At 51.9% G+C, this 104506-nt stretch overlaps 2 protein-coding genes across 4 annotated transcripts; one reads left to right on the plus strand and one right to left on the minus strand.

Annotated features, from left to right (window-relative positions):
* Nucleotides 1–12919: 12919 nt before the first annotated feature.
* On the minus strand, nt 12920–44172 carry UBASH3A (ubiquitin associated and SH3 domain containing A; the record flags this gene model as incomplete). Of its 3 annotated transcripts, none has more annotated exons than XM_080696840.1 (14): nt 12920–13042; nt 15737–15846; nt 16838–16944; nt 17736–17880; nt 21352–21444; nt 22295–22417; nt 23269–23368; nt 24854–24980; nt 32988–33196; nt 34372–34541; nt 37666–37864; nt 38384–38570; nt 41274–41327; nt 44060–44172. In XM_080696840.1, the coding sequence occupies 14 exons, from the start codon at nt 44170–44172 to the stop codon at nt 12920–12922; spliced, it is 1860 nt and encodes a 619-aa protein (XP_080552966.1). The 3 variants fall into 3 exon arrangements, with proteins under 3 accessions (XP_080552966.1, XP_080552965.1, XP_080552967.1); XM_080696839.1 differs by having other exon boundaries at nt 37555–37864; XM_080696841.1 differs by lacking the exons at nt 15737–15846; nt 16838–16944 and having other exon boundaries at nt 12979–13042.
* A 9068-nt stretch (nt 44173–53240) lies between these two features.
* Nucleotides 53241–77600, plus strand: TMPRSS3 (transmembrane serine protease 3; the record flags this gene model as incomplete). Its single annotated transcript, XM_080695675.1, has 12 exons — nt 53241–53334; nt 59564–59674; nt 60477–60593; nt 60927–61050; nt 64792–64917; nt 65904–65947; nt 66724–66889; nt 68110–68279; nt 70017–70112; nt 72963–73105; nt 73690–73842; nt 77583–77600. The coding sequence occupies 12 exons, from the start codon at nt 53241–53243 to the stop codon at nt 77598–77600; spliced, it is 1362 nt and encodes a 453-aa protein (XP_080551801.1).
* Between the last annotated feature and the right edge of the window lie 26906 nt (nt 77601–104506).

Below are 104506 nucleotides of genomic sequence, written 5' to 3' on the forward strand. Positions count from 1 at the left end.
TTCCTGATACTGGTAAGATGGTTTATCTCTCTCTCTAATGTCTCCCTTCTATTTTAGTGAGGTCCCTTTCTTCCTGTTTTCTTTCTAGCTCCCCTAATCTTGGCTTATTGAGTCTGGTTCATTTTGCTTGCACGATGTTTTCCAGTTTCATTTGTTTTCCAAAGATGACGTAGTTTTGTTCTTCTTAATGCTGAATAAGACTCCCAGCACATGCAAGGCCAGGCGTGGGGCCACACGCTTGTAATCCCAGCACTTGGGAGGCTGAGACAAGAAGACCGAAGTCTCAAAGCCAGCCTCAGCTACTTAGTGAGGCCCTCTGCAACTTACTGAGACCCTGTTTCAAAATAAAGAATAATAAAAAGGGCTGGGGGGAGGGTGTAGCTTGGAAGTAGAATGCCCCTGGGTTCAATTTCCAGTACCACAACAAAACAAAACAAAACACCTCTCCTGGTATGTGACACATTTCCGTTCCTCACCCATCTGTTTGCGCGCAGCCAGGCTGGTTCCGACTTGGCCGCTGTGGATGGTTTTGCCATAAGCATGGCACGCCTTGTCTCTCCTTGTGTTTCGGATCGGTCTGGCTGGAGGTTCTACGTCTTTCTTGCTCTTTCCAAAGAACCAGTTTATGGCTTCACTGAGTTTATTACTTTTCTGTTTTCTGTCTCATTGATTTTTTGCTCTGATCACTAGGAGTTCTTTTATTTAATGCTTCTATTGAGTTTAATCTGCTCGATATTTCTAGTTAAGGTAGAAGCTGAGGTCATAGATTTTAGGCCACAATTCTTTTCATTTAGCGTGCCCCAAATCCCTCTAAATTCTGCTTCAAGCCAGGCGTGGTGGTGCATGTAACCCCAGTACTTGGGGACTGAGACAGGAGGATGGAAGGTTTTCGGCCAGCCTCAGCTTCTTAGTGAGGCCTTCTACAACTTAGTGAGATTTTGTTTCCAAATAAAGAATTAAAAATAGGGCTGGGAGTGTAGCTTGGACATAGAATGCCCCTGGGTTCAATCCCCAATACTGCAAAAACAAACACCCCAATACTGCTTGAATGGCATTCCATGAATTCTGATATGTTGTATTTTCATTTTTAATTAGTTCAAAATTATTCAACTGCCCTTTTGCTTTTCTCTTTAACCCATGGGTTATTGAGAGTTGTGTTATTTTGTTCATAAATGTATGAAAATCTTATGTGATTTTTAAATTTTATTTTAGTCTAATTCCTTTGTCATAAAGAGCATATTTTATTACATGACTATTTTTAAATTTATCAATGTTTGTTTTAGAGCCTAGAATGTAGTCTAGCTTGGTAAATATCCTGTGTTGCTCTTGAAAAAAAATTTCTGCTGCTGTTTGGTGTTGATTAGGTCTAGTTAATTGATGGTGCTGTCAAATCTTCTATGTACTTACTAATTTTCTCTGCATTTGTTTTTATCAGCTACCGAGAGGCATTGAAATCCATGACTGTAATTGTAGGTGTTTCCACAGTTGCAGTTCTATGTGTGTGTGTGTGTGTGTGTGTGTGTGTGTGTGTGTTGGAGTTTGCTATTGCATTGATGAATGTTTAGGATGGCTGTGTTCTTCTGATTAATTGGTACATTAATCACTATGAAATGACTTCTTCTTCCCTGATCAAACTCTTTGCTCTGAAATGCCCTTTGCTTGACATTCTTCATATAGCCATCTAAAATTTCCTCTGAACAGTGCTAGCAGGATGTATATGTTCCTATTCTTTTATTATTAATGACTTGTTGAATATATAAAGGAGGTTTCTTGCAGGGAGTATACAATCTGGCCTTGATTCTTTACCTTATCCATTGTCCTTGATTTTCTCTTTCTTTTTTTTCTTTGTGGTACTGGGGATTGAATCCCGGGGGCATTCTATCTCTGAACTACACCCACAGCCCTAATTTTTTATCCTTGATTTTGAAGCAGGGCCTCACTAAGTGGCTGAGGCTGGCTGTGAGCCTGCGATCCTCCTGCATTAACACTGATTTTCTAATTGGTATTTTAAGCTATTTACATTTAATGTTGTTTGACTATAGACCAACTCTGGCTTGGGTCTCCTGCAAAGATGGTTCTCACCAGCAGCCTGTACACATACCTTCTCCCATGAGCTGTAGAGAGAAAGTCCTCTCTCTACAATTGTCCTTTTTTGGGCATTCTTCCAGCCTTAGGGCACTTTTTGAGTTTTCTTTACTTATTACAGTTACTGCCCTGTTATAGTTAAGAATTCTTTGTATTGAACTTTCCTGTTCAAGTTACCGGGCGGCCTGCATCTCCTGATGAGACTTGGTGCTGATACGCAGTCTGGTCTGGGCTCTAATGTGCGCCTCCCTTATTCAATGAGATCGTCTATTCTGGCTTGTGGGAATTTGAATTCCTCATGGCAGGACACAGCTCTGGGCCTGCTCCGCGTGCAGCTCTTTTCCTGGCCTGCTGCAGTTTCACCCACTGAGCCTCAGTTGGAGCTTCAGCCAGAGGCTCAGAGGACAGCAGTGCTGACTCGCAGGCCTCTCTCTCTGTGACTCCCTGCTCTGGGTGCCCTGTGTGATGGAGCTGGCCCTGCTCTGGGTGCCCTGTGTGATGGAGCTGGCCCTGCGGCTGCTGCTTGCTGAAGTCCCCCACACGAATGACTCTGGATCCAAGAGTAGGGTCAACTGGGGAGGAGGGAGCTCGATAATTCTCCTGGCCTCCTGAATCCCTCAGCCAGCACTTTATCTTATTTAGAAATTTTAAACAAAGCATCATAAAAGTCAATGAAACACAGAAGCCAGCAAATTGTTATGGGACAAGAAAGCAGTGAAACATTTGTGTGACGTATGAGAAGGAGGGAAGGGGTAGGGAGTGAGATAGGAACCGGGGAAGGGCTAAGTGAGTGATGTGTGCATGTGTGCCTCCACCATCTCGCACCCCGTCAAGATGTCTGACTACAACGTACCAATTAAAAAAAGGAACAGTCATGTGACAAACTTGGAGGAGGAGGAGTTAGAAGTACTACACAGAGAAGACATCAAGGACCACTTTAGGTCCCTCTGATTTGTCCCCCACCCAGCTAGTACTGTGTTCTCAGCTCAGGCTAGTTCAAGATACTAATCTCAGTGTGCAGTTCTAAGATGGCTCTCAACAGCCGGGTCCTGCAGTTCCTAGCTGCCTCCCCCACCCAGATGCCTGTCTTTGTCTCTTCCAGTCTGCAAGACCTCAGGACTCTGCTTATGCCCACCCCCACCATGGTTTGGAAATTGCTTCCTGGCAGAGAACTGCCACAGCCTCAGGGAGCTTCACTTTCCGGCCCTCGGTGGCTGCAGTCTTGCGTGTGCTGTCACCTAACACCGGAAAACGCTCCTCCCATACGTTTGCTCATTTGTTTGTGGGAGGAAGACAGATGCAGCCCAGTGACTTGGAGGGCCCAACTTCACTGGGTCTACTTCTTTCTCTGTATCCAACATACTTATCCATGTCTAGGTCTACTTCCTCTGTCTCTGTGCCCACCTCTCCCCACCTCTGTCCCTAATGAGGTGCTGGACTCAGAGCCTGCATCTTCTCGTTTCTAATACTTAGGTCTTGTTACCTGCTCTTAGCTGACAGGGTGTTAAACCCATGAAATGAGAGCAGAAAACGATTTGAGAAAACAACAGAACATTCTGTAAAAGCTGCTATTTGGCCTCTGGCTCTTTTCAAGAGTCACTTTTGGAGTTTCTTTTCTCTTTTAAAATACCATGAATTTTTTTTTTGTTTTTTTTTTTGTTTTTGGTACTGAGGATGGAACCCAGGGCTGTTTCTACTTCTGGGCTATACTCCCAGATCTATTTTAGACTGTATTTGAAAACCGGGTCTCACTAAGTTGCTGAAAGCCTCACTCAGTAGCCAAGGCCGGATTTGAACTTGTGCAATCCTCCTCTCTCAAGCCCGGGGATTGCAAGCGTGTGCCACCATGCCTGGCTCTACCATAAATTTTTGATTACCTATTTTATCACTAAAAATATTTGTGGTGCCAGGGATTGAATGCAGAGCTTTGTGCATATACTAGACAAGTACTGTATCACTGAGCAACACCCCCAGCCCTTCTTTTATATTTTTATATGTAATTCTTTTATATCCAAGGACATAGAAAAGTTAATTTTAATCGATTTTCTCTGGTCCCAGGTCCTGGTGCCTTCTCTCCTCACAGAAAATAATTGTACACGTGAGTGTCTACTCTGCATTCTGCATCCGTGCACACAGGGCCAGGTCGGGGAGAACCAGGAGCACCTGGGTGTTCGCTTGGTGATCCCAGCTGTCCCATAACCAGCAACAGAGTTGCCAGTGCCAACCCTGCCAGTCTCTGTCAGCTGATATCCACCTAACAACAATCCTGTGAGAAGGTGTGAACATTTGTCCATGTTATAGGTGAGAAAACAGATTTAGGGAATTAGAAACCTTACCCCATGTCACAAAGTAGGTGAATGTCAGATACTGGGCTTTTTCAGATTTGGTTTTTTTTTTTTTTTTTTTTTTTTTGGTACTGGGGATATAACCCAGGGGCATTTTGCCTGTGAGCTATACCCCCAACCCTTTTTTAAATTTAATATATTTTTTATTGGTGCATTGTAGTCAAACATCTCAATGGAATATAAGACTTGTGAGGATATACAAGCACACATCATCCAATTAGCCTTTATCAAGTCCCCATCCCATTCCCTCCCCCCTCGATCCCGTGCTTGATTTAGTGATTGACTTTGATATATTTATTTACATGCATCATGTGCTTTAGAGAGATTCCATCTTCCCCTATCCCGTCCTCTCTGATAGGTTATCTTAATTGTTCCTCCATAGGGCCCTTTCTTCAACTAGATTTCCTCCTATTACCCATTTCTTCCTAGTTTTTGCATATTAGGGAAAGCATCTGCTTTTTTATTTTCTGTGATATTTCTCTGTGGATGCCACATTGCAGGCTCTGATCCCACTCTCAAAGGCCCCGGCACCGGCCTCGCTACTTGGCAAGCTCTGATCTCGGCCTTGGTTGCTCCAGCACCAGGCTTGCCTCATGGCAGGCTCTGATCCCGGCCTCAGAGGCCCCAGCACCTGGCTTGCCTTAAGGCAGGCTCCTATCCCAGCCTCGCTGGCTCCAGCACCGGCCTCACTGCATGGCAGGCTCTGATCCTGGCCTCGGAGGCCCCAGCACTGGCCTTGCCTCATGGCAGGCTCCGATCCCGGCCTTGCTGGCCCCGGCACCAGCCTCACCCCTTGGCAGTCTTCGATCCCGGCTTTGGAGGCCCAGCATAGGCCTTGCCTCATGGTAGGCTCTGATCCTGGCCTCGGAGACCCTAGCACCGACCTCACCCCTCGGCAGGCTCTGATCCCAGCCTCGCTGGCCCCAGCACCAGCCCTGCCTCACAGCAGGTTCCAATCCCAGCCTTGCTGGCCCCAGCACCATCCTCACCCCTTGTCAGGCTTTGATCCCGGCCTCGGAGGCCCTAGCACCTGCCTTGCCTCATGGCAGGTTCCGATCCCTGGCCACTCTGGCCCCAGCACTGGCCTCACCCCTCAGCAGGCTCCGATCCTGGCCTCGGTGGCCCCAGAACAGGCCTCACTGCACGGCAGGCTTTGATCCCAGTCTCAGAGGCCCCAGTACTGGCCTTGCCTTAAGGCAGGCTCCTATCCCGGCCTCGCTGGCCCCAGCACCGGCCTTGCCTCATGGCAGGCTCTGATCCCAGCCTTGCTGCCCCCGGCACCGGCCTTGCCTTAAGGCAGGCTCCTATCCAGGCCTCGCTGGCCCCGGCACCGGCCTCACTGTGCAGTGGGCTCTGGTCTCTGTCACTGTGAGCAGGTTGTCTATAGATGTTCCCTTTTTTCTTCCTTTTTTTTTTGGTGGTACTGGAGTTTCTGGAAACCCTTCTACCTCTGGGATACACTCCCGGAGACCTATTTTTTATATTTTTATTTAGAAACAGGGTCTCTTAAGCCAGCAAGTCTGGCTTCAAATCTGCACAATCCTCCTGTCTCCACCTCCTAAGTGCAGGGATTACAAGCATGCGCCACCACGCTCGGCATTCTTCCATTTTTTTTTTTTTAATATGAGAAAGCAGTACATGTCTTTTGCAAAAGCTGGGACCCTGAATACCTAGTGGCAATGAATTCTGTCTCCCCTCCGAAGGCAGAGGTCCACAGCTTCACTTCAGAGAGCAGGCTCGTGCATCCTGGTCTCCCGCACTTGCAGAGGAGTGTGGTGGCCATGAGGGCTGATGTCTCCCAGAACATGCAGTGTGGTGGCTCAACCTGGCTATGTGGGGCTCCCTCAGATACACCGCAAACCCTTTTACCACTTAGCATGTTGTCCAGAATTCCTGAGCATGTGTGGCAGGAACAGTCTACTTTTGGGGAGATTTCCTCAAAAGTTCAAGGTGGATTGGACTGGATCTGTCTGCTCCTCCAAATACTGGTCACCACCACCCCTGCTGCTACCACTGCCATCTTGGTTCTCTCCTGAACACCTTTCTCACACAGCATGTTTTCCAGAATTCCTGAGCATGTGCTGCAGTAGCAGTCTATCTTTGGGGAGATTTCTTTAAAATTTTAAGGTGGATTGGATTGGATCTCTGCCTCTCCCAAATACTGGCCACCACTGCCGCTGCCACTGCCATCTCGGTTCTCTTCCAAACACCTTTTTCACACAGCATGTTGTCCCAAATTCCCGAGCATGTGCGGCGGTAACATTCTATCTTTGGGGAGATTTCTTCAAAAGATCCAGGTGGATTGGATCAGATCTCTGCCTTCCCAAACACTGGCACCACCACCGCTGCTGCCACTACCATCTCAATTCTCTCCCAAACACTTTTCCCACACAGCAAGTTGTCCAGAATTCCTGAGCATGCACAGCCGTAGCAGCCTACCTTTGGGGCAATTTCTTCAAAAGTTCAAGGTGGATTGGATCAGATCTCTGCCTTTCCGAAATACTGGCCACCGCCGCCCCTGCCACTGCCGCCTTCCTCCTGGTTCTCTGCTGAGCACCTGCCTTACATGGTATGATGTCCAGAATTCTTAAGCATGTATGGCAGGAGCAATACCCCTTCGCGGAGATTTTTTTCCAAAAGTTCAAGGTGGATTGGATAGGTTTTGTCTGCATCTCCTGAATCCTGGCTGCTGCCACCGCCATCTTGGCCCCTCTCCAATATTTTTTAATAAGAGAAGACAGTATGTGTGTTTTGAAGAGGTTGTGAGATCGAGCACTCAGCAGCAATGAATTTTATCTCCACTCCAAGAGTGGAGACCCATAGCCTCACCGTGTAGAGCAGGATCTGCTGTTCTGAGTGCAACAAGAACCCCAGTGCAGCATAGAGGAGTGCGGCGGCCAGGCGAGCTGAGCTCCCTGGGATGCGTGGCTGGGCTTCCTGCCCGGCACTGCTGGGCTCTCTCCACCACGCCCAGATCATTTTTCTTACAAAGTATGTTGTTAAGAGTTCTCCAGCATGCGCGGCTGAAGCGGTCTTTTCTCTACTCTCTTCTGGGATGTTCTTCCAAAAATCACTTTTCTTGCGTGGCGGGTGCCTCCTTGTCATCTTGCTTCTACTTCCGCTACACTCTCTCCTGTATTCTAGATAGGAAGTCATGGCTGGAAATGTCTCCTTAAGTTGTCCCAATCAGATATTAAACCAAAATCGGGTGTCAAGGGCTTCTCAGAGGAATGCATGTCATTTTCAGCGGCTGCGGTTGCAGAGGTGACTGCGGCCACCTCCATCTTGCCCCGCCTTTTTATCCCCAACCCTTTTTTTTATTTTTTATTTTTTTGGTGGTACTGGGGGGTGGAACCCAGGGGCTTTTCTACCTCCGGGCTATACTCCCAGACCTATTTTATATTTTATTTGGAAGCAGGGTCTCACTAAGTTGCTGAGAGCTTCACTCACTAAGTATCTGAGGCTGGCTTTGAACCTGTGTGATCTTCCTGTCTCAGCCTCCCAAGTGCTGGGATCACAAGCATGCGCCACCATGCCCAGCTTACCCCCAACCCTTAAAAAAAATTTCTTTTATTTTGAAATAGCTGGGCGTGGTGGCACATGTTTGCAATCCCAGAACTTGGGAGGCTGAGACAGGAAGATCGCACAGGTTCAAAGCCAGCCTCAGATACTTAGTGAGGCTCTCTGCAACTTAGTGAGACCCTGTTTCCAAATAAAGTATAAAATATGTCTGGGACTATAGCCTGGAGGTAGAAAAGCTCCTGGGTTCCACCCCCAGTACCACAAAAATATTATTTTGAAGTAGGGTCTTGCTAAATTGCTAAGGCTAGCCTTCTTCCTGTCTCAGCCTCCCCAATACTGAGATTACCAGCATGCACCACTGTGCCCCACTTTAGCTCAGTTTTCTGGTGTGAAATCATGTGCTTTTTCTAGCTATGTTGGATATGAGGCTAATATGGCCAGAGCTGCCCTTTTGCTGTGCCCAGAAGTGTTCTGTTCCCCATGGTCCCCCAGCTCCAGCATCCAGTCCATAACTGGGCAGCTGCCCCTTGGTATCCACTGGGAATTTATTCTAAGACCCTCACGAATACCAAAATCCTGGGGTCCTCAGGTCCCTTCTATAAGACGGGGTGGTATTTGCATATAACCTACATGCATGCTCAATGAACTCGAAATCATCCCAGACCATTCATAATATCTTATTCGGAGCCAACACCATGCACACATGTCCATTTGAGGGCGCAGCCGTTACCTGCTCTATGCTGAGCTTCATGGCCTGCCCAGTGCCCAGCCCCTCCGAGCTGAGCCGTGCACTCTTTGACGTTTATATCCATGCCTTTTATGCATTAGTTTCCTGTGGCCACTGAACAAAGTACGCAGACTGGGCAGCTTGAATAATAGGAGCTGGCGAGGCTGGAGTCCAAGGTCAGGGTGTCTCAGGGCTGCTCCCCCCTGGGGCCTCTGACCTTGGCTTGCAGGTGACATCTCCCTGTGACAGCACAGGGTCACCTGCCTGTGTCTGTGTCCTGATCTGTTTTTCTCATAAGGACACAGTCATGTTGGATTGGGCTCATCCTCGTAATTCTATTTACTTTTAGTCTTTTAAACATCCTGTCTCAAAATGGCCTCATCTTGAAGTGCTGGGAGTCAGGGATTTGGGAGACACATTTGGGCCATAACCATGGCTCTCAGCAGCTCCTGTGTGCCACCCAGCCCCCAACAGTTGTCTAGAGCTTTCTGATTGTCCACTGATATGGCTGACTTCCTTTTCTCTGACCTCTGGTCCCCTCAAAATCTGGGGAGGGAGTACGATTCAGCCTCTAACAGGTACCAATATGAATCCTATCTAAAAATGTCAAATTTGATTCTAAAATAAGACTTGTTTTGGTGGGAGGCGTGATGGCTTACTCTTCTCAGAGGAGCTCAGCAGTGCTGGCCTGGCATGCTGGCCCCTATCTGTCCCCGAGCTCCTCACTGTCACAGGCTGCAGACTGGGGCACTCAGGCTTCTGCTGCCAGCTGAGGTGGGCCCCACCTCTGCCCCCATCTCACCTCTCCTCCACTTTCTGGCTTTCCAGAGCCCGGGAACCTGGGTGGACCAACATCACGGGGGCATAACAACACAGTTCCACTCATGGGGCTTCAGAGGCACAGGGCTGCTTTCCAGGTTGTGTCTTTACACATAGGAGTTAAAAAGACATTGTGAGCAGGGCGTGATGACATGTGCCTGTAATCCCTCAGCAAATTGATCAGACCCTGGTTTGTTTGTTTGTTTTTTTCAGTACTGGGGAGGGACCCAAGGGCATTCTACCTCTGAGCAAAACCCCCAGCCCTATTTTTTATTCTTTATTTTGAAATAGGGTCTCACTGAGTTGCTAAGAGCCTCAGTAAGTAGCTGAGGCTGTCCGTGAACTGTGATCCTCCTGTCTCAGCCTCCTGAATGCTGGGATTACAAGTGTGTGCCACCACGCCCAGCTCACCCCCAGCCGTATTTTTTATTTTTAATTTTGAAATAGGGTCTCACTGAGTTGCAAAGGGCCTCACTAAGTAGTAGCTGACGTTGTCTGTGAACCGTGATTCTCCTGTCTCAACCTCCTAAATGCTAGGATTACAAGCGTACACCATCAAGCCCGGCTGAGACCCTGGTTTTAATTAAAAAGGGCTGGGGTTGTAGCTCTGAGGTAGCATGCCCCTGGGTTAAATCTCCAGTATAAAAAATAAATAAATAAATAAATAAATAAACAAACCATTGTGGGTGAGGACAGGACAATATGTCTATTCCCAGATAGTGCCAGCAGAGGTCAGACAAGGTCCAGGAACACAAGGGCCGCCCAGGAAGAGGGCAGGAAAGAATGGAGACTTCACAGGGTGGAAAACTTGCACCACATTGTGTGTGGGATCGTAATCCCGGCATTCGGGAGGCTGAGACAGGATGATCATGGTTCACAGACAGCCTCAGCTACTTAGCAAGGCCCTTTGCAGCTCAGTGAGACCCAGTTTCAAAATAACCAAAAACAGGGCTGGAGTGTCGCTTGGATGAAGAATGTTCCTGGGCTCCATTGCAGTAAAAAAAAGAAAAAGAAAAAAAAAAAAAACTTGCACCACAGGATGATCACTGGCACAAGCCTTTCGCCTCTGCTCCCCCAGTGCAGTTCTAGTTTCCAGATTCAGTCCTGTCACGAGGCGCTCATTCTGGGAGCTAAGAATGACTGGGCCGGGCTTCTGCCATCCCAGGGGTGGGGCTTATCCAGGACCAGAATGATAGGATAGAAAGGAAGACCGGTCCCTGACTCCAGCGCCGGGCAGTCACACAGGGGCCTGAGACCCCACGCTCACCCCGAGAAGGCGAGTCCAGGGAGGCAGCATAGACCAACCCGGCCAGGGACTCTGACCAGGCTCTTGAGGGTCATGGCTCACAAGTGTGGCGTGGGCTCCAGGAGGGGACACCAGCTAGGCTGCTGTCCCTGAGCTGGCGCAGGACAGTTTCAGGGCAGGAGGGAGCATCACGTGCCCCCACCCCTCAGCCCATTGTCTTCCAGGCAGAACCTGCTGGCCTGGTGCAGGACCTCCTCTTCTGCTGTGCAGAGTAGGTGCAGGAGCCCAAGAGAGGCTCTCTGTCTCTGTGGCAACCCCAACTTCTTTGTTCAGATGCAAGATAATTAAGTAGCTAGTAAAAAATGGGGGACAAACATATCTGTCTCTTTCTCGCTCTCTCTCTTGAGTTTAACCAAAATATTCAGGCACCATCTGTAGGGCGTGGCCGCTGGTGTCCCATCAGGATGCAGGCTGGCTCTCTTCACTCCTGCAAGACCCCTTTCTTACCTGCATCCCAGTTTTCCTGGGTTATAACAGCGGTAGCCAACAAGAAGAGCAACAAGAAGGCTGAGCCCACACCTACTGCCCATCCCGAGTTTGTTCCATGAAAACAGGTCTCAGATCAGCCACAGCCGGGCGATGCAGTCGGGCAGGGAATCTGAATTGGGACAGGGATTGGAGAAGAAAGGCCCGTCGATGTTTACTTACTGCATTATGGTGGACATTGTGCCCGCACTTTACAGCACTCTGTGCCAGGGCCGTGGACACAGTGTTTTCGGGGGTGTTGGAGACCCCATTCACCGCTGGGCCACCTTCTTCACATGCAGACCACTGGGTTTACACGTCACAGGCAGACTCCCTCTGCTGGTGGCCGTTTCTTGACTCCCCATTAGGTCAGGGGGACCCGTTCCTCCTGTTTGCAAAATCCACATCCCCTCTCCCTCTGATCAGAGTAAGGACAATGAGAAGTCAAAAGAAGTCCCACAGGAAAGCAAGTGTCTCAGATCCTTCCACAGGCCCTTGTGTAGGCAGCCCCAATGGGCTCAGAAGGACATGGGCTCAGATGCTGAAGAATGGCCCCCCAAAATGTCCACTGCCCAATTCTTGGGACCGTGAACACATGACCTTTCATGGCACAAAGCACTTTCAACTGTGCCATTGAGATGAAAGATGATCCTGAAATGTTGGGTGGATTGGCGCCATCACGGGGTCCCCTGGAAGAGGCAGCAGGCTCAGCGGCAGAGGAGTGCTGAGGGTGGAAGTGGAGGGGCGGAGGGAGACAGAGGCTGCTGGCCTCCAAGATGGAGCCAGGAAGGGCAGGCGCCTGCAGACGTTGGCAGAGCCAGGGAAAAGATTCTCCCCTGAGCTTCCAGAAGGAGCACAGCCTGCCAGCCCGTTCCAGAAACTCTGACCTCCAGACTCTAAGGGAATGCATTTCTGTGAGTTCAAAATTTCGTGTTGCATTCAACTACCTCCACGTTTGTGGTAACTGGCGAGTGCAGGAACAGTGAGCCGACCCAGGGGGCACTGGATGGTTTCTTGACTCTTTTTATTTTTTGTACTGAGGACTGAACTCACTGGCTTTCTACCTCTGAGATAATACCCCCAGCCCTTTTTACTTTGAAACAGGGTCTCAGTAGGTTGCTGAGGCTGTCCTTTAACTGTGATGCTCCTATCTCAGCCTCCCAAATACTGGAATTACAGGCATGTGCCACCATGCAGCTTTTATTGACTCTTTGAGCTGCTGCGGACTTGGCTAAAGAATGATCAAAATAGACAAAACAAAACAAAAAGACTGGGGACTACTAAGAACACATATATAAGTAAGGTGGACACACCCTTCCTCTGTGTGTGTGTGTGTGTGTGTGTGTGTGTGTGTGTGTAGTAGTGAGCCCTCCATTTCTAGAAGCTAGAGTCCTGGTTCCACATCTCCTCCTAGCCAAGGTTCCGACTCCCCGTCCCAGCTCTTAGGAGGCGTGTGTGTCCCAGTGACGTTCTCCCCAGGTAACAAAGGCAAGAGCCAGCAGCGAGCGTATGGGAGATAAAGGTGCCGTCTTTGCTTCTCTGGGCCTCGTTAGGCGAGGCGGGGCGCCTTTGCAGTGCCAGGATCTCCTTCGCCGACGTGCTCACCACGTCGCTGCAGTCTGGCGCGCACAGGCCGGTCAGCGCCCGAGATCAGTTGCGCCAGTTGAAGGCGGAGTTGGAGCCGTGCGTGAGGGTCCTCACCGGGGGGTTCACCAGCTCCCACTTCCCTTCCGCTCTGTTCTCTTCACAGAAGCACATGCCCAGGGAAGGGATCTGCGAGAGAGGTTTGAATCCCTATTAATGCTTTCTTGCGAGCCAGTCAATCTGGACCAGTTCTGGAGCCATCCGAGGGCACTGCTGTGCCTCGCGGGAGGGCCAGGTGTGCCCGGGCGTCTTGGGGTCAACGCCAGCACCTGCCACAGCAGCGGAAACACCAGCGACCCCAAGTATGGGCTGGCAGGCAGTGTCTGCAGACATTCTTGTGTGTCACACCTGGGGTGGAGGCGCTCCTGACCTCCAGCAGGTAAAAGGCAGGTGCAGCTGAGCACCCTGGACTGTGCTGGGCACCCTACCACAAGAACCGCCGGGTCAGAAGCCCTGGTCGGCCACCCGCACGGTGGCCGTGTCTGGCCTGCAGCAGCAGCAGCAGCAGCACAGAAAGGTGCGGCATGGAGTTGTTCTGGGACCTTGGAAGGAGGAGTGCAGGCCACAGCCCTCCTCGGGAGAGTGCTGGCACAGGTGGATCCTTATTTCACAGGCCTTTCTTATTTGCATGCTTTTATTTCTTTCCTTCTTTCCTTCCTTCCTTCCTTCCTTCCTTCCTTCCTTCCTTCCTTCCTTCTTTTTTACAGTACTGGAGATTCTACTTCTAGCAACACCCCCAGTCCTATTTCTTTTTATTTTTTTCTTCAGTACTGGGGATGGAACCCAGGGGCATTCTACCTCTGAGCTATACCCCTAGTCCTATTTTTTATTCTTTATTTGAAACAGGGTCTCACTGAGTTGCAGAGGCCTCACTAAGTAGCTGAGGCTGGCCACAAACCCGATCCTCTTGTCTTAGCCTCCTGAATGCCGGGATGACAAGCGTGCGCCACCACGCCCGGCTTCTATTTCTTAGTCTCTATTTTTTGAAACCGGGTCTCACTGAGTTGGAGGGCTCACTGAGTAGCTGAGGCTGTCTGCGAACCGCGATCCTCCGGTCTCAGCCTCCCGATGCTGGGATGACAATTGTGCGCACCACACTGGCTACTTTTCTTTTTAATATTCTAGAAATTGCTTGGTCAGATGAAATTTTCAAAAATTCTAACGTGCATGCGGGACCCAAGCACGAGGCTGTTGTTGACCTGGAGGGAGGCGAATCTCTCCTGCTGCTGGGACTGAGGGGTGGGCGTGATCACGTGGGCAGGGGGAGGTGCTGCAGTTCCCCTTGGGCTGCCCCCCCCAAGGTGAAGCCTTGAACTTCTGATATGCATGTAGTCCAGCTGAGTTTGGAATGGGGCTGGGGTGGATGGTGTGTGGGGCAGGCCGGAGGAAGGGTGCAGGGACAGGAGGGCCCTCGGAGCACGTGTCTGGAGGCACGCAGGGGTCTGCAGGAACAAAGGTGCCATTCAGGGGGCAGGTGGTGCTGGCGCTGGCTGGGAGGACCCCAGGGAAATCTCTAGGGATGCCTCCAGTGTGCCTGGGGACAGCTGGACAATGGTCCACCAGTAGCCCAGGAACCTGGAGAGCTCCAGAAACTCAGGGTTGTAATTGGGAAACACCACCTTGGAGACATTGCAGAGAAAGCATAGTTTGGCCCAAGTCTGGAGGAGAACAGGACAGGAAGGGGGATCATCAGGCGTTTGACTCCTGAGACAAATGGCGGCCCACAGCTTGTGGGCTTTTCACAGGCACTGACCCCACGATGCTCACCCACCCACAGCGAGGGAGGCTTCCTTGGGCAGGAGTGGACTCAAAGCCGTGTGCTTTGTGTGGGCAGGTTGCAGGTGTTGGCTGGGTCAGGCCTGCGTGTCCGGCTCCTCTGCAGCCTCCCACCCACTTGGGTTTTTTTTTTTTTTTTTTTTTACATCCTCTTGATCATATCTATGACAAACAACTGTGGTTGGCACGGTGCTGTGGCAATTCTGTGAGAAGGAATCAAGGGATCGGATGCACCTCCTATCAGGAACACTGTCTATACTTCTGTACAGATTCATGGCACTGGCCCCTCTGGCTAATTACGTTGATAAAGAGATGAAGCCTGTGGGTGACCCACTGATGGATTAGTGGATTAACTGGGCAGTAAGGTCGGCAGGCACGAGGAGGAGGGTGGCTTGGGGTGTGGCCGTGGAGATTAAAGATGTCCCTTGGCCCCTTTCCTGTTCTGCTTCCTGCCACTATGCTCTGAGCTCCACAGACCTGGCCTAATGTGGGCTGACACCTCTGAAACCTCCGTACTTCCTCCAAGTTGCAGTTATCGGGTATTTGGGGTCACCTGCTGAATGAACGCCAGGGCAGCCCAAGGGTTGAGCTCCTGAGCTCACTGCCTTGGCGCACCTGTGACCTGGCTGCTGCCCCTCTCCTTGGCAGGGTGATGTTCAACAAATGTCCAAAGTGCTGTTACCCGCTACTCGTCTGAGCCCTGTTTATCATCAGGGATGTGCATAGCCCAGTCAGCACCGAGCACGAGGACAGCTACAGCAAGCTCGGCCTTGCTCCACAGTGGGGTGACTAGTGCGCAGGAGGTCCTTCCTGTCCATCAATTTCCCTCCCAGGTGATGGCAATAGGGTGACAGAACTTTCTCCCAGCCCCCGCCAAGGCCTCCCTGTGCACCGGAGAAGGCAAAAACATTCTCAGGGGCCACGTAGGTCCTGTCGGCCTGGGGTTGCGTTTTGAGAAGGGAGTGTGGCGACACGGCGCCTTCGGGGTGCCTGACTGTGGCACCTGACTGCGTGGCACCTCTCAGGAGGTGGAGAGCTGGCACTTACCTTTCTCACCAGCTGGGCAAAGTCCCCACAGTCCCGGGGCGGCAGCCCAAGGAGGGGCCGCGTGCAGGAGTCTAGCGCCGAGCCGTGGCTCACGATGAGGATGACGCCCGCTGTAGACAGAAAGACCCCTCCCCGTCACACTGACACAGAGCATCTTTTATCAGCCCAGGGGGCCCACAGTTGTTGGGTGGAGCTGCACAGGAAGGGCCCCAGGCATCCCAGGGGCAGGAAGTAGGCGTGCCGCAGCAGCCTCAGAATACCCGTGGCTCACCTCTCCGTTGTGCTTTCTGTTTTGATATTAGGGGCTGAACCAGGGGCATCCTGCCTCTGAGCTATGCCCACCCCTCTTTTTTATTTAACACTTTGAAACGGTTGCTGAGCCCGTCTAATCTTCTATACTCCTGTTTCAGCCTCCCAAGTATCGGGATTATAGGTGTGTGCCACCACGCCCAGCTTGTGCATTAATTTTCAGAGTGTACCACCTCTCCCTGCAGGGTCTGGTGGTGCAGCCCCTACTGGCCAGCTTCAGGGACAGTGTAGGGTGGTGGCCTGCTGCCTGGGCACTGTCAGCCACACACTGGGTTTGGCGGTGGCTGTCGCCCAGTCTATCCCAACAAGCCTGCATTGATGCCTGAGTCCTGTGCTAGGACATTCAGAGTCCACGGGCTGAGCAAGTCTCCCCAGGTGAAGGCCCGGCCCAGCCAGCTGAGGGAAGGTTCTGGAAGCTGACGCCTCTGCCTTGTGCAGGATGGAGTGAAGTGGGGAGCCAGGAGAGAGGCAGGAACCAGGGAAGGGGGCTGTGGTCGGCCCCCACTCTGCCTGGAAGCTGGTCGCTCTGCTTGCCTGCTCTCTCTTCCTGGGCTCCCTGGAGGCTGACTCCGCTATCTGGGCCAGGTGGTGTTGACCCTGCTGCCCTGGGTCCATCTGCACTCAGCCACAGCATGGGGGGCCCGGGCCTGGGCGGCATGGGGGGTGTACCTCCACACTTAGTTACTGCTGCGGCAGAGAGAGTGCTCTATCAGCTGGAAGGCGGGGCATTGGTAAGTTTGAAAGTCATCCAGGCTCCACCCCAGAGGCGAGCAGCCGAAGGGGAGGACTTACGGTCCTGGGGGCAGGCGCCCACGATCTGCGCCATGCTCGTGGAACACCTCTTGACGTACTCCTCGTAGCTCTCGGAGGGCAGGAGGGAGCAGAGGGGGAAGGCGGGCCTGAAAGCAAGGAGAACCTTCTCCCAGACAGTGCCTGTTTTATGCTGAGGGCGGAGGGTGATCACCCTCCGCCATCAGGGAACCTCTAGCCCGGGGCTCAGCCCCACTTTGCGTTTGGACTCATCACCAGCAGGGCCTGCAGGGCAGAGTCAGGCCCGGGGACAGAAGGACCAAGATGCTCTCCTCCACCAGACTCAGTTCAGGCTCCTCCAGACCCTCCTCCTGGGAGGCCCTGACCTGCGCTGGTCTATGCTGGCCCTTGCAGGCTCAGTTCTAGCAGGAGTCCTCACCCCATGTTTGATCAGCCCCTCCCCCCGACCAGGTGACAGTGGATCACCTGGATTGCTTTCACCAGGAATCCTGACAGGTGGGCTTAGCAAGAACTCCCCAGCCAAGCTGGGTGTGGTGGTGCACACTTGTAATCCCAGCACTGGGAGGCTGAGACAGGAGGATCGCAGTTTGAGGACGGCCTCAGCTACTTAGTGAGGCCCTTTGCAACTCAGTGAGGCCCTGTTTCCAAATAAAGAATAAAAAATAGGGCTGGGGGTCTAGCTCAGAGGTAGAACGCCCCTGGGTCCCATCCCCAGTCACACACACACACACACACACACACACACACACACACACACACGTCGCCTGCCTGTGCTGTTCGGAGCTGAGCCCCATCTCTCCCACCACAAAGCCCCACTGCCACGCTTTCTCTTGAATACGGTGTTTCACATGAGTCACAATGAACGTTTGCTAAACGAGATCTGGACAAAGCCCGGTGAGCGGGCCTTACGGACACACACCTGTAATCAGTGTCGACGTTGAAACCTGCCTCCTTCAGCTCTGCGGGCGTCATGAAGGTTGGAAGCGTCTTGCTGGCTTCCCATCTGGTCCACTCGAAGATCCCGGGCTCCACTTTAATCTTGATTCTTTTCTCCAGTTTGAGTTCTGGAGTCGACAGGAGTAGAAGTACACGTCACTGTTAACCTCCACTTCGACTTTAGGTAAATAAATCTCTCCCCAGCTAGACTTACACACAAATCTGAGCATACCTTTAAAAATGATTATGTTTCCTGGCAAATATTGTTCTGGGATTAAGCAAAGTCCTGCTATTCCTCAGGTCAAAGCTTCCAGGCAGTTGGAGGCATCTGGGGGTGAGGACAGTGTGTCTATCCAGAAGGGGCAGATCCTACCAGGAGCTGGGGCGGGCAGCAGGCCCGGCTGGGACTCACCCTGAACCCCCAGGCCAGCCACACTAGTGCTGTGGGCTTCACCCTCTGCTCATGGCCCAGGAGGGCTTGTCCACGCCAGCGACCCTGGGAAGGATGCGGCAATCCTGAGGAATGCAGTGACGTGAGGTTCTGTCCTGGCGGACACTTGGCCCTGGCCAGCATGCATGACGGGTGGGAATGTTCCATCTTCTGGAACATTCTGGCTCCTAGCAACTCACCCTCCCAAGCCTTCTGTACCTTGATCAGAAGGCCAACCGAATAAAGCTATCCCTTTTGGAGTGGGAAGAAAAGACCTTGCTGTTTTTATATGAAATAGAGAACATGGCATTTAATGCAAAATGTTAGAAATAAAATGAGTCCCCCAAATATATCCTGTCAGTGGATGGGTTCCTGTGCTGAGCGTGTTTAGAAAAGAGATTTCGGCCAGCTTGGTAAGGGCCCTGCACTCCCTGGTGGTGAAGGTCCTCTCCAATGTAAGCAGGTCACAGCAGGGGACAGTTTGGAGATCTCTGGAGGACACCTTCCACGCCACGGGGCACGCTTACCCCGTAGTGGACATTACTAACATTGAGTTTCCACACAGCGTGGCATGCTCGTATCTCAGGTATGTCTGCATAGCAGGCCAGTCACGCTCGAGGGCTTCAGAGAACCAAGTGTCTCTGTTTCTCTGCGTTAACACTGGATCTCTCAACCCGAGTTCTAAAGGGCACAAAGCTAACAGTCACCCAGGAGCACAGTCAGAGTGAGCGAGGGAGCATGCTGAAGGGACCGACGTTAGCACTGTCCACAAACACGGCAGAGAAGTCAAAAGAATAGTCGTGAAAACCTGGAGTAAATGTGGGACTGATGAGACGCATGAAGAGTGACAAAGAGGAACACAGTTACGAAAGCCGTTCAAAGCTCCTGGTTGTGCTCAAGCGTTACGAAGCTGGCCCAAGAACACGCCTATCCCTCTGTTCATGCGTGTGGCATGGTGCGCGAGGCGGGCAGGGAGAGGAAGGTCCAGGTCAGCGCTGGCAGGGCTGAGATCGGGACAATAAAACCCAGTGGGAGAGGCCATCGGCGCGCTGGATACCAGGTCACCAGTGGTCAGCAGCCAGAGACGGGGGCCAGGCCAGCCTGGGAGTCTGGGAAAAACGCAGCTCACAGAAAATGTTCAATAAATGGCAGGAAATAAATGGCTGGGGCGGCCAAGGCGGGGGACAGAGGCAGAGCCCCTGCCTTCTAGCACACACCCGTGTGCAGGTCTGGCTTCCTTCAAGTCTTTCCACTATTGTTGTTGGGTCAATTAGAAATTTATCAGCTGTAAAAGAGCCAGGCATGGTGGCTCATGCTTGTAATCACAGCACTGGGGAGGCTGAGACAGGAGGATCGCAGTTCGCGGACAGCCTCGGCTACTTTATGAGGCCCTTTGCAGAAACAGGGTCTCACTAAGTTGCTGAAATCCTCACTGAGCAGCTGAGGCTGGCTTCGAACCTCTGTGATCCTCCTGTCTCAGCCTCCCAAGCACTGGGATTACAAGTGTGCGCCACCACGCCTGGCCCTGTTTCAAATTAAAGAATAAAAAATAGGGTTGGGCTGTGACTTGGAGGTAGAATACCCCTGAGTTCTATCCCCAGCACTGGAGAAAAAAAAAAAAAAGAGAGAGAGAGAGAGAGAGAGACTTATCCCAGAGTCCTTTCCATGCTGCCTTAGGGGAGACCTGAGACGGCCCTCTCCTGACTCTGATAGTTCTCCAGGTCCCAGGCCCTGCAAGATGGCTTCTCCCTTAGGGGCCTCCTGGCTCCTTGGCCTTCTACCATGACGTCCCTCCTTCTGCTGCCTATTCACTCCCCTTGGGGGCTTGTCCCTGCCAGCAACTGCAGCCCATCTGTGACCTCAGGGTCCAACTTCATCCTGTCCCTAGCCGGCCCCCTTGCCTTCCATGGACCTCCCTCTTGTCCCTCTCCCCTCTTCCCCCTGGACTTTACTCCCAGACGCACACCCCTTTCTCTTTCCACACACCCAACCCACGCAGAACCCTTTGCCGGCCAGCCCTGTACGCACTCTCTGCCCGCTCTCTCCGCCCTCCACCTCCCTGTGCAGGCTGGGGGATCCCCTAGCACCCCGCACTGCCCAGCGGTCATTCCACACTTCCCAGCCCATGTCCCGTCCCTCTCCCCGGCACGGCTTCAAACTCTCAGAACTCTGCAAGCTTCCATCAGTCCCTTCCCTGGCTCACAGTCTGCTGCCCACCCCACTTCCTGTCCCCGAGACACGGGGGTAAGCAAGCCCGGCTTTGGCAGAGCAACAGCCATCTCCGACCATGCCAGGCCCTGTCCAGGAACTAGATCATGTCCCTCTTCCCACCCGAGGAGGAGCAAGTGGCGTGTAGACCGGGAACAGAGCCCAGGATGCTGTCTCTGGGCAGGAACTTTCTCCCTGAGGTAGAAACAGCAGAACACTGGCCAATGGCTTCTGGGCCCACATCAGCTGTGAGGCTGCTGGACAGCTCCTGTGGACAGCGGGCCTCACTCTGCTCTGGGAGGGCGCCCATTTGGGCTCAGGAGGGCCACAGCTGTTCCCAGCTCTCTGGTTTTTTTTTTTTTTTTTTTTTTTTGTGGTGCTGGGGATGGAAACCAGGGGCAATGTACCTCCGAGTTACACTCCCAACCTTATTTTTTATTTTGAAACAGGGTCTCACTGAGTTCAGAGGGCCTAAGTAGCCGAGGCTGGCTGTGAACCGTGATCCTCCTGTCTCAATCTCCCAAATGCTGGGATTACGAGTGTGCGCCACCACGCCCGGCTTCTCAGCCCTATTTTTATTCTTTATTTTGAAACAGGGACTCACTGAGTTGCGAAGGGGTACACTAAGTATCTGAGGCTGGCTTCGAACCCAGATCCTCCTTCCTCGGCCTCCCACTTATACTGGGATGACAAGCGTGCGCCAACACGCCCCGCTGTCTCTGGGATCTTGAATGTCCCTTTCCAGGTGTGTCCTTGGGCAGCCGGCAGAGGAGGCCTGGGTGAAGACTGACAGCAGGCCTGGCACTTAGCCCATCAGCTCCTGTTGGACTTTCAGATCTGCTGTTCTGGACATGGTGGTGGGCTCTGGGTGCCTGCCAGCTTTTATGCAGCTCCTCCCCTCTCCCCTGGGAGAAGAGCCTGGGGGTCAAGGCCACGTGCAGAGCTCAGCGTTCTCACCCACCTTCTAGGATGTGCCTGGCCGTCTGCACACAGCGGAGGGCTGGGGAGGCGAAGACGGCCGTGAGCCTGATGCCACTGTCCAGCAGCGCACCCCCTGGAAAACAGCAGGTGGGAACGCCTCAGTCATCCTGCCCCAGCCCGCCGCCCAGAGCGAGGGCTGGAGGTACCCCATGAGCTCGCCCCCGGCGGGGAACCAGGAGAGCCCCTGCTGGTGGGGACTTCAGCCCACCCGCACTGTGACTCAGATGTCCCTTTAGTTTGTTAGATTCTTAAAATGAAGACCAGGCGAACACAATGATCTTTTCTCCAAACTCAATCACGTGGGATGAGAACCTCCAGACACAGAACAAAAGCCCACAGTGATGGGGCAGTGTAAAACCAACGTGTGTGTGTGTGTGTGTGTGTGTGTGTGTGTGTGTGTGTGTGTTTGTGGTACTGGGGATGGAGCCTAGCATTCTACCTCTGAGCTACACCCCCAGCCCTATTTTTTATTTTTTACATTGAAACAGGGTCTCACTGAGTTGCAAAGGGCCTCACTGAGTAGCTGAGGCTGTCTGTGAACCGCGATCCTCCTGTCTCAGCCTCCCAGATGTGGGGATGACAGGTGTGCCCACCGCGCCCGGCTGTGTGGATGGCTTTTGATGTTGACAGTGGCATCCTCGGAGTACATGGCAGTGGTCGCTTCCTCTCCCCTCGTGCTTTCTGCCCACACCTATCTTTTATTCCATTCTGTTTCCTCCATCATCCATTCCTAGATCAAACTTCTGCACTCTTATTTCCCAGCTGTGGGACTGTGGGTGAGGTGCCTGGCCTCTCTGTGCCCCAGCTGTCTCTGCTTCAGCAGAGTGGAGAAGGTGCGGGTCCTGACATGACAGGGTGGTAGATGGGCTGATGTGCATGGCTGTGATCATATTTATTGACTGCTAGAACGCCCCCGGCCGCACCTGCGAGTCTGGACTGGAAAACGCCACAGGACGATAATGGCGGGTCATTTTCAAAATCTTTGACACTGCTGCCCCGTCTAGGCAGACTGCGGGGGAAGTTCAGGTCTGGCCTGTAGTATTTTCCTAGAGCAGAAATCAATGTTAGGCATTCGGGTTTCACAAGTTTGCACCGATTTATCCCAAGACCAAGACGCACATCTCAAGCGAGGTTATTATTTAAACCGCTGTCAGGTCTGATGTGGATCCAAGTGGTGGTGGTGGGGGGCAAGTGCTGTGTTTCCTTAGGCACAGAGCACGTAGGTCCATCCTCAGGAGCTAGCAGCCCTCTGCGCCCCCACCACTCCATGGAGTCCTTCACGCAGTAAGGCCCTGACAAACGCCCAGCGTCTCCATGACTGATGGAACATCACCACACAAGAATCTCCAGTTGACATCAACTAACAGGTGGCATTTGACCCAATGGCACGGCTTTAGTGTGTCTTAGCACTGAGGAGCCAGCGTACACGTGGCTGGAGGCCCTGCCTGTGCAGTTGGTGGCTCCAAGGCTGGGCTAGGAAGCAGGCGCCTCTTGGGGCTCTCCCCACTGAGTCTGCTCGGTGTCTGGCTCGGCTGTGGCTGACCTGAACTCTAAGATCTGTCCCTGTGGGTGGGAATCCTGGCACCACCTTAATCTCCATCAGTGAAGAGAAGAAATGGGAATGACTGGGCCCAGTGATGGAGCTCGTGTTCCAGAGCCCAGCGCCTGGCTCGGGACACGGCCACAGGGGTAGGGCCTCTCCCATCAACTCGGTCTGTCATCCTTACAGGGGGTGCCACCACCCACACCCTCCTGTGCACTCCTGGCCACCAGCAGCCACAGCAGCCTGGCTGTTCTAAGGGCCTCCGGGGATCCGGTGCCACTAAGGAAACCGGGGCGGGGACTCATCCGCTGGGCTGTGGGCTGCTGTCTCTAGGTTCACCTGGACACTACCTACCATCGACGGTGGAGCACTGCTGCAGCCACAACTTTCCGAAGATCTGGTCCACCCTCTCCCCGTGGCGGGCCACCAGCACGCTTCTCCTAGAGATGGTGGCCTGGGCGGGAGACAGCGGGACACCACATCGTTAATAAGGCTGGTACCGGCAGCATCTCCTCGTCCTGGCCTAGGGATGGAAACTCCCCGCATGCCAGTCTGTGTGTGTGTGTGTGTGTGTGTGTGTGTGTGTGCACATGCATGTGTTGTGTGTTACTAGGCTTGAGTCCAGGGTGTTGTACCTCCAAGATATGCCCCCCAGACCTTTATTATTATTATTTGATGGTACTGGGGATGGAACAAAGGGGCTTTCTACTTCTGGGTACACTCCCAGACCCATTTTATACTTTATTTGGAAACAGGGTCTCACTAAGTTGCTGAGAGCCTCACTAAGTAGCTGAGGCTGGCTTCGAACCTGCGCGATCCTCCTGTCTCCGCCTCCCAAGCGCGGGGATGACCAGCGTGCCCACCACGCCCGGCTGCTTTTTATTTTTTATTCTGAAACACGGCCTTACTAGGTTTCTGAGAGTCTTGCTATGTTTCTGGGGCTGACCTCAAACCTGCAGTCCTCTTTTCTCAGCCCCCCAAAGACCGGGCTTATAGAAACACACAACCATACCCAGTTCCATGCCAAAGTCTTTAGCATTAATGAGGACCAGGAATCCACCCCACGGGACACCCACAACACCTGATGGGGTTAAGACTCTGCTCCCCATCAGGCTGTCTTTCCTCTGAGCCTCAATCTTCAGATCTTTAAAGCAAGGAGGGGCAGGAGCACCTCCCATGTTGGCTGAGGTACTGGAAGGGGACACCCTAAATGACATGTGAGGCACACCACAGAGTGTGGAGAGACAAACCCAGAAACGGGGGTGTCAGAGAGACCTATTGGGAGCTGTCCAGGGGCCAGCTGCGATGTTGCTCCGGGGTTCCTTGTAAGGCCAGGCTCTGGATTACAGGATAGACCACCCACCGCCCAGGGCCACGCAGTGTGCCACAGGGAGGGCTCCTGTCTCCGCTCCCCACCTGCCGCCTGGTCCCTCCCTGTGTGGGTGGCAAGGCTCAAGGTGACCCTGACCCTAGGCTCTGTCCCCCAGGTTGGAACCCAGGCCCCTGCCTCACCCAGTGCTGTCTCACAAGATGAGAAGCCCAGGCACCAGGGCAGGGCACATCTCTGGGTCACTTGGCTTGTTAATAAGGGAGCTGGAGCAGAAACTCGGAATCCTGGGCAGCTCTCTGTCCCTGCTTCTTTCTGGCCCGGTGTCCTAATGCCATGGCTGGGGACGTCTATGGGACACGCAGATGGGCCGCTCATAGCTAAAGAAGGTGGCGCTGCCTCTGCCCAAGGAGGACAGACCAGGGGCAGCCCCAGAGCCTCAGCCCTGCTGGGGAGGGCCCTTTGCCTGTCATGTCCGAGTCTGCTCTGGGACAGCAAAGAAGGCTATCTATTGACCAAAGTGGAACGGGAGCAGCTGCACCTACCATAGAGTTAGTGCAGGTGTAGTTTTGCTTGATTTGCTTAAGAAGCGGGGTGGGGGGTGTCAGTCACCTGCAAAGCTTGCACGCTGCTGATGCTTCTCGCCATTGGTGATGGGTGAAGGTCCCCATTTTGTCCGCTGCTGGCCTCACCATCCTTCCTGGAGTTCAGGTCTATGGCTACACTGAAGGTGTATGTCCTGCGGGGGTAGAGGAGAGGCTGTGAACAGAGATGCGCTGTGTGGTCACCATAGGAACCGCATCTGACCTTGGACGTGCTTGAGAACGTAGTCGCTGTCAAGCTCCGCAGATAAGGTTGTCTCAAGGGGGAATTGAGCATGCGCAGCAGACTGGCCCGGCATACGCTTGCCGTGGACCGGACAGGAGCATGCGCACGGCAGACAGGATGAGCATGCGCACAGTGGACAGCCTCTTGGCCTGGGATGTCGGTCTACACAGGCAGCTGGGGGTGTCCAGGGACACCTGGCCAGGTGGAGCACCTGTTGGAGGGAGGGAGGCAGGTACTCCACCCAGGTGGGCGGCCTCCAGGGAGCATGGACTTGTTCATTAATGTCTTCTGAAAAGCACTGGGATTGCAATGTTCTTCTGATTTTGAGCTCAGAGAAGTCTTAAATTTTGAGCTTTAATGATCATCGTTAAGACTGATTTGTTGAGGCTCACTCAGATTCCCCCGTCGCTCCTGAGCTTTCAAAGCTCCCCTTGGCCCAGACGTCAGAAATGGTTAAGCTGCCTTCCAAACAGGCTCGGTGGTGCATGCCTGTAGCCCCAGTATTGGAAGACTAAGGCAGGAGGATCCAGGTTTGAGGCCAACCTCCAACTCCAGAAGACCTTGTTTCAAAATGAAAAATAAAAGAAGATAGGGCTGGGATATAGCTCAGTAGTAGTATTGGTACTGGATCCAATCCTTAGTACCCCAAACAAACAAGAAACCCAGCAATTTTCTTCTCCTATTTAACCCTTGATTCTGTGAGAAACTGATTTGAGTGCACAGTGTGAGGGGGTGTAAAGTAACATCCATTTTTATCTGCTTCCGCCCTCTTTCTGAGGGTCCTTCCTCAGAAGAGAGTTTCCCAGGTCTCGGGGCGCACGCCTCGGCCTTTCCATCTGACTCATTTCTCTTCTTGTTTTCTCCTCCCTCGAGCTAGAACTCTCATTTTCAAAGTCTTCTCAGCTCTTCTGTTTATTCTTCAAGATAATAAGCTTTCAGTCACTCAGAGATCCCTACAAATGCTCCTGCTGGGATTCTGCCGGGAATTTCATTAAACCTGGAAATGACTCCGAGGGGAACTGGTACATTCCACAATTTGCTTTTCTCAGCTGCAAACATATCATGTTTTTATTTATCCATCCCTGTGTTAATATTTTCCTCTTACAGACCCTCAAGACCCCAGACAGAACTGACAGCGGCTCCCAGCTTTCTGTCATGACAAAGCCAGGTCCCACATCCTTTGTCCTACATCTTGGTCACAGCTGCGAACCCTGACATGGCGTTGTAATTTAGTTGGTGCATTTTTTACTTGTCTGAAAGTTGTGCTGCCCGTGCACACTGCCGTGACCTGCCCAGTGTCCATCTTGGACCCTCACCAGAGGAGCCAGGACAGGTGGACGTTGTTCCTGTGTGCTCACAGTCAGATGGGAAAAGCAGACTTCGGCCTGTCGCTAGTAGACCAGGAACGCTGCCGTTCACGCGGGAGGTGCCGAGGACTCTCTTCTCAAGGGAGCTGGCATCAAGGCACAGCCCGCGGGGTCTCGACACAGGAAACGTCGGTTGGGCTCCTCTTCCTGAGGAACTGCACGCCCTCTCCTCGCAGCTCACTACACAGACAGTGCATTTGCACAGACACTTGCTATCTACAAGTGACATCTGTGAACTTTACAGTTGGAGAGAAATTGAATTTTTTTCCCCCGCTAGTCTTTCAAATGAAATACGACCAAGATGCTGAGTTTGTTGCAAGGGGAGGAAGGGAAAAGGCCAGAGCTGTGACATTTGTTTTTTTCTCTTTAGCTTAGGAGGGGAGCTTAGCGGATATCTTATGCTATAGAAATGGAGTAGTCCTCTCATTATTATTATTTGGTACTGGGGATTGTACTCAGGGACATTCTACCTTTGAGTCACACCTTCTTCCCCTTGGTTCTTTTTTTTTTTTTTTTTTTGAAGTAGGGTCTTGCTTTGCTGAGGCTGTCCTCGAACCTGCAACCCTCCTGCTTCATCCTCCCGAGTACTGGGGTTACGGGTGTGTGCCACCATGGCTGCTTTCCCTTGGCTCCTAAAGGGGCTCAGGGGCAGCCCCGGGCTGTTGTGGACAATGTCGTTGTATTAGTGTCCAGGGACTGGTGCTCAACTAAGAGACACTAGTATCACATCCTGTGGCTTCAAGTCCAAGGTCAGAACATGGCAGGGCTGGTCCTCCTCCGTCTCCCTCTTCTGCTGCAGACGTCTCCTCACTTGTGTTTCTACAAGGTCATCTTCTGTGTGCATCTGGGTCCCAATTTCCTTTTTTTTAAAGGACATAGTTGGCTGGATCAGGGCCATCCTGATGACCTCTTGTTACCTTGATCACCTCTGTGAAGACCCCGTCTCTAAAGGGCATATTCTGAGGTCCTGGGAGTCAGGGTTTCTCTATATGAGTTGGGGGACAAGCTCAACGCTGCCTTTGTATTGTCTGAGCTGCTTGCCTCTTACTGGCTCCGGGTTTTGAAAAGCCTCTTCCACTCACCTGTCTCCAGTGTTTGAAATACTCTCGTCTTGGCTAGAAGATGACGCAATCCTCTTCATCTTTGACCTCGGTCCCCTCCCCCCTCTTCCTTCTGTAGTTGTGCCGCATCTATCAGCTGTCCCGCCGGGATGTCTCGGATGTGGATGGACACCCATGTGGTCCAGGAGTGCGCTTATCCATTAAGACCACCTGCTGGGTAACTATGCATCTTCTCCAAAGCAACAGGCAGACGCTGGAGTGTGATCTTGTGGCTGGTGAGTTAAGAATCTCAGAGTCTCCTGCAGAAAGGCTGAGTGGTAGCCTGTGGCTGGTGACCCGTCCATATCAATTATCAGTCGCCACGTCTGAGCAGTGTGGCCGCTGACATGGACCTGGGGCCCTGCCTGCTCCCTCCGGCACTTGCAGACGTCCTCCCGGATGCTGGCAAGCTCACCTTCTATGTCTTTGCTGCACTGTTGTAGAATCGTCTGGACTTGCCGATGGTCTGCAGGTTCCTATGTGATAATCAGCTCTCCCCTCCTGGGCAGGGAGTGAAGCAGGAGGCCCAGGAGGCCAGAAGCCAAGCCTTCTGGAATCTAGACAGCCAGCAGGGTGCAGCCAGCGTCTCCGGCAGTGGGCCAAGTCAGTCCTGGAGGAAGCAGGCGCTGAGGTTCTGTGCCTCTCTCCCAGCTCGCCGAGTCTCTGGGCTGTACTGTGCCATCTCCACAGTCTCCCTTGGGGCACCACATCCTGTGCTCCTGATGGGCTGTAACCCACGGATGCATCTATACCAGCAGCGTGTGCTTCTGTCCACCCGCTGGCCTGCTTGCGTCTGTGACTGTGTGGCTGTGACAGTCACATTGAAGGTGTCTCTCTCTCTCTCTCTCTCTCTCTCTCTCTCTCTCTCTCTCTCTCTCTTTGGTGCGTCTGGGGATGGAACCCAGGGGCATTCAACCTCCAAGCTACACCCCCAGTCCTATTTTGTATTCTTTATTTTGAAACAGGGTCCCACTAAGTTGCAGAGGGCCTCACTAAGTAGCCGAGGCTGTCTGCAAACCGTAATCCTCCCGTCTCAGCCTCCCGAATGCTGGGATTACAAAGCGTGGGCCACCACGCCCGGTTGGCCTGTCCCCTTTCACCGGATGAGGAGGGCTTGAGTCCAGCCCTCAAAGGACGCACCAGACCAACCTCAGCCCTGGGCTTGCCGACTTCTCTCCCATTATTCTCCCGTTCACTCTTCTCATGTTCTTTTCTTTAAATTTATGATTGACTTTCATTTTGAATAAGTTTGATAGGACATTGCTAGGGTTCGAGATTTAAAGGTCATGAAATGTTGGCATGAAAATTCTCTCCACCATTCCTGTCCCACTGGCAGCTCCATCCTGCAGCCCCACAGGTACCCACGGTCAGAACCTTCTAGAAGTTCTCCCTCCAGGCAACTTATAGGCCACACTACATATAAATATGTGCCAGCCATATGTAGGCGCAGATGGTTAATTCTCCTTCCCCATAAGTAGTATCATACTGTGTCTGTTTTTCTGCAATTTTTTCCAGTTATTAATATATCCTGGATATTTTCTCTTATCAGTGCATAACACACTTCCTCATGGTTATTTTAAAGCTGCATGCATTTTATTGCACGGTTTTTAAAAGCTGCATGCATTTTTTGCATGGTTTTTTAAAGCTGCATGCATTTTATTTCGCAGAGTGATTTTCTATTTCACGATCGCGCTCTCCTATGGGCAGTCGAGGCAGTGGATTCAGGAGTAGGAGGCCTAACCCTACCTGTCCCTCGCTGTGGGAACAGGGGCGAGTTACATGTTCTCCCTGTGCCTCAGTTTCATCAGCCGCTAAACTGAGCAAAAGCGTTTTCCACTTCTGGGCTCTGTTCCTGAGCGAGCGAGTTGATTCATCTGGGTTCCTGTGTGGAGCAGAGCCTGGTACCAGGCGTGGCAGGTAGTGTTTTAGGCTACTGCAAATATCCTGAGCTGCTTAAAATTGGTTGGGTTGACTGGATCATTCGAAGTCAAAACATGGATAAAAAGCCTCCTGGCCATGGCTGCCTTTCCCCTCCTGTATCTGTACTTTTGAAGTAGGGTAAGACGCTAAGTAGCCTCAAGTCCCGACAGTGTAGAACACGGCAGAGCTGCCGGTTGGCTTGCCGTTCACTCTTGGCGTTCACTGTGTTGAGTCATCCGTGTATCCTGTGGGGCAGCCCAAGGGCCCAAGTGCTGCCCGGGCTTCCAGCACAAAGCCAAATGTGTGCATAATTAGCAGGGAGGACCGTAACCTGTGACCAGCCAGCCCCAGGCACCTGGTCTCCCTTTGCAAATATTTTCAGAAAACACTTCTTTTATTTAGCTATTTTCTTCTCGAAAAATAAGAGTCATTTTCCCAAGGATTTCTATTAGGCACTGTTAAACCATTTTGCTTTGTTTGGATAAAAATGATCAATAAACAATCCATTACTGCAGCTCCTTAAAATCAACCTTTCCCCTTTTCTTCCCTCCCTGCCTCCCTCCCTTCATCTCTTCATTCAACCCTCCATGCTTACTAGGGGAGCGCTTCGCCACCGAGCTGTGTACATCTTCAGCCCCGCTGTTTCTTAATTTAATCAAAATACGAGTCTTACTGGTTAAAGGATTGATTCTCTGACGCTTCTTAATTTGCTCCAGTATCTTCTCAAGTACAATGCACAGTTTTTATAGCTTTGCTTTGTGTATAAATCTGGATAGGAAGAGGCACAGGAAAAAGTTCCCTGGATGTGTTCCCTAGAAAATATTTGTCTAGAAAAAATGTCTAGCATAGATCTGAAAATCTGTAGATGGAGAATACACCTGTGTTCAACTTAATGATTTATTCATCTGCAGGAGGAAAAGCAAAACCCAAGGGAAGTTGTGAAGAGTTTTTGGAGAGGATTAAGCGAGTGCCTGAAATATGGCAAGCGTTTGGGGTGTCCTTTTGGAGACAGGTGGCCATGTTGGCACTTTCCTGGTCTGTTTCCCAGCTACACAGCTCTGAAGATACCAGGCAGACCTGGACCACAACAAAATGCTTTTCTGTGCCTTTCTCCTACCCCCTTATCACTCAGCTCTTCCAAACCTGCCCTGAGCTCTGCCCCAGCAGGCACACCCTGCCAGTGAGAAGATGCACACCCGCTCCATCCGCCCTCTTCCTCTGCACATCACTCTCCATGCTTCTACTGAGACCTGGGAGCAGAGAGAGGAAAGGCTCATGGGAGACGAGCTCCATGCCTTGCGATGGTTTCCTTGTGCTGTCTTGGCCTGACTGAGTGACAGACCCCATAATTCCCTTCCTATCACATGTCTGACCAGGGCAGGTCCCCAGGGACACTCCTGCAAGGGGTGGGAGGTGGGAAGGAAGCAGTAGTCACTTTGAACAGCACACAAAGCTTTCTCAGTTACCCCATCAAATGCTGGTTGTAGGAGCTCCTGGGAAGAGATTTTGCAGATATGAGGAACATTTTTTTTTTTTTTTTGGTGGTACTGGGGTTCCTGGAAGCCCTTCTACCTCCGGGCTACGCTCCTAGACCTATTTTTACATTTTTATTTGGAAACAGGGTCTCCTAAGCCAGTGCGCGCGGCTGGCTTCCAACCTGTGCGATCCTCCTGTCTTTGCCTCTCAAGTGCAGGGATTACAAGTGTGCGCCACCATGCCCAGCTATGAGGAACATTTCTAATCAGTTGAATTTAAATTAATGGAGGAAGGTTATTCTGAGCAAGCCCAACTTATTCAGTTGGAAGCCTTTTAAAAAAGCTTAGTTCTTTTTTTTTTTTTTTTTTTGCAGTACTGGGGATGGAACCTAGGAACAATCTACCTCCGAGCTATTCCCCCCACCCTAATTTTTATTCTTTATTTTGAAACAGGGTCTCACTGTGTTGCAAAGGGCCTCACTAAGTAGCTGAGGCTGTCCATGAACTGTGATCCTCCTGTATCAGCCTCCTGAATGCTGGGATTACAAGTTTGCACCACCACACTTGGCTATAAAAAGGCTTAGTTCTTCCCTGAGTGCAGATACTCTAAACAGCGGCTGTGACTTCCATTGCTGGCCCGTGCCCTGGGTGGTGCTGCTGGCTGTCCACATGGGCACTAGCTCCAGCTGTTCTGTGCATGTTCATGTGCTGTGAACTTTCCTTCCTACCTGCCTGCCTGCCCTGGCCTTGCTGGGCCCAGCAACTGCACCAGGGAGCTCCTAGATATAAATCCATATATGTATGCAGTGTGTGTGTCTGTGTGAATTTGTACATATATGTACATGTGTAATGTGTATTTCATATTATATATGCATATATATATTATATATAAAGTGTGTGTATATATGTATGTTTATATTACATATGTATATATCTCATACAAAATGATTCTTCACCAGTTAAACTTTGGTATCAGGAGTAGGATGCCATTTGGTATCAGGAGTGGGGTAATATTCTAACAGATGCCTAGAATGTGGGGGCCACTTTGAGGCCAGGCTGTGGGCAGAGGCTCAAGTGTATGCCCGAGAGCACCCCACCACCTGTTGCCTGGGCAGAGGGCCGGCAGAAGCACGGCTGTGAAAGGCGCCGCTGCCACGGACTCAGCGAGGAGGGGGAGGCGCGTGGTAGGACTGGCGGGGGAAGCCCTATTACCTAGTGGTCAAAGGTTGAGGAATTGTCTGTGTAGGTGATGAAGTTGGCTAAGTGGAGAAGGATATTTCTATGCAGTGTTAGAGCTTCCACTTGGCATCTTTTTGTTGCTTATAGAAAAATGGGAGGAGACAGGCAAATGGGAGAAAGAAACGGTGAACAAAAAGGAAACAGCACCTGCTGATTTTGACAATCCTTAGCCTTGACGGGTGATGCTAAACATGCTAAAATTAAGAGATTCTCCAGCTGAGTGGGAAGAAGCCAGTCACCAGGAGAGCCCTAGCTTCCAGGAAACAAATTCTGCCAACAACCATGTGAGCTCAGGAGAGGATCCAGAGCCTTGCAGGAGACCTTGGCCCCGGCTGTACCTCAGCTTAGGCTTTTACAGAGCCCGGAGACCCTGTTAAACCATACCAGGGATCCTCAGCCATGGAAACTGAGAAAATAAATGTATTTTGCTTTAGCTGTTAAAGTGACAGTCATTTGTTTTAGAGTGATATAAAACTACTAAACCACCTTAGGATTTTGCAGCTTTTATACACCAAGCAAAATAATAAATAAACCCCAACTTAAGGTCTCTGAGTATACTTTGTGATGTTCATAAGAAGAAAGAAGTATTTTGCAATAATTTGGGCATTACTATTACAGAAGAGTAATATCAAGTATTCTGCATTTTCTGGTTTTCATCAGTAGAAAATGTGAGTCGCTCAAGATTTCCATTGTGTATCTGCAGGGGTAATTTTGCCACCATGTGCAATGAGATTTTTTATAATGATGGAATAGCCTAGGAGCACACCACTGCTGTGCCACTGCTCAGGAGGACCACGCTGGGGCAGCACTCACTCACCTGTGTTTAACCCACGTGTCAGACTCGCTGGCTCGCTCTGTGTAGTTCTCCGGCAGGAAGCCCCAGCAGCCTGTCCGCTGGGAGGTCCCGATGGCCCAGCCTTCACTGGCTTCCTCCTGCTGAGTGGGGTCCACAAAGATGTAGTCACCGGGACTGAGCGTGAGCTCATCCACGTTCTGGGGCTTGTACTGGAACAGGGCCTTCAGGGTCTAGAAAGGAAGCAAGTCAGGTCTGGTCTCCAGGAAGGGTTTGTGCTGGGAGGCAGGAGCAGAGGGAGGCCTGTGTGTCTGTGTCTGGCATTCTATGTGTCTCCACCCACCACGCCTTTGTCTAATGGTATGAGGCACAGAATATAGTAAAATATAGCAGCGTGGAGTTCTTTGGGTAGATTTAGAAATATGTTCTTCCTTCCTTCCTTCCTTCCTTCCTTCCTTCCTTCCTTCCTTCTACACATCCATTCTTCCATCCATTATCTACCCTTTCCTTCTTCTCTTCCTTCCTTTTATTCATCCATCCATGCATCCACCCATAATTTCTCCTTCCTTCCTTCTTTCCTTTCTCTCACTCATCCATCCTTCCTTCCATCCATCCATCATTTCAACATCCATCCATTCTTCTGCCCACCCATCCACCCACCCATCCATCCTCCCATCCATCCATTCACCTATCCACCGTCTATCCATCATATATTACTTCTTTTTTATCCAATTACCTTAATGTATAATGAGATGTTCATATCCACCCTTCCTCAGCATGAGAGTTTTCTTATTTTTTTTTTTTTTTGGTGGTACTGGGGGTGGAACCCAGGGACCTTCTACCTCCAGGCTATACTCCCAGACCTATTTTATATTTTACTTGGAAACAGGGTCTCACTAAGTTGCTGAGAGCCTCACTAAGTAGCTGAGGCTGGCTTCGAACCTGTACGATCCTCCTGTCTCAACCTCCCAAGCACAGGGATTACAAGTGTGCGCCACCACGCCTGGCAGCATGAGGTATTTTTGAAAGCTTCTCCTAAGAAGGGAACGTGACAGATTCATCTGTCATACTTAGTCTCTGAGTCTGAAGGGAACACCACACACTGTCTTTCCAAACCAATCAGTGCACAGAGGAGGAAGCCTTGGAATGAAGCTTCACACAAGTCACTATAGGAAATAAATTATAAGCAAAACATATCTTCATTCATCTTTACCACAGTCCTTTCCTAATACTACCAGAATGCTTCCCATTTGTCTTGAAATTTCTGTGCCTTAGTGGTACATAGGTTAGCCTCCCAAAGGCATGAAGTCCTCTCTCCTCCTGCAGGGGGCGCCCTCAGGAAGGTCATCAGGCAGGTGACCCTTCATTCCCTGCCTGCCATGGACGCGCCTGGGCCAGGCAGCCTCACCTGGTAGTGCACGAAGCGCATGTCTCGGGAGTACAGGGCTGCGGTCCACTGGCAGCTGTGGCCGGGGTGGATGGCTCTGGCCAGCTGCTCGAGCGTCCTCTGGTGGTGGGGGTAGAACTTGTGGGCCAGGGTCAGATGTAGCTGCTTGGTGCAGGGCTTCACAGTGCAGTCTGTGAATCAGGTAACAGGGAGGCACGGGCACCTTTACCTAGCAGTCAGCACTGTAGCCCAGGATGGGCCGGACGCCTTTACACACAGAGCCTTGCCTCCACCCACCCAGTCCCTCCGCCTCGGCGCCTTCTCCACTACACCCTGACTCTTGTCTGAGTTCATGTTATAAAGGATGTGGTTGAGAGCCGGGCATGGTGGTGCACGCTTGTCACCCTAGCATTTGGGAGGGTGAGACAGGAGGATCGCGGTTCACAGACAGCCTCAGCTACTAAGTGAGGTCCTTCGCAACTCAGTGAGACCCTGTTTCAGAATATAAAGAAAAAAATGGGTTAAATTGGTGATGTGTACATGTATGTACACACAGGTTCTTTACCCCAATATGATGTATGAATATAATGCACCAAAAATTAAAAAAAAACAAAGAATAAAAAAATAGGGCTAGGGGTGTAGCTCGGAGGTAGAATGCCCCTGGGTTCCATTCCCAGTACCGCAAAAAAAAAAAAAAAAAAAAAAATGTGGTCAGATATCTGCAGTTCTTTCAAGGAAGGACAGAGGGAGGCACTGAGATATAGTTCAGGAAGTCAGGCCCCTCTCTTTGCAAGCTCCAACCTCTAACAAATGACCCCACAAATGACTGCGGGCAGCCTCTTTCCTCCCTGGTGGGCGCAGGATGCAGTACTGGGCTCCGAGGTCCTGACGCCAGATCAGGAGCTCTTGGTTGAAGGAAGAGCCTCAGTGGACAACAGAGAGGTGGCGCCCACAGCGTGTCTAGAGCTCGGCGCTTCAGTCACGCAGCAGTGCCAGGAGTGGCCGGGCCCCTGGTCTCGGTGGGCGGCCTCTGCCCTGGAGGCCCAGTGGGCTCCTGGGCCTCCTTCCAGGCTCTCAGGTCCCAGTTACTGGAGCAGCCTGGATCTGACATCACCAAGCATTTCATGTCCCAGGGAAGTGGGTTGTGTCTGTCCTCTCTCTCTCTCTCTCTCTCTCTCTCTCTCTCTCTCTCTCTCTCTCATCTCTGTCTATCTCTCTCTCTCTCTTTCGCAGTACTGGAGATGGAACCCAGGGGCATTCTACCTCAGAGTGATACTTCCAGCCCTAATTTTTATTCTTTATTTTGAAACAGGGTCTCACTAAGTTGCAGAGGGCCTCACTTAGTAGCTGAGGCTATCTGCGAACTGCGATCCTCCTGTCTCAGCCTCCCCAATGCTGGGATGACAAGCGTGGGCCCCCATTCCCAGCTGATGGTGGGTGGTTTCTTAATGGGGACAGCTGCTGGATGGACCTGACTTGGAGTCCCCCTTCCCTCTTCAGCAGGGTGACCTTGGCCAAGTGTGCTCTGACTCAGCTCTGTTTTGACAGCAAGGACAGGGACAGCTGGCTCCTGGTGTTGTCTGGGAAGCCCACCATTCAGCTCACCATCCAAGGGCGCTCGCAGCATGTGGCAGCTACTTATCTCCTCTCCATCAGGGCCACAAAGAATCAGCGGGCCCCTAACAACCACTGAGGAGGATGCAGGTCTCCCCAGGACCGAGGCCAGGCCCAGGCCCAGCGTGCTCTCTGTGCCGTAGGGCCCATCGGCCTACCCAGGGTCTCCAAGGCCCGGCTGCTGCCTGTGGAGGTGCTGGGAAACTCCTCTTCTGACACTTTCTAGAAGCGGGGGCGGGTGGGCTGGCCACATGAGTCAGCCTGGCTGTCACTGGAAGGACCAGGAGTGAGTCACCGGCTTCTGAATGGGCCCTTGTCTCTTCTCTCCGTGGCTCTGTGCCCGGGGCACATCTTCCTGGGAGGGCCAGTGTGGGCAAGGTGCCTCATACCTGCCCCCAAGGGGGCCCGGAGCTGCTCTCAACTGTGACCAGCCACTTGCCACCAAGGGAGGCACCTAACCCTCTCGGGGTCGGGCTGAGGGCACAGCATGGGCACGGAAGGGCGGGCACAGTGTGCTCAGGGGCCCAAGCTGGCCCTCCAGGAATGGGGCTGGCCGCCCGTGGGGCGAGGTAGGGTAGGTCCAGTTCTGCTTGGACTAGTTGGGGGTGACTCATTTCCTGTGGCTGAAAACCTGGTGGCTTTAAACACCAGAAATCTATTGTCTGAAGGTCTGGAGGCCACAAGTTCAAGATGAAGGTTGGGTGGGGTCTGGAGGCTCCAGGGAAGGCCCTTCTCGCCCTTCTCAGGTCCTGGGGCCAGTGGCCTTTGTCTGTGGCTGCAGCACGCCAGCCTGGCTCTGTCATCATGGGCCTCCTCCTCCTCATCTCTGCGTCTCCTCCTTCTCTTCCTCCTCCTCCTCTTCCTTCTCCTCCTCCTCTCCCTCCTCCTCCTCTTCCTCTTCCTCCTCTTCTTCCTTCTCCTCCTCCCCCTCTTCTTCCTCCTCTTCCTCCTCCTCCTCTTCTTCTTTCTCCTCCTCCTCCTTCTTCTCATCGTCTTTCTCTTCCTTCTCTTCCTCCTCCTCCTCCTCCTCCTCCTCCTCCTCTTCCTCCTCCTCCTCCTCTTCCTCCTCCTTCTCCTCTTCCCTTTTCAGTACTGGGAATGGAACTCAGGCATTCTACCTCCAAGCTACACCTGCAGCCCTATTTTATCTTTTATTTGAAAACACGAACACTATTTAGGTCTCGATAAGTTGCTGAGAGCCTTGCTAAGTTGCTGAGACAGGCCTCAAACCTGCAATCCTCTTGTCTCAGCCTCCCAAGCACTGGGGTGACATGCATATGCCCATCATGCCCAGCCTTTTTTCTAATGAGGATACGGGCTCCTGGATTTTGGGACCAAGGTAATCTGCGCAACCTCACCTTAGTGAGTGACATTTGGACAGAGCCTATTTCCAAGTGATGCCTCATTCTGAGGTTCCTGGAGGGTGTGACAGTCTAGGGACACTACTCCACAGAGCAGAGCGACACTGGGCAGGCACCTTAGCCTCTGCAGCCTCAGTCTCCCCATTTTAAGATGAAGCTGATGAGCCCCCCACTGAGGGGGGGAACGATGAAAGGTCTGAGATGCGCTGTTTGGGGACAACGGCTATACCCTGCCTCAGGACAAGACTCGGCTGTCTTTTGGAGGAGGGCATTAAGAGCCGCCATTGATAGAGGAGCCTGACCACGAGGCCTGGATCCCCAGGGCGCCCGGGCTGCCTACCTGCCAGGACCGAGGCCTCAGCGGCAAAGGCCAGGGCAAGTTCCCGGATGACGTCTGCGGGGCGGTCGTTGATGAAGAAGCCTAGGTAGCTGATGGAGGAATGCAGGACCAGCGGCACGACGGCAGGGAAGGACCCCAGGACCCTGTCCCCCGCCCTCCTCAGAGCCTCATACAGACACTCCAGCTTCTGGTCTTCACACTGGGGAGAGAAGGGACGCGTATTCTCAGCCGCTGTCAGAGAACACCTGCTGCGTTAGCCGCCAAGGGGCCCGGGGCTGGTGACACGGATGCCGTCTCACAGTCTCTGTATCCCTGTGTCTGCTCACACGGGGTGCTCCCTTTTTTAAAAAAAGTATTTCAGAGCCGGGCATGGTGGCGCATGCTTGTAATGCCAGTGCTTGGGAGGCTGAGACAGGAGGAGCCAGGGTTGTGACCAGTTCCAATTACTTACTGAGGCCCTTTGCAACTTAGTGAGACCTGTTTTAAGATAAAAGAATAAAAATTCGGGCTGGGGTGTAGCTTGGAGGTAGAATGCCCCGGGTTCAATCTCCAGCAACACACACACACACACACACACACACCCTTGAAAAAAGGGCTGGGGGGGTATAGCGTGGATGTCAATGCCCCTGAGTTCAATATCCAGTCAGTGTCTGGTCAGCACAGAGGCCCCCACTGGCTGTGTGGCCATGAGCGCCCAGGTGCGCCAGGGCCAACTCACCGTGAAGAAGTCACAGAGCGTCACATGTGGGAAGACCTCGTGAGCCCTGTTCTTCGCACACTGACGCTTGCTCTCCCGCCAGAACTCTTGGAGTTTTTCCAGCAGGGGTCCCGTCGGACAGAGGAAAAGGGCGTACTCCTGGGGGATGGGGTCGTCTAGAGAAGGGTCATTGGCGTGACAGTGTAGCCTGCAACAGAGATCGGGACACCTTTACCCAGCCCCCGTGGCAGAGAGAGTAGGCCCATGGGCTCAAACAGCGGCCGCAGCAGCCCAGAATCAGATTTGTTAGACGTTATGGTTCTGAAGAATTTCTGGTGACTCAGAGAAGTGCTCATGATGTAATCTGGGGTTCAGAAAGCAGCGCACAGCCACTTGGAAAGACCTTGGTTATGCACAGATATATCCTACTTAATAAGACTATAAAAATACAGAAAGCCACCGCTTCGCATCTTGGTCCCTTCTTGTCCTTTTCTGGAGAATTTGCTTTGTTTTCTCCCATAAACTTAAGCAATAAGTTAATAAAAACAGGTATGTATGTTTTATATAAACCCTGAACTAGCTTTCAACTTGTACAACTTGCCTTTTCTACTGCACAAAATGCGTTTTGCAATTTAGCCACGTTGATACATAAGCATCTGCTTAAGTTTGTTGGTGTGTATCTTTTAAAGGCTATGTTACAGTTCATTGTGTATGTGTATGTGATATTGTACCTGTCCATTTTCATTCTGATGGGCATTTAAGTTTTTACTTTTATGTTTGTGATACTGAGGATTGAACCCAAGGGGGTTCTGTCTCTGAGCTACACACCCAGCCCCATTTCATTTTTTATTTTGAAACGGTTTTGCTAAGTCGCTGAGGCTGGTCTTGAACCTGAGATCCTCCTGTCTCAATCCCCCCAAGTACAAATGTGCACCGTGAGCCCAGTTTGTTTTCTTTTCTTTAAAAAATAATCCTACCTAGGTGTGGTGGCACACATTTGTAATCCCAGCATTCAGGAGGCTGAGACCCGCAACTTAGTGAAACCCTGTTTCAAAAATAAAAAAAAAATAAAAGATAGGGCTGGGGGTGTATCTTGGAGATAGAATGCCCCTAAGCTCCATCCCCAGTACCATAAATAAATAAATAAATAAATAAGTAAACAAATAAATAAACAACAAACAAACCTAGCTGGGTGTGGTGGCGCACACTTGTAATCCCAGCATTTGAGAGGCTGAGACAGGAGAATCTGGGTTTGTGGACAGCCTCAGCTACTTAGTGAGGCCCTTTGCAACTCAGTGAGACCCTGTTTCAAAATTAAAAATTAAAAAATAAAATAGGGCCAGGGATGTCGCTCGGAGGTCAAATGCCCCTGGGTCCCATCCCCAGTAACGTAAAACAAACAAACAAACAAACAAACAAACATCCTAATGCAACAGTGGAGACTGCTCTCCATGTCTTTGTAGGCCGTGAGTTTCTCTGGGACCCTGCTGAGTGTGGGATTCTGTGGTTGGTTGGTTCTGTACATTTTCAGCTTTGAAAGACACTCCACACTGTCTTCCACAGAGCCGTGAGCTGTGCACAAGTCCGCCCCTTCCCTTCCCTCAATGACACTGAGAGTCACACATTTTGCTTAAATACCCTGTGCTTTCCCTTTTCCTAGTGAGATGTGGGGCCCACTCCCGGCTGAGTGTGGGGGCCACTGTCTCCGTTCCTTGGTGGGTCCCCTGGTTCTCTGGCCTGGCCTGGCTTCCCTAACGGCGGTCTGAGTTTTAGTTCAAGTTTGGCCACTGGCTTTACAGCTAGACCAGCCCGAGGGCTCTGAGTGTCTTGAGTTAGTGGAGGCTTCCCGTTCCTGCTTGGCCTGGGGCTTGGAGGAAGATGGGGCTCCCCCAGAGCACCTGCCGCTCAGAGACTCTGTCAGCCTTTCCATCCATCCTGTCTGGGGAGGGTGCTACAGCTACACCGGGCCAGGTTTCTACTTTTGGGTCTGTCTTGTTTCTACTGTTTGATGTGTGCTGCGCTTCAGATAGAAGCAGGAGGGACTTCCCACCGAGGGCGGGATGAGGGCTTCAGGGCCCATCTCTGCTGGGGGGCTGGGTGAAGCCATCTCTTGGTGGGAAGCTCCCAGAGAGACACAGAAGGAACCTGGAGGAGCTGTCTGGAGCCCAGGGCCCTCACCCAACCCTAAGCCAGGCTTAGGGACTGAGATTTCATGATCGCCCACCAGTAAGGCCTCTTTCTATGGAAGCTGGCCCGAGAGCGCGGGGACCTCTCTTCTATTGGCCGAAATGGGTCCTCCTATTTATTCAGTAAACTGCATGATTTTTTAAAAATTGTGGCAGTTCAAGTTTGGATTAAATGAAATAGTTTTGTGTGGTGTTGGGGATGGAACCCAGGGCCTGACCCATACTAAGCAGATACTCTAACACTGAGCCCCACTCTGGTCCCCTAAATCACTGTGTGTGTGTGTGTGTGTGTGTGTGTGTGTGTGTTACTAGGGATTGAACCCAGATGCATTCTAACTCCAAGCTATACCCTATACCCTCAGCCCTTTTATTTTTTGGTCTCACTAAGTTGCTGGGGCTGGTCTCAAACCTGTGATCCTCCTGTCTCAGCTTCCCAGGTACTGGGATTACAGGCGTGCACCACCATAACCAGCTTAAATCACATTTCTAAGTGGTAAAATCTCTATTCCAAGTCCGTGCTCCATTTCCATCTTAAAAGCCGGCCCTGCTTCCCTTCCTTGGTGCTGTGTGGGTAGTGAGGTGGAGATTTTGCTTCAAGTCCACGGCAGCCCCATCCTCCCCAGAGGGTCCTGGGCCCTTCCTGGGCCCACCTGGAGAGCCAGGTCCACCAGACACAGGGAGCATGGCCCAGCCCTCCCCAGATCTCCAGGTCCGGCCCCACTCACCAGTCGGAGGCCTCCTCCACTGTCTTTCTCCCCGTGGCCGCCAATGCCTTTAGCCTGCAGCAACATAACCACAGAGGTACTCAGAGCCCTGTGCCCATTCTTTGGAAAACGTGGAGAGAAACAGGTATAGCTGCCCTGCCCCCTTCACACCCACAGGCCGTCTCCCAAGGCCAGGCCTGCTGGTGTCCTGGCCAGGGGCTCCATGCTCTGGTCTCCATTCTCCGTGTGTGTGTGTGTGTGTGTGTGTGTGTGTGTGTGGTGCTGGGGGTGGAACCCAGGGGCTTTCTACCTCCAGGCTCTACTCCCAGACCTATTTTCTACTTTATTTGGAAACAGGGTCTCACTAAGTTGCTGAGAGCCTCACTCAGTAGCCGAGGCTGGCTTCGAACCTGTGGGATCCTCCTGTCTCAGCCTCCCAAGCGCGGGGATGACAAGCGTGCGTCACCACGCCCAGTGCCTCATGGGTTTCGACAACTCCCACCTGCTGATCTCTCCCCTTTGCTCCCCTTCTGTGGCTCCCACCTCGAGTTCTGGGCCCCAGGGCCCAAGTACAGATCCTAACCTCCACCCCCACCCTCCCTCAAACACCCTGCACCAAAGCACATCCACCCGCTATGAGTGCTGGAGTTGCTGGGATGGGATGTGCCCCTGGTTTGGACCAGCACCCCTGACAGCCATGGCCCCACCCCAACATCCTCTAGCTGAGTCTGCCCATCCTTGGGGCCTCCAGAGAGGGCACCTTGCCAAGGGCCTGAGCAGGCTGTGGGGAGCCTCTTCCTAGTAGGGTGCTTCTGATGGGTCTCCTCACCTCACACCTCCGTGTGTCTTTTTCAGCATCGTGACTCAGGATGTAGGGATGTTGAATTGGACTTAGCTGAACTGGACCAATCAGATTGGAATGGAAAGGGCTGTGGCCTTTATTCAGGTGGGCACAACAGGCTCCGTGAGGACCCAGTGCTGTCCAGGGGTGTGACTATTTTGGTGCACATGGGCATGGACAGGGCCATGTGGAAAGATCTCTACAGGGAGGTGAGGCAGGGATCCTTCCTTTAGAGGTCACTGGCTCAAGTGAGAAACTTAAGACATGTTTCTCTGGCTCCCATGATGTGTGTGTGTGTGTGTGTGTGTGTGTGTGTGTGTGTGTGTGTGTTGCTGGTGATTGAACCCAGGGGCATTCTACCTCAGGCCTATACTCCCAGTCCAATTTTTTATTCTTTACTTTGAAACAGGGTCTCACTAAGTCGCACAATTCCTCACTAAGTAGCTGAGGCTGGCTGCGAAACCTGAATCCTCCTGTCTCAGCCTCCCAAGTACTGGGATTATAAGCATGTGCCACCATGTCTGGCATAGCTCCGGCAGGATTTCGAGTGCCGGCCTGCACTACAGCTGGGGCAGTAATGCAGCGTGGGCTTAGAGGCACTGAGGGCCAACTCAAGACCTGCCCTCGTCTCCAGCTGCCCCCTGGGTGCGGACATCCCCGCTGGACGGTGACCACTGGGGCCACGTGCCACGTGTGAACCGCCTGACGGTGTCAGCACAAGGGGCTTCCTGCACTCACTCCCCCCTTAAGAGACCCCTGGTTTGTCAGGAGCATCTTGGTGATGGTAAAACCCTGGATTGGGGGGAGAAGAATGGGGTTTATCTTTAAAGCTATTTCCTCCGGTATGGTCAGGATTTTGTTATACCATCAAAGGAAAGATTGTTCCCTCCCCAGACCCCAGGATCCCTAACGTATATTTCTGATAAATTTTTCCTTGAGAATAAGGATCTGAAAAGGATTGGAGCTAGGACATGGGTCTGTGCTGAAAGCTCTAGCCAACATTAGCATCGTCTCTTCCTTCTCAAGCATTATTGCTCCGGGACTTGAATCCCATGCATGGCCTCTCCCCCGGGAAGCAAGGTGGTCCCACACTTTCCCACACTTTCAACCTAGGGGCCTCCTACCTCAGAGATACACTCCAGACCTATTTTATCTTTTATTTTGAAACAGGGTCTCGCTAAGTTGCTGAGGGCTTCACTGAGTTGCTGAGGCTGGCCGCGAACCTGCGATCCTCCTGTCTCGGCCTCCCAAGGCGGGGATGACAGGTGTGCACTACCATGACTTTCTGTCACTTCTTAGCCATCCTGGTTCAGGACTGGACATTTGAGAACTTTTCGCTTGGGACAAATGGCTTTCTCTATGCAGGTAAGAGCCCAGCCGATGGTCCTAAACTCAACAGGTCCTAGCGTTAGACTCACATTATAGTTTGAGATACCTGGAAATGTCACCTTCAGGGTCATTGAATAGTACAAAGAGGTTACCATGGGCCCAAGCTCTTCCAAACCCTCAGACTGGCCAGTGTGTGTGTGTGTGTGTGTGTGTGTGTGTGTGTGTGAGAGAGAGAGAGAGAGAGAGAGAGAGAGAGACTGGGAATTGAGCCCAGGGGTGTTTTACCTCTAAGCTACACCCCCAGTCCTATTTTATTTTATTTTGAAACAAGGTCTTGTTAAATTACCATGTGCTTGCCTCAAACCTGCAATCCTCCTGTCTCAGCCTCCTAAGCACTTGGATTATAGGTATGTCCCACATGCCCTTTCTAACACGTGGCTTTTAAAGTGCACACATTTCAGGCCCCCCCCCCCCATTAGCCAGTAGTGTCAGGGTGTCTTTCAAAGATCAAGGTCATCTCATGTTAAGAGGCAGAAAGGGCCTTCTTTTGAGACTGTCTGCAATGCGGGGTGGCCAGCAGTCAGGACACCAGCCCCTCCCGGTCTGTAGCTGCAGAGGGGTCTGATCCAGTACTCACGCGGTGTGCAAGGGAAAGCCTTTGGCCAGGAGGGGGTCCAGAAGCGAGGGGGTGCTGCGGCCCTTGAGCTTGTTGGAGACCTTGGCGTAGAGCTGGGTCTCTGCTGCTGCCATCTCTTCCTGCCCCCAAGCAAGAGGCACCAGGGTGCCGCTGGGAGCAGATAAAGCTAGAGAGGGGAGGGAGGGAGGCTGAGGCTGCGGAGGAAACCTCAAACCCTTCTGATCTTTCTGACACAGATAACATCCTGTTTGCATGATTATTGGTTTGCACAATTCTTCCTGCAGGGTATTGGTTGTTTCCACGGTGGGGCTCGGGCCGGAAGTCCACCTGAGGCCCCGCGTGGATCCTTGAGAAGCACTGGGGCGGGAACCCCTGCGAGCTGGCTGCGCAGAGGCGCAGGGCCGACTCTCTCGCGGGTCTCCTCGGCTGTCCACCCCTGGCGACCTTGGATCTTAGTTGTTGTGGTGCCTGCAAACAAGACGTCAAACTACAGTGCATCGCTGTCTACTCTAAAACTTTTTGGCTCTTTTAGTTATTCGTTTTTGTTTAAAAAAATTGTGTGTGTAGCTGGGTGTAATTCCAGTACTTGGGAGGCTGAGACAGGAGGGTCGCAGGTTTGAAGACAGCCTCAGTTACTTAGTGAGGCCCTCTGCAATTTAGTAAGACCCTGTTTCCAAATAAAAAAATGAATTAAGTCTGGGATGTATCCTGGAAGGTAGAAGGCTCCTGCGTTCTACCTCCAGTACCACAAAGTTGTGTGTGTGTATCTGTGTGTGTGTGTGTGTGTGAGAGAGAGAGAGAGAAAGAGAGAGAGAGAGAGAGAGAGAGAGAGAGAGAGAGAGAGAGAGAGAGAGAGAGAGAGAGAGAGAGAGAGAGAGAGAGAGAGAGAGAGAGAATGAGAATTGGGGGTTAAACCCAGGGACACCCTACCACTGAGCTCTGAGCTATACCTCCATCTCTATTTTATTTTTTATTTGGAAACACGGTCTCAGTAAATTGCTGAGGCTGGCTTTGAAGCTGCAATCCTTCTGTCTCAGCATCCCAAATACTGGAACTAGAAGTGTGCACCACCACACCTGGCTCTTTTTATTTTTGAAACAGGCTCTTATTAAGTTAAGCCTGAGCTGGCCTTGAACCTGCAATCCTTCTGGTTTAGCCTCTCAAGTACTGGGATTGCAGGTATGTGCCACCATGCCCAGCTGACTTACTTTTTAATTTACTAGACTGGGCGTGGTGGCGTATGCTTGTAATCCCAGCATTTGGGAGGCTGAGACCGGAGGATCACGGTTCCTGGATAGCCTCAGCTACTTAGTGAAGCCCTTTGCAACTCAGTGAGACCCTGTTTCAAAATAAAGAATAAAAAATGTACTGTTTAATGTGTGCACAGACAAGTTGATTAGTTGGACTTTTCCCCAAGTGAGCATGCATCTTAATGGCCCAGGACCAAAAAAACAGTGATCTACAACCGGGAAGAATTTTTCGCCTCTCCCCAGGGGACATTCGGCAGCGTCTGCGGTTGTCACAAGTGTAGGAGGGAGCTGTGGTACCCAGTGGGTAGAGGCCGGGGTGCCAGTGTGTGCAAGGAAGCCTGCACAACAAAGAGAGATCTGACCCAAATGCCAGTCGTACAAGATCCAGAGACCCTAGAATTTTCTCAGACCCTCAGAAGGACCCCTGCTCCACCTTCTCCTGGCCATCTCTTTCCTCCCCTGCAAGAGCAACTGTATACCCACTTGGCATCAACTGGGCCAAAGAGATTATATTGAACCCTATAGCATGACTCTTTCAGGTTCAGCTTCTTTGCCCAAAATTACTTTGGTAAATTTTATCCATGTTATTGCTGTAGCCATCATTAATTCAGTATCATTGAGGCGTAACATTTAACTCAATAAATATAGCGTAATTCCTTCATCCATTTGTTTGTTGATGTACATTTGAGCAAATGTAACACCCTGCCTTCTTGCTAACAGGATAAAAAATAAAGCTTTTCATCTGGCTGCTCTATGTCCTTGTCCACACTTGGAATTTCCAGCCTCTACCTTTTGCCATTCGAGTGGGGGTATACTGGTCTCTCACTGTGGTTGTAGTTTGTGTTTCCCGGAAGGACAATGATATTGAACACTACCTTGCAGGCTTCTTGGCCATTTGAATATCCTCCTTGGGGAAGTGCCTGTTTGGATCTTCCGCTCATTTTTTGTCATTGTGTTTTTTGTTTTCCTTATCAATGTGTGGGAACTCTGGTTACTGCTTTCTGCGTCCTGTTCAAGAAAGTGTTGTTTATCCCACACTGATGAAGATGGGGATGGAACCCAGGGGCCTTCTACCTCTGGTCTACACTCCCAGACCTATTTTATATTTTGTTTGGAAACAGGGTCTCTTAAGCTAGCTGAGGCTGGCTTTGAACCCGCGTGATCCTCCTGTCTCAGCCTCCCAAGGGCAGGGATTGCAAGTGTGCGCCACCACACCCCGCATGGAAGCTCTATTCCTTTTACCATCTGTATTTAGCTCTGTGATCTGTTTGAATTAACTTCATGTATGGTGTGAGGTAGGGATACGGTTTCATTCATCTCTCCCTCGAGAAGGCCATCATTTTCCAATGAGTTGCAATAGGACGCCTTTTGTATGTCACGTGAGTGTATGTGTTTGTCTATTCCTGGTTCTATTGTGTTATCTAGTTTCTGTATCCATTTTTGTGGATCCAAATTCCACATGGCATTAATTACTATAGTGCTAATATCTCATTTTGTCTTCTTTGGCTCTTATAGGCCCTTTGCTTTTCCACATCAATTGAATCAGGTTTCTGTGTGTGCCATTGAAGAGGACCTGTATATATGGCTGATGGATTTTAAATAAGAAACCAATGTAATTTGACAGGGAACAGGGCGCTGGTGCCTGGATCTCCATCTGAGGATGGGGTGGACCTCAGCCTTTACTTCACATCATGCACAAAACAGAACTCAAAGTTTATGATGAAATTAAGTATAAAATCTAAAATCCTAAAATTTCTAAAAGAAAACCTAGGGAAAAAAATTTTGCCATGTTGGCATTTGTAAAGCTTTCTTAGAACATATAAAATATGACCTTTAAAATAGAAAAAGGTTAATAAATTGGACTGCATCAAAATTGCAAATTTCTGCTCTGTGAAAGACAGCATAAAGAAAATAAAAAAAGATGTAAGCTGGGAGAAAATATCACCATACACATATCTAATATAAGACATGTATCCAGAATATAAAGAATATTATATAAATGAATGCACAACTATTTGTATATTCTTAATAAGAGTAAGCCAATTTAAAATGAGTAAAATAGGTTGGGCAATCCTAGCACTTAGGGGTACCAAGGACAGGGCAGACCTGCAGCAACTTAGGGATACCCTAAAAAACAAACAAGCAAACAAAAATGGGTAAAATATAAGAATAGATACTTGACAAAAGTAGGAATGTGAATAGTCATGAGAAGATCTCACATCAGTCAGCCGTCACCGGGGGAATATAAGTAAAAACCACAGGGTGATTTCACAGTGCACGGTCTAGACCAAGAGCTAAACTGAAACTGAGAAGACTTATTACACCAAGCTTCCACCAGGCGGTAGAACAACGGAATGCTCTCCTGCATTGTTGATGGGAATGCAGTTTCCAGCCACTTTGGAAGACATTATGGCGTTCTTATAAACATACATTCACCACGAGGCTAGCTCTACTTTCAACTTTTTACCATAAAGAAATGCAAATACGTCCACATAAAGATCTGTCTACAAATGCTGATAGTGGTTTTATTCATAAAATAGCTCCAAACTGGAAAAAATAAAAAAGCCCCCCCCCCCAAATCCAGCTGGTGAGTGGAAATGCATTTTTTCGTGTGTGTGGTACTGGGGATGGAACCCTTCTACCTCCAGGCTATACTCCCAGACCTATTTTTATATTTTTATTTGGAAACAGGGTCTGTTAAGCCAGTGCGGCTGGCTTCGAACCTGTGCGATCCTCCTGTCTCCGCCTCCCAAGCGCAGGGATTACAAGCGTGCGGCACCACGCCCAGCTGGAAATGCAAATTTTAGTGTATTTGATCAATGGGGCAATGCCCACCAATAGAAAGGAAGAGAGTCTCGACTCCTGTAACAACACGAATGAATATAAAAGGTCGTCATTTGGAATGCAAGAAGCCAGTCCTCTTTCTCAGTTCTCTGGGTTTTTGCAAGCTTGGGATAATTTTTCTCTCAAATGTTTGAAAATATTACCAGTGAAGTTATCTGGCCCTAAATTTTTATTTGTTCAGAAAGTTTAAATTTTAATTTACTTCACAGATACAGGAGTATTCTTTTTTATTTCTCTTTTATTAGAATATTTTCAAGGAATTTATCCATTTTATTGAGGTAGCTCAATTCCCTGGCATAGACTCGCCAGATCTCTATTTTCTTTTAATTTTATTATGGAATTCTCTGTGTCAGGTTCTGTAATGTTTATTAAGTTGCTCTCAGATTCTTCTTATTTGATAGCTTTTGGTGCCAGTATAGATTATGTCTTTATAAAGCATTCATGTTCCTAGTCTTCATTGCTGCTGAATCAAAATACCATTGATTCATGTTATTTTACACTGATCTCATATCCAAAAGTTTTTCTGGAGTTACTTATTGATTTGGATAATTTATCTTTAGAATTTTAAAGTCATTTTATGTACAAAATGATTTTGTCTGTAAATAATGGCTTTATTTCTTTCTTACTAGTTCTTATGACTTTTTGTTTTACATTTCTTTTCCTCTCTCTCTCTCTCTCTCTCTCTCTCTCTCTCTCTCAATTTTGCCTTTATTGTACCAGCTTGGACTCCAAGTGAGACGTTAAATAGATGTGATTAGAGTGTACCTTTTTGCATTTTCCTCTATCTTAGATGAAAAGGTTTCAATATTTTCTCTTTAAATGTGCATTTATTATATATTTCTCTTTTTTTGTTGTTACAGTATTGGTGATGGGACCCAGGGGCATTCTACTTCTGAGCTACAACCCCAGCTCTATTTTTTATTCTTTACTCTGAAACCGGGTCTCACTGAGTTGCAAAGGGCCTCATAAGTAGCTGAGGCTGTCCACGAACCATGATCCTCCTGTCTCAGCCTCCTGAATGCTGGGATTACAAGTGTCCTTTTTCTTTGAGGAACTCGGGATGAATTAATTTTATAACAAAATGATTGATCTTGAACTTAGAAAACTAGAAACAGACAAAGCTTGCTTTCCAGAGGAGAAAAACAAAGTAAATATGGGGACTCCTATATAGCTTCTACTCAAGTATGCTTTTCCAAACAATGAGCCCCTTTTTGAACAACTGTTTGTTTGTAACATGTTAAAGTGTATACTGTTTCTGCTCTCCATTTTTTGTTAGCTGGAGAGTGAACCCAGGGCACTCACCCACTCTGAGCTACACCCCCGGCACATTTTATTTTTTCACTTTCAGACAAAGTCTTGCTAAACTGTGGAAGCTGGCCCTGAACTTTTGATCCTCCTGACTCAGCCTCCCAAGTACCAGGATTACAGGCATGCACCATTGCGCCAAGCTGCTGCTGCTGCTTCTGCTTCTTCTTCTTCTTCTTCTTCTTCTTCTTCTTCTTCTTCTTCTTCTTCTTCTTCTTCTTCTTCTTCTTCTTCTTCTTCTTTTTTCTTGGTGGTACTGGGGTTCCTGGAAGCCCTTCTACCTCCGGACTACACTCCCAGACCTATTTTTACATTTTTATTTGGAAATAGGGTCTCCTAAGCCAGCGCGCGCGGTTGGCTTAGAACCTGCGCGGTCCTCCTGTCTCTGCCTCCCAAGCGCGGGGATGACAAGCGTGCACCACCATGCTCTGCGCGCCAAGCTTCTAACCACTTCTGAATTTTAAAAAAGCTTATTTGTGTCAGCCAGGAGATGTTGTAGTTAGCTGAATCCCTTCTTCAGAACTAAATGGTTATCTTCCAGGCCTGACAGTGAAGACAAGACCTCCCTGATGCACAGGGTCTCCTCTGGGTTCCAAAGGTCACTGGAGCCACATGCAAATGTTATCAGCAACTTCCACAGCCCAAGAAGCCCTGAATGGACACCTGTTCTCAGGCCATTTAGCCAGACCCTCAGGACACTACTACTGCGTCAGTACCCGGCCCACGTGAGCTTATTTCTGCTTTCTTTAGAGTCAGCTTTGCACCCAGCGTGATTGGTCTGTAGGTGAACTTTCTGAGGCATGTCACAGCCCTCCTCATGGATACCCAGGACCAGAAGACTCATTCGACCTTTGACTTGCTATTGAGGTGACCTTGCTCTGGCTTCTGATTGTCTGTGTGTCTATTCAGTATTGTTCCTCTGCTCTGGGCACAGTGGGGCATATCAATGGGAGAATGTTCTAGACTGTTCTCTAAGATGCTCTAATGTTCTAGACTGTTCTCTAAGATGCTCTACCTAGCGCACACACCGCACAGAAAGCAATCAGTGCTGAACTCCTGTCCCTGCCCCCGAGGGCACGGGATGGGGACTGTGGATAGGAAGAGTAAGAAGGGACACCACATTAGCTGGGGGACCCAGATGAATCCAAGACATGGAGGGTGGGTATGTAGGTACAGCAGGCAGGAAAGCAGACTCCGTTAACCACCATCGCCTCACCTTCTCCCTTGAGCGCTCACCCCTCCTCCTCGACCTCCCCAGGCCATCCCAACCCAGCTGGTCCTCACTGTCTTTACCACCAGCCCTAGTCCAAGTGGTGGCCCGGGAGGTTGCAGAAGCCCCCCATGGCTGCCCCGTGCCAGCCCTTACGGCGTGTTCTGCATTAGCACTCAACTTTGCCTACTTGGCCTTCTATGGCTACCATCACATGGAAAGCAAGATGGATGCCTTTCTGAGGCCCAGGCTGTGACCTGCGCACCGGCCTCACTAATGTGCCTCCCAGGGTCTCCTCCTCTCCCCTTTCCAGGCACAGGGCCCTCTCTGGGTGCCTCAAATACTCCAACCTCTGGGCCTTTGAGTTGCCGATCCCCCCACTAGGAATGACCTCTCCTCCTATCTCACAGGATTCATGGAGTCCTGTCACCAAGGCCCTAAGGCCATCCCTTACCACCTGTCTCCATCTCTCCTCACCCTCACCCTCATCGGAGGCCACAGCTGAGTGCTCGGTCAGTCCCCTGCCGTCGACCCTGCGCCCAGATGCCTGTTATGGCAGATTCTACAAATCCACGGTGAATCAGTGCAGGAACAGTGACTCTCCATCTAGCCCAGCTCTAGTTCTGACTTAGCCGTCCAAAGATGCTCTGTCCCTCCTTACAGCACCAGGGATTGGTCCACACCCGATGGAGCGTCTTTACTGGCTGACGTGTGTAGGAACTCCGGGGACGAGCAGCCCCTGTAGAAGGAAGTACGGCACGTCTGCTCCAAGCTCGCGGCCACGAGCAGCTCCAGCCTCTGTCCTTCGTCCGCAGGACTCGGTCACCTGGAAGGGCAGAATCCCCACAGAAGCAGTTACCTGCCCCTCTGAAGGGGGCCTGCTCAGCACTTCGGGCGCTGGTGGCCTTTTTGAACTAAAGGAGCACTGTGCACACACACACGCACCTGTCCCTCCCCGTCTGTCCTGTCTCCATTCGCCCAGGGCCACTTGATAGCCTCATGGAGGTTGGGTTACACAGGCGCCACGATAACGCTGCCCGCCACGGAGACGGGCAAGATGAGTGACCGGGAGAATGGCTTCCAACTGGACGCAGCCCGCGCCACCAGCCACTGACCCTCACGTTTGCTTTTATAATGAGAAAAGAAATTCTTTCTGCTTTGAATGATGGCAGCTCCGGTAATGGTGAGTGAGGACATGTGGGGAGAGAAGGCCTCTGGGAGGCTCCCCAACACCCTGCCATGTGGCTGTGGGGAGGGGGCTTCTCACCAGCCCCCATCAATCAGAGAGCTGTTCCCCAGGAATGCTTACGCTTTTGTTGTTGTCTTATTTGTAGTTCTGGGTGGGGATAGAACCCAGGACCTTGTGCATGCTAGGCAAAAGCTCTGCCACTGAGCTACAGCCCTAGCCCAACTCTTTTTTTATGGAGATAAACAGTATCACCTTCCACATACTGATAAGGGGCAGAAGTATCGGCGAGAATCAAGGCCCAACACAGCCGAAGGTGAATTTGCTAGTTTTCTATGATAGTCTTCAGAGCTGCAAATGGAATAAACCTATTTTTGCATATAATTCTTGCTTACAGTTTACTAAGACCACATGAAACAAAGTTCATTTTTAATGGCTTACGGTTTTCTTCAGAATTTCAAACATCATAACAGGTAGTCAGGAAGGAAATAAAAACACACCAAAATGTCCATGCTGATAAGCCTGTGGGTTCTGTGAGGATTTCTGCACCGGAAGATGCAGACCCCCGGCAGCCCAGGCCTGATACCTGGGAGAGAGACCCTGACCTCCCTGCTGGGAGCACTCTGCCATTTCGGTGCTTCCTGGAGCTGCAGGGATGCCGGCCACAGGCCTTGCCTTCTTGGCACTGTGAGGGTTGGAATTCTCTTGTAGGGAGTAGGGAATGGAGCCCGCTGGTTCCTGGCCACTCCTGGCTTGGCAGTGTTGGGGAGGACTGGGTCCCAGAGGGCTTGGCGCTTTTCACCCTTAATGAGGTCAGGTCTGTGTGCGCCGGGAACGGCTGTGCTGAGGGCGGCCGCTGAGCACCCCTTCCCTGTGCGCATCCACATTTTGGGACAGACATTATGTGAGTATCAAAAGTCCTTAAGTTCGTGCTCGGCGTATCGTGTGGCTAGACAAGGAATCCAGTTCATGGAGGACAGATTAAACAGCCTGGGAAAGCGCTTTGAAAGGAATTTACCTTCAGAGGAATAATGATACAGAATTGGTAAATGAAAACAGACATCTCTGTTCGGGAGTGCTGTTTGACTAGTTTTAAGGTTGGTCCAACAAACAGTGGGGGAGCCACAATTTTAGGGGGAATTTAGTTTATGTTCTTTCACTAACTCTGGAAGCTTCTTTTATCTGTGGTGATTCAGAAAAAAAAAAGTCTACCTACTATTTACGTATGATTAGTCGGCACCGAGTGTCCAATTTCAAGGATTGAAAATATGACAAAGACCCGCCCAAGCCGAAACACTCACGGGACGGATGCCCTCTGCTTTCCTGGCTCAGGAGGTGGAGGTGGTGGAAGTGGAGTCTCAGCCCCGAGGGCCTGACATAGTCACCATGGGAGAGAATGACCCACCGGCTGCGGAAGCCCCCTTCTCCTTCCGATCGCTCTTTGGCCTTGACGATTTGAAAATAAGTCCTGTTGTACCAGGTAGGTGCACTGGGAGGGACCCTGTGACGTCGCCCTCGGTGTCGCTGACAGCTGTGGTCGAGGGTCTCTGCGGGAGATGTATCTCCCTATCTCTCAGCCCACTTTTAGGTGCTGAGTCTCAGAGACAGGGCGCTGGAGAGAGGACTGCTTTGTCCGGCTGCTTGCTAACTCCCTGGAGGTGGGAGTTCATTTTCTGGCTGGAGATCTTCAGAGACTGGGCTCCACAGCTGCCCAGGTCAGTCCTGGTGGAGGTCAGATCCAGGCCAGAGAACCTCCGAGCCCTCCAGGAACCCTGAGAAGCAGCGGCCCCCGACCCTTCCAGAAAAGTAAAAACAAGATAGACAACAGCAAAGGAGTTAGGTCCTGCATGTGGACAGCACAGGCAGAGGGAAGAGCTGGACTTGTAAGGACGTGTGCTTGCTGACAGCAGTGGCCCCCTAACGCCTGTCCAGCTGGGCCTTCTGAGAAAGAGCCTGTCAGTGGTTGTTGGCGTGAGCTGTGGGCTTGCTGGTCCTGGAAGTGGGGGTGTGGATGCAGGGGGACACTGACCACCAGGCCCAAGGGAAGACTAGCAGAAGCTCTGACTGAAGTTCTAGAATGTAGGGCGTGGGGCTCCTAATCGTTCCCTTTAAACACATTTTCAAAATATGGCATCAAATTAGCATGAATGTAAATGAAAGAAAAATATTCTGCAATCCCCTGCTCCCCAAACTTGCTGGCTCTTGGTAACCTTATGCCTCTGGGGCCTGCGTCTGGCCCATTAGCTGGGCAGACACAGGCAAGCACTTCACCTGGAAGCGGTCTGGCTTTATAAGCATCTTTTTCATGTCATTGTAGCGTTCCATCAGGTAGATGTGGAACCTCCATTACCATGGCTCATCGTAATCTTTCACATATAAATATAAACATGAGCATTCCTTGTGTTAATTTTTAATTACTTATCTATGATTGACTAACTCCTAGTAATGGAAAGGAACAGACATGATTTTAAACCTTCCTTTTAAAATAATGTATCGTTTGTTGTAGAACGTATGCAATGTGGTTAATCAAAAAGATTTTTAAAAAGTGACCCACATTCGTGCCATTACGAAGAAATAACCCTCCTAGCCCTTTATTTATTTGATCTCTTGCTCTTTTTTTTTTTTTTTTTTTTTTTTTTGGTGGCACTGGGTATCAAACCCAGGGGATTCTACCTGTAAGCTACACCTCCAGCCCTTTTTATTTATTTATTTTTTTGGAAACAGTTTCACTAAGTTGCCGACAGCCTCACTAAATTGCTGAGGCTGGCTTTGAACGTGAGATCCTCCAGTCTCAGCCTCCCAAGGACTGGGATTACAGGTGTGCACTCCCGTGCCTGACCTTTCTCTTTTTCTGTTTCATACACTTTTGTTGCTGAATTGTAATTACATATCATAGTGAGGCTCAGAGTAATATAAACATGGTGCACGCAGCATTTGGTGTTTTCCCTAAATACCACCGTGTTCCCCTCTTCCCTCCCTGTACATGTTAATGAGATTAGTTCCTTCCTTCCTTCCTTCCTTCCTCCCTTCCCTCCTTTATGTTTGTTTTTGCAGTGCTGAGGATTGAACCCAGGAGCCACCTCTGAGCTATGTCTCCAGCCCTATTTTATTTTTTATTTGAGACAGGGTCTTGCTTAGTGGTCAAGGCTGGCCTCGAACCTGCGATTCTGTAAATCCAAGCACTGGGATAACAGGCATGTGCCCACACATCTGGCTGGTTGCTTTTACTTCTATGTTATTTCCCTCTGAAAGTGGCATGAACAATTTCAAAGCTTTGATTTTAACTTAACAACATCAATTTCATCTTTTCATGGCATTAAAGAATTAAATATTTTTCGGGCATTGGCTAACATTGGCTCAAATGTGACCCACCACCCTCATTAGCAAGGGATGTTTTCTACACACACACACACACACACACACACACACACACACACACACACACTTGCTCACGTTCTGCCTCTGGCAGCCTGCTGGACATGGCGGCAGGGCTGTGTAGTGGGGACACTCAGTCTTCACTCTGTGGTCTATCACAGACACCCGAGGTCTGCCGCCCTGGCCCGGCCACACAGTGTCTGCGAGTGTCCAGGCAGGTCGCCTGGTGCTCAGCTCCCACCTGCCGGCCACACGGGCTGTTTCCCCTGCACCATTAGCATCAATTTAATCTTCTCAGGGTCCTAGTAGATAGGACTTGACGCATATCTATGGTGACCTTTTAGGATAAATTCCTGATAGTGAAATTACCAGCTAGCCCATTTTTTCAGCTTTCTGGCATATATTTCCAATTTCACTCAGTTAGAAAGTTAACAAAATGTGCTCCTGGCCGCGGGGCATGGGGGTGGCTTGCTTTCCCCTGGGACAGCGGTGGTATGACAGTCAGCACCTCACTGTGACACGGATGCGTAGTCTCACGAGCAGTTTCCTTCTCCAGAGACGGTGAGGGTCCTTCACGCTTATCCATGGCACTGCTCTTTAGAGAGGCGCTGTGTACTCTGCTTCGGACCCCAGGCCTGTCCTCAAGGACACACGGGGTGGGGGACTATGTTGGCTCCCACAGTGCCGTGGTGGAGGAGCGGCCCGCAAATGGGGACTGAGGCACAGCTGTGGCTGATCTCCAGCTTTGAGTCCACATCTGGAGTCATTTTCTACGCAGAACTCATGCACAGAACCATGGGAATAGGAGATCATTCTTAGGAATTCTGCTGTTTTGTTAAGTATAAAATGGGAGTGGGAGCCGGGTGTGGTGGCACATGCTTGTAAATCCCCTCGCTTGGGAGGCTGAGACAGGAGGATAGCACAGGTTCAAAGCCAGCCTCAGCTACTTAGTGAGGCTCAACAACTTAGTGAGACCCTGTTTCCCAATAAAGTATAAAATAGGTCTGGGAGTATAGCCCAGAGGTAGAAAGCCTCTGGGTTTCACCCCCAGTGCCACAAAAATAAATAAATAAATAAATAAAATGGAGGTGGGCCTCTCAGCAGAGGGTGTTAGTGTGGTGCAGGATGGGGAGGGAAGAGAAACCTCTGTGGATGCCAAGCTGCAGACATGCTGCGCCCAAAGGAATCAGCCTCAATCCTGAGTTAAAACAACCTTTGTTATTAGTATACCACCCATTCATCCATATCTGATGGATATTTATCCAGGACCACTGTTTCAGGCACCGACAATGCAGCCATAACAACTGCTTGGTTCGTCCAAGCCTAGAACTGAGAACTTGCCGATTGTCTCTTTTCTCCTCTCTGAGTATGAGGCACACGGGCCCTCCTCTCCCCCTGCCTCTTCCGGTTTCCCTTCTTCTTTGCACCCTCCTTCCTTCTCTCCCTCCATTCCATTTCTTACCAATTTTGTCTTTAAATTCTCTCCATCCTCAGCAGCCTTGATGATACTATCTTATTCATTTATTTATGATTTTTATGTAAAATTTTATTTAGCCGGGTGTGGTGGCACATGCTTGTAATCCCCATGCTTGGGAGGCAGAGACAGGAGGGTCGCGTAGGTTCGAAGCCAGCCCCGCTGGCTTAAGAGACCCTGTTTCCAAAAATAAAAAAGTATAAAATAGGTCTGGGAGTGTAGCCTGGAGGTAGAAGGGTTTCCAGGAACCCCAGTACCACCAAAAAAATTTTTTTAATTTAATTTTGTTATTGGTGTGTTTTAATTATATATCATAGTGAGGTTCAGTGCAACAAATACATACAAGCTTGCAGTATTCATTGTGTGTATAATAATGTCTTAAAACGCTCTTTGGGGCTATTTATTATTTTTAATATACTTTTACTAGTGCATTTAACTGTAGGTCATTTTTCTGTTCAGTGTGGCAGAACACACACACACACACACACACACACACACACACACACACACAGCACCCGTACATTTCCCTCTGGATTCCATCTCCCTTCCTTCCCTCCGGTTCATAATACTGAAACTGTTATTGGTGCTTCTCAACAGCACACCACATTATTTGAAACGGTTCACCAGGCCTCCCCTTTCCCTTCCCCACCTCCCTTCCCAAGTCTCCAATGCTGACCATTTTATAATCACACTCTTCACTTGGGGGTGAAGCTGTGGTTTCCAAAGGTAGGCACTGAAGACCTTTCCAGCTCTCCCATGGCTCACCTTCTCCAAGATTGAGAGAAGAAGGGCAGGTGAGAGTTGCCATCCTGGGTCACGGCATGAGCCTCCGCAGGCTCACTCCTTTGTGGATTCCATCCTTTTTAATATTTGATAAGAGTGTTAGCATAGCTGTTCTTTGGGGACGGATGAGATGATTTGTATGAAATGTCCTGTTCTCGCTGGCTGATGGTGGCAGTGGAGAATCTCCTGGTCGCCCAGGGAGGTGCACACTTTGGGCATCTCGATACTCTTTATATCTTTATTTGCACCAAATCTGGCTGGTTCTGTTGGCAAGAACTGTGCCTCAGTCGATGTGCTCACTGCTGTAACCCACAAGCATCGATCGCATAACTTAGAGGAAGGGAGATTTACTTGCTCACAGTTCTGGAGATTTCAGGTTCAGTCCGTGTGAGGCCAGGGTCTGTGGATCTCAGGACATGGTAGCAGAAAACAGAGAGAGGGAAAGAGCAAGAGCTCTGCTTGCAAACCATGGAGACTGGAAGGGAGAGGGCAAGCAAGCAAGGGATTCAGACAAAAGCACATCCCTAAGGCCGCACCCGAGGGGCCCACCTTCTTCAGCCTCACCCCACCTGCCTAGGTAACCGCCCAGTAAATCTACTACAGCGTATTCACCCACTGATGCGGTGACAGCCCTCGTGACTTAATCATATCAACGCCGAGCATCTCCTCAGGGAACATTCTACGTCTAACCATAATAGAAGAGTCTGAGGTTTTATCCTGCAACTAATAGGCTAGCCTGCCACACATCTGTGGACATGGGCTGAAGACCAGAGGTTCCTGTATCAGAGGATGTAGGACTCGCAGTCCAGCAGGCGGCCTGGGTGTCCTCTTTGTGCTAGCTGCCCGTGTCCCCCACACCGGCTCCACAGAGGCTGGGGAGCAGCCCAGGTGCACCTCACACAGGCAGGTGGTTTGCATCACAGGGAATCCCAATCTTCATAACAGGCTGCAAGCTGACCTGTGCAAGATTTGTTTATTATATTTCTTTTTTTGTGTGTGGTACTGGGGGTGGAACCCAGAGGCTTTCTACCTCCGGGCTATACTCTCAGCCCTATTTTATATTTTATTTGGAAACAGGGTCTCACTAAGTTGCCGAGAGCCTCACTCAGTAGCTGAGGCTGGCTTCGAACCTGTGCGATCCTCCTGTCTCAGCCTCCCAAGCGCGGGGATTACAAGAGTTTGCCACCACGCCCGGCTATTTACTATATTTCTAAAAGTGGACAGTACCCTTGCTCCAGAGACACACTTTCTATATCGTCTAAGACCTTTTGCTCTGTATACACTCTTAGGAAGATGGTCTGGACCAAAGGCCATCATGTCTCTGGGTATGAGATCTGTGGAGAGGGTCTGCCAGCACGCGGTCATTGAGACATTCTGCGAGACCTCAGCATCCTCTGCCTACAAGGACCCTGTCTAGGACTCACAGGATCCTCCCCACCTTCTGCAGGGACACATCCTTGGCACTTAGGTTCTCGTCCCTTCTAAATTAATACTCTACGGCCACTGAAACCAAGTGTCCAAAGCCTGTAACCAAGGTGTGAGCAGGTCTGTGCTTCCCCCAAAGTGAGCCGCAGACTCTCCCCTGCTTCTTCCAATCTGGCCACTTGCAGAATTCTTCCAAGTTCCTAGGCTGGCAGACGGACACCCATCCTCTGCCTTCATCTCCACGTGGCTGTCACCCCTCTGTCTCTTCCTATCAACTTCCTCTGTGCATGTCTGTCGCTCTGTCCAAATTCCCCACTCTAACAAGGACACCAGGGCTTGGCGTAAGGATCTCATTTTGACTTGACTGCTCTATCACGACCCTCTGGATAAAGGTGACATTCACTGGGGTTAGGACTTCAAAATAGCCTTGTGAGGTACACTATTCAACTCACTGTCCCCCAGACAGGACAGACACACTGGGCTGGGGCTGGAAGTGGCGGGGGCTGTCTGAACGTCTAGAGAATGTGGCCCTTTCTTTCTCTGACTGAGCCAGACTTCGCCGGATGGGGACATTCTCTGCAGGGAGGGGACAAGGGATGAAGAGCTGACGTTTAGGTGTTACATCACTCACAGCCCCCTCCTCCGGTTCTAGACGCAGACGCGGTGGCTGCGCAGATCCTGTCCCTGCTGCCCCTCAAGTTCTTTCCGATCATCGTCGTGGGCATCATCGCGCTGATACTGGCACTGGCCATTGGTCTGGGCGGTGAGTGGTCCATTATTTAGTAGGCTCTCGGATACCGATGCGAGTGTTGAAACTTTCATGAGCGTCCCTCGCACCACATGCTTTGGCTTGCTGACTTTGGGTCCCATTCACCGCCTGCGCGTGAAGCCCCTGTGTGGCCGGGCAGGGGCTGCTGGCCACACTTTGGTCTTTGTCACCAAGGAACCTGCCCAGTGAGCAGTGTCCAAAGGCAGCTGATGAAATAGAATCCCAGGGCGGGAAGGGCAGGCGCCAGCTGGGAGGAGAGGACAAAGAAGCACATTCATGCAATGCCAGGCACAGAAGCTATTTTTACAGAAAGGTGTGTGTGGCTTTGGAGAAAGTGGGTCATTTGAAGAAAGGGTCTTAATAGGGAGCAAGCTCTCAGTTTCCCCTTCCAATAACTGGATCACAGATTGGTTTAATCTGCCACCTGCGCAGCCATGTGGTCCATAGTCTGTTCATTCCTGGTTCAGAGAAAGAGCAGATAGGGCAGCCCAGGGGTTCTGGGCTGGGGATCCTTGCTGAGCCTGCTCTGCTGGTCCCCCCAGAGCCAGGCAGATTCTTTCTTGACTTTGAGCCTTCCAGAGTCTAATTCACATGGGAGACAACAGGGGGTGCAGCAGCCCGGCCCCCTGGAATTCAGGACAGAAACTGGGCAGAGGAAGCGGGCTGCCGGTGAGGATACAGTTTCAAGATAGGCTTCATTATTAATGGGCAAGCTCCGCGCCACACGGCAGGTGGGCAGTGGCTGGGCTGGCCGCTGGAGGAGCTGCTCACAGCCCTCCTCCTCTCCTCTCCTCAGTGCACTTCGACTGCTCTGGAAAGTACAGGTGTCGATCGTCTTTTAAGTGTGTTGATCTCACAGCTCGATGTGACGGGGTCTCTGACTGCAGAGATGGGGAAGACGAGTACCGATGTGGTAAGGTCCTGCCGGCAGCCGCAGAAGTGGGAGGCGGTGCCCAGGGCCCAGCCTGACCCTCCCACCTCTGGAATGGCTCCAAGCTTTGCCATTCCCAGCTGGGGTTCAACTGGCACTCCTGCCTGGAGCTCCTGGGTTGCAGATCAGAGAGGGCCGGGGGTGGGGCTCAGCGGGAGACCAGACCTCCATGAGGTCTTGGGGTTCAGAGAGAGGGGACCATCACCGCTCTGTGGCCGAGCCCAGGCCAGTCGGAAGCGGAGGTTCTGGGCTGCGGCGGTGCGGTCTCCACCCCAGCCCGGCCTCAGGGGGTCTCTTTCTCCCGTGCACGGCCAGTCCGTGTGAGCGGCCAGAAGGGTGCGCTCCAGGTGTTCATGGCTGCCTCGTGGAGGACCATGTGCTTCGACGACTGGAAAAGCCACTATGCCAACGTGGCCTGCGCCCAGCTGGGGTTCCCCAGGTAAGCTGAGGAGCGATGCCCACCCACACACAATGGCATGGGTGGTAGCAGCAGAGAAGGGTCACTGCCGGGCAGGGAGCGCTTGGTGGTTTAGCACGACGATGGCACGCCCTGTGCTCTCGGCAGCCTTGGGCACTCACACTGATGCCCTTCCACAGGGAGCAGTGGGGCTGAGTGGCTCCTTCAGGCCATCAGGCCACACGGGAAGTGCACGTCTGAGGGGTCTCAGGGCCAGACCCTAGATGCTAAAGCAAGCACTCTGCCCCACCACAGCGAGCAAGTACAGTGGGTGCCCAGACACCGTCATCTGGTCCTGGCGGTCAGCCAGCGTCTGGGTGCTCTGCCCCAGCAGCCCAAAGTGACAGAGCTGGTTATGCTGGTGCCCACCTGGAACCCCAGGATGTAGGAGGAGAGACAGGAGGATTGGGGGTCCTAGGCCAGGCTCAGCCACTTAGCAAAAACCTATTACAGAAATAAAAATATTTAGGCTAGGTGTGGTAGCACACACTTGTAATCCCAGGACTTGGGGGGCTCAGACAGGAGGATTGTAGGTTTGAGGACAGCCTCAGCAAGTAGTGAGACTCCCATCAATCTAGTGAGACCCTGGTTCAAAAAAAAAATAGGGCTGGGGATGTAGTTTGGAGGTAGAATGCCCCTGGGTTCAATCCCCAGCACCACAAAACAAACAAACAAACAAACAAACAAACAAACAAAATTTAAAAGCAGAAAAGCAATGTAGCTTGGAGGTAGAATGCCCCTGGGTTCAATCACCAGTACCATAAATAAATAAACAAACAAACAAATAAATAAATAAAATTTAAAAGCAGACAAGCAATGTAGCTTGGAGGTAGAATGTCCCTGGTCTCAATCCCCACTATCACAAAATAAATAACTAAACATATAAAAATTAAAATTAAAAAATTAAAAACAGACTGGAGCTTGGAGATCAAATGTCCCTGGGCTTAATCCTAGTACCAAATAAAATAAATAAAAATAAAAAGAGTGATTTAGTGAAAACACAATTACTCAAACCTTGTTTAGCAACCTGGAGAAGAAAGTCTGGTGTTGGAATCTCTCTCCCAGTGTCTGGCCTTGCCATGTGACTTTTTGCACTGAGCGTGCGTTGTGCCTCAGACAGGGGCCTCGGTTTCCCTTGTGGCTCTTCCCCTCCCCCATACAACCGCCACCTCCACGGGGGCCATGTCCTCGCCCGACTCGCCTTGGCTCTGGATTCTGAGTGCAGCAGGCAGGCTTGGAACCAAGCAAGGTTGGCAGTGGTGGCCTTGGAGGTGGTGACCTTGGAGATGCAGCCCTGTTTGTGTCCGGGAATCGGGAACAGCAAAGCCACAGAGCCGCAAATCCTCCACCAGGTCTCGCATTTCAAAACCCACTCATCACTGCTCAGTTTTCTTTCTCCAAAGCCAGTGAAACTCATAACACCCCCATGTGCCCAGTACCCAGGCCCGGCCCTCCTCATGCCCTGCCTACCTGGATTCTTTTTTTTCAGTACTAATAATTGAACCCAGGGGCATTCTACCTCTGATCTACACTCCCAGCCTTATTTTTTATTCTTTATTTTGAAACAGAGTCTCATTGAGTTGCAAAGGGCCCCACTAAGTAGTAGCCAAGGCTGTCTGCAAACTGTGATCCTCCTGTCTCAGCCTCCCAAATGCTGGGATTACAAGCATGTGCCACCACACTTGGCCTCCTATTTTATTTTTTAAATTTGAAAAAGAGCTGGGCATGGTGGTGCACGCTTGTAATCCCAGTACTTGGGAGGCTGAGACAGGAGGATCACACAGGCTTGAAGCCAGCCCCAGCTACTTAGTGAGGCTCTCAGCAATTTAGCAAGACCCTGTTTCCAAATAAAGTATAAAATAGGTCTGGAAGTATAGCCCAGAGGTAGAAAAGCCCCTGAGTTCCACCTGCAGTACCACACACACACACACACAAAAAAAAAACCACAAAAAAACCAAAATCATGTTATGTTGCTGAAGAGTTTCACTAAGTTGCTGAGAAAGATTTCTAAAGAAACAAAAAGCTGGGCGTGGTGGCCACGCCTGCAATCCCAGCTTTTGGGAGGCTGAGACAGGGGGATCACAGTTCCTGGACAGTCTCAACTATATAGTGAGGACCTTTGCAACTCGGTGAGACACTGTTTCAAAATAAAACCAGAATGGAAAACAGGGCTGAGGTGCAGCTCGGAGGTAGAATACCCTGAGTTCCATCCCCAGTACCACACACACATAAAATCTTTCTTTAATCCTCTCCACCCTACCACATCCTGTTAGATATTTGTGATTAAAAAAAGAAAAGAAAAGAAAAAACAAAAACAGGCTTGCCAAGCCAGATTGATCAGGTTCAAATCCCACTGTGGACTCTGTAAGGTACGAGACTCGTGCCTCAGTTTCCCCCGAGCACAGGGGCAGTAACAGTCCCAGCCTTCGGGGGCCTCAGTGAGCGCAGTGGCCTGCGGGGTTGGGAGTGGCCGGCCTGAGCAGCTCCCTGCGAGTCCTGCTGGCAGCAGTGTCTTCGCTGCTTGGATATAATTCGGAGCCCCCGTTGTAACACTCTGGCTCTCAGCATTTCACAAGAACATGCCCGCTGCCCTGCCCGCCTCAGGGTCTCTGGTCAGCAACAACCTGCTCTTGAGCACTGGGACCTCCTGGCCTGGCCTGGCTGAGCCACCTGGGGCAGGGTGGCTGCCAAGGTCGCAGCTGCCGTGTGTGGACGTGAGCTCCACCTGCCCGTCCACCCACCACACTCAACAGCTCCTGGACTTCCGGGCTGCCCGACGCTGTGGAGCGCCCAGCACCACACTCTGGTCATCCCACGAGGTCCCCACCTTCCTCGGGGAACTCTCCACATGCTCGTATTCTGTGGTTGTTGTTTTGTTTTGTTCTGGTGGGGCTGGGATAGAGCCCAGGCATCACAGGTGCTAAGCAAGTGCTCTGCCAGCGGGCCTCAGCCCAGCCCCGACGTCTTCCTTCGGCATTGCTGGGCAGAAGCCTGTTTCCTGCTGCCGTGCACATTTGCTTGGTCCTGGGCCCCTGAGTTGCTGCCTTCCACATGTCCCAGGGACCCAACTAGCTCTGAGCAAAAAACTCTTCTCCTCCCTACCATATCTTATGTTAGATATTTCGGATTAAAACAAAACAAAACAAAAAGCAAAAAGCCAAATTAGGCCTGCCGAGCCAGCTGGCCTGGGCTCAGACCCCAGTGGGGCAGCCCTCACCCTCTCCCACCACCTGGCCGCTGGACTGTGGCCTCTGCGGTGGTGCCCAGCTGACAAGGCCAGCTCCCTCCCCTGGTGCGTGCTCACGCTTCAAGCCAGGCAAAGGCCACTTCAGCCCAAGGCAGCTGAGGTGGGGTCACCCTGGGTGTCAGGCATAGCCTTCCCTGGGATGGCTGGAGCTGAGGTGGGGCCACCCAGGGCATCAGGCGAGGCCTCCCTGGGATGGCTGGAGCTGGAGCTGAGGTGGGGCCACCCTGGGCATCAGGCGAGGCCTCCCTTGGAATGGCTGGAGCTGGGCAGGGCAGGGCAGGGGCTGTGGCCCCCGGCAGTTCATTCCAGCCCTGGGTCTGGAAGGCCAGCGAAGGCACGAGCAGTTTATCCTAGGGGTAAAAGGCTTTTGACAGTTCAGATGGGCAGAATGATGTCCCGCAGGGGCGATCATCATAGCCCGTGACTTGACACGGGAGTCAGTGTAACCCACGGTCCATCTTCTCACCTGCCCGCAGCTACGTCAGTTCAGATAGCCTCAGAGTGGACGCTCTGGAGGGGCAGTTCCAGGGGGACTTCGCGTCCATCAATCACCTCCTGCCGGATGACAAGGTGACGGCTTTGCAACATGCGGTGTACGTGAGGTAAGCGTCAGGGGCTGGTGCTGTGGTGCGTGTGCGTGTATGTGCGTGTGTGTGCGTGCATGTGTGTGCGTGTGAGTGCATGTGATGAGCTCTGTGAGGACTCGCAGGTGGAGGGGTGCCGTCCAGTGTGTGAGGGTGGGTTACCCTGTGTTACCCTGTGGTTACCCTGCGCCAATGCCAACTTTAATCCAATGGAGCAAATGCAATCAAACAGATGAAGGGACAGGAATACAAGGAGGGCAGGCAGTGATGGGCAGTGGTCAGTGCAGTGCTGTGCCGGTCACCTGGCAGGGCTCCAGGGACATTTGGAAAATGGGAGGAAAGAGGACAGGAAAGAGAGAGGGCGGGAGAGAGGGGAACAGGCAGCTGGGCAAGCCATGCCTCCTTGGTACCTTCACACCCATTGCCAGCCTCCCCTGGCTCCCAGCCGCTCATGGAGGTAAAGCCAGGTGTCTGCAGGCACGGCTACTCGCACACTACAGGTGAGGGGTCTCCTGCCTCGCCCCAGCCCGCAGCCAGGTGTTCTGAATCTCGACTCTCCCTGACGATTAAGTAAAAGGCTAAGACAGAAGGATCACAGGTTATTAACTCACTAAGTTAAAAATAAATTCAAAAACAAAATAATAAAATAGAGCCGGGCGTGGTGGCGCACACTTGTCATCCCAGCATTCGGGAGGCTGAGACCTGAGGATTGTGGTTTGCAGCCAGTCTCAGCTACTTAGTGACGCCCTTTGCGACTCAGTGAGACCCTGTTTCAAAATAAAGAACACAAAGTAGGGCAGGGGGTGTAGCTCAGAGGTCGAATGTCCCTGGGTTCCATCCCCAGTACCACACATACAAAAATAATAATAAAATTTGGGGTAGGAGATGTAGCTCAGTAGTAGAACAGCCCCTGTGTAACACACAGACACAGACACACAGTATAAACCGTGCTCACTTCCTGTGCCTCAGACACTTCCTGAAGCCGCTATTTGTTTCTGCCTTAGGGAGGGATGCGCCTCAGGCCACGTGGTCACCTTGAAGTGCACAGGTAAGAATTCTGCTGGAAGCTATTGCTTGTGGCATCTGGGGGCCCCTCTCCACTGAGGACTTCCCTGAGCCCCTTGCTCCTACATGGCCCATGGAAACTCAGTATACTCCTATCGAGGGAGGAGGGCACTATGCCAGCCTCACCTGTCAGGCGGTGAGGCAGCCCCAGGTGATGTTTTAGTAGCAGAAAGGAGGGTGGCCCCTGATGTCCTGCTCTGTGTACAGTCCCCAGGAGCCTGGCTTCTGGCACTTTCTCCTTGACATGCATGGGCTGCTCAGTGCTCCAGGCCCACCCAGGTCTCACTGCCTCCTGCTCCTGGCAGAAGAGAGGGAGTTTTTTGCAGGGTGTGGTGTGGAGGGGTTAGGGGAACACCTGGCATACCAACAGAAGTGGGAGGAGCTTCAGATGGTTCCTGGCTGCTCTGGGGGGAACCCGGCTGATGTCTGGGTGCTGTCTCATGGGGTGCTGTCGGCACAGACACTGCGGCCTCCCCAGGGCAGCCCTGGGCTCTGATGGGTCTTCCCACTGCATCTCCACAACCCCTGCCTGCCCTCCTGTCTCCTGCAAGCCTGCCACATCCTCTCAGCCCTGCTAGCATCTGCACCTGGACCACCAGCGTGCATCCCTCACCCCACATCCCTCAGCCCGGCCACCCTCCAGCTTGCTCTAGAACTTCTGTGGACGTTCCATGCATGGCAGTGATGGGGCAGCAGGTCTGGGTGATGTTTTCCCCAGGAAAGCCTGCGGTCTATCCCAGCCTGTGTTCTTCTCCACAGTGTGTGGCCTGAGAACTGGCTACAGCCCACGCATCGTTGGTGGGAACATGTCCTCACTGGCGCAGTGGCCCTGGCAGGTCAGCCTGCAGTTCCAGGGCTACCACCTGTGTGGGGGCTCCATCATCACCCCGCTGTGGATCGTCACTGCTGCGCACTGTGTTTACGAGTGAGTGCCCTGCCTGCCTGGTGTGGTTCCTGGACTTCTCAGGCCCCTGTCCTGTCCAGGGTCAGGTGGGGACATGGCTGACTTGGGTGCTGAGCAAACAGAATGACGCCAAAAAGCCACATGTAGGTGGAGATGCCCTGCCCTCCCCTCCAAGCACAGGTCACCTCCAGCTGGGAGTCACTGGTGACCTGGACTCATTTTAAGTTTCAGACCCTCAGGCCAGACATGTTGATGCATGCCTTATCATCCCAGTACTTGGGAGGCTGAGACAGGAGGGCCTCAGGTTCAAGGCCAGCCTCAGCAACTTGGAGAGACTTAGCAACTTAGTGAGAATCTATTTAAGAAAAAAAATAGCCAGGTGTGGTGGCACATGCCTTTAGTCCCAGTACACGGGAGGCTGAGACAGGAGGGTCACAGGCTCAAGACCAGCCTGAGTAACTTAAATTGGCTCTCAGTAACATAGAGATACCCTGTTTCCAAATAATAAAATGGGGCTTGGAGTATAGGTCAGAGGTAGAATGGCCCCAGCACTAAATAAATAAATGAATAAATAAATAATAAATAAAATGATATAGGGCTAGGGGTGTAGCTTGGATGTAGAATGACCCTGGATTCAATCCCTTGCACCAAAACAAAACAAAATAAAACAAAGTTTCAGACCTGTAGGTCGCATAGAAAGGGTAGAAAGGGGAGGAAGGAAGCTTATATGTAGAAAGAGATCCTCCAAACTAGAAGAACCCAGGCCTTCGAGTAGCTAACTACATACAGCAGACCACGCTATGACCGAGACAGGGTGAGAGGGTGCGGCCTGGGCTGGGGGTAGAGGGTACATGGAGAACCGAGCCTCCCACAGCAGTCTCTCTTAGGAGCTTAGAGGGTAAGAAAACCACAGGAAAGGCTTCCGAATGCAGTGATTATTTTTACCTCCTCTGTTTTGTTTGCTCTTGGGTGGACATTGGGTTCTCATAGCTCCCTGGCATTGAGTGGAGTCCAACCCAGTCTTCGAGCACAGGGAAATCCTCTGGGGTGCGGGCTTGTCTTAAAAACACAGGGGTGTGGCCCGATTTCTGCAGGGCATGGGGGCACAGTCAGATGCCGGGCACGGGACCGTCTCTTGCCTGATGCCCCCAACATCTCGCTGGGCCCTCAGCACTCGGGAGACCAATGGGTTTCATGGTTTCATTTCTCCAGTGCCTCACTTCTGCATCTGTGCATTTCAGTCTGTACCTCCCCAAGTCATGGACCATCCAAGTGGGTCTGGTTTCTCTGATGGACAGTCCAGCCCCCTCCCATTTGGTGGAAAAAATCATCTACCACAGCAAGTACAAGCCAAAGAGGCTGGGCCACGACATCGCTCTCATGAAGCTGGCCGAGCCCCTCAGCTTCAATGGTACCTCTGGGTTTCTGTGCAGTTCTATTGCTCTCACTTGTTTCAAGAGGATTTGCTACTGCTTATTTAGGCATTCTTATGATGGCTGCTTAGTCCTTGTCAGAGGACCCTGGAGTCTGATTCATTGGCATCAGTTGACTGTCTTTTTCTGGTTCTTGGTATAATAAGTCATTTTAAGTTGTATTATGGACAATTTGGCTATTCTGTTAGGAGTCCCATGTAAATTATCAACATTAATAACAAGTCACATTCCTTAGAAGAAGTGTGAAGATCTCAGTCTTGGTTTCTATGCTAATTTAGTGTCAGAGCCTTCCTGGTTCTGCTCTGGTCTCCGTGGTCTATCTGGTGCCCTCTGGAGGCAGGGTTAGGGTTAGGGTTCCTGGGTTCCTAGGGTTAGGGTTCCTGGATGCCTGGGTGCCTAGGCCTAGGGTTAGGGTTAGGGTTAGGGTGTCTGGGTGCCTAAGTTTAGGGTTAGGGTGCCTGGGTGTCAGGGTGCCTAGGGTTAGGGTGTCAGGGTACCTAGGGTTAGGGTTAGGGTATCTGGGTGCTTGGGTGCCTAGGGTTAGGGTTAGGGTTAGGATGCCACTGGGATGAAATGAGATTGGGGCTGTGTGGAATGTGGGGTGTTGGTGTGGTGGGGTGGGGTGTGTGGTGGGGTGGGGTGGGGGATGAAATGGGATTGGGGGTGTGTGGGGTGTATGGGTGTGGGTGTGGGTGTGGGGGGGATGGGATGTGGAAACTTGTGTGGGGTGTGAAGTGTGAGAGAGGGGGAGGGGGAGGGAGAGGGAGAGGGAGAGGGAGAGGGAGAAGGAAAAAAAAAGGAAAGGGGAAGGAGGTCGACCAGTTGTCTAATTCCTCAACCGGTGTAGGTCAACCAGTTGTCTCATTCGTGCTACGAGGTTGACCAGATGTCTGATCCGCGATAAAGTCGACCAGTTGTCCCATCTGCACCAAGGTGGACCAGTTGTCTAAATTTGCTAGGGTTGACCAGTTGTCCCACTTTTGAAATCTGGGGTATATTGGAGATTAGTGATTCTTCTTTTCCTGTGGGTATCTTCATTGTGGTTTGATTGTGAGAGTAGGGGGGAAAGATTTTTTTTTAATTAAAAAAATTTTTTTTGTGGGTCTGGGGATGGAACACAGGGGCATTCAACCTCCGAGCTACACCCCCTTGCCCTGTTTTTTATTCTTTCTTTATTTTTTATTTTTTGGTGGTACCAGGGTTCCTGGAAACTCTTCTATCTCCAGGCTACACTCCCAGACCTATTTTTATACCTTTTAAAAAAAAAATTGGAAACAGGGTCTCTGAAGCTAGCGCGGCTGGCTTCAAATCTGTGTGAACCTCCTGTCTCAGCCTCCCAAATCCTGGGATTACAAGCATGCTCCACCACGCCTGGCTTGAGACCCATTTATTAATGGTGGCTTTCACCTCCAGAAGCAGAGCTGATCAACGGGGACAAAAACCATGTGGCCCTGGAGCCTCAACTACTTCCTGTCCAGGCCTTTGCTGCCTCGGGCAGGCCCACGCACCCTGCCACTGTCTGGAGCTCTCTTTTGGCTTTAGAAGCTTTGAGTGGTGGGCGGGGGTGGGGCCCCTTCTCTGAGCTAGCTGATTTCAATGACCAAGGCCAACCTTTCCCTGGGAGAAAGTCAGTGCTCACAGAGACAACAAACCTGAGAAGAGCTGTTTTCTGACTACTGCTTCCCTGAGTTGAAGTCATTGTCCCCTTTGAACAGAGATGATCCAACCAGTCTGTCTGCCCAACTCGGAAGAGAACTTTCCTGATGGAAAAGTGTGCTGGACGTCCGGATGGGGGGCCACAGAGGACGGAGGTCAGTGTTCTGAAGTCAGATTCTGACCCTAGGAGCCCAGAATCTTGGGGCTGGGGAGGGGCCCCTCCAGTGTCCCCATTGATGTCCCTGTAGGTGCCCAGAGGTCCTTCCTGGCTTCGGGGTGTGCCTCAAATGCCATCTGCTCAGTGGCTCTTGGTCACAAGTTGTGGTCCCATTTGTCCCTGAACAATGTGAAACTGCCAACCTTCTCAGGAGAAAAACAAGACAGAAAGAGCTGGGCATTCCTACACGCCACGGCCTTCCTCTGGCCTTCTCCTCCTCCGCCCCAGGAGCTGGGTAAATGTGGAGCCCACCTGGGCGGCCCTTCAAGCTCTGCCCAGCAGTCAGAGATGGAATAGGCCAGGGATTTATGCCCATGAGACTTGGAAAGGCGTGTTATTTCAACCTAGAAGGATCAAGTGCAGAAGCAGCCTAGTGGGAACTTAGTGCCATAATAACAGAAGTAGCAATGCTGATAACACAGCAGCGAATGCAGGTGGATCCTGGGCCCTTCCTCAGTGTGGGGAACAGGTCTGGCCACAGTTCTTAGGTTTTCCAGCAATTACTTCCCTCATTGGCCAGAGGAGTTTCCTGTTTGCCGTAACACATGAGCGTAACCCAGATGGCTTAAAATCACAGAATTCTATTGTCACATAGTCCTGGGGGTTAGAGCGCACCCTAAATGCAGAGTACTCTTAGCTTAATATATTCCTCCCTTGATTACATTTGCAGAGATTCTATTCCAAATAAGATCTCGTTTCATGGTTACATGTAGACATATTTTATAGGGTGGAGCATAATTCAGTCAAAGGCAGGAAGCTCAGTGTTTTCCTTGTGAGACCTGTTACTGGGGCCTGCCCTCCTGAGGCATGCAGGACACCCAGATCCGCAGCACCTGGGGGCCTTGTTCGCCCCCACGTGCCCACCAGCACTCGCAGTGCTGTCTGGATCATCTTGGTCATTTCACACCACACCCGCCCATGTGGCCAAGGCTGGCCCTGTCCCAATATGGCAGACACAGCGAGCTCCCAGCCCCATCAGAACCAGCAGCCCCTGGCCTGTGGAGTGGATCAGGGAAACCAACCATGCTCTCCTTCTCTCCTGATGAACGTTCATTGGGTACCACCCAGCCCACCAGAGGCATTCAAATTACTTTGGGGGCTGGAGAATTATCCCAGCAGGTTCTGTCCCCTTCCCCCCAGTTATCTGCTACATCCAGCAAAAGGGCCAGGGTGCCCTCTCCTGGCACAGGCCTGCCCTGCGGCAGGTGACCTCCTGTCTGTAGGGAGCTCCTCCACGTGGGGTGCTCCTCAGAGCAGCCCCGGGAGGGGGCCTTAGCCTCGTGCTCACGTGTAGGCAAGGACACACCTTGCAGGGCTCTCACCCCCAACCTGCAAAGGCTCCCCAGCAGCCCTTTATTGTAGCTATTCCTTACAAATTCAGAGGGCCTGGAGACCATTCCTTGTCTCTCCTGAAACTCTGTGGGGTGAATAGAACAGTACTCCTCTCCAATCCAATGCCAGGACTGTCCCCACTGAAGGGTGTAACTGTGCAGGAGGAGAGTCCACACAGAAAATACAGGGACATTCACAACTGTAGCACACTCAAGATGTGGATTTTTATAGTCTGGTGTGATGGCACATGCAATACTTGGGAGGCTGTAACAGGAGGATTGCAGGTTTGAGGCCAGCCTCAGAAACTTAGTGAGACTCTGTTTAAAAATAAAAATAATAAAGTAGGGCTGTGGGTGTAGCTGGATGATAGACTCCTCCTGGGTTCAATCCTCAGTTACATACATATATTCATACAAACATATGGCTGTGGGTGTAGCTAGGAGGTAGAATCCAGTTTCAATCCCCAGTAGTGTACACACACACACACACACACACACACACACACACACACACACACACACACATGGGTTTTAAGGAGCACAGACCTACAGAATACTTGCTGATACCTACTTAGGATGGATGGTCATCCGTCTCCAGTTTCAAGACTATACAGCATAAAGATAAGTTAGTCAGGAGGGGCTGACCCCTGCAGTGTAGTAGCAAGGCAGACCTGCTGCAGGTGTATTAGTCTCCTGTGGTTGCTGCAACAAAAGACCCCAACTTAGACTGAAAATGATGCACCTGTGCACGATGGCTATGGAGGTGAGAAGTCTAGAGCCAGTTTGGATGGGCTGAAGCCAGTGTTCAGGCTGCTTTCTTCTGGAAGGTTTGGGGACAGCTGTTCCCTCGACTTTCCCTACTGCGTTCCTGGGCTCCAGGCCTCTCCCTCATCTTTAAGGCCAGCAGCACACCCCACTCTAATTCTGGCTCCTATCACTCGTCTCCCTGTCTGAGTCTGTGGTTTCACTAAGTCCGCCACCTAATCCAGATAATCTCTGGGTCTGATGCCTATCTCACCTGCAGAGTCCCTTTGCCAGGGAAGGTGGCACAGCATAGATTCCAGGGACTGAGCTGTGCCAATTTGGAGGGAAAATTTTCTACTGACCCTCGCAGGGTTCCTCCCAGAGGCTGTGTGACCTTCGTGAGCCTCAGTTTCCCCTTGTAAGCTGGGTTGGTGGGGGTGGGTCCAGTGCCTGGCCAGGCTGGGCCTTGGGGAAGAACACTTCTACTTCGGCCCTAATTCCTCCTCTGTGCTGGCCCCTTAGGGAAGTAAACGGCCCTGCCCTGACACCGCAGGCCAGCGGGCCCATGCGGGAGGAGCCAGGCTCCAGGTGTTGCACGCCCCATAGCTGGAGACTCTGCTGCCCCACCTGCAGGGCCGGCCTTTTCCTGCAGCTTGTCCCTGTGCTTTCTGACCTGAGCCTTGACTGCCCATTCCCACCTTGCCTTGACGCAGGTGACGCATCCCCCGTCCTAAACCACGCCGCTGTGCCTTTAATTTCCAACAAGGTCTGTAACCACCGGGACGTGTACGGGGGCATCATCTCTCCGTCGATGCTCTGTGCCGGCTACCTGAAAGGTGGCGTGGACAGCTGCCAGGTAGGAAGGCCCCTGGGGACCCTAGGGGACGTGGCAGCAGGCGGCAAGGCTCCGGTGCAGTGTGGTGACCCAGCCTCCAGACAGGCCACTTACCAAAGTTTTCCTGAGTGAAAAGCATGTTTACACTGCCTGGGGAAGGGATTTGCTTAAGATAGCTGCCTTCCCTGGGGCCCGGCCTCTGTTTACCCAGCGCTCTAGTCTGCGGGGGTGCTGGGCGAGTGTGGGGTGAGGGGTCTCTCTGTGTCTCGCTGTAGCCCAGCTCTGAGCATAGTGGGGGTTAACTGGAGTGGGAACTGGGGAGCCTGGGTCTCCGAGAGCCTCCATGGGTGGGACCCCAATACCATCCAGTGGACCTCAGAGGCGCTGAGGTCCAGCCCAGGAGGCCCTCCCTTAGAACTCCCTGGCTAAGTGTGGAGCTGGAGGGACCCCACTCTTGGGTGCCGGGGTCCCTTCCAGAGGGCTTGTGGGGGGCTGGAGCCATTCTGCCATGCTTGTGGTGTTGTGAGGAGGGAGGGGGTGTCCTTGACAGGGAGCACCCTGCGGCACAGCTGTCCCTTAACCTCTGCCTCCTTCCCGCTGTGCAGGGGGACAGCGGGGGGCCTCTGGTGTGTCAGGAGAGCAGGCTGTGGAAGCTGGTGGGTGCCACGAGCTTTGGCATCGGCTGTGCCGACGTGAACAAGCCCGGGGTCTACACCCGCATTACCTCCTTCCTGGACTGGATCCATGAGCAGATGGAGGTGGGTGGGGGCTTCTTTCCTGGTCCCCGGACCGCGCTCTGCAGCAGACGGCGGGAGGGAGGCAGCCAGAGCCCGTGAGTCAGCAGGCAGTGATTTGGTGGCTCTGGGTGGGGGCACCAGAGCAACTAATCCTTGGGCGAGACTCCTGCAAGTGGGTGTGGCCCCTGCACACCAAGGAGGGACTGAGCTGGAACCCCAGAGTGGACCTGCTTCACCCAGCCTGAGAGGAAGGAGGACCCGGGACAGGTCAAGTGTGCCGTCCTGCAAGGGTGGGGTGGAGGAGGGAGAGGTGGTCAGGAGGGTCCCTAGAGCCCCCAGGGAACGAGTACCTGCTGGGAGTGAGGCTGTGATCGAGGGGCTCCAGGCGGAGGGCCGGGTGTTTCTGCTCTGGGGGCTGCCTGGGAGGGACTGACTGGTCAGTAAGGCAGGCCTGGCAGGAGGGGAGCCCAGAGCCTCTAGGAAGCCGAGACTGGCTGGCACCCAGGGGAGGGTGCTCCCAGCAGACACAGGCCCCACTGCGAGGGTGAATAGGTGGGGTGACTGGGCCCCGCTGAGCAGGGGGAAGGCCGCAGGGAGGTGAGACCCAGCCTGGCCCCCGGGGACTTGGCAAATATTTGCTGGCGTGACCGCACGCTGAGTTGCCTATCACTCCTTGGACCAGTTTCAAAGACCTCCCTCCCTGCTGAGTTCAGGTAAAATCAACATAATATAACAGGAACCATTTTAAAGTGAGTAATTCAAAGCTGAGCGTGGTAGCACACTCCTGTGACCCCAGAAATGAGACAGGAAGGACTGCAGGTTCGTGGCCAGCCTTGGCTACTTAGTGAGGCCCTCTGCAACTCAGTGAGACCCTGTGTCAAAATAAAGAATAAGAAATAGGAGCCGGGCATGGTGGCGCACGCTTGTAATCCCAGCATTGGGGAGGCTGAGACCAGAGAATCATGGTTCGTGGCCAGTCTCAGCTACTTAGTGAGGCCCTCTGCAACTTAGTGAGACCTGTTTCAAAATAAAGAATAATAATTTAAAAAAAAAAGGGCTGGGGGTGTAGCTCAGAGGTTAAAATGCCCCTGGATTCAACCCAGAGAACTGCAATACATACATACATACATACATACATACATACATACATACATACAGTGACCAAGCCAATGGCATTGGCATATGGACAGTGTTCTGTAGCCTCTGTCTTGTTCCAGAGCATTTCTCTCCTCAAAGCAAAACCTCGTGCTCTGCAAACATCTCCTTTCTGCTCCCATGGCCTCTGGCAGCCACCTGTCTGCTTTCTCTGCCTGTGCATCAAACACCTTTGCAAAATGCTCCTGTAACTTGAAAGAATTGACTAGGACAGGACATGTATTGTGCCTCGGGTATTCATCTCTGTCTTTTCCTTGTACATTTTTTGATTTGCTGGGTGTGGTGGCACATGCTTATTATCCCAGCACTTAAAAGGCTGAGACAGGAGGACCACAGGTTTGAGGACAGTGTGGCAATCTAGCAAGACCCTGTTTCCAAACAGAAATGTAAGAAGGGCTAACAGTATAGCTCAGAGATAGAATGCCCCCGGGTTTCATCCACAGTACCAAGAAACTAGAAAAGATTTTTTGCTCTATTTATTTATCTATTTATTTTGTGTGTATTGGGGGTGGAACCCAGGGCCATTCTACCTCCAAGCTCCACCCCCAGCCCTACTTTTTATTCTTTATTTTGAAACAGGGTCTCATTGAGTTTCAGAGGGCCTCACTAAGTAGCTGAGGCTGGCCACAAATCTCGATCCTCCTGGCTCAGCCTCCCAAATGCTGGGATTACAAGTGTGCACCATGCCTGGCTTTTTTCTTTAAATGAGAAATGACATCATAGTGTCTAGTGCTCATGGTAAGGCCTCAGGATGGGCATGGGTCCCAGCACTGCGACTGTGTAGCAGGTGACTATAAGTAGCTGGTGTCTCCCCACAGGACGTGACAAGGACTGCAGGAGCTCGGGGCAGGTCTCCATGCCAGCAGACAGCCAGTGGATGAGACTGGCAGTGGGCACTCCCTGGCGGTCAGCGGTGGCCTGACCGGTGCTGGCATGTAGCCCCACACAATGCTCTTCAGTAGAAAATTCACCCAGAACCTGTCTGCCCCTTGGGAAAGTATCAGAATAGATGTAGAAACAGGTGACCCCTGGCCGCGGAGACCCCTGAGGGCGCCATGGGAGGAGCCTGGGGTGCAGATGCACCACGTGTGCATGTGGGGGCTGGGAGAGTTAGCACAACTGCTTTTGGGGACTCAGGTCCCTCAGGCAAGAGCTGGGAGTCCTAAGAGTAGAGCTGGAGATGCTGGAGGGGTAGAGTGGAGAAGCCGCTCCTAGCTGTCCAGGCTGAGGAGCAGCCCGGGGCGTCCAGGAACAAAGATTCCACAGTCGCTCTGGGGAGCCCGCCACGGGGATGCTGTGAGCCCATTCAGCTTGACATCACCCTGGGTGGCAGATCCTCTGACCCTCCTGGTGCGGGAGAGAGGTGAGGACCTGCTCAAGTTTCCCGAGTTAAAAAGGGCAGAGCATGAAACTGGGCGTGGTGGCACATTCTTGTAATCCCAGCATTTGGGAGGCTGAGCCAGGAGGATCGTGGTTCACAGACAGCCTCAGCTACTACTTAGTGAGGCCCTTTGCAACTCAGTGAGACCCTGTTTCAAAATAAAGAATAAAAAATAGGACTGGGGGTGTAGCTTGGAGGTAGAATGAATGGCCCTGGGTTCCACCCCAGTACCGCAAAAAAAAAAAAAAAAATATATATATATATATATATATATATATATATATTAAACAAATAGGGCTGGGGGTGTCCCCTCGGAGGTAGGATGCCCCTAGGTTCCATCCGCAGTACCGCAACAAACAAACAAACAAACAAATATTTCAAAAGGAAAGAGCATGAGTCTAAGCAGGTCGAGGCCCATAGCCCTGCATGACGCTGTCCAAACAGCACCTCAAACGTGGAGTGCATAGACCCCTCTGGCTGCTGCTGAGATGGACAATTCCCAGAACACTTGTCTGGACAGCCTGGCTTGGGGTTTGCGGATACGGAGCTGGGGATTTTGGTGCACGTGGCCCTCAGGGCAGCCCTGAGAGACGCTGGTATGTGCCATGCAGCTTCCTGGAAGGGTTTTAGGAGACGCTGCCACCTGGCCCCTGAGGACAGGAGTCTGTGGTTCTCCCTGTAGGAGAGCTTAGTCGGGAGCCACCTCTGGCCACCTGAGGCCTGGACTCACCCTTCCCCAAATCCACCCCTGAGGTCCTGGGGAAGACTCAGAGGTGGCTGCCCCTTCTACGGGAGGTTTTAGTTGTCCCATCTGAGCACTCTTGAGAGGCTTTTCCAAGAGCATGCCCACTTGGGGTGCTGTCCCACCTGTCAGCTGGTGGGTCCCTGTTTTATCTTCTTTATCTTTACACAGCAGGTCTCTCTTTCTAGCTGGGGCTTAAAACAAAATTGTTCTGACTCAAAACAGGACTTAGGAGCACAATGCTAAGACCTAAGTTCACACGGAAGTTATGGGGCATCTCCTTAAGGGCAGTCCTCGGAAGCCCCGGCCTTGGTGGGTGTGGGTGCGCTTTCATACCTGTGTGGGATCCCCACAGAGCTGGGAGTCTCCCCGCTCAGAGCCAAGCTGACCCCACTCATTGTGGACACTCAGTCCAAAGTCATAATGTCCCAGAGATGGCTTCTTGCAGGGCCACAATGTCAGCGCCTGTGTTTTTGCTTTCAGAGGGACCTGAAGACTTGAAGAGTAATTGTCAAGCCAGAGCTTTGAGGTGGACACAGCCCGGTCCTCCCTGGACTCCTGCCTGGGCACCTTGGACATGAGCTCGTGCCTCGAGGCCCTGCTCGGCTGTACTAACAGCAGCTCCAGAGGGAGGCCAGCCTCCTGGCCCTCGCCGGGAACCTGCCTCTCATGCCTCCGGCCCGAGGATGACTTTGGGCTGAAATGCCATTGAGACTCCTTTCTGACCTTCACCAAGAACAAAAGCAGAGGACTTCCGCCCACAGGCTACCTTTCCCCTGCTCCCATCTGCTTGCTCTCCAGGGTCCTTCAGAATTACTGACCAGACCGGCGATCTCACAGGTGAAGCCACGCAGACCTCTCAGCCACGCGGTCACCTCCCGGCACCAGAACCAAACCAACACCTTCTGCTCCCGAGCTCTCTTCCCAGGAGGGAGCCGATCTGCGGATGACTCATTTTAAGGCTTAGCCTCTGCTTTCCTTGTATCCTTGGGTGCGTCCTCATGCTGGACTCCGCTTCCCAAACGCGTTCCCATTCTGTAGTGGGGCTTCCTCGGATGAGCACCGGCAGCTCATGTAAATCGAATCCTGAGCTCGAGTCTCGGATCCTGAGGACTCTGCCATCTGTGTACCTGGTGGAACTCGCATGTTTCTGTTAGAACAGGTTTCTCAGCAGGTTAGAATCACCTCATCTCATACCCCAGATTCATGAGCACTGTAAGAAGAGAGTCCTGGGTTAGATAGGACGGCTCCCCACAGTGGATCCTAAGAGTGAGTAGAGGAGCCGGTCACAGCCATGGAGAGCCAAGGCCCCCGCCCCTCCATGCAGCTTGCAGCTCCGCCACACTCCTGACCACATGCCCCCGAGGTCCCGTATCATGCCGCACAGATGGAGGTCCCCTGGTAAGTATCGTCAGGCATTGGTGCTTGCCCCAGTGGAGATGATGTATTCCTTGTGGCCATAAACAACAAGGCCAGTGAGTTAAGAAGAGAGGGTGCAGATGGGTCCCGGTGCCGGGGAGGAGCGTGGGTGTGTGGGGTGGGGTGGCGAAGGCCGGTAGCCTCACAGCCGTGTGTTGGGATCCCTGTTGGTCGCTGCGCAGATTTCTGTGTACAGTTGATCTCCGTATCCTTGCGGAACATTCCAATGCTCTCAGGGGAGGCCTGGGACCGAGGGTAGACTGAACTCTCTATATACTTTGTTTCCCCCTATGTGTACAGATGTATGGTAATGTTTAATTTATAAATCAGGCACAGAAAAAGATGATAAAAATAAGAAAATAGAGTAACTGTAAGGATGCAGTAAATTAAAGCTATATGGATGTGACCTCTCTCAAAGTCTCTTACTAGACTTTCACCTTCACTCCTGGCTTCTCTCTGGCATATCTAAATGGCCAGTGTGGCTTCTCTTGTGCCTGCAGGCCATAACTAAATAAGAGAACGGTTACTCAAACACAAGCACTGATCTAACAAAAAGTCCATCTGATAATCAAGATGACTACCGAGTGACTAACGGGCGGGTAGGGTATACAACACAGATACGCTGGGTGAGGGGATGACTCGTGTCCCGGGTGGGATGGAGTAGGTGGCAAGAGATTTCACCACACTACTTAGAGTGGCACAGGAATTGAAATGTGCACATGGCTTATGTTTTGGATGCCCCAGTTAATGCAGTTGAGCCAGAGCTGGCTTTGTGTAACTAAACGTTTTTTTTTTTTGGATGCCCCAGTTAATGCAGTTGAGCCAGAGCTGGCTTTGTGTAACTAAACGTTTTTTGTGTGTGGTACTGGGGGTGGAACCCAGGGGCTTTTCTACCTCCGGGTTATACCCTCAGCCCTATCTTATAATTTATTTGGAAACAGGGTCTCACTTAATTGCTGGGGGCCTCACTAAGTAGCTGAGGCTGGCTTCGAACCTGTGCGATCCTCCTGTCTCAGCCTCCCAAGTGCTGGGATTACAAGTGTGCACCACCACACCCGGCATTATGTAACCAAAACTTTAGACCAGAGGGAGTACTGCCATAGGAAATATCAAGACAGTTTCTCAGCATTTTTGCCCAGCTCTTTTTGAAAGTAGCCAGTAGCACAAGTATTAATATCGAGATTATGGCAAAAGGAAAGACGTCCTCGGCCGACATCTCACTGGAGAAGGCTAGCCTGCGGCGTCAGCAGGAATGAGTTTCCACTGTGGCTCTATCTTTCTCTAATTACCATCAGGTTTCATTAGGAAATGTTCGGCATCTTCCAAAAGGTCTTGAGCCTTGCTGGTTGGTGGTAAAGCAGTGTGGACTGGGGCCTGACCCCCTTTTGGGCACGTTTCAGAGGTCTGATGTATTAGGAGCTGGACCTATTGACATTTCCCTTCTGCTGATGAGGAGACAGAGCTCTGAAAAGTGAAGCCTTTTCCCAGGGTCCCACGTGGGGCCAGTGGTGTGTCTGGGATTCAGGACGGCTCACCGTCTCACCAGTGGGAGTTCAGTGCTTTGAGTTCAAAGGGACTTGACCACCTTTTGCAGCCATCTGCGACACTTTAGTGAGTCAAAGTTCTGATTACCTTCCGTGTGAAAAACGTCTCCATGGAGACAGCTCCCACTTGAGCTGGAGGTCCACAGAGGAGGCTGTGCCCATCTTTTAATTCCAAGGGTGTAGGTTGGAATCTACTTCTCATCAAGGCAGAGGCAGAGCACAGTGAAAGTCATGGCTAGAGCCCTTCTGACCTGCAGCTGCCTCTAGAGAAACAGCTGAAAGGCCAGGTGTGCTGCGCCCTGGCTGGCCAGGATCTGGAGGGGTGGCTGTGAACAACCTCTGTTGCCATGGCGAGTGGGTGGAGCATCCCTGCACCCAGTGGTCCAAGACAGAGCCATAGAAACAGGAGTTTCTCTCCCTCCTGCTTTAGTGTTTGTATGATTTAACATTTTTTAATTTTCATTTTTGTGGTACCGGGGATTAAACCCAGGGGGTTCTACCTCTGAGCCAAACCCCCATCTATCTCCAAGCTATACCCCCAGCCCTTTTTACTTTGAAACAGGATCTTGCTAGTTGCAAAGGGTTTAAGTAGCTGAGGCTGGCTTCAAACCTGTAATACTCCTGTCTCAGCCTCCCAAGCACTGGGATTACTGACATGTGTCACCGTTTCTGGCTGACTTTAACATTTTTTAAAAAAAGTTATAGAAGATCTAATAATATCATAGAAATTTTGGGAAAATAAGCATTAAAAGTTGGGCAACAACTTAAATATTGTAGTTGGCTACGAAAACTATACTGGCCTCCCTCTTCCTTGTAGGAGGTGTCTGCCCCAATCTGAGGACCCCAGTGATGTCTGCGTCCTCGCGTCTCCTTGTCCGAGACGGACACAGAGATTGTAGACTCAGAATAGAGCCCGAAGGCTCCTGGAGTGAGGCAGGTGTGGAGGAAGGAGAATCTCCGTCTAGACACACTGGCCTTCAGGTGGCAGACAAAGCTCCTGGTGACCAGCCTCAGCTACCGGGAGCATGAGGGAAAGAGCCCATGGTGGTGGGGAACACAGCACAATCACAAGAACAGAGTGTTGCATGAATCTTCAACAACACTGACTTGGGTCAAACCACTTAGACAGAGCGCTGGACGGGCCACATCCTCCCCTCCCAGTGTGTGGAAGCCTCACTCGGCTCGCTACCATGCCGGCTGCTCCGCACAGAATGCTCTTGTTGTCTGAAGAGGGCACTCATTGTCTGAAGAGGGCCTTCGGAAGAGCCCAGCACCCATCTGTGTGCTCAGAAATGGATTCCTGAGGAGCACAGCTTTCTTATCCTCCTGCCTCTTGGGGGTGCCCGAGTGGTCTGGGTGCCCCTGGAGCCTGTGGGCACACTCAGGGCCTGTAATATACCCATGTGTGTGCGTGCATGCGTGCGTGAGCGTGTGTGTGTGTGCGCACACCTAAGTGGTGACACTTCCTTCCCGGGCATGGTGGCCGTTTGCTCAGGATCCCGCTCTCCCTCTAAGCTGAGAGCTGTGGAGAGTGGAGCGGCTCCCTCCACCCCTATGCCCCAGCACACAGGCTGGAATACAGGAGGCCACAGGCAGGAATTAATATTGTTTTTTGGAGCTGGGTATGGTGGCACACGCCTACAATCCCAGTATTTGAGAGACGGAGACAGGAGGATTGCAAGTTCAAGACCAGCCTCAGCAACTAAGCGTGGCTCTCAGCAACTTAGTGAGACCCTGTTTCAAAATCAAAAGTAAATTAAGGCTGGGGATGTAGCTCTGAGCTAGAATGCCCTTGAGTTCAATCCCTAGAATCACAGATACTGGATTTTGGAGTCATGCTCCTGGGAGAGGTGCCCTGCCCCTCTGACTGATAAGGGAGGTGGGAGCCTGCCTGCGGTGTGGAGGAGAGGGTCTACCTTTGCCCTTTACAGGGCCGGATGTGTCCGGTCCCCTCCAGGTCAAGGCTGCACTGCACTGATGTGTGTGCAGGAGGCTGAGGCTTCCTGGGTGTGGTGCGCAGGACCCATGGGCAGCCGCCCTCACCCAGGAGGCTGAAATCTAAGAGATTAGCAGCTCGCAGGGTGCCCTTGGCCTGTGTTTAACCTCAGGGCAGGAGTGAGGAAAAGGCCCAGTGTGTCAGAGGGCCATGGCCCGGAGCCCCAACTTCAATACCCAGCTCCACCGCCCCTCTTACTCACTGGCCAGGGGAGGGAGGCCACCCCACCTCTCTTTTTGGGGGGAGCAAAATCATTCCATGCATTAAAAAAATACAGTCTTTTTATTTTTGTGGCACTGGGGATTAAACCCAGGGGCATTCTACCTCTGAGCTAAATCCCTAGCCTGATTTTATGTTTCTTATTTGGAAACAGGGGCTCACCAAGTTACAGAGGGCCTCGCTAAATTGTCAAGGCTGGCTTTGAACCTGGGATCCTCCTGTCTCAGCCTCCCAAGTACTGGGATGACAAGCATGCACCACCACGCCCAGCTTAAAATATAGTCTTTTCAATGATGAAAGTTTATTAGGTACATTATAAAAATAGTCCAGTAACAGGAAAGCAGGATCAGGGGAAAGATGCAATCTGGCTGTGGCGCTCCGCGACACCCGTGTGCACTCTTTTTGATTCATGTCAGTCCTTTTTGATTGAATGCTGTAGATCAGCAACTTTCCACGTTATTACACGTCACATTGAGATGCCGGCGAAGGGCCCGGGCTGAGGGCGCGGGGCCTCCTGGACACGTCCCGGGGCCAGGCGGGGCCACCTGCACACGCTGCGGCGGGCAAGCCGCCTGGTGCCTTGGTCTCTGAGGACCCGGGTCAGGCCAGAGCTGGTGTGTGATGACCCTAGAAAGCCTGGACACTTCTCTCCGGGTGCAGTCACCGCGGCTGTGCTTGTTTCCTGGAGGGTTGTAATAAAGTCCCACAAACACAGTGGCTTCTGCTACGGGCAGCACCGTGGGGCAGCACTGGAGGCTGAGGCCTGAGTCCTTGTCCTGGGTCGTTCCTCCCGAGGTGAGAGTCCGCTTCGGGCCCCTCTTACAGCTCCAAGGCTCCCTGTTCCCTCCCTTAGGCGGTGTCTCCACATCACCTCTCCCCTGTACACATCTGTGTCTGAATCTGTGTTCCTTTAGGGAAACGGTCCTAGGGCCCTGATGACGCCATCTTAACTGGCTTATCTGCCTGGGGCAGGACATTAGCACGTCCCTCCCTGGCCATCCTGAGGAAGGTGCCAACCAGGGCCACCCTGTGTCTTTGAGGGCTCGCCCCAAGGCCATCACCAAGAGACCTGGCCTCTGTCCTTGTCTGGGGCTCTGGGTCCCACACCGACCCTGGCCTCAAAGGGAGCACAGTTATGACTTCTGAAGGAAGCTCCAGACCCCTTACCAAGGCATTTCTTGCTTTCTTTAAAATCCGACTTTATAATTTACATTAATGAGTAAAAATTATATATTAATGCACAGTATATAGCAAAATGTTTTTATAATTTTTGATTATTTAGTTATTCAGTGGTACTAGAGATTGAGCCCAGGAATTTTCTGCCCTATAATATTTTTTATTTTGAAACAGAGTCTCACTAAGTTGCTGAGGGTCTCACTAAATTGATGAGGTGGCTTCAAACTCAAGATCCTCCTGTCTCAGCCTCCCAAGTCCTGGGAGGCTAGGTATGTGCTACCACGCCCAGCTACAATGTTTTAATGTATGCATGTAAAATATGGACTGGCTCCACCAGCTCTGGACAGTTCCATAGACTCACATACTTAGTTTCCAGTGGCAGGACACTCACAGTCTACTGGAATCTCCAAGAGCGGACCTGCTGTTATTAACCCTCGGCACCTGACCTGCAAAGCGCTCTCCTCTCATCTCACCGAAGTGTCTGTCCCTTGACCAACACCCCAGACCCACACCCAGAACCTGGCAGCCACCATTCTGCTCTTGGCTTGTTTGACTTGTCTACGTCCCACTTGTAAAGCAGGCACTATTCATCTTTCTGCGTCTAACTTATTTTCCTTAACACAGTATCTTCCAGTTTCACTCATGATGTTAAAAATGGCAGGATTTCCATCCTTTTTTTTTTTTTTTTGGTACTAGGATTAAACCCAAGATGTTCTCCTTCTGAGCCACACCCCAAGCCCTGTTTTATTTATTTATTTTTTTATTTTGAAACAGGGTCTCACTACATTGCTGGGAGCCTCCCTAAATTGCTGAGGCTGGCCTCAAAATTGCAAAGCCTCCTGTCTCAGCCTCCCAAGTACTGGGATTACAGGCTCCACACCCAGTTATTTCCTTCTTTTAAAGGCTGAATAGGAGCCGGGTGTGGGGGCACACGTCTGTAATCCCAGTGCTTGGGAGGCTGAGACATGAGGATCTGGGTTCGCGACCACCCTTGGCTATTGAAGACCTCAGCAACTTAGTGAGACCCTGTTTCAAAATAAAGAATAAACAGTAGGGCTGGAGGTATAGTAGCTTGGGGGTAGAATGCCCTTGGGTTAAATAAATAAGTAAATAAATGCTGACTGGTATTCCAGTGTGTGTGTGTGTGTGTGTGTGTGTGTGTGTGTGTGTGTGTGTGTGGCATTTGCCCTATCATTCATCCCCATGCTTAGCATCCTCGGTCTCCATCCCCTGTATCCCTAAGCTGCTCCATCTCAGCCCAGGGAGTAGAGAAGGTTGGTTCTGGAATCAACACTTCAGTGTTCCATTCCTGCCCCAGGCCCCCAGTCTCCCATCCCCTCGTCTCTGTTTCCTCACCAATGCTGGGGTCCTGGGCAAGGATGGGGGGAGCACTCCTTGTCCTGCAGACCCGTCCCCGCCGCAGCTCCCTGCCGGTGCTCTGGGGCACAGTCTCTGAATGTCCTTCGAGAAGCCAGCGGGGCCCCACGATCCCTCCGTGTCCCCAGGAACCGACTGCCCGCTGCCCACCCTGCCCCGTTAGCCCCCACCCGCCCGGTCGCCTGCCCCCTCCCTTGGTCTGGGGAACTGTGGCAGCCCTGTGTGCTGAGCGGTGGGTCACTGGGCCCCCGCGTCCCTGCCCAGGAGCATGTCCAGCCCTCAGGGATTCTTCTGATGCTCTGTCTACCAGAAGCAATTTCCTTGTCCATTAGCGACCTGGCAGGACATGTCTCCCAACACACGGGGCCATTTCAGCAGCTTAAAAGGAAGAGAGCAAATCTCGTGGGCTCCTAAACCTGGCAGGCGGGGGCAGCTGCCCTGGGACCATGGCCCCTCAGAGGGACTGGCCAGCTCAAGCCCCTGGTGGGAGAGAGGAGCGGCACAGAGCCGGCCTCCACCCCACGCCGCCTCCTGCCCGCCGCTCTTCTTGGCCAGAGCCTGGGCATGCCCTGTGCCATCCTGCCGGCTGTGGCCAGAGTGGAGAGAGATGGCAGGGAAAGCCAGCTGTCCACTGTGGCCGCCCATCGCTGAGGGCACTGGGCAGCTCTGGGGCCCGGAGGCCATCAGCCCCAGGCAAGCCACAGGAGTGAGGAGGGAGGGGGCCCGCCTGCAGATGCCTGAGCTCTGGGGCATATTGGGAGCTGCTGAGAGGCAGGACGGCCTGCTGGGAACCCGCAAAGCCAGTGCTGCCCATCACAGCCCCGGAGAGGCAGGGGAGCTGTGAGTTTTTTTTTTTTTTTTTTTTGGTGGTATTGGGGGTGGAACCCAGGGGCTTTCTACCTCCAACTTATACTCCCAGACCTTTTTCATATTTTATTTGGAAACAGGGTCTCACTAAGTTGCCGAGAGCCTCACTAAGTAGCTGAGGCTGGCTTCGAACCCGTGCAATCCTCCTGTCTCAGCCTCCCAAACCCTGGGATTACAAGTGTGCGCCACCACGCCCTGCTGGAGCTGTGGGTTTTAATATAGGTTTGTATTTTCAGTGGACGCAGAGTAATTGCACACACTTATGGGGTGACATTTCAGCGCATGAGCAATGTGTGCTGATCAGATCGGGGTAACCCGCAAATTGAGCACCTCGGCGCTTGAGCACATTTTTGGGTTAGAAACTTTTTTTTTTTTTTTTTTTTGCGGTACTGAGGATGGAACCCAGGGGCATTCTATCTCTGAGCTTCACTCCCTGCCCTATTTTTTATTCTTTATTTTTGAAACAAGTTCTCACTGAGTTACAAAGGGCTTCACTAAGTAGCCCAGGCTGACCGTGAACCGTGATCCTCCTGTCTCAGCCTCCCGAATGGAATGCTGGGATCACGAGCAGGCCCACCACGCCCGGCTTGGTTGGGAACCTTTAAAACCGGCTCTCCAGCTCTCTTGAAATACTCAATTAGTCGTTGTCAACTATAGTCACACGACTGTGCCATAGAACATTAGAAGGTTTTCCTCTTACCTAACTGCACCGACTACCCATCTTTCCCCTCTCCTCCCTTCCTCCAGCCCCCTCCCAGCCTCTGGTCACCACCTGCTATTCTACGCCTCTGGGTCCTGCTTTTTAGTTTTTATCATAAGGCTGAACATGAGAACGTGTGGTCCTGGTCTTCCTGCGCCTGACTCATTTCACTTCACATACTGTCTCCAGTTCCATCAAGTGACAGGATTCCATTCTTTTTTAATGGCCGAGTAATATTCCCTTGCACCCATACATGCATTTTGTGGGTGCACCAGTTGTTGCGCCACAGTGGCCACAGGACGCGGTGTCTCCTCCAGTCCTGACTTCTCTTCTTCAGATGTACCCTGGGAGTGTCTTTTCAGGAACCTCCATGCTGGCTTCCACGGTGGCTGTATTCATTTGCGTTCCACCAACAGTGTGTGAAGGTTCCCCTTGAGGGTGGTGTTGGATTAGAAGGCCTCCCATATCATGGGGTCCACGCACTTATTTTGCAAACGAAGACACTCAACCTGAACTATTAAAACCCTGGCACAAGGTCACGGCCTGGCTGGGGACGGGCACTCACGTCTGCGTCTCCTTCTCTGTGCTACTGTCATTTTTCAACAGGGTTTGTTTTTATTAATAGATCCTGGTGTGCTCTTGAGCTACCGCCCTTCCGAGGAGCTCCCGCAGGTGAGGGCAGGTGATGTGCCCGGCACGCGAGGGCAAACCCAAGCCCCAGCAGGGCCCTCTCCAGCCCGTCCCCGAGCGGGCTTTCAACAAATAACTACAGATCCGTGTGGAGGATGAGAAACCCAGCCCGCAGGAATGGATGTCCCTAGTTAGAGACGGCCAGCTCTCCACCCCGTTTCCTTCAGGAAGGTAGACCGTCTCAGCCTGCTGACGGCCCCCCCGCCCCCTCTAAATCTGGGGGTTTTCTCCCTTCTTCCTGCTGTGCCCCCTGCAGAGGTCTGTGACTTTCCTTCCTGCTAGGTTTTATCATAATTATATTTCTCACCTGCATTTGCCCTGTACATGTGCAGCAGGACACAGAAGGTCTGGAGTCCATGCCCCCTGGGGGAGCAAGCAGAGCACCCGCCATCCCTTCACATTGTCCAGCCACAGCGGCCTCCGCAGACCTGGATTCAGATTAGCTGGCCATCACGCATGCGTCCTTTTTTTTTTTTTTTTGCGGTACTGGGGATGGAACCCAGGGCATTCTACCTCTGAGCTACACCCCGGCCCTATGTTTTATTCTTTATTTTGAAACAGGGTCTCACTGAGTTGCAAAGGGCCTCACTAAGTAGCCGAGGCTGTCCTCCAACCGTGATCCTCCTGTCTCAGCCTCCCGAATGCTGGGATTACAAGCGTGCGCCACCACGCCCGGCTCCACGTGTCCATTTTGGCAGGACAGGAGGAGCTATTGGGGCTCATGGCTCTTCCTCCTTCTCCCCAGTCACCCTGGAAGGGGATGTGGACGATACCACCAGGCTTTTTGGCCATCTTCTGCTCTGGGTCAGCTCTTGGCCAGAGCTGTGTTCACTGGGGCAAGAGGGTTTCACCGCATATCTAGGGCCAGATCAAGGTCATACGAAAGGAGGGTAGGAAAGGTAAAATCCCTTTCTGAAGCTGAAATCCCTGCCCGGGATGACTGTCCCCAGCATTAATCCCACTAGCAAACTCCATGGCTGGCCTCCCGAGTCTAAACACCGTGTAATCGGCGGAGATTGCTTGGCCTGGAGTAGCAGGGCCCTCCTTGGGTAAATGTTAGCTCACAATCTGCGCAAACAGACCTGCCTTTAAAGCCAGGAACCCGGACGGATTCTCATCTCCGACTCCCCGAGCTGAGAGGAGCGCAGCCGCCATGCAGAACAAGGTGACCTGCGTCCTTGCCATCGTCCTCATGCTGGCGCTCAGCACCCTGGCCGAGGGCCAGGAAGGTAAGGCCGCCTCCAGGTGGATGCCAGAGCCTGGGGCCGACGGGCACGTGCTGGCTCTGAGCGCCCGCCCTGCACAGACCTCTGTTTACGGGGTGGGCGGGAGCTGGGCGGGGAGATGGTAGCGGTGACAACCCCACAGGGGTCTGAGAGAAACCCCAGGAGGAAGGCTCCGGCGGCCTTTCAGCAGCAGTGACACCGGAATGGCCCGCCACCCTTAAGTGTTGTATTTACAGTACAAGGTTTTGGTATGAGCTGGAAGAATAGCACTTCCCAAAGTCTGAGCCAGCTCTTACCCAGCAGGTGCACCTGCGCGAGGTCCAGGCAGAGATGCCTGGGCCTGTCCCGCTGCTGGGCTCCCAGGAGCGCCTCTCCGCAGGCTCCTGCGCCCTGGCTGCGCTCTGGGGGGCCCCTCCCCCTGCTCCCCAGCTGTCCATCCCACGGGCTCTCTTGGCCGGTCTTCTGAGAGCAAGGAGGGGCCCTGCACCCCCGAGGGCCCGTCTGTGCCCTCTTCTTTATCTGGAGATGTGAGCAGCCTCCGCCTTTGGGCTGCCAGGGAAGGAGAGCGTGGCCATGGTGGTGAGGGCACTTCCCCAGCTGTCAAGGGCTACGGGGCACCATGATCGCTAGTGATTATATATATATATATATATATATATATATATATATATATATATATATATCATTGGCCTTTATTTGAAAGCACTTTAGTATGTTAGAGACTTTTTTTTTTTTTAAGACAGGAGCTATTAGGATTTTTCAGTGGCCAAATCAAAGGCGTTCGTGGAGGCCAGGGAGGAACTGACAGTGCTCCACTCACCTTCGGTCACCTGCCAGGTCACCCCTGGTGGCGCTGGGGTGGGAGGGGTCTTTTGGGAGAAAGGTGATAGTGTGCAGCCCCCGAGTGAATCTGTGTCAGGGCACAGGGAGGCGGGCTTTGACACCCCGGGGAGGGAGGAGGTGGGGTGGCAGAGAGAGGGGCCCAGCCCACCAGGCTCCTCCCTCCCCAGCCCCCAATGCCGTGCACTGGCGGCCCCCACGTGGCCCTCTGGCTCAGGGCTCAGTGCTGTTTTGGGGTGTTGTGGGAGGTCCGTGATCCTGTTTCAAGAAGAATCTGGAGGACATGCGTGGCCACAAGGAGCTCGCTGTGGGTCCCTCTGTGAGCGCCGAGGGTGGCGGGACGAGCCTTGTAGGGCGGAGGCGGGTCAGGCAAACTCTAAGTTCTGCTGGGGATACCTGAGAATCTTCTCCAGTACTGACCCCCACGTGCGCTTCCCCTGGCCCTCATTGGCCCTGTGAGGGAGCCGTGGTCCCCAGTGCATCCTGATGGGAGTCAGACCTGGGACGCTGATGTCCCCACAGAGACCACTGGCTGGAGGCCAGAGGTCCTGACCCTTCCTCAAAGCCAGCAGCCCTCTCCTCAAGAGAGCCTGTGGCAGCCCCTATGACAGGCCAGGGGGTCCGTCCCTGTAGGATTCCTGGACATTCCTCCTGACACTCGCCACAGGCTCCTCCCTGCCTGGGCCCAGGAGACAGGGGCGGCTCAGTAGAGTGCTCAAACATCCCCCACTGCCCGCAGGGCCATCGGTCCTGGTGGTTTGCCCCGTAGACCTCCAGACCGCAGCCTTGGAGTCAGACCCCTAGACCCTCACATCCCATCATGCATGGGCTGTGAGCCTGTCTTCTCCAGCCCTCCCTCTGGACCAGCTCACCACGGTCCTGCCTCCAGCCGCTCAGCGGCTCCCAGGCTGACATCGTCCTCCTCACAGCCCCTCACGTGGGCCAGTGCTGCTCCTCCCCCTGCTCGGAAATCATCCCGCCTCAGCCTCCTCTGCCAGCCTCCCTGTGTGGTCTACCTGCTTGTCCCCGGCCCCTCCGGGGCTCACTCACTGTCCTGCGCCTACCCTCGGCACACAGATGGACATTTCCTCCACCCCGTCCTCTGTTAGACTGTGAGCCCTAAACAGCCCCACTGCTGTGAACTCCTGAGTCCCCACTGGCCGGTGCCCCACTGGAAGGCCGTGTTTCCAGCACACATGGGTGGTGCTCAGTAAATATTTATTTACTGGGTGAGTAAAGTTTAATCGGTGTTAACAAGGGGATGTGCAAGCTGCCTGGACAGGTGTGGCGTTGGCAGCCCTGGCCCTGGTGCTCTCCCTGAGCCCAGCATCTTCACCTGGGGATGTGGGGACCATGTCTTCCTCACACATCCTGAGCCTGGCTCTGTGCCCACCTCGCTGGAGGTCGCGGGTTTCCTTGGAGGAGGACACGGCCTGGCGGCGTGGGCGATTTGCCGAGGCACCTGGTGGACGGCTCCCCTCTTCTGTTTTCAGAGACGACGTGCACGGTGGCCCCCCACGAGAGGTTAAACTGCGGCACCCCTGGCGTCACGGCCGCTGAGTGTACGGCCAAGGGTTGCTGCTTTGACAGCTCCATCCGGGGGTACCCGTGGTGTTTCCACCCCGCGGCCGTTCAGGAGCCTGCAGAAGGTACAGCCCCTTGGCCCCACTGAGGTCTGAGGATTGGGAGTCGGGAGCCATGGGGGTAGCTCAGCCTCCCCAGCTCAGCCTCGCGCCTGTGCTTCAGCCTGGGCTGGGGGCCCTGGGATCCTGCCACTGGCCTGTCGAGTCAGGCTGAATCCAGGTCCAGGGTGGAGAGCCAGGGCTGACCGACAGACTGTCCAGCAAGACACTGCTATTTCCGGTCCTTCAGAGCGTCCAGAACCACCCCTGTGAGGACAGCTTGGTGGTCCCCATTCGCTCGGGTATCAAGGCGAGATGACAGAAACCGGGATGCTTTCTGAAGAACTCTTTTGCTTGTATTTTGAGTAAAGGCCTTGTGACCCAGCTGGCTGCGGCGGGATCACAGGCCTGTAATCGCAGTACGTGGGAGGCTGAGACAGGAGGATCACAGTTCAAGGCGAGTTTCATCAACTCAGAGAGGCACTAAATGATACCATTTTTAAAAAATGGTGAAAAAAAAGGCAGCTTAATGATACCACTTAAAAAAAATAGGGCCGGGGATGTGGCTCAGGGATAGAATGCCCTGAGTTCAGCCCCAGTACCATAAACAAACAAAACCTTTGCAGTCATTTAAAACGAAAATGATCTTTGTTGTCATAAATGCCTCTCCTCCCCTCCCCCACTTTAGAGGAGTGTCCCTTCTAGACGCTTCCCGTGGGGACCTGCTTGTTCCAGTACTCAAACCATCTGTGCTCAACAACCCTGGGACCAGCTGCCTCCAGCCCGACGCACGGCGGCCTCCTGCTGTCCAGACATCCACAGCTCTGCCTTTAGCGCTCCCAACTGGCTGACAATTAAAAGGGATGAGTGCTATTCTGTGCTTTTCATTCTTTTTAAAAACCAATATAAGCCGGGCGTGGTGGGCACGCCAGCATTCGGGAGGCTGAGACAGGAGGATCGCGGTTCGCGGGCAGCCTCAGCTACTTAGTGAGGCCCTCCGCAACTCAGTGAGACCCTGTTTCAAAATAAAGAATAAAAAATTGGGCTGGGGGTATAGCTCGGAGGTCAAATGCCCCTGGGTTCCATCCTCAGACCCGCAACAAGAACAACAACAGCAACAAAAAACAATATAAACCATTTTCCTTTCTTTGAAAGTGGAGTGCTGGGCTGGGGTCGAACCCAGCATTAGAGGACTTGCCTGGCAGGTACAGGGTCCTGGGTTGGATCCCAGCATACCCCCCGACACACACTTTGTAGAACCAGAACTCCCGCATGGTGACTTCAGCTTCACACCAAGGGTAGTAGGTAGCTAGGGCCACCTGCATCCAGGCAGGAAGAGTGGGCACCACCAGCTGGGTAGCTGGCACGGGCACTCTTGGCCATCAGTGTTGACACACAAGATGGCAGAGCTCAGGTGCATTCTGGGAGCCCCTGAGGCTTTGAGAAGCCAGCCTGAGCCACGCCCACATCAAGTCAGCAGAACAGGCGCCACCTCCCCAAACATCTCCAGACACCACTGTGGCTGCCTGACCGCCAAGTGACGAGAAACGCTTCCCATCTCTTCACCTCCCCCGGTGGGAAGTGGCTGAGGAGATGCCGCTCACAGCAGTGTGTGAGGGTGTTGATGCACACAGAGGATGGCATGAGTCACCCCAGGGACACTGTCCCCAAGAGCAGAAAGAACCACAGACGGGAGGGACACAGACGCCAACGTCACCTCGCCACCTTGCTGGGCACGGGCCAGATAAAGGGGCACGGAGCCGACTGGAGCTTCCAACTCTACCCAGCCCCACTCGGCCCCACCAGAGGAGAAGCTGGGTGCTGCCAGCCCCCGGCGCCTTTGTGATGATTGGGAAAGGGGGCCTCTGGGCAGGCAGTCATCCCTGCTCCAGGGAGCTGAGCTGAGCAGGCCAAGGACACTAAACCTCCCAGGTGCCCTTGCACTGTGCACAACCTACACAACTGTGCCTGGGGGTCCCAGGAGCACAAGACATTGCTCACTCTCGGCAGTCAGCTGGATCTCAGGAGGAAGGAGGGAGGGGCTGAGTCCCAGGAAATCAGTTATTTCCAGATTCACCAGTCAGGTCAGCCAACCCGCACAACCCTTGGCCACCAGGAAAAAGAGTATAGAGAGGTGAGAGGCTAGGGGCCATCCTCCCGTGGGGAGCAGCACTGACAGCGGGAAGCCTGGCAACAGCAGTCATCCCCCAGCACGCAGGGGACACGCTCCAGCACCCTGCGATACCAAGTGTGCAGCACTCAGGCCCCTCTTGTGTAGTCATCTGCACAGAGCGCGCACATACCTTCCTGTGTACGTTAAACCATCCCTAGATTTCTTACAACACCACCTTTTAGAGAACAGTGACAAGACTGCCGGGGTCCAGCCCTAGCAGGAGTCGGGGGTCGTGTGTTGGTGAGAGAAGAGTGAAGGTCACGAAGAGAAGACTCTGACACACGAGACCAGATACAAACTTTTTTTTTTTTTTAATTTAGGATTTGTTATAATCTTTGTACTTTTTGGGGGGTCAGGGTAGACAAAACCACAGTGAGCAGAAAACTTCAAGGACAGAAAAAGTCTTTAACAGACTTCAGGACAGGGCCCCAGCACAAGACAAAAAGTTTGCATATTCAGGGTAGGCGCAATCGTTTTCAATATTCTAGAACTGAGGGTGACTGCATCAGAACACGTGGGCCCGGACAGCCACACATATGTACGTGCTGCAGGAACACACGCATGTCACACCTGTGCATATGCGCTGCAAGAATATACGTGTGTTGTGCAGGTGTCCCAAGGGCCACGTAGGACTCCTCTGACCTCGCCCACCCGCAGAAACACTGCCGCTTCCCTTTTTTGTCTATAGGGAATCTGATCTTAATTCTCTGCCTACTACTTGGAGGTAAAAACAAGCTACTTAGTCCCATCTCTTGTGGATTCCATGTGGGTGATGGTTTGCAGCTACTGCAGGTGTGGCCTCGGGGATCAACAGCTTTGTCCCTTATTGCCCCCTGCCGGCCTTCCCCTGCTGCTTCCTGTGTGGGTGCAGGTGGGAGGAGCCGAGGCTCTACATCAGCCCCTTTCTGGCCCATTGTGGAGCGTGGATCTACACCCCCTGGGATACAGGCAGCTGTGTTCTATGCTTTCCTCTCCCCACAACTCCTCACTGTCATGAAGGTGGGTGTTAGGGTTTGGATTTAAAATGTTTCCCTCCAGCGCATGGAAACCAGGAAGCCATGTTGAAGGTGGGGCTTGGTCACTGAGCAGGGTCCCTGGTGGTGTGGTCTGGGGATTATATATGGTCCTTCCTTCCTTTGTTTTCTCTCCTGCTTCTGGATTTCAGTAGGCGAAAGCAGAGCTATGCTTTCTCCCTCTCTCTGTCTCCCACGGCCATGTCCTGAGCTCCGCAGACTTTACCTGGCCCAACATGGGCCGAGCCCCTGAAATCTCCAGAACTGTGAGCAAATAAGTCTTCCTTTCTCTAAGTTATGTGGCCAGATGTTGTTGAAAGCCTTGTTACTCATCTACTTTGAGGTCACCTTGGTCCGGCGTGGTGGGGGCACAAGCTGCCCACTCAAGTGGAGATTTCTGCACATAAACAAAAAGCCAAAAACCAAATGAAATTTCCATATTTCCCAGAATTTCACCCTCTTATTTCCTGATTCATCTGTGACTACCTTGATGTTTTTCCCTGACTCACTCCATGACTGCTCTGCTGTCTTCTATGATCACATGGTTAAACTCTCAATAAAAGCCAGATGCTGGGGGAAGGACAGGGAGGAGAGATATCTCTTGTCCCCAGCCCCCTCTTCTGTCCTCTTTTTCTAATAATAATAATTTCCTTAAAAATCATTATGATTCCATTGTCATTCATGTGAGACGCTTCTGCTCAACCAGTCAACATCAACACCATCGCTCCAAGGTGTTTTGGATTCAGCAGGGAGGACGCTGATGGGAACGGTGGGCTTTCAGCAGGGAGGACGCTGATGGGAACGGTGGGCTTTCTCCCTGATGTGGCAGAGCTGCCTGTTTCCTGGGTGCCCACAGTTCTCTTCTCCCTCTCTCTCATCTAACTTCCACTCTGTCAAAAATAGAGAAAAGAACTTCCTTTCCAACCTACCTCTCTTCTAGCTAGAGGTAGCAGTGTGATTGTGCCATGAGACCTAGGGAGCATCTTGAAGCTTTGGGGGAAGATCTTTCTTCCTGGATAAAGGAACACTCTTGGCTTCCTGGCCAGCTCCTGCACCTGCCTTAGCACATGTAGCACGAGGGTGCCACAGGGCACTTCAGGCAGCCGTTCTGTGGTAACGAGGGAAAGTCTGAGACTAGAGCCTGGCCGTCCCCGAGCTGCTGCCTTGACCTGGACTAGCCCCAGACTTTGTTAGGTAAACTGATGTCTTCACAGGTGAACTCTCGCTTGCTGGGCTTTTGCTACCTGAGAACCCATTCCCAAGGCCTGTATCATCCACCCATTCAGCAACAAGCCTGTGGCCGAGAACCAGGGCTGGGGCAGTGCTCCCTCCCAGGGCAGGAGTCCCCAGAGCCCTTCGCACACCCCATAGCCAGCATCAGAAGATGGCTGCGGGAGCACGAGATGGATGAAAGGTGTCCCTTCCTGTCTGCAGAATCAGCCATTACAGTGACGTCACCCCGGCGACTTGATCCACATTCTGTGAGTGAGAGACTTGGTGCCGAGCCCTGGTGAGTGCCTTGCCCGAGCCAGCAGGCACACAGGTCAGCTGCCAGGGCAGATACTCACAAAGTAGCTGCTCCCGAACCTGTGGGAGCTAAGGACATCAGAGTTCAGGCCACCAGGATGAGAGGAAGCAAGAACAGCCTGGCCGCCCATCTCTGACAAGAGCGGGCATGTTAAGATGGCCCTGCTTTCACCACCTGCTTCCATCCAAGCGGACAGAGGGGCTGTCCTGCAGCTCCACATCCCCAGATGCCAGGCCCTGCCCGCTGTGTGGCCACCTGGGCTGGAGATCCTGAGCACTTCCAGGACCCAGAACAAACAGGCTCAGCGTACAGGAACCGACCACCAAGCTGCGCACTGCCCCAGCGCTGGTAGCAGTAGGAGCGGCAATCCTGATCTGAGAATGGTGCTGCCTACAGGAGCCGGCTTCAGACCACAGAAGCTCGCTCTTCACCCTCAGATCCGCCCAGTACCTCTTGCCTGAGCTGTCCCCGCTTGGTTTCCAGCATGCGCTCAGTAAGCCCCATTCCAATGGAATCACATTTTTTCCTTCCTTTTCTTTCTTTCTTTCTTTCTTTCTTTCTTTCTTTCTTTCTTTCTTTCTTTCTTTCTTCTTTCTTTTTCTTTATGGTACTGTGGCATTCTACCTTTGAGTTATGCCCCCAGCCCAATTTTATTTTTTATTTTGAAATGGTCTTGTTAAGTTGCTGAGGCTGGTCTCAAACCTGAGATCCTCCTGTCTCAGTCTATCAAGCACTAGGATTACAGGTGTATACCACCAGACCTGGCTTGTCTGCCTTTTTGTGATCCTTCCTTCCTTCCTTCCTTCCTGTCTTTCCCTTCCCTCTTTCTTTCTTTCTTTCTTTCTTTCTTTCTTTCCTTCCTTCCTTCCTTCCTTCCTGTCTTTCCCTTCCCTCTTTCTTTCTTTCTTTCTTTCTTTCTTTCTTTCTTTCTTTCTTTCCTTCCTTCCTTCCTTCCTTCCTGTCTTTCCCTTCTTTCTTTCTTTCTTTCTTTCTTTCTTTCTTTCTTTCTTTCTTTCTTTCCTTCCTTCCTTCCTGTCTTTCCCTTCCCTCTTTCTTTCTTTCTTTCTTTCTTTCTTTCTTTCCCTCCTCCCTCCCCCCCTCCCTCCTCCCTCCCCCTCCCTCCCCCCTCCCTCCCCCCTCCCCCCCTCCCTCCCTCCCTCCCTCTTTATATTTTATTTTGAAACAGGGTGTTGCTAGGTCACTGAGAGTCTCACTTACTTGCTGAGGCTGGCTTTGAATCTGCAACCCTCCTGTATCCATCCCAAATACTGGGATTACAGACGTGGGCCTGTAATCAGGCTAGCACCCTGATTTCCATCTTGAGCAAATTTTGCTGGCAGTACCAAGAGCAGGTGACCGAGGCCTGAGCAAGGCCGAGAGCGTGGGTCTGGGACACCGAGGGCCACACCACCGTCCCTTCCTGTGTCTTGGCTCCAAACGTGAATGAGGCTCTGATGTGCACACAGGGTTTAATTACGGGCTGTGTCTCTGGAGTGGCTGGGAACAGTGGTTTAGGGACCTTCCCAGGAATCCATGACACCTCCACGCAGGGGCCTTCATTCGCAGCCACCCCATAGGAGGAAGAGCGTCCCTGCAGGCAGGAGCTATAGGCCACGGCTGGCCAGGGTAGAGACTCTGATGGGGCAGGGTCCTGCCCCGGTCTCTGCAGGTCCCCAGCGGGTGGGGAGTGGATGGACTGAGGGGGTCGGCTCTGACTCTTCCCTCCCTTCCTGTCCCACAGACAGAACCTGCAGGCGCCTCCCCCTTTGCCCTCTCCTTCCATGGGTGCCATCTACAGCTCTGCCATCTTTCTGGGAAGCCCCCTGGGCACCAGGGCTGGGGAGCAGCAGAGGGCTTGCGTAGGAGCAGGAAGTGGGGCCATAGAGCACCTGCAGGCATGGCCTGTCGGTCTCCACCACACTGTCCTGAAGTTCTGGGAAGCCAGGGGGATTCCAGCAGTGGACTGCAAGGGGGGAGCCAGAGGAAACACAGGGACAGCGCATGGGACAGGGAACCCTTTAAAGGATGCTGTGGGGACACCCCCTGATGGGCTCTGGAGACAGGCAGATGCTGAGAAGCTCCTGCCTGCTTCCAGGCCCCCAGGGCTTCCTGATGGCCCCTGCGACTCCCTTGAGCTCTGGGTGAGGAGGTAGATGCTAAGTCCTGCAGTGTGGTGACACACCCCAGGATAGTGTGTGTGTGTGTGTGTGTGTGTGTGTGTGTGTGTGTGTGTGTGTAGAGAAGAAACAGATGAGGCAGCAGCCAGGTCCTTGGGCAGGTGGCTTCTGCAAATATGGACCTCCTGCAGCAAGTGCCATTCAATGCCCCACCACCAGGGTGAGCTCTACCTTGGCATCAACCAAGCCAGCCCTGGGGAGGCCTGCAGGTCCGGGAGCAGCTCTGTGCAGTTTAGGCTTTTCCTGTGATGGCCCCACTGCGGCCACGCACAGCTGGCCATGGAGGATGGGAGGGAGAGCGGGTTTCCGCAGGCCCTGGAGTGGCCTGGCTTCTGAGTCCTGAAGCCTGGGGTGGGAACAGGCCAAATGTGGGCACACACGGCTCCACAGGCTGTGCTGATAGGGGGCTAATGGCTCAGTATGGCATGGTACACCCCCTTGGGCTCTCAGAGGGCCCAGGCCCCTGCTGACCCCAGGGGGCACGGGCTGGGGTGGAGCAAGCGTTCCTGGGGCCCCACAGCTGCAGGCTCCTGATGGGGCATGGACACCTCACTCAGAACTCTTCCATGTGCAAAGAATGCTTGGCTGGCTTGGCTGTGCTCTTACCGTAGACACCATCCTCCTTCAGAGCGAGTTGGCAGAGCCCGGTGCCCGCTGACACTCTTCCTGTTTGACCAGGCAGGAAGCTGAAATGCCTGTGTGCCCAGCTCAATGCCAGACGTTGTCCAAGCTGGCCATTATGCCCTGTGCCCTGCCCTCTGTCCACAGGCCACGTGGACGGGTTGCAGACCACCAACCCAGGAACTTTCTAGAACTTTCTAGCCCTTGGAGCTCTTCACATGGAAGTTCAGGAAGTTTCTCGTGGGGAGAGATCACCTCTTGGAGGAACTTGGGGCTTTCTAGGTAGTCAACAGGGTCTGGGAGGCAGCTGCATCCGCCTCAGCCCTGACATGGCCTGGGAGCAAGGATCAGGGCACAGGAGGGGGCACAGGCGGCCGAGAGACCGAGGAGCAGGGCGGTGGCCAGGGAGCCCTCACCCCGAGGCTGGCGCTGGCTGCCCGGGCTGACTGGAAGCCATGAGCCATGGGGGCCTCAGTATCCACATCTGTGGGTCCAGCCAACCTCAGATCAAACGCAGTAGAAGAAAAATTGCGTCTGTGCAGAAGAGGTAGAGAACTTAACTGTCACCGTTCCATAAGCAATGTAGTTTCATAAGTGTGCTCATGGCCATTGTGTTGTGTTAGCCAGTCACAGAAAGTGAAGGGCCAGCTAGGTGTGGTGGCGTACACTTGAAATCCCAGCACCTGGGAGGCTGAGACAGGAGAATCAGGGTTCGTGGCCAGCCTCAGCTTCTATTTAGTGAGGCCCTCTGCAACTCAGTGAGACCCTGTTTCAAAATAAAGAATAAAAATAGGGCTGGGAGTGTAGCTCAGAGTTAGAATGTCCCTGGGTTCTATCCCCTGTACAGCAAAAATAAAGAAGGAAAGAAAGAAAAAATTAAAAAATAGGACTGGTGCCAAGACCGCCTGCTGCCTCGGCATCTATGTGTTGAGACCCCACTCCACATAGCCAGTCGGCAACAAGCCCCGAGAAGGGGGTGTCGTCTCTGGCCAAAGTACCCCCCACTTTTAGATACCCTTCATGACTATTATTTTCTTGGTAATGATTCCTTTTAACTCTCTACACGAATTGCTCCGGTGATGTGAGATCAGGACTATGAAAGAAATTGAGTCCGTGGAAATAAATTCTCTAATAATTTGTCTAAACGCCCTTGGCTTTGCTCAATAGTAATGAAAAAACTGGCCAGAACTCAGATGCTGTGATAAGCATTCCAGCTGCAGCAATCACAAATGGTCTCCGACCCTCATTCCTATCACTAACTTAAGTTAAGCTATTAACTCCGGTAACCGGTAGCTCAGTTTAAGGTAACTCTGTTTACCCTTGAGATCCTGCCTAGAGACAGAGAAGATAAAACTTTGTGTGTGACTTCAAAGCAATTTAGTTGATGAACAACTTAGTCGCCCAAATACAATAGAGCCGAAGGAAAAAGATTGTTGACTTTTACGCCCAGTATGAGCATTCCCCGAGACAGAGAGACTGGCCGCATGGTTTAGAAATGAATATGACAGCCGGGCGTGGTGGCGCACACTTGTAATCCCCGCGCTTGGGAGGCAGAGACAGGAGGATCGCGCAGGTTTAAAGCCAGCCGCGCGCACTGGCTTAGGAGACCCTGTTTCCAAATAAAAAAAATGTAAAAATAGGTCTGGGAGTGTAGCCTGGAGGTAGAAGGGCTTCCAGGAACCCCAGTACCACACACACACACACACAAAAAGAAATGAATATGACAAAATAAAGGACAGATGTTCTAAATATATATGTATGAAGGAAAGGAAATACCGTAAGAGTAAGAAAAGCATTTTTGCATGAAGAAGAGCTTATCATAAGAACGTCCCAGCTGGGAAAGAAAGGAATTAGAAAGTTAGAAGCAGGTTGCAGAGGGTTTGTGACAGGGAAATGGATTATTAAAGATGAATAGGCTTTTAATAGGCTTGTTGTCTAAAGAAGAGTGTTCAGCAGTTAAGGAAAACATCTGACAACTACATTTAAGAACTTCATGGTGTTGTTTGTGGTGTTTTATTTGCCAAGCTGTGTTGTGAGTTTTTGTAAGCTTTCAGACTTCAGAAGGCAAGGCGGATGAGATCTTAGAGACTCCCATCGCATCTCCCTAGACCGCCATATCTCCCCATGCTTGTCATATGGATATAGATGGAAACTTCAAAAAAGAAAACAAAAGAAGATTCCATGAGAAGGCATATTCTCCAAGCCCTGGGCCTTGGGCGTGCCTGTATTTCCTCTGGAAGTTACCCTTTGGACCTGCTCTGCTGCAATATCGGAAGAAAGATCCGGAGTTAATCTCCTAAATGCTGGACTAGTAGTCATTTACTTTGTTTGCATGTAATTCACTATTGTTTTGCTGTGATTACGCCCCTTTTCTTTTTTCTCCTATTATTAATCTCACTGGTGAAGGGTATAAATTTTTCTGGGTTCCTGTAATAAATTGTCATTGGCTCAAGAAGCCTTTGTCCATATCAGATTCTTTCTAGAGAGCACCGTCACTAGGAACTCTTAGTTCCTAGAAGGGAAAGAATCGCTGCAGATAAGAGGCTGCAGTATTTCATTCTAATCCTTCCCCATCTTTACTGAGATTCTCGACCGCGAGTGGACTCGCGCCCCAATTAGACTGAGCTGGTTTGCGACAGACTGGGTGTATAGCTCAGAGGTAAAATGCCCTTGGTTTACTCCTCAGTTCTGCAAAAATAAATAAATAAATAAATAAACGAGCTGGGTGTGGTGGCACACACATGCAATCCCAGCCTTTGAGAGGCTGAGACCAGAGGATTGCAGTTCGTGAAGACCCTGTTTCAAAATTGAAAAGACTAAAAAAAACAAAACCGGGGCTGGGGGTGCAGCTCAGAGGTAGAATGACCCTGGGCTCCAACCCCAGTTACCACAAAAAAAGAAAAAGGAAATGAAGGGCTATACGATTTCTTTCATGTGCAGAAGCTAGGGAGTCATCAGGATACCAGAGGGGCTTCAGATAATGGAGGCGAAGTCCCATCTGAGCCAGGGAGGTGTTCTAGGGGAAGGGTGGGGGAGAGAGGATTGATGAAGGAATCGCTTCCATCGCCATTATGCATATAGGTGAGAACACCAGTGTCGATCTCCATACCCCGTACAGGGAAGGAGGGGAGGGAAGGGAGCCGGAGGGAAGCCCACCAAGCACCGTGCGCACCTGTGTTACTATCTCAGTGAACTATAGTATGATGCACGACTCCAGTGCACCAATAAAAGTACAAACATAAGTCAACTAGAGATGACTGAAGTGCACGGGGACCTGCACTGCTTACACACAGACACTATGCCAGTTTATATCAGGGACTTGTATGCTCTTGGATCTGGGTATCTGAAGAGGCGTGGGGCCAGTGCCCCACAGAGACCAGTTCTCCTTCTTTACCTGAGGCTGGCACATCCATTTTCTCTGGCTGGCATAACAAAGCACCACCGGCCGAGGGGCTTCACCACAGACATTTGTTTTTCCACCATCAAGGTGATGGCACCCAAGGTCAAGGTGAGGCCGGGCCGGCTTCTCAGAGTCTCTGCTCCTTGGCCACGGTCTTGCTGCCTTTCACGCTATGCTCTCCTGTGGCCCGGGAGTGTGCATCCAGATCTCTTCTTGTAAGGACAGGTCTCGTCAGACCAGAGCCACTCTAAAGACCTCGTTGTACCTTGGTTTCCTCTCAACAACTATCTCCAAATACGGTCACATCCAAGGCGCTGGGGCTTCAACATAAGAACTGGGTTGCCGGGTGAGGTGGGCTTGCTTGTAATCCCAGCAATTGAGAGGCTGAGCAGGAGGATCATGGTTCGTGGACAGACTCAGCTACTCATGAGGCTCTCCTCTGCAACTTAGTGAGACCCTATTTCAAAATCAAGAGTAAAAATAGGGCTGAGGGTATAGCTCAGAGGTAAAATGTCCCTGGATCCAATCCCCAGTACCCCCCCAAATGGGGGCCAGGTTCCCTCCTAACCGTTGCTGTTACCTGCAGCCAAGGAGCCCAGGTCTATGCGAACTATCAAGGCTTGGTGTCATGGTTGTCTGCTGTTTTTTGGAGACTGGGCCATCTTGCTCTAGATGGTAAGGAAAGAAGAGGCTTTTGTAAAACTGAAGGTGTGGAGGTGCACACCTGTAATCCCAGTCCTGGGGGGCTGAGGTAGGAGGATCGCATGGAGTCAAACCTCAGCAACTTAGCAAGATTCTAAGCAACTTAGTGAGATCCTGGTTCAAAATAAAAAATAAAATAGGGCTGGGAGTATAGCTTAGAAGTAGAATGTTCCTGGGTCCATGGGTATGTATATGTATAGATACATAAATATTCATATATTTTCATATATGCATACATATACATATATGCCACAGCAATTTCATGCAGATCTTGAGAAAGCTCGATCAGGGGATCCGCAACGGCGTAGATCCCCCATGAAGTATGTCTGGCATTCCTTTCTTTCATAAATTATTTTAGGATTATTTGGACTAATATGTATAATTGGAATTTTTTGTATAAACATTCTAACTAAAACTGATGGGCTTGCGAGAGACTCAGACAGCAAAGCCCAAGAATAAAGTTATTGGGCCAAATATTAAGTTCAAACTGACCTTAGTTAGAGCCACTGTATACGATTAAGATTGAGACAGCCTTGTGAAGGGAGACAAAACATACTATGTCCAGCACCCTCGCCCTAAACTTTATAGAAAATAATAATTTTTACTGTCCTTGGCAATCCTGCTTGCATGACTATGCTCTTTCTTTTCTGCCAAAAAATAAAGTATAAAAACTGTAACAAATCCTGAATAAAATGGAGAAGATCGAATCTGAATCATGTGTCGTCTTCTCTCATCGGCCTCGGTTTTTCCCCCTCAACTTCACACGAACCCCGACTCTGCTAGGGCTGGACCCCGGCACATATATACATATACATACATATATATATATACAAACACATACATACATATATGACAAAAAACATGTTGCATGTAGACAGCAGCAGCCAAGAAACCTGTGAAGCGCGGCTGACATTCATAAGACGTGTTACTTGTGGACTGCGTGAGTTGGAACTAGTAAGATGTGTGGTGTGTCAAAGGAACCCACTCGAATGTGCCCACAGATGGGAAGGACCTAAGAGCCAGCCCCGGAGGCATAGCCCTGCACTCGGCGCTGTCACCCCCGACCATCACATGGCAGCGACCCCAGCAGCCCAGCCAAGGACCCCAGCGGATGCCTGGCCACGTGGCTGCCATGCCAGCCTGCAGCAAGGTCAAGAGCGCGTGCTGAGCCAGACACCTTCCTGCTCTGACTCTGGCTCCGACCTCGACTCTGGTTCTCTAGTGCCGTGCAGTGGGGGAAGGCATGGGAAGGGACGTGGTCCTGTCCTCTCTGGGCCCGAGGCGTGTCCTCCGTGCCCCGCGCTCTGTTAACTTGCCCCCTCTCTCCCTTCACTTTCCACTGGATCGGTTTAAACAACCCTGCAGTTTGAGCCCTTTGATTTGGGCCCTTGGCATCTTGCTCTGCGCTGGACACGCGCTTGGGGACTCCCAGAGCTTCCCAACAGCAGGGTTCTGTTCCCAGAGAGTGTTGAACTAAGGGCCAGACCAGGAAGTCCATCTTGAAGCCAACCTGCGGCTTTACATCATATTTGTAGGGTCATTAACACTATCTTAGAGAGAGACTGTGAGCCAAAGAAAACTTCCTCGTCGTTCTTTGTGAGATGGGGAGGGGCGATGTGTTGACACTTTAGAGCTTGTGCGCCTGTTTGGAAACCTCAGCTAGAGAGGGCGACATTGGCCAGGCAGGTCCCTCTGCATGTCTCCTGGTGAAAGGTATTGACGGCCGTTGGGAAGGACGGGCTCACAGACTTGAAACGCCAGACTATAGCTAGTGACCTAGGAACAAATAACACCATCTCAAAGGGATCTTCTGGTCATTCTCTCTTCTTCTTTTCTTTCTTGTCTTTCTTTTCCTTCCTTCCTTCCTTTGCTCCTTCCTTCCTTCCTTTCTTTCTTTCCTTCTTTCTTTTCTTTTTTTCTTTCTTTGTGTTACTGGGGATTGACCTCAGGGCCATTCTACCTTCAAGACCTTGCCTTTTTTATTCTGAAACAGGATCTAAGTAAGTTGCTGAGAATCTTGCTAAATTGCTGAGTCTAGCCTCAAACCTGTGATCTTCCTGTCTCGGCCTCCAAGTACTGAGATTCCAGGCATGCACCGGCATACCTGGCTTTCTCAT

The sequence above is a fragment of the Muscardinus avellanarius genome (genome assembly GCF_963383645.1).
Source record: "Muscardinus avellanarius genome assembly, chromosome: 5".
NCBI classification, from domain to species: domain Eukaryota; kingdom Metazoa; phylum Chordata; class Mammalia; order Rodentia; family Gliridae; genus Muscardinus; species Muscardinus avellanarius.